Here is a 135276-nt window from a genome sequence, read left to right as displayed (position 1 = left end):
TTAGGCTGGAAGGGAGGTGACAGCTTCTGCCTGGCTACCCAGGCAGGTCCTCAGCCAGCTTTGACAGAGCCACTGTGGTACTTTTCAAAGGCAGAGCTCCAGAAAATCGATGATAAAACTGTGGCAACAGGGCACACCCCCACTCCCCACCCATGGCTGTGGGGGGACAGCTCAAGCCTCTGTTCCTACCTCCACGAGGTCAAGAGCTGACTCAGCAAAGAGCAGATGCATCTCTTTGCTTACAGAGAAGACCTGCACACGGGAACCTCTTCCTGCTGCCCAGCTTGAGAGGGTTGGGAAAGCCAGAGATCCAGCATGGGAAAACATCAAACCCCTCTCTCACCCTCCAGCTCTGAGTCTTGCATCCAGAATTAAAAGCAGGGCAAAGCTGGACCGAAGCATCCTTAATAAGAGGACAGCAGCACAGCCACGCTGCAGGCGTGTGCGTGGGCAGCCGCGGGCTCGGAATCCACCGCCTGCTTTCCTTGCACTGCCCAGACAGGGACAAGATGCTTCTTCATCTTTAAGCAGGGGAAACACCCTGCCTCACGGCTCAGCCCATGAACAGAAAGGTTCTCAGCAGCAGCAGTAGCAGCAGCAGCGTTGTCTCAAAGCTGGGTGCTCGTCTCAGCTCAGGGAAGGCTGTCAGGTTGCTGTCAGCTTTTTTCCACGCTGTACCCAGGGCAGACCAGCTCACGTGATGTTCACTTCTGGCACAACGCTGCTCAGCTCACAGGCTGAAAATACCCAACTGATGAGGAAAAAATGGCTGCTTATAAATAAACCCTGGAACTGTGCCTGCCACTGTAACAATAACTTGGAAAAAAAAGAAAGAACAAACCCCCAAACTGTCAAAGCCACAATGAGCCTGTGCAGAACTGAGATCTGGCCAGGCTGCAGCTTAAGACTTGCCAGGCTGACCATTTTTATTTGTGCACCCCAGTACTTGGCGTTATGATCACAGCAGTGGGTGATGCCAGTGCAGCAAAGAGTGCTGCAGCTGTCTGCAGAACTAGGAGCTTCACCCACATGGGACAACGAGGATGCAGTACTGTGTGCTCTGGGGGGAGCACCTGTGAGAAACAAAAAGGAAAAACCAAACCCACTCTGTTTTCTGAAACACTCCAAACCCTAAACCCCAGCTCAGCAACACCAGACCAGAAGAAGGATTCACACAAGAGCTCCACACATGTGCAGTGTGGTGCTCCAAATGCTCACAGCTCATCCACATTCCTTCTGCTCTCTGGTCTCCAGCACTGCTCTGGACTCAGCTCCAAAAATGAGAGCTCAGAACTCAACAGAAACAAAAAGATAAAAACCAAGCAAGCAAATAAAAGCCAAACCTGACAACCTAAGGCTGCCAGCAATTCCACACTGTGGAGAGTATTTCTGGTCATGTTTTTGATTTGGAGGGCAGCTGGGAAACCCAGCTCCTGAAGGACTTGGGTAACATTTAGCTCTCATTCAGAGGCTGTCATGCCACATGAAATAACAGGGGGGGAAAGTACACAAAAAACTTCTGCAACTTGGATACAGCTAAAGCCAGTCCACACTGCCAAATGTCTTCAGCATCTCAGCCACCTTCCAGAGGCAGCAAAGCCCTCATGCTCTTCTCTCCATAGCTGCACAAGGTCCTCTGGCTGTGCTGGAGAAGCTGCAGCATCTTCCCGACTTCTGTTCCATCCATGGTGACAAGGTGCTGCAGCAGAAACGAGGCGTGGGAGGTGGCAGGAGCTCAGGGCACCTGCAGAAATGCCGTTTTGTGTGCAGCTCTTGTCCTTATCTTGGCCAGCTCAGCGCTGGGTGCACAGGTTGATGGTCACAGCCCAGCTGCCACGTTTGCTCTTGCACAACTGCGGCTTGGCATCGTGCAGAGTTTAAAAGGCTGCCGGCAAACCCCATGCCGTGCCACGAGCCTCTTCATCTGCATGGAAAAGAAGGCAGCCAGAGCCTGCCGCAAAAGCCAAAGCCACACAGATAATCCCCTGCAGACTCAGATACACTTCAAGTGAAGCAGCTAAAACGAATTTTCGCTGAAGCTGCTCCTGACAGACCATCAGCTCACCCTAGCTCCATGAAAGAATCTCCTCCAGCAAGAAGCACATTTAAAGCAGAGGCTCCTCCAAGCAGCATTACCACATCTGGGACAGTGAAAGCTGATGGGGTGAAACTGGTTTTTGCCTGGGCGCTTCCCAGCTAAGCCCCTAGCACCCTCAGTCCCTTGCACAAGGAGGATGTGTATCCCCAGGCCAGGTGCTGACAGGGACCAAAAGGTGCCACCACTGCATCCCTCCAGTTTGTAGTAGACACAAAATGAGGCACGCAGAGCAGAGGAGTAAAAACCAGCCCTGAAGCACTGCAACTCCACCAGGCTGCCACCACTGTGGCTCTCAGTTATCACCTGTCCCACCAGCTGTACAAAGGTCCACACCAGCAGCATGGTATGGAGGAAAGGGGAGCAAAGGAAAGGCTCCTCCAGTTCACATCTTGAAGGGGGACCTCAGGTCCCCCCCATGCTAGGGTCAGAGGAATCTCATGGGCTCCTGCTGCCCCAGCTAGGCAGTGGTGGCTCAGGTGGTAGCAGGGGTGGCTGACAGCTCCTTGGTGGGGCTGGGGGGGGATTCGGCACTGCTGCTGACCACGTTCTCGTATTTGGGCTCTTCCTCTGGGGCAGTCTGTTCCAGGCTGAGGACTGACTCAGGGCTTTTGCCCCTCTCTGTGGCACCTACAGCATCACTGCCCCCATCCTGGGGTCCAGTGCTTTTCAATGAGGAAAATGCAAGAAGGAAAGACCGTCTCTTGCCAGGCTGCTTGCCAGGGGATGGCTCGTTGGGAGAGTCCAAGACGCTCTCCCTCTGCTTGCAGCTGTTCACTGAGTCTCTGTTCTGTGCCAGAGCCCGGCGAGGTGGTTTCTGGATGGCCTCCATACTCCTCCTCATCTTGGGCTCCTCTTTTGTAGCCCACTTGCCCTTCTGCAAGCTGCCCAGCCGCTTGAGCACAGCCTGGACTGGTCCCTCACCGCTTCCTTCTGTCTTGGGGTCCTGCCCAGCTGTTCCCACCATCATGTAGATGGTGGTTACATTGGGGTCCTTCCCCTTTGCCTCCCAGCTGCCAGATTTTGCAGCCGCTTCAAGTGCCTCCACTCTCTGTGCTACATGCCTGGTGCCAGAGACCACGCGCCGGCGTCCCCCCGGGGTGGCCCGGGGAGATGGTCGGTGGCTTTCTTCCCCCTTGCTGAGTGGCTCAGGGCTCTCGTAGCAACTGCTGGCTGGTCGCTCAGCTGGGGGTTCAGATGCTGCATCCCCTGGTGATGGAGACAGCTTGGATGGGCCCCATGGGGTCTTGGGCTTCCGCCCAGGGCTGGGGGTCTCTGCTGCCCCAAATTTTGTCCCCTCAGCAAAGGACACAGAGGGCCGCTTGGCCTTGGCGATGCTGGAAGTGCGAGGGATGGTGAAGGGTTGTGACACATCCTCACAGTTGAAGGCAGATGGGTCTGGGAGCACTTCGTCAGCTGGGGACACCCCATCCTGCAGCTCGGCACCCCCCAGCAGCGGGATGCCTGCAGGAGAAGAGAACAAGAATTAGGGCTGCTAGAGACTTCCCCTGTGCCTGGGGACATGCTCAGGGAAGTTAGGCCAGGGGCTGATGCAAGAGGACTGTCCCTGGGAGTGTTTCCCCAGGAGGAGGTGGTGCAATGGGGCTGCCCACACATGTCATTACTGAAGGCCAAATGCAGTCCTGTCCTTGCTCAGGAAAACAAGGGCATGAAAATAAATACTGCCTGTGGCCAGCACCTATCCCTGTGATGTGCAGGGTTGAGGAGGAGGAGCCATGACCATCACCTTCTCTGGGAGGGACAGAGTACTCTGGTCCCTCGTTGTCGGTGTCAAAGGAGGAGAAGGAGCTGTCGGAAACCCACGCAGCTGACGGCGACTCAATGAAGCTGGGGTTGAAGGGGATTTCTGTGTCGTGGTGGGAAACTGGGGAGGGAGAAGACACTTAGCTGAGCTTGGGCACCCCCGGGTGCTCAGAGCTGGGGCAGAAGATCAATGCCTGCCCTGACCCAGTCAGTGGAATTAGATGGGTTGCAGATTCCCCCCCGAATGGTGATGATACAGAGAGCATGGGGCAGGGCTGACACTCTGGAAGGGCTGTCAGCAGCTCTGCCTTTTTTACCTGTGACCTTGGGAAGTTTGTAGCCACCGAGGGTGAAACAAGGCATCATAGCACTGAGGTTGGCCAGCACTCCTTGCACGTGGTGCTTCATCCTGGCCACCACATCATCGTCCGGCGCAGCCCTGTGCAGCACACACAGATGTTACGGGACGTGAGGGGTGGGAGTTTGCACCACAGGGTGCAGAACAGAAACACATACCTGTCTGCAGCATCAGCTGGGTTGGATCCACAGCAGCAACAGCAGGTGACACAGAGCAGCACCAGCAGGAGAGGGACAAGGATGGCAGCTGCAAGGGTCCCATGGTCCTTAAAACCTGTGTGGAGAACGTGGGTTGGATCCAGCATCATGTCCTGTGGCTGCCAGGCCCTAAAGACATCCCAGCTGGAAGTACCAGATAGGACTGGGCTGCATCGTAGCCTCCTTGCACTTTCCCCAGGGAGGAAGTTACAGTCCCTTGCCCAGTGCCAAGGACTATGCTTGATGTTGCTCTTACTCAACACGCAGTCACCCTGTATGGGGTCGCAGGTCCCCCGGGAGCACTGGCAAGGAGAGGAACAGTTCACACCAAAATATCCCTCCGGGCAGGTGTCGTTGCAACTGGAAAAGAGAGGAAAGGAGGGAAATGCCTCTGGAGAGTGTGAGGCCCCAGACCTTCCCCACTCCCACCTTTACCTGGGTCCCCAGTATCCTGCCTGGCAGATACAATCTCCTGACACAGGGTCGCAGCTCCCCACAATGCACTCGGGGCAGAGGAACTGGCATCCATCACCAAAGGTGCCAGCAGGGCAGGAGATGTTGCAGCTGCCAAGACAGAGAGGCATAAGCCACTGCACCCCAGAGCAGTGACCCTATCTGAGGACTGGTGGCCTAATCCTGGGTATACCTGGGTCCCATCCAGCCAGGCTCACAGCGTGGGCAGAACCCAGTCTCGGGGTCACAGACGTCCCCGTGCCGGCAGCGGGGACACAGCTGGAGGCAGCCTTCGCCGTGGAAGCCAGGATCACAGGGTTCCTTGCAGAGAGTCCCATTCCAGCCAGGTTGGCAGGCCAGGCAGAAGCCATCCACGGGTGAGCAAGGTTGGCTGCGCTTGCAGCTCCCACAGCTGCATGGGCAGAGGGGCAGTGAGGCTTCGATGCCCACCCCCAACCCCTCAAGACCCGCACCAGCACTGAGCATCAGTGTGGAGCATGGAGAAATTCCCTATGGTGCCTCACACTACTTTGTCAGCCTGTGGAATGGGACCAAGGACAGTTAGGGTTTAGGATGGCATCAGCACTGCCTGCTGACGTCAGTGAGATGTTTCTTCTGGAGCAACACTGGTGCTGCCCCCAACTAGGGATCTTCAAGCCTCCCCGGATAGGTGTCTCTGCCCAGCCAAAGGGACAGACACAACTTCAATGACTTTCCCCTCAAGATCTGGCCGTGGCCCCTGGGTACCCGCTGGATTCCCCTGCTGCTGCCGGCTCACCTGTGCACACACTGCGCCCCGTACTTCCCTGCTGGGCAGGGGTCCCGGCAGCTCCTGCCCTGGTAGCCGGGATCGCAGCTGCAGTGCCCGGTGAGAGGGCTGCAGGAGCCGTGTAAGCAGTCGCAGCGCCGCTGGCACGCCGGCCCCCAAAACCCAGCCTTGCATTCACACTTGCCCGTCTCCTGGGCACAGGGTGAGACGTTGCAGGAGCATTTGAAGCTGCACCTCCTGCCCCACCAGCCCGGCAAGCAGCGGCAGAGGCCAGTGAGGGGGTCGCAGTGGGAGCTGGCCAGGTTGCACTGACATTGCTTCTTGCAGGCGGGTGCCCACCAGCCCGGCTCGCAGTGGCAGGCACCGGTGAGGGGATCACAGCGGCCGTGGGGACCGCACTGGCAAGGGAACTGGCAGAGCTCCCCCCAGTGGTTGGGGTCACAGGTGCAGTGCCCACTCGCTGGGTCGCAGCGCCCATTAGGGTGGCACGGGCAGCTCCGCTTGCAGTCAGGGCCCCAGTACTGCTCAGGGCAGGCTGTGAAGGGAAGGAGATGGTGAGGATGAGAGGTGACGAGGAAGCCTCGCAGCCCGCTGAGCATCTAGGCTGGCAAAGAGGATGGCGAGGGCTGAGCCCTGGGAAAACACTCACCAGAGCTGCAGTCTGCTCCGAAGAAGCCAGGCTTACAAAGGCAAACCCCGGGTCTCACACACACCTCGTCCACTCCGCAGGCGTCTGCCCCCTCGCACAGCGCTGTCAGCAGCAGGGCAGATGCATCAGTACACAGCAGCTCCTCTGGGTTCACACCCTACTGTCAGACCAGCCACCACCTGGCCACCTCCTGCGGAGGCAGCCTTCCCAGGGAAACCACCGTCCCACGTCCTGCTCCATCCCTTCAGCTGAGCCACAGCATCGTCAGTGGCTTGCTCAGTGGGTGTTTGAGGGTCCCCATGGTGCAGCACACCACCACCCCCTCCCCAGGAGAGCTGTAGGGCTTCCACCCAAACCCCACCCAGCTGAGGGCAGATACCAAGCTTTGGGCTCTGTCACCATAGAATCACAGGATTGTTTTGGTTGGAAAAGACCTTTAAGGTCATCAGGTCCAATCATTCTCTAGCTCTACCAAGTCTGCCACTAAATTGTGTCCCTTAGCACCACACCTCTGTGTCTTTTAAGCATCTCCAGGGTCTAGGGTCCAACCACATCCCTAGGGAGCCTATTTCAGTGTTTGAGAAACCTTTTGGCAAAGAAGCTGCCTCCAATATCCAGCCTAAACCTCCTCCTGTGCAACTTCAGACCATTTCTTCTCATCCTATTGCTTTTTAGTAGGGAGAAGAGGCCAACCCCCACCTCGCTCCTTCCAGGTAGCTTTAGAGCGAGAAGGTCTCTCCTGAGCCTCCTTTTCTCCAGACTAACCAGCTCTAGTTCCCTCAGCCACTGCTCACAGGACCTGCTCTCCAGACCCCTCACCAGCTCCGGTGCCCTCCTATGGAGCCAGGCACCCATCACTCACCAGCTGTGCACTCCTGCCCTTCCTGCCTCCAGCCGGGGCAGCACGCTGGGCCGCTGGGCAGCCTGTGGAAGAGACCCGGGGGGCATCAGGTGGAGCAGGGGGTGTCAGAGCTGGGGTGGGCTGTGTGCGGCTTCACAGCCTCAGCTGCACATTGAGCGCAGTGAGTGCGGGAGCCCGGGGCGCGGCGGGCGGGGAAGCGGCGCGGCCCCGGGGGCAGAGCGCCGGAAGGAAACCAGCAAAATAGAAGGAAATTTAAGGGGCTGCAGCCCGAGTGGGTGGTAGGGCCGGGCAGTGGGGCAGAGCCGCTCAGCTCTGCTGCCAGGGAGCCTGTCCCAGGGCTCCAAAGCTCTGGGGGCAGCTCAGAGCTTCGCCAGTGACCCAGAGCAGGGAGTGAAGGCAATGCAAAGCGCTGCTGCCGATGGCACCCGGGGGACAGGCAGTGTAGCAGCCAGGCAGAGGGGACGTCAGCTCCAGAAGCCCTTTGGGTTTGCTATGCCCACATTCCCCTCCTGGCGAGCAATGAAAGCTTTGCCAGTGCTCCTGCATGACCCCCTTGCCCTGCACACTGTGGCTCTGTGAGGAATAACCCCTGGAGGAGGGGTCTGGGTCCCCCAGGTGCCCATGTGCACCCCAGCCAGCCTCCCCAGCAGCATCCCGGTTTCTATACCCGCACAGTGCCAGGCCACAGCTCTCTGTCCGCGCAAGGACAGTTGGGCGATGGCCCCCTGGGGCTACCGAGCGGTGCCCGGAGGCAGAGTGGCAGAAGTAGACACCCATGGCACCTACCTGCAGACGTTCTTGCCGTTGGGGTCAAGCTCCTGGGCAGAGCTCTGCACCCACAGCCACAGCTGGAGGCAGAGGATGGGCCTGGCAGCCGCCATGCCAGCGGGGCGTGAGGGCCCGAGGCCCGGCGGCTCCCCAGGCGTGCGCTGGTGTCCGTCTGTCCCCTCTGTCCTGCCTGTCCCTCCCGTGGAGCAGCCTCTTCCTCCCACTAGCCTTGGGCTTCTTCCTGAGGAAACGTGGGAGGAGGCTCCCTGATCCCGACGTCAGGGGTGCAGCAGGAGGCAGAGGCAGGGAATGCCGCCCCAGAGGCTATTTTTGGCCCTCGCTGCCACCCTAGCAGCAGAAATGGTCAGCCAGAGGCTTGGTGTGGCCACACAGGGGCTGATACCTACCTAAACTTCTCACCTGCAGTCCTCCCACTCCCACTGTGCCACCCTCAAAGCTGTTTTGGCCAACACTGCCCCAGTCCACACGAGGAGTCTGCCCCGACCCTTGTGAGCTGCCCCATGGTGCTGCTGATCCTTAGCAGGGCCAGAGAGGTGGGGTCCACACAATCCTCAGGGGGACATGGTATGGCCCAGGCTGGCCTTTGAACCACTGCTGGCTGCCATCCCACCTCGAAGTCTCCCCAGGAGCTTTGTGTCAGCAGATGCACAGGAAACACCTTTTTCCTACCCAAGGCCAAGTCAGCTGGGGGGGCCCTGGGCTGGAAGTGCTGCTCCCTCCACCATGCAGGACTTAACTCCATCATGGCCAGCACTTCAGCCCCTGCTGCCCTGCTCCGCCTCACAGCTGCTCCCTGAAAGGGGCTCCAGGGTCTGGTACAGTGCAGTTGGCCACAGCCCTTGACACAGCAATGGCTGTGCTGGGGAACTGCAAATGAAGCCCAGCAGCACCACCCAGCCCTTCCCAAGCAAGGAGAGAGTGGAGGCTACAGCAGATACCTCGAAGAATAAATGAGACTGATTTATTTCCACTTCTAGAGCTAGAAAATACCTGACTCAAGGGGACCAACTTGCCCCAGTGAACACGAGGATTGTTCTAGTCTTAAGAGTCCCCAGTAGCAGCCAAGAAGAGGTCCCAGTACAAAACTGATCCACCCCATGCCTGAAAAGTGGAAGAGTGGCACTGATGGTGCTGACCCTGACTGCTCCCAGACTTGGGAGCACCTGGACACCCAGTACAGCACACTCAGCCCCTCCCAGATGTGCTGTGACCCCAGGACAGTTCCCAGGCAGCCTGGGCACCCTGACTTGACCTTCACATTGCAGGGATGGGGGAGGTATGAACAGTAAGGGGTGAAGTGAAACAGCCTCACAGGACAGGATTGGGCAATGGGGTCCTGGGCTGTGAGCAAAGGGTCTTAGTGGGAAGAACCAGCAGCAGACAGGAAGTCTGCACTCCTTTTGGGGTGCAGGAAGAGGGTGCAGATTGAAAGCATGGAGAATTAAGGGGTGAGGGCATGGCTGTGCAGGGCTCCCATAGTTAAGCCATGGTTCAGTCAAAGAGTGGCCAAGAGGTAGAGATGCCCAGAGGTGCCAAGCTGCTCCATGCCAGGGCAGCATCCCACCACTGCCTGTCCCAGCAGATTTGGAGGAAAGCTGCCCATGCTCCAGTTTTGCTGTCACCATGGTATGGAGCCAAGGCTGCCAAGCTGCTCCTGAGGACGCTGGAATAAAAGGAGCTGGGAAGTGCTGCTGTGAGGTCCTCTCCAGCTCCCATGCAGGTGGGGTCAGAGGGGCAGCGTGGCTCTGTCCGGGGAGCTGGCTGCTGGCTCGCTCTCTCTTTCAGGCTCCAGCTCTGTGTCCAGGGAGTCAATGATTTCCCAGGCTCCGGAGCAGCTGGATGTGGGGGGGTCTTTGCTGCTGCCCTGATACCACAGCCCAAAACTGTGGAGAGAGCAGATAACAGCCGTGGGGGAGTGAAGCCTTCCCAGGAAGCAGCCAGATTCCAACCCCCCTCTGTGTTTGGTGACAGCAGTGGGCCTGACAGTGTGTGGCACTCCAGGGGCAGCAGCAACTTCTGCCCAGGGCAAGGCAGAATCTCCTTGAACCCAGCAACCCCAGCAGCCCAGCTCTATCCCCATCACATCCAGGCACCAAGCTCAGCAGCTGTGAGCAGCACAGCCCAGCTCCAAACTTCTCTGCCAGCAGAGCCACCCATCCCCAGGAGCAGCTGAGCTTGGGAGTGAACTTACAAGCTCCTAATTTTGGATTCAGGAGGCTGAGCATCCACAGAATCTGTGTCATGAGCTGGGAGCCAGGAGCCCTCTTCTTCATCACTGCAGCATAAAGGAGTTGGTAAAAACCTACACTGAGTTACATATCACCACCAGCAAGTACCAAAGCCACCCCACTTCCAGCTGAGAAGAGGCACAGAGCCCACAGAGCCAGGGGCACACAGACTGGAGCTGCTGTCCCCATGACTTGCTATTGAATGGTGACCTGCCACAAAGCCACGACCAACTGCAGTGATGCTCCCAGACGCTGCATTTCATGCCAAGCCCAGCCCTGGCTTGGTGATCTTAAGCCACAGGGTTCTTCAGACACCAACTTCAAACTTCTGCTGCTTGGTGTGTCCCAGTTGCCACAGCAGTAAAGTCTTTGGGCATCTCACCCCACACAGCAAGCACTTGCTTCTCTAGGGCAACAGCCTGACAAGTGGCAGCACCAGCTGCAGCTTGGGGCTGAGGCAGGTGATGTCCTGACACCAAGGCAAGTGACAGACTTTGCAGGGGAGCAGGACACACAGGAGGCGACTGCAGGGCAGCATTTGTATAGCAGCATCTATCACCAGGCTGGGAGGCAAGCAGGCAGGACCCAACAGCCCCAGACCCTCCTCAGTGCCAGCAGAGGCCCCAGTGTAAGTAAGCAGCAGATTTCAGCAGCACAGAAGAGCTCAGCCCACTTCAGACCTTTATTAAAGCCCCCAAAAGCCAGTGAGATCCAGCTACCCCGTCACACAGCAGCTTCAGCACAGGCTTTGCCTCCCACCAGCAGCAGACATGCAGAGGCAGGGCTGGTGTCCTGCAGGGTCCTCCCCTGCCCATTGTGAGAAGTCTGTTGGAGCCAAGGCTGCCCATGAACGTTGTGCAGAGCTTCCAGAGAACATCTTTACGGTCATCCTCGAAGGCTCTCCGCTGGCCAGCCTCCAGCTGTGCAGCACGGGGACCTGGCTGCCTTGTCCAGTGGTCCCAGTACCACCACCTTGCTTCCCTTTTCCCACACCAGTGCAGGGACAAGTGACATTTGGCCAGGCCACTTGTGATTGGTGACAGGGACACACCAGTTGCAAAGGGCCCTGCCTCTGTGGCACACCCAGGGCTAAGCCAGGCCAAAACAGCAACTATAGACATGAAACCTTTGATCTTTGGAGGGAGGAGGCAGCTCTTGGCCTGGGGGAGTTCCCTCCCAGGGCATCACAGCGCAGAGAGCCTGCCAGCCAGCATCCACCCTGCGCGGGAGGCTCTCTGTCTGCCACGGCCAGCAGGACTCACCTGCTTGCAGGCTCCTCCGTCGTGCCCAGCATTTTGGCTCTGATTTTTTTTCTCTGTCTTTTGATAGTTGACTTCACTGCATCCAAGAAGAAGCTGGAAACTCTCTCTTCATTCAGCAGCTCCCTGGCAAAAGCAGCAATCAGCTGATTGAGCACCTGGCAAATAAACCTGGCTTAACTCTGCCGGGAGCAGCTTTAGATGGGCCACGGGTGGCTGCAGGGACAAGAGGCACTGGGCTCACTGTCCTGTGCCACCACAGCAGGACCCACCGCTGGTAATAGGCCAGCTCCTCCTGCACCAGGAACAGATTGGTCTTGAGCTCGTTCCGCTCTTGCAGGATCTGCTGCAGGTCTTCCTTGGAGAAGCAGCAGTGAGCAGGGCTCTTGCCTGCATCCCCATCTTGGTGCTGCAGCTGCTCTGCAGGTGATGGTGTCCCTTCCTGGGGAGTAGAAAGAGTCAGCAAGCAAGTGGAGACCCCAGAGTCCCCCTGCAAGGGCTGGGTGCTCCATACAGAAGGAGATGGAAGTCTCAGAGAAGTTTGCTAGCCTGGAGCTGCTGCAGCCCTTCAGGAACCATGCTGCTCCCCAGCACATGGCAAAACCTCCTCCTCCTCCCCATCACCAACTGCTAGGGCCCAGGTGCTACTGTTTGATTTTCAGCAGTGGCGCTGACTCAAGCAGTTGGCCAGGTCAGCACTAGAGATGTCCTACAGCAGCAGGGCCACGGGCTAGACCTTACCAGGCTGGGCTTTGGCCGATGGTCCTCAGAGGTGGTTCTGCTCCTCTTGCTCATTTCCCTCTGGGTTTGCTGCATTGCAGCCTCCAGGTCTGACTTCTTCTCCAGCGCACTCTTGAGCTGAGCCTGCACCACGGCCACCTTGTGACGCAAGTCCTCGTTCATGGCCATGAAGCGATGCAGTTGCTCCTGCAGCTAGAGGGCCAGGGGCAGCGGAGAGTGAGTCACAACAGCAGCTCTGGGTCCCTATCCGGGGACATCAGCACAGGCAAAGCCACGGGAAAAGCATCTGCCCCAGCAGGCTCACCAGCCAGTGATGGCCCCAGGGGGAGGTGACATAAAAGTAGGTCCCCAGGCCATTCACACACCACACCCACAAGCTCCCACAAACTCACTGCCTCTGTGTCTCTGCTCTTGCAAACGATCTCATGGGCCTGGGCACGAAGCTCATCCCTCTGCTTGTCCACCACCTCCTTCAGCCGCAGCATCACCTCCCGCTCCTTCCGCACTGTGCTATCTGAGCCCAGACATGGGGGGGAATAGGCGTGAGTGTGGCCCCCAGGACTCAGGGACTCCCCCAGACCCACAACACTACTCTTCAGCAAACCACTTCTCTGCCATTGCTCTACCATCATTCCTGATAGGTAGCAGAGTAGGAACAGTGCAAGGTGGTAAGCTGGGAGCTTTAGGCTGTGTCTGATGCATCCTTGTGCTACCAACAGCAGCCTGCACTGTGTCTGCTTCCATCACCCTTCTGGGGGTGCAGGGTCCCTGCAGTTTGCAGAACAAGAGGATGCCTGTGCTCCCCTCTGAGACAGATCTCTGGGGCTGGGCAGCACAAAAAGCAGGTTCAGGCTTGCAGCCACCTCACCGTCCCTCCCCCATGAGAACACCCTGTGGTAGCAGGGGACTCCAAACTTGCTGGGACACCAACCTTCCTGGGACTGGCTCTCCGCAAGCTGCCCCAGGAGCTGCTGGTTCTGCTCCTCCAGGTGGGCCAGGCGGCCCTGCAGGGATCGCTCCCGGCGCTCAGCCTCCCACAGCCTCTGCTCTGGGTCCTGGGGGATAGGGACAGCTGGGTCAGAGCTGTCCCTGGGGGACAACTTACAGCTAGGTCTGAGCTGTCCTGAGGGAACAGGGACAGTCAGGTGAGAACCATTCCAGGCGATGGGGACAGCTAGGCAAGAGCTACCCCTGGGGAGGGAGGGCAGCTGGGTTAGAGCCACTGCAAGGGGGACAATAGGATCAAAGCTGTCTCAAGGGATGGTGACAGCCCGTTCAGAGCTACCCCCGGGAACCATCAGAGGCAACCCAGGAGGAACGGAGACAGACAGATCAGAGCTATCCCAGGTGACAGCCAGGTCAGGGCCACGCCAGGGGAAGGAGTCAGCTGGGTCAGTGCTGTCCCCAAGTGAACTCCTGCGCGCACAACCGCGCAGGCAGCCCCCCAGCCCCCGAAGGGACAGGAGTCGGACAAGCCCCTCCACACCTCGCTCACCTCTGCCTCCTGACGCCCGGCCGGCGCTGCCGGTGTCGCTGCCTCCCCTTCGGCGCTTGCCACCGGAGCCACCAGCGCCTCCAGCAGCTCCAGCAACCGCACCACGGGCGGCACCAGCCCGGCCACGGCCTCAGGCCCGAAGCGGGCGGAGACGCGGCGGAGCTCGGCGCCTAGCGCCCCCGCCATGCGATAGATATGCGGTGGGGCCAGGCGGCCCGGCGGCGTCCGCCACAGCGGCTCCGCTCCGCGCCACGGATCCGCCATGAGCCTCCGCCGCCGCCCGACGCCCCGCACACGCTCCGCCCCGTCCCGGCTCGGGCCCGCCCCGTCCGGTCCCGCCTCCGCACACCGCCCCGAAGCAGCATCTCACCGGCAGCGCTCCCGTTCGTACAAAATTTATTGAGGATCAAGACACAACTGCAACACTGCACCGAGGGGCTACGGGGGCGAGCAGGGGATCAGGGCAGCGGCACACACACGCTGTTGAATATCAACAGTACTAAGAGAGGGGGGGGCAAGGGCAGGACACGGCGTGAAGGACCAGGACTAGGTGTGCAGAGGCTCCAGCACTAGGCATAGAGGTCTTCCCGGTCTGCAGAGTAGACCTCCCCCTCCTGCAGCAGGGCGAAGTTGAGGAAGTGAGAAGGGCGATGGACCTCGTGGTAGAACTCCTTGGGGTTGGCCAACTGCAGCTCGTACTTCATGTTAGGGTCATGGCGAACACCTGGAAGAGAAGAGTCCATTACCAGCCTGAAGGACACTCCTGCTTCCACCACTCGGGAGCTTGGTGAAGCCTTCCACCCTGGTGAGTCTTAAGCAGATCATTCAGGAATAGAGTTCTAAACTCACAAACTATGATCCTTTGGATTCCCTCCAGTAAAGACTTACAGAGCAATGCCCCCATAGTCCTTTCCTGCTAGTCAAGTGTTTTGTCTGCCTGACCCCTCCTGAAGCTGTCTGGGGTCCATCAGACCGGGTCCTCCTGTTACTTCCCTACCAGGCACAGCTCTTCTCCCTGTTCCATTATGACCATTCCTGCCCGACAGGGATTCAGTGGCAATAGACCTGACACTACAACCCAGAAACACAAGATGACTGTTTCTGTTCTCTCCATCAGTTTGCACTCTTGCAAACCAAACACTCATTGAGAACTGACATCTCAGTGCTGGTACCAGGGAAAGGTCAGCCCACAATGCTGCAATCCCTGCCAGCCACTCTGAGGAAGCTCAACCTTTGGAGCAGGCAAGGAATGCTCCCACGAGGAGCCATTTCCTTCTCCTCCCCAAGCTATTCTCATTCCCTCCCTTCCTGTTCTGCTCACCCATGAAGTTGTAGTTCCAGGACCCCTGTGCTGGGACCATGAAGAAGCCAAGGAAGCGATCCGAGAGCAGCATCTGCACCCTCTCATAGTGGGATGGTAGATAGCCCTTGGGGTTGTTCCCCTTGTCCGTGTTCTGCCTGCCCCACTCATAGCCGCTCGGGGTCAGCTTGTAGGCTGTCAGCGTGCAGGAGCCTGGTGTGAAACTGAAGGAGAGATGGAGGAGATCAGACTCATCCAAGGTTGAGGAGGGAAACCAGAAATGAGCAAATGCTTCCTTTCTGGCAGATTTTTAGTTTGAGACCTCAATGTGTCCCCAGGCATTGCAGCCACAGGCTCCCTAGGCAGCAGAGGCACACAGGCTTCTCACCTGCAGGTGATAATGATGGTCTTCTCCCCATCCCAGGAGGGGTTGTCAGCCATGACCTTGGCATGGGTGGTGACATCCTGTGGTGAGAGCTGAGGGGACTCATTTGGTTGGGTGTGAATCCACCCCAGAGGTTCCATTTCCTGACAAGAGAAATGCAATATACTTAAACCAAAACTATTTCAAGCAAGGCTTCCCTTCCACCTGACCCCAGACCAGGCCGGCTTTGGGCTGAGCCCTTTAGCTCCCACATCTTCAATAGACCAAGGGAAGCTGCTCCACCACCTTAAGTCCCCGTTACTGGAGATGGTGATCACCCACCCACACCAGCAGCAGAAGTCCAACTCACCTTGAGATACTCGTGCTGTGGCAGCTGTCCAGGTAGATGCACAGTCTGGTGTGTTCCCCACTGGGGCACCATCACAATGCACCTGATCTCCTTCACCTGAGGGTTATCAGGGGGGCTCACTCCATACAGGTAACCTGCAATCTAAGAACAGAGACACCTGCTTTAGAAGCCCAGAAGAGACCTCCATGTAACTGTGTGAATGTGTGGGCCCTGCCCTTAGCTCCCAAGAAGAGGATCTCTCAGCCAGCAAGTTCTCACTAGAGGAGAACATCACAGTTTCGTTCATTGCTGAGTTTCCCCCAAGGATGGACCACAAGGAGCCATGAGGATGTAGTTAGAACTTGTGTGCTCAGCTGCACTGCCAGTGTCTGGAGCACAGAGAGCTTCATGTGGATGGCAGCCAGCTCCCAGCCCTTCACCACTACTTCCTGACTGCTCAGGACTGGTGTGAACCTCAGCAGAGGGGGGTACAGCTGTAGCAGGTTCCTTGCACACTCACCTGGGCCCGCAGGTCTGAGATGCAGATGAACTTCTTCAGGACGTTCTTGGGCAGAATGTAGGTGTAGCCTGTTTCCTTGATGTCGTCCGACGAGACGTAGATGTGGTTCGTTCGCAGGTGCAGGTTGGCGGCAGAAATTGCTCTGTGGAGAGGAGAACATTATCAGAAGGTGCACTGCACAAACCCTGAGCACTCTGCCCCTGACCCCACCTGACAGCCCTGCCTGCTGTCCTACCTGACTCGCCACTCAGTCTTGGAGGAGAAGGTCTGGGTTTCGTAGTTGCTGGTTGTAGAGGTGATGATTTCATCCCCGTGCTTGTTAACCGTGCGGGTCTGCGTGGCTGTCAGCTGGGACTGCTCCTTGGTTTGCTTCTCAATTTCTGCAATCTGCTGTCTCTGCTGAGAGGGAGCAGAGATCTCCATGCCCAGGATAATGTCTCGGATCTCTGACTGTGTCAGGGATGCAACGTTCACACTGCAAGAGAAAATCCACACAAGTCAGGCATTTCAAAATACATTCGGGACCTTCTAACCGAGGCACAAGCTCAGAACGTCCATTCGGGACACTAAGCAAAATGAAACCACAACTTTTTAGGCAAGGTGGGGAACCAAATCATGATGTGCAGATCTGAAGAGGTCTGGCACAGACATATTTATCTGCCTTACTAAAAAGCAATCAGTAGTAACAACCAGTTTCCCCTCAAAGCTGAGAAGTCATGGCCAAAGGCCCTTGGAAGTCTACTCTCCACAAGGAGCACTCTGGCCACAGAGTCTTTAGAGTGGGAAGGGAAACCTGACAGCATTTACTGCAGCCGGACAGTGGCTTACTTATTCTTCTTGCCATAGTCAGCAAGGATGAGATCCTTCAGCTGCACCTCCACCTTGATCCACTCCTCATCTGTCAGGGTTGGCCAGATGTGGTGAGGCTCTGTTATGGTTGTCTTGTCTGGCTTCAGAATAACTTTGGCTCGATCATTATTGACGTGCAGTGCCCGGAGAATCAGAATCAGACGAGAGAATGCCTTGGAGAAGGAAAAAGATGTGGTTAGAAAGAAAAACCCCAAATCAGCAAGACCCTGAGCATACTGACATTGATTCTACTGGAATTTCTCATGCAATGCGAAGGAAAATCCAGGCAGACTTGGAGCCAGGTGATCCCAAGCAACAAATGGTGAGGGATCTCTGTGATCCCTCCTGCCCCATCTATCAATGGCAAAGCAAACTGCAGACTGGGCTGTGCTCACCGTGTAGGAGGAGATGGTTTTCAGCCAGTCATCATACAGATTGAAGAGAACCATCTGGGGTTCAGTAGCCTTCAGGATGAGATCACCAAACTTTTCCACTTTCAGACAGGCCTGGAAAGGCAGCTGCAGCTCTGAGCCTTTGATCACAATATTAGGGAAATCCAGCAAGTGCACCTGGCATTGATCAAGAAGAGGAATTAGCTCACAACTACTGCAGGACATTAGTGCAGATCAAGTCCTTCACAGAGCCCAGGACAAAGACTGTACCGTGTCCCCATAGAGCAGTTATCTGCAGTTACCTCAAGTGGGTCCAACATGCCCTTCCGCGTCACTATGATCTGCTTGGGCTGCTCCTCCACAGGAAGAGACCGAATCAAAGCAGCCACTTCTTCAGCAGTCTTCCACTTGGCCAGCTACAGAAAGACAGCAGTTAGAGAAGTCTCTCAGCTAACAGCAGCCTCTCCATGCCTTTGGGAGTCAAGAGAGACTCAAACCAAATCCTAAAAATACAACTGGAATTCATAGCTTGTTCCAGAGCAGTGACAAGACTCAGTACTTCCTTCTTACTGATCAGAGGGCAGCTCCCATTCCTGGAGATGAGCGGCTCCTGACTGGCTCAGAAAAAGCAGCTGGCTGCACCACCTCCGTGGCTCTGCCACCTGAGAGTCCTCCCACTGCACTGGATGTACAGCCAAGTGTGATTTGCTGTAACTGCAACTGCTCCTCCAGCCCTGCCTGAAGATCTGAGCTATTTACACACCACAACTGCCTGCACTCTTGCACTTTCATACCAAATACTCACACTTGCCTAAGCACAAGTTACACACTGGAAAGTGGAGCTCCAAATTTGTTGAGAGGAAGGAAGATGAAGACCTTCCTGATGTTTTCTGCTTAAGTGAGTGTCCCAAGAAGTCCAAGTCCACCCTCAGCTCACAGCCCAAAGCACAGCACATATCCAGATCCTACCTGTCCTAAACGCTTCTGTCCCGCCCATACAGATGTATGGATGATCTTCAGGAAGAGCTGTCCAGTTCGGGGATTGAAGATGAAGATGGCTCCATTGATGGGCTTTGTGGTCAAGTTCCCTTCAAAAGTCTGGAAAACAAGAGCAAAAGTGAAAAGTACACGGAGGTAAATTAGTCTGCCCACACTCTGACAACAGCCAACACACTGTGTGACCAAGCTCATGCCCAGATTCCCATCACACCTCCACAAGCACCCCGAGCACAGGGCATTTCCAGTCCTTGCCTCCTCTCCCTGCAGATACACCTATGGCCTCACCTTGTGAATGGTCACTCTGTATACATTGGTGTCATCCACAAACCAGATGATCTGGTTGGAGAAGAGCTCTCCATAGTTCTGGGAGGAGAGGTACGGTTCTGTGGGCTCAGATGAGTACAGCTGCAGGCCCTTGCGGATTCGTTCTCTCAACACATACAGTGCAGGATTTGCCTTCATGATTTTGGCCATAGCCTGCTGGATCAGAGGTTTACTACCTGGGAACCAGTTCCCATAAGCACTGAAGAAGAAAACAAGCACAAGACCTACTTGTCACCATCAGCTCTGAGATGAAGAGACAACAGCCATGCACAAATCTCCCCATGTAGCAGCCAGGTGCCTTTCTGCCTGCTGATGACTCCTGTGTGATTTCTCTTGTGATGCACTCAGGAGCTGTTCACCCTGCACCTCCTCTCAGTAGGAAGCCACAGCACACACATACTGCAGCCCCAGAGAAGCTCCGTCCTCTCTAATAAGCACACCGGAGCAAAACTTTGCTTGCTGTGATTTTCCCCCTAGTTTTTCAGTGAAGAAAAAGTGTTGTCTTCACTTGTAGGGAACCTTGAAACAAGGTCTGTCCTTCAGCTCCAAGAACAGTCTGACAGAAATGATTGGTGAGCTGGGAGAACTGAACCATTACTGAAGAAGCAGGTATCAGGCAATCGCAAGATGGCCTCATCCCATTCACTGCCTATCTCTAGCTTCTGCCTTGTCCCCTCGCCCGCAACACAACCCCATCTGGAAATGCCCCAAGACACAGCCATGAATTCCAAGCTACAGCTGAAGTGCAGAAGGTGCAGCTCTCACCTGTGCAAGTTGTAGGCCAGATCGATGGCAATGAGCACCCCAGTGGGGGATGGGTAGATGCTCATGTTGTCCGTGGTGTAGTCCAGGAACTTGGCTCTGGCGTAGCGCTCGATGTCGTGGGAGTCATAATCTCCCCAGCGCAGCTGGATATCGATCCAGTACTTCTGAGTGGTGGTGCTGTCCATCACATCTCTGTGGAGCAAGCAAGCCACAGCAACTTAACCCTCACCTAAACCCTCCTGCAGCTGTTGCATGTCTTCGACAGAGTAACTGCCACCAAGTGTGAAGGCTGAAGCCAGCTGCTGTTTGTGTATTATCCCGAGAAGGGCCTCTGCTGCTCTCTTCACACAGCAGCTGAATACAGAAGCTGTGAAGAGAAACCCTCAGCCTGTGGGGCTCAGCTGCAGGTTTAAACAAAGCCGCACAGCTATTGCTCTGCTGGGGAGTCACAAGGGTCATCACCTGCAGGGACTGTCTGGTGAGAATTGAATACAGCACCAGTGCAGTGTCAAATTTACCCCACATTCTGCTCCTAGACAGCAGCACAGCTTTGTGAGGTTTCTAAAAGAACCATTCAGAGCTCCTGAGTTCTGGCTGAGGGGAAAGCTCAACCAGAGCAGGGAACAGGAGCAAAGGCAGTCTTTGCATTCTGCAGGAGGCAGCACTAGGAAATGCTGTAACCCAAATGAGAGCCCTGCACTTTGACAGTATGACTGTGTCCTGTGTCACCAAAGAAAACCAGTTCCAGAGACCCAAGAGACAGGGTTTTGGCTTGGGATGACTAATTCAGCAGCTCTGCTCTGCAGCAAGATCAAGGAGAGGGAAAAGAGAAAGACTCACTTGGAATCTGCAAGCAATGATGGACGTGACACATTCCACTTGTAGGAGGCAAAGAGCAGGATATCTGCACAGGAGGAATTCATCTTGTATGACTTCCTGGGATGGATAGTCTCCTTCTGCACTGTCTCAATCTCCAGAGCATCCAGCTCTTGATCAAACACCTGGGCAAGAGATAAAGATTAGCTGGGTTGCTTGGATACGGCTTAAGAATCTATCTTCAACACAGAGCTGCAAGAGGCATCCAGGACAATCCCATTTCCTCCTCTCCTCTGTCAAAATGCTGAAGGAGGGGCAGCTCTACTACAGTCCCTGGGACAATCTCTGCTGCTAGCAGGAGGCTGCTGGTGCACAGGGAGCACTGCATTGACACCAACCTGACACAAATCCATCACAATGCTCTCGTGGATCTTCTGCCACAAGTGAGCTCGGAATATCTGAATGAGAGAAATCTTCAGTGTGGGGATCTTGCCGTGCATAAAAATGCCTGTCAAATCCAGCTGCACCTGGAACCCAACATACACCTGCAAAGGAAAAGCAGCTGTGAGAACAGGCAGCAGCACAGCTGACCAAGCTCAGAAAGCAGAACAGCTACTGCTAAGGAGGTTCAGTTCATGAGAGGTTCTGAAGAATGAAATTAACTGCTCTCGTTTTGTGGAAGTTCCTATAGGTACCAACTTGAGGTACTTACATTGGCTCTGTTAATGGTAGGAGACCACCACAGGGTGAATCTTCTGTTTGGAATTTGGTTCAAACCCGATCTCTGAGCATTTGTCAGCTTCTTCCACTTCATGGACTCCTCAAAGCCACTGGCCTTCTCCCTAGAAAGGGGCAGACAGTCAACTGACATCCCTCCTCTTTACTGCCTGCCGTGTGGCACATGGCATAGAGACAGGGAGCACACACACAGTCTTATGTTCATGCAAGAAATTTCCATGGATTAGTGTGCTGAAGTTCAGCTACAGCCCAATCCCAGGTGCCCCCACAACTGATCCACACATTGTGCTCAAGTGATGACTGCAAAACGGCAAAGGCTCAACATGATCAGGGCAGCATGAGCTGAGGACTCTTGGTGCAGCACTGAACTCCAGCTTGCAAGACAAGATCACATCAAGGTTTCTCTTACCAGAAAAGACCCTCCCACGTTGGGAAGTAAGTGCCCTTGAACAGAGTGTGCTCCAGGATGCCTTCCACTCCCCCAAGTGCCTGGATCATGTCTGTGCGGTAGTTGTTCAGGTTCCAGAGCTTCCCATCGTGGCGCTGATGTGTCCACCAGAACGGGTTCTGCTTCAGGACCTGCAGACAATACACACTAGTAAGCAGCTTTGTACTCGTGTCCTTTAACCTGGCTGCACTAACTGCAGGAACCGATAATCATCACGTCAGCAACGTCATGCCCTCAGTCTTGGAGTACACAGCTCATGTACAATATGAGTTCAGTCAGAACTCCTCTGCAAGCAGGGTGGTACTGATGGATGGACTCTAAGGTGATGTCTTCATCTCTCAGGGACTGGCCTTCTACAGAGATACCATAAGAGGCTTTAATAACAACATTTTCTACTGTTACTAAAACTTAAGACTTTGGAATGTTTGTTTTGGGACCTTTTTTCCCCCTTCCAAAACTAATTTCTTTAATAGCTGCACTAGTTGTAGTATTCCAAATCTGTCAAAATGCTTCAGAAAAATGGCTAGATAAAAATTTTGGAGAATTTGGGTCCCAACAACCTCTACTAGACTCAGCACATGGATCTAAGCTCTTCCTGCACTAGGGAGACAAAGAAGAGCACCTGCAGTGATACAAAGGTGAAGGTTAAAGGGCATTGTCTGCAATGTGCACCCTCAGATTCAGCCAGAGAAACTCCCAGTCAGTACCTGATACTGTTTGAAGTCAGTCCTGACTCTCCATCCTTTATCATAAGCCAGGGTGTGCCTGTCCTTCTGGAAAAGGGTGTTAATCCGAGGAATGCCCCTGTCCCACGAGTCCTCCAGATCCTCCAGCGTCAGACGCCTGGAGAAACAAAACCCCCACACCTGCTTATCTCTCAGTTTTACAGCAATGCATTACTGAGTGTTTTAGGTGATGAGATCACAGAACCCAGAGACAGCACAAGACTTCCCAGCACAGGCCGTGCTCACCCCTAAAGAGAGCAGAACACACCTGTTCTGGGCTATGGCCTCCTGCCGCTTCAGCGCGTACTCTGCCCACACCCTCTGCGAGTCGATGAATTCACTCTCCCAGGGCTGGATGTAACGATACAGATTTGGGATGAGCTGGTCCTCCTCGTGACTCATTCCTGAGCGGAAGTGAGTGATGCCAACATCTGTCTGCTTGGACCACCTGGAGGAAAGAGGTGCAAGAGCGAGATAGGAAAGACAGGACTTCGCAGGTGACACTGGCACAACCTGCTGCTCACTGCTGTAACTCAGCAGAATTGAGCATTCTCAGCTATTTTCATGGGAAAGAGCATCTAACAGATCACCCCTGCAGCTGTCAGAGCAGCACAACTCACCTCAGGTCAGACTGTGGGATGAGAACATGGCCCATGGAGAGCATGCCCAGCCCCCCTAGCTCTTTAGGGGTGTAAAACACCACGGGTGGAAAACGGCTGGGCATTTTGGAGTTCAGACCAATCTTGATTCGGGTCTGGATCTTATTCTCACATTTCACCAGCAAATCAAGCAGCTCCTGAGTATTCACAACAGCTTCCCTGAAGTAGGTCATCAAGCCAATCAGAGCTGTATTCCATTTATTGACAATCTAGAAAGGAAAAGCAAAGATCCATTCTCAGCCTGTTCGCCAAACATCTGCAGGAAGCTGTGTCACACATCTTCTTCCCACCTTACCTTAGTGAAGGTTGTGGAGCCAGAAGCCATGAGGATCTGCCTAACTCTGTTGTGAAACCTCTGCATAGACTCATCATCCACACGTAGGAAGCACTGAGCTGTGCGCTCCTTGGTGACCTGCAAGAGCACAGGGACATCAGCTCCTTGCTGGGGGCTCCCTCTCCAATACAGATACAATAAGACAACCTCTTGCCATCAGGCACTTACGCAACATAGGAAGAGGCTAAACAGCACCTCTACAGCTTCGGGGCCCCCAGCATGCCCAGACAAGGAGTCTCCACCCCTCCCAGGAAGGAAAAGTCATACTGAGTCCATTTTAACTCTGTCTACTAGCGGTCCCAGCAACAGAGCTGGCAAATGTGCCAGAACCACAGAATGCTAGGTTGGAAGGGACCCCAAGGATCACCTGGTTCAACCTTTCTAGGTAATAGCAGAGCTGTCAAGCTGAGCCATAAACCTGTCCAATGTAGGAGAATCCACCACTTCCCTGGGAGATGACTGCAATGTCTAACTGTTCTCACAGTGAAACATTTTCTTCTGGAGTCCAACTGGAACCACCCCAGGAGTAACCTGTACCTGTAACTTCTTGTCTTTTCCACGTGACTCCTTGTAAAAAGGGAGTCTCCATACTCCTGGTAGCCAAGCTCTATGTACTGGTACATGGTGATAATGTCTTCCTTAAGCCTTCTCTTCTCAAGGCTGAACAAACTCAGCTATTAGCTATGCTCTGACACCAGGGTCTGCTCTCCCACCTTGTTAAACTTTCCCCCTACCTCATTCTGCAGGTTCCAGACACCATCCTTGTGGGTGAACTCCTCATAGCTGGTACGGCACTTGGGCAAGATGCGGCACTCAAACCCGCACATGTTGAACAGGAGGTTGGGGTTGTCCTTGCTGTACACAGACACGAAGCTGTTCTCCCACTGCACGGTGGTGACTGAACGAGGCAGGCGGTTCTTGATATCCCAGAACACAGCACGGCCACTGGAAAACAAGATGTGCACAGGGACAGGCTGGCTCTTAGTGAGGTAAGCTGCAAACTGAGCAAGTTCTCAGTGATCTCCTGGCTCTACAGCTCCTAAACCCACCATGTGCTGTCAGAATTACAACACAGACCCCTCATCTCCTCTCATTTATCTTCCTGAGCACCCATCAGCCTTCAACGGTTATTTATTACAGGTCATTTCCCAGGCTGCAGCACTCACAGGTTCACATCATGTTTCATGAGGCGCATCCGAGCATCCCGGGGCCAGCACTTCTTGTTGTTGTAGCCAACAATGTTCTCGTTGTTGGGATCTGGATGCTCTGTCAGGTATCGTTGAATCAAGTCTCTGGCCTCATCTGCTGTAAACCTGCAAACACACAGAAGTGGATCTGGAGTTATACCACCAACTTCTTAAAACACCAGCCTGTCCTGACAGATAAGGACTTGCTCAGGGAGGTCATGGACGCTCATAGGGCTCTTCAGCCAGGAGAAGAGAAGGCTCTGAAGAGACCTTGTAGTAGCCTTCCAGTATCTGAATGTGGCCTACAGGAGTGCTGGTGAGGGACTATTTACGAGGTCTTGTAATGGCAGGATGAGAAGTAATGGGTTTAAACTGGCAGAGGGGAGATTTAAACTAGATGTTAGGAAGAAATTCTTTACAGTGAGTGGTGAAACACTGGCACAGGTTGCCCAGGGAGGCTGTGGATGCTCTTTCCCTGGAGCGTTCAAAGACAGGTTAGATAAGGCCTTGAGCGACCTGTTCTAGTGGGAGGTGTCCCTGACTATGGCAAGGGGCTGGAACTAAATGATGTTTGAGGTCCCTTCCAACCTGAACCATTCTATGATTCTATACCCCCTCCCTGGAGGTGTTCCAAGGCCATGCTGGAAGAAGCAATCTGGTTTAGTGCAAGGTGCCCCTGGCCCTTCATTAACACTGAACTGAAAAAGCCAGAGGAGGCATGTTCTGGGAAGTCTGGCAGTTCAAACATTCCTGGTCTTTCTCAGCAAAAGCAACCAAAGAATGCAATAGGAGCATACTATCCCCCACCTTTACAGCATCTGCTGCAAGATGCCAGAACCAAAGTTCACCTGAGGAAGGCAAGGCTCCAAAGGTCTCACCTGAAGAAGATGTGGATCCGGTCAATGTATCTGCAGAAGAGGCGGATGGGATGAGCCACCTCAGTGGCAATGTCTTGGAAGCTGAGGAAGTCATTTGGCATCTGGGGAGGCCCAGCCATCTCACTGGCACGGTGCAGGCCCAGCACCAGCAAGTCCATCACAAGCCCATAGTACTGGACAATGAAGGAAGCAAACTGCAGCCCACGAATAATCCCATAGGAGTTTGTGTGATTCATGTCCTAAGGAAACAAAAAGGAACAGTGAGAACCTGGCACAACACATCCAAGACCTCAGACCTGAGCGGGTGCTCTTTAGCAGCATCCAGAAAGGTTTTCTCCTCATCACTTCTTTCTCTGGCAAGTCTTGTGTTTCCTCCTCCTCCACGGGTCCAAAACCTTTCTATTTTACAGCCCACATAGTCCCTTTCCTGCTAGAAATCATCACCTTGTAGTTGATCACCACGTTGTTCTTGGCTGTCATGTAGTCAGCAATGTTGTGATCAACAATAAGACGCAGCAGCCTGTTGAGCAAGGTCAGGTCAATCTTCTCATACATCTTCTCAAACCGGGACTCCAGCATCACATTGCATTCACCTTCACTTGTTTCCCAAACATCTTGCAGATTGTTAATGCCTGAGGAAACAAACAAGCTTGTCACATTGTCACATCAGAGCGCAAAAGCAGCCTTCTGGGCACAGAAGTCAAGTCAAGGGCTCCTATTCCTATAATGCCTGAGATTTATCAGCCTTTAGTCCTTTCAGTCTAGCCAGAAATGGGAAAAGAAATACATCACCAAACACCAACGCTGTGGAAGTTCTCCTCCTCCTCTATATACATTTGTATTAACCTACAAAATATACTCCTTGACTGCAATCACTATTGACTGCAGTCTGCAAATGTATAAACTCAGCTCCCAGGGGGACTTGTAGGAAGCAAGATCCCACTAAGAAAACTCATTTTCACATGAAACACATGATGCCACTAACCTTGGCACCACTTGTACACCAGCACTGGAGGAGGTTCACATGAAACACATGATGCCACTAACCTTGGCACCACTTGTACACCAGCACTGGAGGAGGTTCACTTGAAACACATGATGCCACTAACCTTGGCACCACTTGTACACCAGCACTGGAGGAGGTTCACATGAAACACATGATGCCACTAACCTTGGCACCACTTGTACACCAGCAGTGGAGGAGGTTCAGTGTCAGCAGGTTTGATCCACGGAGGGAAGAGTCTTCGCTTATCAGCTTCATACCACAAGTACTGATCCAGGTAAGCATCTGTGATTTTCTCCAGGGGCTCAACATCATAAACAGGAACTAAGTGGCTGTAGAGATCCATGAACTCAATACCCACCTGAAAAAGAAGAGGCAAAACTGAGGCTTCCAGCTGACATAACACAGACTTAGGGCAATTTAGTTCCCAAGTGCAGTGTAACTTTTGTCTCCAGGTGGCATTCACCAGCACACTTACCTCCTTGAAGGCTCTCTGAGTTAGGAGGTGTCGTTTGATTCTGGACAGAGCTTCATGGGGGTTATCATAAGCTTGTTCAATCAAGCCCAGCTCCTCTCTCTGTGACTGATTTAGGCGAGATTTCACACTGAAAGCCAAAAAGAACAGCTCCTGCACTTGAGCATGAACAAAGTCACTGCATTAAACTGCTGAAAGCTGTTATTCCAACAGATCTTGATCTGCAACTCTTCACAATTCACACCCCCAGGCTGAGAAGCACAGCACTGGTTTTGCCCCAAATGGCAAAGACCTTATGAAGATCCCCCAGACAATCTTGGCAGTACCACAACCTACAGCCTTTACCAGCCTACTCTGGTAAATTATACCACACGCTCGACTCCAGGAGTAACAGGGAACAAAGCTTCATTTTTTTCTGGTGCAGCTGTCTGTCCCTGCAGAACACAAGCACTTCCCACTGCTTACCTGTAAGCTTCCTTCAGCCTCTCCAGGGCTAATATGAGCAACTTGGTGTCATGCTTGTAGGACAGCGGGGGGAAAGGAATGGGTGAGAACCTCCTGCTTTCCAGCCAGTGCACTGTGGTGGTGTACACAGCAACAGCTTCTTCTGCAGTGATGTAAGGTCCATCCTGCAGAACCACACCACCACCATTAGTCAGCGAAAGCTTCCCTATGAAAACAGCACCAATTTTGGCAACCTCGGGCAGGACAGAAGTACCTTCAGGTAATTATGTTGCCGCTCCTGCTCAGCTTTCAAGTAGAGCCTGGTCAGCCGGCCCAGGTTCTTCTTGCAGACAGTTTTGTCTACAGTGGCACCCCGGCGGATCCGCTCCCTGTTGTAGTGAGCTGTGTTTGTCCACCAGTCAGCTTTTGCCTTCACGTATCTCAGGATCATGTTCTCAATAGGAGTTGGCAGCCCTGGCACCTGGGGAGGAACAAGAACTTGAGAAAAACAGGAGCAGGAACCTTCAACAAGAGCAGTTCCACCTGAGATGCCTTAAAATCGAAGTAAAAGGCCAAGCGAAAGCCTCACCTTCCAGGGGATATTGGCTTTCCAGCACCGCCAAGCCTCACTCAGATGCTGCAGGATGGTTCTGGCTTTGTTCTGCTTGATTCCTTCTGGCATCATGTCCAGAATGTCATGCATAACAGCTGCCCTCAGCTCCAGGTCAAAGTGAGACTCCACACGCTGCTTTGTGACAGTCTTTGCTACACCCTTTGAGTGACGACCTGGAAGAAGCAAAGCACTTCAGCAGCTCTGATGCTGCAAGATTGTCACTGACAGTGACCACTATCATTGCTGCTCTTCTTCCCACTACAGGAACGCATGGAGGTGCAGGATGTCTGTAGAAATTACACTACCACATCAGTGATGTGCTTGAAGTAAATGATTAGGAGACCATGTACCCCACAGTGCTAAGGAGCAGGGAATCCCACTCCCATTTGGAATCTATCTTGGGGACACTGTTTTCTTACAGAGCTCTAAATCATTCATGGAGTGTGGATACAGACCACCACTAGGAACAGAAAACTGAATTCCAGCTGGCAAGTAATCAGCATTAATCTTTACCACACTCTCCTCCCACATCCAAATTTACATAGTGTGCTGACCTTCAAACTGCCTGGCCAGCAGATTCCCCAGCCAGCGTTCCAGCAGCGGTGTGATGCCCCTCATGAAGAACAGCCATACCCTCCAGCCCGGAGCCCAGAAGCCACAGCCAGGACCTTTGCCCACAGGCCCCTGGAAGAAGAAATAATGTGGTGATATCAGGTCACTTACTGACTCTCCAGAACTTTGTTGCTCAGACTATGTGGGGTGACCATCACGTGGAAAGGTGGAACTTACTGTGTTAAACCTGTAGTAGATGAGATGTTTCAGGTCCTTGCACATACGAATCTGCCTCATCAGTTTGTACTTGTATCGGTACATTCCTGTCAGCTGACCCACATGGGCAAAGATGTACTGCAAGCCATCTGCCAACTGGGACACAGGGAGCAGAGAGGACAATAAACACTACACACACTGCCTCAAGAAGTCAGGTTTAATTCTATAGCTGGGGGCAAAGTGCATTAAGCCAGATAAAACTCCTAACGCTGACTTGTTGATCAGTTCTTAACAGCTAGGATATATCACACTACACTGAATGCTTCTCCTTCTTCTCCATAACACTGCACCATTCAGTTATTTTCACACAATGGTTTGGAAGGGACCTTAAAGATCATCCAATGCAGACACTTTCCACTAGACCAGGTTGCTCAAGACCTCATCCAACCTGGCCTTGAACTGCTCCCCAGAGCATCCTACTTTGGGCATCCTGTATAGGCCTACCCAGGTATTTGACTCCTCCTCTCAACCTCCCTTCTTCACCTTTCAAATAACAGGTAAAAAAAAATTAGCCCACCTGGAAGGCATCCACATTTCCAAGTCTGTATTGGACGTGGCTGTCCACCACCAGCTTTGTCAGCCGCAGAACCTCACGGCACAGATGGAAAGCATTACCAAAACGAGACTTTTTCCTTTCCTGGAAGAGACAAAACCCCAGAATTTTTGTAACCACGTTAACAGAAGAGTGAAAACAGCCCAAATTCAGCCCATCTGTGCAGCAACTGACCAGCTGAGGCACTGCCTTACCATAACAGCCATTTAACAATCTTCAGGTACACTTTACTTTGGAGTGAAGTAACAGGTGGACCAATACCTTAGTGGTGAGAGTCTTCACAGGCTTCAGGTTGAAGTTGTAATCCAAGTGAAGGTAGTTCAGGTTCTTTCTGTGGATCAGCAGGTTCAGCATATTGTAGCCCTGGCGACAAACCTGCAGGCCAACTTCCACCCAGTCCAGCTTTGTCGACTGGAAAAACTTTGTAGCTTTGAAGGAGCGGAATAGGTACCTGGAGAGAGCAAAGAGCATCACCAGCTGAGTCCCTCACACAGAGCAGCAGTTCTCCACTGAGCAGACCACACCTACCTCTTCTTCTGCGCTTTGGGGGGCCTGTGCTTGAGTGCATTTAGAACATAGTACTTCAGCAGCTTCTGGTAGGAGACTCTCACTTTCACTGGCTGGCCTGCTGGGCAGTGCTCACGATACCTAAGGATAAACTGGACTTCAATTTTTCAGGTAACTCACAGTCCTTAGAGAACAACCTCCCCTAAAATCTCTGGAAGTCAGGAAAAAGTCTCTAGAAACTATCTTCAAATCTCTAGAAACCAGCCACCACAGGGTAATAGCATCACCATCACTAGAACGTTCCTTCCCCCAGGAAAGAACTCACCAGTTCTTAACCAGTGGGATATCAAGAGCTCTCCGAGTCCTCCCAGACCTCAAGTTGAAGGGTCGTGGGGCCCACAGCAGTGCAATGCCATTGGCTGTGTTATCTGTGTAGAGTGGGGTATCCTTCAGGAAAGGTTCCACGAACTCCGGCAACTCAAACTCTTCATCATCATCAGGCAACGGTTCCTGGCTCTGAAATGCAGAAACAGCACATGACATTAGCTCAGTTTTCAGAGTTAACCAAGTGGAAACCAGTTCTTTGCTGCCGAGGCAGAAGTGTGAGAGGGCTGAGTATCAGAGAAGCAACAAGCATTCCACAAGGCCCCACTGGGCCCAAGAACTAACTCTAGCTACTAGACCCTGAGCTAGGTCCTACAGAGGTAAGGGAGATACCAGCTCCATGAAGGGCAACCAACAAGGTAAAGAATCTCTCAGAGACTCCAAAATGACAGTTAATTACATGCCAGGGTTTATCCCAGAGATTAAAGAAGACACCTTTGTGCAACTCTACAACTAGATAAAGACTACAAATGACAACTATGAGGGCTTTTTTTTTTTGGTGAAAGGGCTACTGGTTTCTCCTGAAATATTTATGGGTGCCACCACCAGAGACAAGGCTGCAAAAAAAGCCCCACCACCTCCACACACAGGGCTCTCCTGGAGAGTGACTCACCTTGACAGAATGTCTGTGTGAAATAGGGTTGATCAGAGGATCAAAGTAGAAAGCTGGGAGGTCAGGATCCTCTGTCTTAATGAAAACAACGTTTGGAGTATGATACCTACAAGAGAAACATGCATTGGAGCACCCCAACAGTCTTTCCCTCCCCTCCTTGCTCCTGAGGCTGTTGCACTTACCAGGTCAGGTGAACGTGGTGTGGCAGGTTATTGTACAGGTATGGGAAAGCAATCTTGTACTCTGTCCTGATGGGCTGCCTGATGATAATCTTGTTGATGTCATTAAACTCATTCCAGTCTTCATCCCTCAAATGAGAAAAGGAGGAATAGTTGTAAGAGCACTCAGAGGGACAGAAAGGCAAACACTGCCAATGGAAGACACAGTACCAGGACTTTTCTTTCAGCCTTCTCATTAGCAACCATTCAGTGTCCAAAGCAGCAAGCACAGACTTAATGCTGAAGTGACTGAACACCCAGGAATAGCTCATCCAAAGCAAAACATCTGATAATACATGAACCTTCCCAGCCCTTTTTCCAGATAACCCCGTGTTTTTCCTTCCCAAACACACTTACTGAAGGTTGATGTCCCTAACAAGAGGCTCAAACTTGGGACCTCCAGGAATAGCCATATTCAGTGCCTTGGAAGTAAAGAAGGCCTTCAGGTCAAACAAGTAGAAATAGTTGTCATCCACAAGGTCAGTGAGCAGCTGGTTGGCCAGTCGGTACAGCGTGGACATCATCGGCAGGGTGAACTGCCAGCGCTGGTAGGTTGAACCATTCACATACCTGTGAGAGAGCAAGGCACAGACACTCACTGCACAGTCAGAAGGCAACTGGGCCTTTACCAAAGCGCTAGAAATAACCAAACACCTCTTGCCACCCATTGTTTGCTGAAAGCATCAAGGACAGCCAAACACACAGGCCCCTCCAGACAGAAACAAATTATGGACTACATCTAGACAGAACCACCTACATCAGTTCCTCTCTTTCTCTATATCCAAACTAAAACACAACATCTGTGAACTCTTAGCAAATGTTCATTCAAATTCCAACCAGACAATCCAGGCTGTCATCTTTATGGCATGGTAAGTAACATCAGAGTTTTAGCAGTTAGCTGGACAGCGAGGCCTTGTTTGCCCTTGGCTGGATGCTGAAGACAAAAGGTAGAACTTCACCATGATCAGCTTCTCCCTCTCATATTTGAGGGATGTTTTTTGTCTCCCCACCAACATCACACACAGCTCAGCACAACACAACCAAAGGTTATAGACTGCTACATATAGGTAATTTACGCAGTGCATTTGTTTTTCCCCCTCTCCCAGTGAGACATCAGAGGTGCACATACTTCCTGTTGTCCTTCAGTGGCTGGTGGTCATAGAACCAGTCCAGTACAGGAGCATCCTCCTCAGGATCCAGCTCAAGCTGAATGGCTTCCAGGGGCTCCACATCCAGGATGTTATCAGCATAATCCAGAGGAGGTTCTTCATCGTCAAATGGAGGGAACCTCATCCTCTTGAAGTGACGCCGATCCCTCTTCTCTCGCCTCATCATAATCCACATTGACCTGGCAGAAACAGAGGCCATTAAATGTCACTTTTATTGTGGGTGCAAAAGTGTTTGCTCACAAGTCCCCAGCAGGATGAAGGAAGAAGGCACTTACCCCCACTGAGCAATGTACACCGGCTCTATGACCCAGGGGATCTCATTCACGAAGGAGATGGCGCCTGTGATATGGTACAAAACTGGAACATCTCTGATTTGCTCCCAAGGCATGGGCATGTTCTCCAAGAGCTTCAGAACAGCATGAGGCATGTACTTCAGAGCACTGCAATCACAAAGGAAAATCAAGAGTTGGAAGGGATCTCAAGAGAACAGCCACCCACCAGTCACAAGCCAAATTATCTCTTCACCTTTCACTCCTGAAAACTGCTTATCTAACCTGTTGATAAAGCGTCTCCAAGGATGAATCCACAAACTTCCTATTCTACCCTTCTGCTTTATGCATTTCACCACCAATTTTTTTCCTAGTGGTTTCTGACTGTCATGCCTTAAATGTTACAAATTAAACATAAAGATTTAAGTTTCGGTGGGTAGCTCTAAGTTAGTGCAATGGATTGTGAGCTGCACTGATGGCTCAATAAACCCAAGCAACAAAGAAGAACTTATAACACTTCTTACTCCTGCAAAAAACCACATGCTGGGACCCTTATACACTCCTCCAACTTCTTCTAAGCCAATCTGCTACCCAGGGTAATTCTCACATATTCAAAGCAACTTCCTTCCTTTATGCTCTTCTGCACTGCTACCCTTATGTAACTAGTTATCTCATCCTGCCTGAGCTACTCTGCTGGTTTTTATGCACAGTCAACTGAGAAAGCTGCTTGGAGAAAGAACTCTCCCATCAACGAGGAGCTTTGACCGGGCAGCAGAGGACTCAGCTGAGCTGTGTATGTGTGTCACATAGGAGGGGGCTCCTTACCCCAAGTAGACACGCTTGTCGTGACGGAACTTCCTGTTGGTCATGTCACCGTGGTCGCGGATGATCTTGCGGACGTGCTCGGGGGGCATGTCCTCCTTCTGCGCGTCCACAAAGCCAAATTTCCTCTTCTCTGCATAGCGCTTGGCCTGCAGCTGCTGCCACTTGCGGGCTGCAGGGACAGAGAGCGGCAGCAGGGTCAGGCCTGGACCCGCTTGGGAGAATAGGCCTGTGCAAGGGACGGCTTACCCACCTTTTTCCTGTAGCTTCTCCTCAGACATGTAGTCGGGTAGCGGCGCCAGCGGATTGGGCACCGGGGCGCAGCCGCCGCGATACGGGAAGACGGCAGCCATGGCGACGCACCTGAGGGGGTAGAGAAAGGCTCAGGTCGCGCATAGGACCACCCCTAGCCTCCTCCGCGCCGTCCCCACAGGCACACTGCGCCCACCCCGCATCCCTATCGTCCCCCGCCCGCCCTCACCGGCTGCCGCGACGCCCCGCACTCCCCCACCACAATGGCGGCCCAGCGCCGTTGCCTCCGCGTCTCGGAGACCCGGATGTGAGCGGGGCGCACGGGCAGAGCGGCTGTCCAATCAGCTTTCGGCGTGCCTTGGAGACAGCAGGCACAGCCCATCAGAGCACGGAGGCGGGGCTGGAGGCGGGACCAAAGAGTGACGACAGAGGGCTGCGCGTCCGCAGCGCACTTCCGGCGGGGGGCTGGGCGGTCTCCGGTCCCGCCCTCTGCTATTTGCTATTGGCGGAGAGGAGCAGCGGTGGCAGCTCAGCGGCGGCTCCCATTGGACAAACCTCTGCTGCGGGTGGCCCGCGGCAGCTGTAGGGGGCGCTGTGCCGCCGGCGCCTGCGGGGCGGTGACTGTGGGGGCCGGGGGGGTGCACCGCGAAGTGGGACTCGCCCGCGGGGTGGCTGGGGCCTACATTGTCCCCTTAGTGAGGGCAGTACCCGCCACAGCCGCTCCTGGTTTGCGTCGTTCCCTCCGGGCATGAGCTTCCCTTGCAGCCCCAGGCAGGGCAGGAGGGCTCTGCACTCCAGAGCCTCCGGGGAGCAAGGCACCCCCGACCCTAGCGTGCTCCCCATGGAATCAATCATAGAAGTACCTTCGTTGGAAAAGGCTTCTGAGATCAGCAGGTCCAACTACTGACCTCACATTACTGTGGCCACTGAACTATATTCCAGAGTGTTCTTTCAGCCAGCTCTGGGGATGGTGCCTCCACAACCTCCTCGGGCAGCCTGGTCCAGTGCCTGACCACTCTTGCAGAACCTTAAACCAAACCTAAACCTCCCTGGCACATTTTCAGGCAGTTTCCTCTTGTTTTGTTACTTGGTACTGGGGAGAAGAGACCGAGCCCTACCTCACTCCAGTCTCCTTTCAGGTAGTTGCAGTGAACAATGAAGTCTCCACTTGGTGCCTGCCTTCCAAGCCCCCAGCCCCTCTATGCTAGCCTCAGTGAGTAGCCAGACCACCCAGCAGCTCACCTTGGGGCTTTGGCAGAGTGAGGGCTCCATGGGTGTTCTCCAATCTGCAGAGAATGTTGTCTCAGGATGTGGGATGGGGTTACAGAATCATAGAATGGTTTAGGTTGGAAGGGACCTCACAGCTCCTCCAGTTCCAACCCCCTGGGCACAAGTCACCAGTCTGTCCAGGTCCCTCTGGATGCCATCCCCGCCCTCTAAGGTTGAAGGAGGTGTGAATGTACAGCTGAGCTATATCTCTCTGGTGACTAATTCCCTGATGGGGACATTCCCTTTAGTCCTGTGAACCTCTGTATGGGGCAATTACGGGGCAGATGCCTTCCCAAAGCCCTTCAAGCCAATGCCAGGGCTGCCCTTGGAGGTGGTGGAGTCACCATCCGTGGAAGTGTTTAAAAAGAGGCTGGATGAGGCACTTAGTGCCATGGTTTAGTTAATCAGCAGGTGTTAGGTGAGGGGGTGGATGATCCTGAAGGTCTTTTCCAACCTGATTAATTCTGTGATGGATGAGCACAGGGTATTTCCACGTCTGGCCACAGGGATCTGTGCAGCCGTTACTTAACCCACAATAGCACTGCAGGGAAATCATGCCTGATAAGAGGCTCCCAACACAGGCTTCCATGGCCCTTGAACACACACGCCTGGGGTACACGAGACCCACGTGACAGCAGGAATGTGGTAGCACAATCCAGGCCTTGAGAAACACCCCTGGTGTGGGAAGAGGCTGGAGGACACAGCCAGCATTGCTGAGTGGGTGCAGAGGCTGCACTAAGGACATGGTTCAGCAGAGCAGCTCCTGAAAATCTGGGTGTCAGTGATTCAAACCAAAGAGAAATCCCTGGCTGCTAGCTCTGCTCTGGCTAGGAGCTGTGAGTGCCACATGGGCAGCTAAGCACTGCTTGAGGTGACAAACCCAAACACCCAGTAGGTACCTCCTGCACCTGCAAGCTTCCCTGTGCTCTCTGCAAATAGAAACATAAGCAGCTTTGGCCACGAGTCATCTCCAGCCTCCCACTGCCCACACGTATCGCTTGTCTTTCCCTGCCCAGGCAGAAATGTGTCTCTTCCCTTCTTTTCCTCCTCAAAACAAAGTGCTACCCACTCCAAGCAGTGTGTTGCTTCATCCTGAGCCCCAGCTTTTCAAACTGAGGGAGAGATTTTTGAGTTAAAGGTTATTTGCCACAGGGAAAGCATGACAGACCCAGTGGATTTCTCAGAACCATTTACACGTAATCCTGAGTGGGATGATCTTGCTCTGATAAATGGCACTGGGCTGCTGGGAGAACAGATCAGGGTGTGGGAACTGGTGAGGAAAAGGGTATGTGGAGTAAAAATAATTTAAAATATATGGATTAAAGAAAAAAAAAAATCCTAGGAAGCCTGAAGGGGTAGAGTGAACCACAAGGATCCTAGCTTTGTTATAGGCTGGCATCTAGTGCTCCATCTCTGGAGGTGTTCAAGAAAACACTGGATGAGGCACTTAGTGCCATGATCTAGTTGATTGGATAGGGCTGGGTGCTAGGTTGGACTGGATGATCTTGGAGGTCTCTTCCAAGCTGGTTGACTCTATGATTCTATGAATGAGAACAGGGAAGCCACAGGCTGGGTGCTCTGCCTGCACCCTGCCCCATTTCACAGCCATCATGTCCCTTACTCAACAGGTCACAAGCAGCTCGGAGCAGCAGGGCTAAAGGTAGAGCTGCGGTGGAAGCTGGCACACAACCTGCCACCATTTAGCCTCTCAGTTGCCAGCCCCAAGGAAAGCACAGCCTCCACTTGCCTAGGAGAGCAGAAAAGCATCAGCAGGAACAGCAGAAACTTTCATTTTCCTCCACAGAAAGGAGGGGGTGGGAAAAGCCCAGGACTGTGCCAGTGCACAGTGTATTTTCACTCCATGGTGGGGAGACGCAGGATCAGCAGCACTGTGCTAAGCAGTGGCACCCCTGGAGCAGGCTGGGATGCTGAGTTCCTTGTCCTCCTCTAAGCCTCTACTCCTCAGGCAGTTTAATTTGCAGCCATTTATTAAAATCTTGTGTTAGTAAGAGCTCTTGCTGCTGGGCAAGAGCATTACACTGGGCTGTGCAGCAGAACTTTCCGTTCCTGATACATGCCCAAATCTCAGCAGATGCCTATGCCTGAAAACTCCACATCTGTGATGCCACACAGCATCATCCCAGCCAGCAACTCATGCCCTCCTGTGATCATTTGTGGGCACTTAATGTATCTGGGAGCAAAACAGCACAGAAAAAAATCCATTTGTCAGAAGTTGGTTGCCCACCCCTGAGCACAGTGCTGCAGTGTCCACTGCCCTGTGCTTTGTCCCCAGTCTGGCTCCCACAGTGGGCAGCAGCCCAACCAGATTGGTATCATCCTCTCCCTCCATCACCCACCTGGGACAATTTCCTTGGGGAGGACTCAGGAGTGCAGGGTTTGGCCTTTACTGGCCCTGGCTTCGAGGGCAAAACCTTGAAGACGCTCCTTCGTGGTGGTGTTCCCGTGGGAAGTGCCACAGAGAACTAAGAGCTAGGCACTGCATCCCATGACTGATGGGATGCTGTGGGCTGCAGCCTCAAGGGGTTAGAAACAGGCTGTGGTGTTTGGATGTCCAGAAGAGCAGTGGAGCAAACAGTGCTCTTCAGCTACCTTCTTAACTCAGCGGTGCCTCGTGGAGATGCAGGAGCTGTTGAGGCTTCTCTGAGCAGCTGCCAGTCACCCAGCCACGTCATCCAAAGGCACAGGGGAGCACAGCCCCAGTGCCTGCTCCATGGGCACCTTCTCTGCCAAAGGCTAAGGATCTGCAGCCACCAGCCCTCATGCTCTGTTAGTGCCGACCATCATCTCAAGCTACTGAAACAGCCACGTTCAACCTCCACTGTGCTTTGCTGGCCTCCTCCTCCACGGGCTTGGGACTGCCCATCCCCTGGACCCTGCGAGGCAAGGAGCTATTGATCCTTCTCCTGCTGCACATCCCGGCTGGACTTGAAGAAGTCACTGCGCAGCAGGCGGTAGAGGAGGATGATGTTCATGGGCGTCATGATTGCCATGCCCACCGTACCCACAGCGTAGGTGGCCAGGGGCACGTTCTGCCGGTTGAGGAGCAGCCAGCGAGCCATCCAGGCCAGCGTGGCGATGCGGAACACCACGTAGGTGCCCAGGTTGATGATGCTGTTGAGGCGGTAGCAAGTGGTGTGCACCAAGTTGGCCATGAGCAGGATCTGCCGCAGGTGGAGGAAGATGGAGTTGATCTCCACCAGTAAAGCCACCAGGGCAAACCCGACGTACTGATGGAGCAGCACTGCAATACTGAAGCAGACAATCACCTGAGAATGAGAAAGGAGACAGGCTGAGCCCTGGAGCTGGTTGCTCTCAGCTGCTGCAAGCTGAAGACATCTTGGGCACAGTGTGGTGAAGATGCGGAAATGGTTACCACACCAATGCCAAACCACTGGTAACCACCCCACACGTATCACTGCAGCATTGCAGCCTCCAGCCCGTGCTGCGGGCTCAGGCATGAGATAAAACCTCCCCACTGGTGCCTGAAACCTGAACAGATTGTTTTGTTTTCCAGTGGGAGCAAGAGGAAAGGCTTCTATAAACTCTAGGTTGGCAGAAAAGACAGAGCAGCCAGACCTACCCCTGCTTTTGTCACCTGGTTGTGGTCCAACAGGTTTTTCTGTACACAGAGAGCTGCTGTATGTAGCCCAGGGCTACAGTTGCTGCTGGCACAGGGATTCTCCCCAGAAGAGGTATGCTGCAGGGATTAAGCAGCTTTGGTGGATCAGAGAGCCCCATGGGATGCCCCAACTGGACTCAAACACCCTGTGGCTGCTGTATGCTGCAGCAGAGGACAGAGCTGCTGGGGGCAGGCAGAGCAGGGATGATTCCTGCCCCGCACCCTCCCTGCTGGGCAGAGGAGACAGGCTCTGCCTGCCCACACTTCAGTACACTCAGTCCTTTCTTCAGTTTATACCATTAATGCTGCTCTCTGTATTGGCTCTTTAATGAGATTATCTGCTCCCTGCTCGTTAAGTCACTGTCTTGGCCTGAATTAGCTCTATTGTGGAGATGACCTTTTAACTCACAAGCAGCAATGGCGAAGCCACAGGCTCATTGTGCTCTGCAAGACAGCAGGTCTGACCATCATGTCCCCTGTCTTATCCCAGGTAGGTCCTGGTGCCGTCCCTGTCCCCCATCCACAGGCCCTGCAGGTCCCAGTGCCTTCCCTGTACACTGAAGCATCTTTGCTGCTCAGCTCCAGGTTGCGCCACCACTCTGCCGTGCAGCATCCACAGCCTTCCAGCATCCAGACATGGGAAGTGATCAAAAAGAAACCCTCACCAGGTGCAGCCAGCTGCAAGACAGGCAGAGTGTACACTAGTGCACTCTTGCACCAAAGCTTCTCCAGCCACCTCAGCCCTGTGGTCATGGCTCTGACCCAAATGAGAGGACAGCACCCCGGAGAGTGGGAGGTGAAAGAAAGTGATGTGCAGCCCTTTCTGGCAGATGTTCAATTGGCTGAGAGCCATTAGGAGCTGAACTGCTTACTGGTGCCAGTAGGGATACCTGTGCCACTGTCTGTCCACACCACTGTTATCAGCTTCCCAGCCCAGCCCTCTTCCCCCACTCCTCTGTGCACACACAGTGTTTTTTCCTACCCTGTCTTTGGGTGCCTTTCTGCAGACCTTCAAAGAGTAGACAAGTCCTACAGGACCAAGATGAGCTCCAAACCTGGTTGTCTGGGCTCCTTTTCCCGAGCAGAAAAATCCAACAGATTGTTTGAACAGGCAGCAAATACCCACAACAGCAACAGCAAGAGCCTTGCTTGTGTTCCCCACCCCAGTTTCCCTGGGTACAAATGTCAGGGTCTGTTCATCATAGAGCAGCTGAGGGACTCACCACGGAGTGATGGAAGAGCAGCTCCCAGGACTGATGAAGTTTCTGATTGCACAACATGTCCACAAAGTCTTCAAGGAAATAACCTAGGATCAGAGAGGCCATGAGCAAAGAAGAAGGGCAGGAAGGGCTATGCCAAGGGAAGCCCCCACCCCAACAGGCTCTGCACCCGAGTGGGATGGGCAACCCCTTCAGTGAAGTGATGGCCACAGCTCAGGCCAAACCCTGGGTGGGTGGTGAGTCACACACAGAGCAACATCACATACAGCAAGAGAAGGAAATTGGTGTGGTTTGGGTCCCTCCTGCAGTCACTCTGTAGGACATGCTCCTAGGGACAGGCACTAACTGACTGATTGCTTGAATCTGTTCCTGGAGAAGGGTGACAGTGAAGGCAGCACATAGGCCCTCACTCACATTATTATCCCAGGATCAGATCCCACCCCATATAACCCTTAACAGCTGCAGCATTCTTTGCCATCAAACCAGCCCCATGTCAGCATTTTAGATGCTCAAGCTTCCCATGTTGGGAAACCTGTTAGCACTGAGCACAGAGCTGGTGGCACCTACGAGGCAGCAGGGAGGCTTCACACAGACGGAAGGCTCAAAGCTCCTGGCCTTCACATCAGCAGGTGTAGCTTGAGACTTTGGGGGGAGCTGCATCAGCCTCCTATCACAGGTACTTCTGGGATGCCTCAAGTCCTGGCTGTCCCACGAGGATGGTGGCAGACAGCCTGGTGCCCAGTACCTCCTGGCTGCGGGTGCCGTGGGACAGAAAGGAGCCACTGTCCTTTGCCAAGAATAGGACGATTGTCTGGAGTGCCTGAGCCAGCGCTGCCTGCAACGTGGCTCGAAGGACTCGTGACAGGCACTGCTGAGCCCCCGAAGACCTCCCGAGGGTGCAGGACAGGGGGCAGCCCCCTCCCCCCATCTCACCTACAGATACAGCAACCAAGCTGTGTGCCCCGGGTGGGTATGTGCCCACCAGATCCTCGGACAGCTCAGGGTGGAGGTAGAACCTGTGAGGAGAGGGGTTGTGAGTGGCAGGCAGCGTCTCTGGCTCCCAGTTCCCTTCCAGCATACACCTGGTGCTGCCAACACTCCCTGGAGCCCTCCTGTCCCCTTGGTCCCCCCGTGGCCACTCCTGTTCTTCAGTTCCCCCCAGAGTCTCCCTATCCTCTTGGTGCTCCCTGTGCCCCGATCCCCTTGGTGCCTCTCAATCCCTCCCCCATCCTCCAGTATCTCATAGTTTCCAGGTCTACATCCCTCAGGGTCCCCCAAGACCCTCATTCCCCCTCCCTCCCGGGTGGGGACTCAGTCTCCCCCGGTGCCCGCCTTGGCCGCAGGTTCCCGTCGGGGTCCGTCGACGTCTCCGTTTCCCCACGACAGCCCGGTGCCCTCCCCCGGGCCCAGGTGCCCTCCGGTTTTCTGCGGTGCCCAGGCCGCTCACCCCGCCAGCGCCCCGCCGCCGCTGAGCACACTATGGGCCAGCGACGTCCAGATGTTGCGCCACTTCCAGCGGTTGCGGCGGGCCGAGGGCGGCGGCGGTACCAACCGCTCCAGCTCCCGGTTCAACAGGCGGAAAGCAGCAAAGGAACCGGCCACCACCAGCAGCCCCGGGCTAAAAGCCATGGGCGTCCACCTGCCCGCAGCCTCTCCTGCGCTCCCATCGGCATCGGTTGCGCTGCCCGACGGCTCCACCTCGCCCTGCCCCGGGGCCCGCCCCGCCACCGCCCCGGGCACCGGCACCGGCACCGCCCCGGGCACTGGCACCGCCCCGGCACCGCCCCGCCCCGCCCGGCTCCCGAGGCCCGCCCTGCCGCCGCTCTGCCGCCGCCGTGGGCACCGGCATCGCCTCGGCACCGCCCTGCCGCGGCTGGGATGCGTAGCCCCGGGAAAGGGAACGGCGAGCATCGTCCCCAGGGGGCTGCGGGAATCGCCAGGACAGACAGGCACTGAGGACGCACAAGGCTGTCTCAAAGAGGGGGGAAACAGGAGAAAGGCACCCCGGGGGATGTCAGCCCTCCCCGGGACTCACCCGGCAGAAACGAATCGCAGAAACATCCAGGTTGGAAAAGCCCCCCAGGATCACCAAGTCCAACCTAGAACCCTCCTCACAGAGATTCACCTTCAACCATATCCCTAAGCACCACATCCAAACGATCCTTAAACACATCCAGGGTGGGTGACTCCACCACCTCCCTGGGCAGTTCATTCCAATCCCTGGCCACTCTCTCTATGAAAAGTTTTCTCTTAATGCCAATCTAAACCTCCCCAGTCTCATTTTGAGGCCATTCCCCCTCGTTCTGTTCCCAGTTACCTGTGAGAAGAGACCAGCAGCAGCCCCTCCGCAACGTCCCTTCAGGTAGTTGTAGACAGCAGTGAGGTCTCCCCTCAGCCTCTTCTTCCTCAAACTAACTATCCCCAGCAACCTCAGTCACTCCTCATAAGATTTATTCTCCAGGCCGTTCCCCAGCTTCATTGCCCTCCTCTGGACCCACTCCAGCACCTCCACATCTCTCTTGTGTTGTGTTGCCCAAAACTGAACACAGTACTCAAGGTGTGGCCTCACCAAAGCTGAGTACAAGGGGGATTGTGGACACACTCCTTGTTCCTTAGAACTTCCTCCTCCACCTCAGTGGCACTGGGTGGGTGAACACCTCACCTTTGAGATGCTGTGGCCAGTGGTCTTTCACCCCAAAGGAACCTCATCACATGGTGCCAGTGAGGCTCTTGCACCGTTGTAATGTGCTGTGAGCTGTCCCCCGCCCCAGGTAAGGACCTCCACACACAGCTGGTTCTCATCACACATCAAGCAAGCAAAAAGGTCCAATCACTCTGCCAAAAAAACCCTCCAAACAACCAAACAAAACCCAACACAGCACTGTTGTCCTCCATTCCCCTCTCCCATGCCAGGTCTCCTGGATGTCTAGGCTACTCCAACTTTGCTCTCCTATGGGAATTCAGGATCCCATACCGAGAAGTTCTTTAGTTCCATCCTACAGCTTTGCTGCTTTCCCAGCTTCCAGTAATTTGATCGCTCCCTCGTTGCTTTTTGATGTCTCCAGCAGAAGTGTGGCTGCTGCACAGACCTTGCCTCTCCTTTGTGGACAGGATGAGTCACCCTGTACACACTGATTAATGTCAAACTCTGCCTTTCCTTTGAGGCATTCATTTCAGATGAAATTTTCTACTTTCTTTTTGTTTAAACAGAAACGTGTGGAGCTTGAGCTCCCAGGCACTGCCCTGGCTAGGGTGATGGACACCAGAACACCAGCAAGCAATGTGCTGTTGGAAGAGAGGCTGAGGAAGGAAGTGATTAAATCAGATCTGAAGGAGAGGGGTGAGATAGTCTCAACTGATACGAACACATCTGTTCCTGATGCAGAAGTGTGCCTAAAAGCTGGACAGGACAATGTAATTTCAGGGTGGTTAAGTGGTGGGGAGACGCTGCCTGAAGTAATCGGCAGAGCTGATTGCTCAGGGGATTATAAATAATCTCATGTATTAGGACTTGAAGGATCACAGAGGCTAATCTGTTACTGAGAAGGCCAAATGCAGAGACATTTCTGTTTAGCAGAAGATATGCCAAAGAGAGGGAGGCAGGCCCGGGGCACCAAGGAGAAAATCGGTTAGCAATTAATTGTGGTATAAAATTGCAGGGAGCTGCTTTCCTAAGGAGGAGACCTCTGCAGTGGTTCAGCCTCTCAGAAATCTTGTCTGACTCTTTCCAAGATGAGAGCTTTGCTCTTCTCCTGCCTGCAGGTAAAGTCCCAGAGCATGGAACAGCCCCATTTATCCCCACTGCCCCTCCGTTCTGGTGTTACTCTGTCAAAGGTGAGCATTTGGCTCCAGTCAGGCACTGGAATAGTTAAAATGTTTCTGGACGCTGGAGAGCTTTTACCTACCACTTGCACACGTAAGGAATTTAAACCATGATTAATAGAGGCTCTGGTTCGGGGGCTTTGATCCCATTATCGGGCCACTAGTAGCAGCTACATACAAAGTGCTTTTGGGATACCTTCAGCCCAGATTCCACTTTATTTTCCCTGCCATCACGCAGTAGTTTCTTGCAAGCTCTTTTTTCCCCCAGCCATTTCTTCTTTTCTTGCTCACTCTCAAGCAATGACATTAAGCAGACGACTTCCAAACCCAGTTACAAACAAGTCCCTTGACGCCGGATCAAGCCAAATATTCAGCCACGTCCCCCAGGCTGGGAGGCCAGGCTTGTCCCGAGAGCAGAAGAGCAAGGACAGGAGCCGTCGGGCACAGCTGCCACAAGAGGTCCCTGCACGCTCGCCGCAGAGCGGGGGAGAGCAGTCCGCTCTGCTGGGACTCTCCGTTCACACCTTATTTGGAGATACGGCCTTTTTCACCCAAATTTCGAGAAGTTTTCCAGCAGTCCCCAAAAGGCCTCATTTCATGCGAGGAGGCAGCTCAGCTTGGTGACGGCTTGCTGCTGGTGCCTGCTCCCAGCAGGGCAGGGGACTCCTGCCAGATGCCAGCAAGGATGTGTCTTGACCCATGCCATAACGCTGTGGAGACAGTTAACCACAGTTAATCCCAGAGCAGAGGCTTGCCAGCAGCAGCCAGGGTGTCAATCGAGGGTACAGCACGTTTTTCTATAGCTGGCCAGTGGCTTTTTTTGCCCCTCTCACAGGTCGGACTGTCTCTGCTGCACATCTGGGATAGATAATCCATTTTCCACTAGGAAGAATCATAGAACAGTTTGGGTTGGAAGGAAGGGACCTTTAAAGGTCAGCTAGCCCAGCCCTCTTGCAGTGAGCAGGAATATCTTTAACTAGATCAGGTTGCTCAGAGACCCAAACAACTTGATCTGGAGTGTTTCCAGGGATGGGGCAGCAACCACCTCTTCAGGCAACCTTGGCCAGAGTTGGCAGTTGATTGATAATTCCCCCTGTGAATTCTGTCAGATGATCTGCTCTCTCCTCTAAATGCTCCCCACTACTCTTGGATGAGGGTTTGGGTGTGCTTTCAAAATTCTTCCATCCTTTACGCAAGGAGGAGCCTGCTCTGCTCCCAAGGACCACACATAGAGATGTGGGAGCTCCTGACATGGCAGAGTCCTTCTGGCAAAAGTCATGCTCGTTATTTTGGAAAGCCTTGCTTCCTTAATCTGCCTCTCTCCAGCCAGGGAGGCATAAACCCATCTGCTCATCTAACGCCAGACCTGGCTCACACCTGAAATAATTTGAGGAGCCCAAGATCTCAAATCAAGCTTCTTGGTTTCCAACTTTAATTAGCCATCGCCTTCATCTCTCATTAAGGTGTATCATTGCTCTATCTGCCAGGCCATAGGAACTCAGATGCCACAGGAATGGCTTGCTCTGTGCATGTTGTCATTCACAAAGTCTGTAACTCCACAGTCACAAAGGAATCTGCTGTGCAAAACTCATGCTGTGAATGGCAAATTGCACCCAGGCATTGCAGAGGTAGCTGGCAAGAGAGGTAAAATCAATGCAGACTCCAGTCTCCACCCCTTCCAGATAGAAACACCTTCCTGAAGTGGAAGCCAGATACTCTTCTGGTGGAGCTGGGGAAACAGGAGAAAGGCACATCAGTTTCTGTGAGCATGGTGATTAGGGGAAGAGTTTCAGCTGGCACTGACAGTACAGAGCTTTTACTACCTTATTCCCAAACTTAGCTGAATTTCACACACACAGCTCCAGGATTTAATGCAAGGAACACTAACATATGGGCAGGTTGACTTGGTTGTTCTTGGGTTTGGCTTTCTGCCTCTTCTTTTTCTCCAAGACTGAGAGTGTTTTTTTCTCAGGACTTGGCACAAGGGAGCTGTAGGAGAAACCTGTGACAACAGCACAGCCTCCCTAAGGATGCTGCAGGCTCAGCCATCTCTCCAGGGCTTGGGCTGGGCCAGCTGCTGTGATCTGTTTGTGCAGTAGATATGCTCACTCCTTCTCACTCTGACTGCACAGGTATGCTGTGGGACTAAAAACTATTCCACTGACAGGCACATTGACTGGCAAAACCCCTCTGAGCACAGCAGCGTGGGCAGTTCTTTATAGTTCTCCTCTGCTTACAGCAGCTGACATGCCCCAGATTTGTCTACTTCCCAAATTGTTTATCTGCCTCTATTAGAAAGGTTTCAGCATCCCTCTCTCCTTGTGGTAAACAGCAAAATGTGGAGTCAGGTGTCTCCTCTGTCTCACCAGCACCAGACATGAGTGCTTAGGAAGAACATCTGAAACAGCAGCTATAATTATTCTCACCCTAGAGCAAATATTTAATTTTCCATGTCTTATTCCCTTGTGGGACAAACATTTCCCCCCCCCCTTTCTTTCCCCACCCCCCCTTTAGTTCACCATTCTCAAGCTTAAGTAATTTTTAGCAGGTGTGCCTCCAGGTTACACCATGACATACTTTTGACCCCATGCTTTTATTTATTTTATTCTGGGTTGGTTTTTTTTTTTTTGCAATCCAGACGGGTTCAGAATGAGCCCTGCAAGGATGAAGCATGTCTCACTCCCCCCTCCACCCACTCTGTGCAGCATCACACCTTGCTGAGCCCACTCAATTCCTCCTGCGGTACGAACATGAGCACAGGAGCTTCCTAGCTGTGTCTCCTGCTGCCGCCAGCTCCACAACTCGGAACAGGTTAGGTTCCCTCCTGAATTCTCTTGTTATTAATATCACAAACCAAGCTGTTCTCAGAGCTCTGTCCCATTAATCATTTTAGCTCTGCTGCAGATTTTACCTCTCTTCCTCTTCCTGTGCTTGAACAGTTTTCAGCAACATTCAGCTCTGTGAGTAATGCTTGGTTCAGTCAGGCAGGGCTGCTGGGGCAGGAAGGGACTCTGATCTGAGCAAGCTGAGGGCATGCTAAGGTGGGACAAAGATGCACTCATACAGCCACAGCTGCATTTGGCATGGAAAATATATGCTACACCCACTGAGAGTGGTGGGGACATGAAGGGAGGAGACCTATTCCTCTTAAACATTCACCTCTAGACTTGAATCTTCTGGAGTGCTGGCAGCACTGGAGAGACACAGCAAAAGTAAGGACACCAAATAAAATACCAGGTCAGCTCAGCAGTTCGTGTGAGTCAGCACCAATGTGGGCAGCAGGTCTGGTCTGAGATTTCCAATGCCTACCTGAGCTCTGTTCACAGAATCATAGAATGATTTGAGTGGGAAGAGACCTTTAAAGGTCATCTAAGCCAATGCCCCTGCTGAAAGCAGGGACATCTTTAACTAGATTAGGTTGCTCAGAGCTCCGTCAAGTCTGACCTTGAATGTGTCCAGGGATGAGACCTCAACCACCTCACCTGTTTGTGTTTGAGGACACTGTTTCCTTTTACTCCTTCCCTATGTTTACTTCTGCTGTGTGTTACAAGCAGAGGTCCTAACCACTCTGAGGATCTGCCTCTGGGTTATCTAACAAAGAGCCAAAAGATACCTGTAGAACACCTTCCCCAAAGTCTGTCTCTAAAGCCATCCCATGCCTGAGTCCCCCAAGGGCATAGGTGCTGGCTCTCAGAGAGGCAGTAACACAGCATCCCACAGCTAACCCAAACCTTCCTTCTTCCATCCAATGCCCTTTTCAATTTTCTCTCCTTGGCCATCATCCTTGCCCACATCAGAGATGAGCATTTTGATGTAGTGAAAGGTTTCCCTGCTCACAGCAGAGAGGCTGGAACTAAATGTTCTTCAAGGTCCCTTTTAACACAAACTCTTCCATGACTCCACAATTTTGGTTTGCCTTTGCATTTTCCAAAAGCCCTTCCTCAGGTGCATCCATCAGCATCCATCAGCTAAATTAGCTGCTCTGCCCCACAGTGTGAACACCACCCCACAGGACCAAGCTCCACCTGGGTCATCCCAAAGCCTCCCAAGCCTTCCACAACTGCACACCTCTGCTGGTGTGCTGCAGCTTCCATCCATCACCAAACAGGGGTTTGCAGCAGTTTCTGCTGAGTCAGAGAATGCCTCCATGAGGGCTGCTGCTTCTCCACATGGGAACGTGCTCCTGGGGAACAGTCACAGAGGGCTTAAACAGTGATATTCAGCAGCCAGATTGCTTCACTTCCAGGATCCCGGCCAAAAGGGCAGAGCCCAAAAGCTGCTTGTTGGCACTGTGACAAAATACCTCACACCTGTGCCCATCATGGGTGTGCATTGCCCGTGGGCTAAGATGACTCTTTACCCAGCAGCGCCCTGGCACCCAGCACTGGAAGGAGGTATCTTCATTGTTTGGTGGGTCTGATGGAGTGAAGCTGCTTCACAAAGCAACCAATCTGCACTTGCCCAGCATCCCTCAGCATGCCCCCTTCCCCAGGCTATGCCCACCAAACGATTTTTATCTGCCCCCTCACCCCACCTTGATTTGGTGCTGCATGGCAGAAAACTGGTCCCTGCGAACCTCCAGCTCTGTGAGGGAGATGATGGAAACACTCTGCTAGTAACTTTCCTCCCCACCCCCCCACCCCCCCCAAAATGTGAGGCACATTTTGAGGTTGTGAAACATATTGACTGTGAAATAGAGATAAGAGCTGGAGTAGACACAAACAGCGCAGGCGTTACTCTCGGGTTTTTGCAACTCCCACTCTCTTGCAAAAATAGTACAGCCAGGAGCCCACTGCTTTCTGCCACCCTTTGGGGACCAAACGAGGATGGGACCACCTACCTGTTCATCAGTGGATTGATCCAGAAGCAGAACTGGGATGCAAGACACAAGCAGAGGTGCTGAACACTTCATGTTTCTTAAAATCAGTGGAGAGTTGAATCACAGAATCAACCAGGTTGGAAGAGACCTCCAAGAGAATCCAGTCCAACCTAGTACCCAGCCCTGTCCAATCAACCAGACCACTGCACTAAGTGCCCCATACAGGCTTGGCTTCCACACCTCCAGAGATGGCGACCTCCCTGGGCAGCCCATTCCAATGCCAATCACTCTCTCTGTGAAGAACTTCCTCCTGACATCCAGCCTATTCCTCCCCCAGCACAACTTGAGACTGTGTCCCCTTGTTCTGTTGCTGATTCCCTGGCAGAAGAGACCAACCCCTACCTGGCTACAGCCTCCCTTCAGGTAGTTGTAGACAGCAATGAAGTCACCCCTGAGCCTCCTCTTCTCCAGCCTAAACACCCCCAGCTCCCTCAGCCTCTCCTCACAGGGCTGTGCTCCAGGCCCCTCACCAGCTTCGTCACCCTTCTCTGGACACATTCCAGTACCTCAACATCTCTCTGGAATTGAGGAGCCCAGAACTGGACACAGATCCAATTCAATATTTTTGCCTGTTACTGAAATATGTAAAAAGTAGTGAGACCACTCCAAAGGTGTTGCACTGAGCTCCAGAGCTCTCCATTGAGGCAAGGGGTGATGGGAAAGCCACAGCAGAGTATCAGTGTCCACTTGAGTTTCTGTTCACACTGCCCATGACGCGCCCAGTCTCTAGACCACACCTGTGCCATAATTCCTTAGTGCCCTTAATTCCTCTGCAATTCTAACCCTAAGTGCTTAATGAGGCATAGAGCAGATGCAGCAATCAGATAAGACTGGCTGGCAGGCTGCTGCCAGGAGATGTGTCTCCTGACAGCCATGGATGTTATGCAACTTAGGGAGAGTATCACCCACTCTGGGGCTGGCAGTGGGGAAAGCACTTGCAATAGGATGCCAGGGTGTCACCTTGGTGGAAGAGTAGCCTGTGGACAGCAGTGGTGGTGGCTCTTTGGCTCATGGAAAGGGTGCCTGAACACCCTGTGTTGGGACCAGGTGAGTACATACCAATACTTCTCCTAAGGGACCTGGGAGTGGGGCAGCAGCGTGCTGAGGATTTACAGGAGCAGGTCACCACCCTGCACTGAAACCTGCCACAAGCTATCCTCCTTTTCTCAATTCCTTGCCTTTTGTTTCCCCCCCTCCAAAATGGAGAGGGAGATTTCTAACCAGCATCTCAGCTGATTGCTTAGGCAGGGACAGTGCTATGGACCAAGATTTTTGATCTTTCTGTAGTCTAGGAGGCACTTTGGGCAGGGATTCCTGCTCTCGTGGCAATTAGTGTGAAGAACATCTCTGCACAAATGTTGGAGAGGTTTCAGAGAGACTGAAGCATCTCTTCAAACCCTGATTTGGGAAGTCAGGATATGGCAGCAGCACCTTGCCATAAATAATTCTATTTATTTACAACAGTCATTAATCACAATTGCTCACTCACCCTGTGCTGCAATTGAGTTTAATGGGACACAGGGCTAAAAACAGAAAAGGGACTAAGTTGGAGGAGAAAATGGCAGAGGAATGGACTAAGTTTGGACACAAAGCATAAGAAAAGAGAGGGAAATGTTTGCTTTCCACCACCCGAGGGTTTTTTCCTGGCTGTACCACGAGTTTGGGACCCCTTGAGCTCACGATGCTGACTTGCTCCCCAGATTGGGGGGGGTTGGCTCTGCATTGTGAGGCAGGGTTTTGCAACAGAGGCACAAGGGTGTGTGTGGAGGATCATCCATCAAGGGGTGAAGACAATGCCTACAGGCAACAGCATCCATAGCAGCTGATCCTTCCCTCTGCTCGCCCACAGCCACCAGCATGGATGACGATATCATCACTGCCGAGGTCTGCAAGGAGGATGATGTTGGGGATGGAGAGTGAGTACCTGGTGAAGAGGAGGCCATAGCCTGGTCTGCTGGCACAAGGTCTTGAGTCAGCAAGGGTGACATTGCCATGGCAACAGCCCCATGTTGGTGGCTATTATGTTGTTAGAGTCATAGAATCATTTTGTTTAGGAGAGACCTTTAAGATTGTAGAGTCCAACCATTAACCCAGAGCTGCAATGTCGCCACTAAACCATGTCCTTCAGCACCATATCCATGCTGCTTTGAAACCCCTCCAGGGAAAGGGAATCCATCACTGCCCTGGGAAGCCTGTTCCATGACTCAACAATCTTTTTGGGGAAGAAACTGTTCCTAATGTCCAACCTAAACCTCCCCTGGTGCAACTTGAGGCCATTTTCTCTTGTCCTAGCACTTGTTAATTGGGAGAAGCCACTGACCCCCACCTTGCTCCAACCTCCTTTCAGGGAGTTGTAGAGAGCAAGAAGGTCTCCCCTCAGCTTCCTCTTCTCCAAGCTGAACAACAGCATTTCTCTCAGCTGCTCCTCATAGGACCTGTTCTGCAGACCCTTTCTCCACTTCACTGCCCTTCTCTGGACGTGCTCCAGCACCTCGGTGCCTTCTTGTAGTGAAGGGCCCAAACCTGAACTCAATATCTGAGGTGTGGCTGTTGTTTGAGGGAGTGACATGTTGGCTGCAAGGGGCCAAGCCTCAGCTTCCCAAGGTGCCTAACTGTCCACCTCTCCCACAGGCTCTTGGATGTGATGGTAGCTGGCTACCCAGTGCTGCTGGTGAGGAACAAGAAGGAGTTCAGGGCTCTGGGCAGCAAGTGCCCCCACTATGGTGCCCCTCTGAGTAAAGGTGACCCTGGCTGTGGGCAGAGGGAGAAGCCATGTCAGGGAGGTCAGCTCTGACCACTCAGTTCTGTGGGGATTTTTCTATTGCAGGATTCTTGAGAGGGGAGAGGCTGCGCTGCCCCTGGCATGGTGCCTGCTTTAACATCAGAACTGGGGACTTGGAGGAATACCCTTCTCTGGACTGTCTTCCCTGCTTTAAGGTGACTTCTTGTCTCTTCTCCCTCCTCCCAGCTTGGGCCACATGCTCCATACCACTCACATTCATTCACCTTCACAAGCTCTGTGTTCTCTACACCAACTGAATGCACTCTGCCCTGGCCACAGCTCCACGATCCAGGTCACACGTGAGATGATTTCTTGGGATCAGGTTACTCCCTGCCCTAAAGCTCCTATCAGTCAAAGTGATGCCATACATGTTGGCATCCCTCACAGCCAGCAGAGGTTTTGGAAACAAAAACAGGGTTTACACCTCTTCCTGAGTGCTCTTGGGATGAAAACAAAAGCTCATGAGCTCCTCAACACCATTCGACGCCCAAAAGCCTGACAGGTCACTCTTGGTGTATCAGACAGATAGGACCAAGACCTTCCAGGGAAGCTCCTACCACGACCTCGTGGATGCAGCACTTACTCTCCTTTCCTCCCTCCAGGTAACAGTGGACAATGGAAAGGTGTTTGTTACAGCAAAAAAGAAGGTACTCACCTTACCTGCTGTCACTAAGCACAAGCAGCAGCTTGGGCTAGGGAAGATTTCAACATTTCTCATTTTCTTCTAGGACCTTGAAAGCAGCCTGAGAGTGAAAAACACAAGCAAGAGATGCCTCCTCAACCGGGACACAGTGCTGCTTCTGGGGGGAGGTCAGAGAAGTGGTCTGTACTCTGCGCTCCCCAGCTATGCTGTGAGCTGCCACTCTCTTCTCCAGGGAGTATTTGCTGCCTTCCTCCTACTCCATAGTGATGTGTCAGAGGGCTGAGATGAGCATCTCTTGTAGGTGTGGCTGCCCTGGTGTGTGCAGAGACACTTCGCCAAGAGGGCTTCACGGGCAGGATCATCATCGCCACCAAAGAGAACCACGTTCCATATGACAAGACCAAACTGAGCAAGGTTTGTAGATGAGAAGGGCAGGACTGTGCCTGAGGACCAGGTGTGAATTAGGCACAAGGCCCATGCTCAGTTCTGGACCAAGGAACCGAGTGAGCTGCTCAGGCAAAGCAGAAGGGGTGCTGAGACACTCAGGGGGAGAGAGGGCATCATCTCCAGCCAACATCTCACTTCCTCCTCCCGGAAACTCTTTGATTGAGGTCCACCATAAGCTAATGGTTTTATCCCCTTTCATGAGTTCTTCCCACCAGAATATGACTGGATGAGGTTTTCTGAAGAGGAGCAAGAAGGTGATGAGGATGGGGCAGTGTGGGGAGCTGTGATTCACTAATGCAAGATTTACCTCCCCTGCAAACTTCCTGCCCGGTGAACACTGCAGGAGCATTGCTGTCTGCAAGAAGGGCTTCACTTCAGAGTCCTCTTTTCTCTCCAGAAAATGAACTTGAAAGCTGAGGAGGTCTACCTGAGGAAACCTGAGTTCCTTGAGGCTCAAAACATAGAGCTCTGGACAGAAAAAGAGGTACAAGAATGGCTGAGTTCAGTCCTCAGTGCACAGTCCTATTCCTGCCCTACAGGTGTGGCACCACATTTATAGCAACGAGGGCACTACCTAAATCCATCTATCATCTCCTGGGACAGCATTCCAAGGCCACTGCTAGGCAGGCCTTGGGTATAACATTGATGTGTGCTCCCCATTAACATATGTGTTCATTGCATGTGAAGAGAAGGAGCCTTGAAATTAGCCTTCTGCACATCCCTTAGAGAAGCTTAGATTTGACAGTGCTCCTAAGACCTGTAAGGAGTGAGAGAGAGGTCCCCAGCAGTCCTCATCTCTCCTGAGTGTCCAGAAAGAGGGCAAGCAGAATGGACTGGTGTGGCAGGTCAGCAGTGGACCAGAGGTGGCTGTCTGATCTTTGCCTCCTTTCTCCTGCAGGCAGCGTGGGTGGATTTCCAGAAGCAGAAGGTCCACTTTATGGATGGATCCTCTCAAAAGTACAGTCAGCTCCTCATTGCGACAGGCAGCCAGTGAGTGCCCAAAGCATCTGCCACACAGAATTTTAGACAGGAGAAGTCAGCACTAGGGTGTGGAAGTCATCTAAAGGTGTGTGAGAGGGAGGTGGTAGGAGATTACATAAAAGGACGTGGCCAAGAGACTTTATAGGTTTGTGCTCCCCCCTTGATTCTTTCTTTTTTCATTTCTGATGGTGAGATGTATCTGCATTCTCTCCCTTCCAGCTCCAGCCTCCTCAAAGTCCCAGGTGCAGACCTGCAGAATGTGTTCATCCTCCAAACCCCGGAAGACTCCAACAAGATCTTAGAGCTGGCAACTGGGAAGAATGTGGTGATCATTGGAGCTTCATTCATAGGTACCAGGCTGGAGTGGGTATCAAGTCAGCCTTAGAACCCACTTTTGTTGAGCGTGCAGATTAACAAGAGGCCCTCAGGGAAGGGATGTTCATTCACTACCTGGCTGGGTTCCTCCAGGAGTCCTGTAGCTGGTGGGGGTATGTGTCACAGCATGCACTCACTCTTTCCTCTGATAGCCAAAAACTTTGAGAGCTACAAACAGTTCCTGCCCATGGACAGAGAGAAATGTGCCTTATGAAAAGGTCACCGTCCTTCAGAGGAGCTGCCTTCCCCTGAAGCACTGGGAACATGAGGGGAGTAAGGCACAGAAAGAAACCTACTTTGTACAAAGCCAGGAGCTGTTCTTTGCATTTCCTAATATCCAGGAACATGAGAAGAAAGAACAGGGGGGAGCTAAATATCTCAGCTTAGAAATGCAGTTCAGCACTGGCAGTACATCAGATTTGTTCTCCCCACCTGGAAGGAGACAAAATTTCCAAGCAGGAGGCTGCAGGCTCGTGCTTGCAGCAGGCTTACCTTGGGCATGCCTCTCCCTTGCAGGAATGGAGATAGCTGCCTTCCTCTCAGACAAGGCTGGTGCCATTTCAGTGGTGGAGAGAAAGGAGTTCCCTTTCCAGTACGCTCTGGGTCCCCAGGTTGGAGGAGTCGCCTTGAAGGTTAGGAAAATCTGGTGTGAATTTCTAGGATGGAGAACACATGGTACCCACCAGCCCTGTGAGCTGCGACAGCCTGGGAAACCCAGCCCCTGCGCTGAGTCAGAGCCCTGCATGCCCAGCCACCTTGCTCACACGGCTCACTGCAGGAGCTCTGCACACACGGCTGGTCCCAACCTCCCTCACACGTCACACTCCTCAGTTCAGCTTCATCCCCCAGCCTAGACCTTCCTCATGCACCAGCTCTGACCAGGACAGCAGAGCAAGCCAGACTGCCAGGCAGGCTGCACACAAATGAAAGCTGCCTGCAGCAGTAGCTAAGCTGCCAGCCTGGCTGGGTACAGCTGCTTTTCCAGCAGCACTGCCTGGAATTTCCCAGTGAATCCTCAAACCGGCTTATTTTCCCTTTTCAGATGCTGCAAAAGAAAGGGGTAAACTTTTACATGAAAACAGAGCTCATCAAGCTGAGAGGAAAGGATGGCAAGGTCAGTTATGCCACTGTGATCCCTGAACCACTTAATTTTAGGGGAAAGAAAAAGACAACTGAGGTACAACCCAGTGCCTTCATCTAGGCTTTGCTCTCCCAAATCAAGATCTTCACATTTCTTTTCACTGAGCACAACTCTGGGCTCAGAGGGCACCAGCATGTGCTTGTGTCTCGGGGGCAGCAGTGTGATTTTCTCTTGCATTTCTGGCAGCACACATTAGTTGGACAAGGTGATCTGAACATGAAGAAGAAAAAAGACGGCAAAGAACGAGGCAGCAGGGAAGCTGCGGGAATTAGGACAGAGTTTTTAACACGTTGTTAACAACCCTTCTTTCTTCCTAGGTCACAGAGGCTGTTCTTGCTTGTGGAAAGAAACTACCTGCAGATGTGGTAGTGGTGGGAATAGGTAAGACATCCCAGGTGGGAGAGGAGGCAGCTTTAGGAATAGGGAGAACAGGCAGCGAGCCCAGAGCATCATATTTCATTCCCCGGACATCATTCCTTGCAGTGTCTCTCTCACTCTGTTATCATCCAGTTCTTCCTCTTGGCCCCAAACATCTGGAGAAACAGCAGTCCATGAGCAAACACTTGGTGGGAGGAAAAGATCTACTTAGACTCTCGATATGACTTTGGTACACTTACTGAGCTCCATAGGTCACTGCTGTGTTCTCAGAGTGTACCTTGTTCTGGGCTCTGCTTTTGTCACCCCTGGGTTAGCTCAGCAGCAGCCTAGGCAGTGGTCACTGCTGTGAGCTGCTCTGCTCGAGACAGGCTGAGCAGGCACCACAGGCATGTGTTTGCTGTAGGGCTGAGGCCAAGTTTCTTCTCTGCCTTTGCAGAGCTTTGCTGCATTTGTCCTGCTCCTCTCCCTGCAGGGGTGTTTCCCAACTCAGCATTTCTGAAGGACACCTCCATCGCCAGAGATGACAGCGGTGCCATCCTGGTGGATCTGGTAAGTGTCAGCTGAGAATCCCTGCTCCAGACTCAATCCCTTCCCTCTCACCTTTGTGCTGATTGCTTTTTGTGCCTTTAGCACATGCAGACCAACATCCCAAATGTCTTTGCTGCGGGGGATGTGGTCTCCTTTCCTGTAGCACTGCTTAATGGGGACCGGTCCAGCATCCGTCACCAACAGGTGGCTGAGGCCCATGGTAAGACAATGCAGCCACCTTGCTTGTCAGCTCCGCTCAGAGGCAGGCAGAGAGAGAAGGGGGCAGAGGGGACAGCAAGACGAGAGGTGGAGGACACTTCTTTGAGGACCCACAAGAAAAAAAATCTTTCTTCTGCAATTCATTGCAGGTCACATTGCTGCCTTGAACATGCTGAAGAAAAACAAGGAGCTGCACACTGTTCCCTTCTTCTGGACCACAATGCTTGGGAAAAGCATCCGCTACGCAGGTAGGAAGGGGCAGAGAGGCGGAAAGAGCTGAACTGCTTCCTAGCCCTTCTGCTCATCCACCAGCTGCATATGGGGCTTGTAACCACGCAGTGGATGCAGAGTTTACCTGAAGCAACCCAAGTGCTGGAGTGGCTGCCATAGTGAGTTTGTGAACCGAGGTTTGCTGAGCTCTTGACCTTAAGGTGACAGAGTTCATGTTCTTTGCTGATTTCCAGTGACTTGGGGATACAAGGAAGGAACACTTCCCTCTCCAAGCCAAGGAGTCCTGCACCTCTAGGCTAATTCTGCTTGTCCAAGGCCTTCATACCTGCTCCCTAGCCCTGTTCCAGCCCAGATCCCTGCTCCATACAGTCACTGTTTCCTCTGCACCTACCTGTAGTGGCACTGAGGTGAGACAGGTGGCAGCTGCTGTGCCAGGGCTCCCTGATCTTGCTGTGATGCTCTCTATCACAGGCTGCGGGAAGGGATACACAGACACTGTTGTGAAGGGCAGCCTGGAGCAAGAGACTTTTCTGATCTTTTACATCAGGTGAGTGAATCTGTGGCCAGTCTGTGCCATGACACAGCAGCTCACCAAGAACAGGGCACGTTCCTCTCCTTTATGGCTTCTGGAGCTCCCACAGAGGCTCCACGTCACCTTCCACAGCTGTGCAGCACAGGTAACTGCTGCTGTTGACGCAGTGAGGTGGTTTCAGAGAAAACCAAAGCAGGGCAGGGAAGAAGAGGACGAGCTTCAGTGAAGGCACCATCTGGGCAGGGAGCCTGGGACACATCTCCTCTCCCTCTGCCTCACTGCTCCCAGGCTCAGTGCCCAGCTTCCAACAGTGCCAGGCAAACTGCCACAAGTCTCTGTGCACCCTGCAGTACCAGCCACCCTGCCCTGAGCCCTCCAAAGCACAGCTGGCCTCCAGCCAGGGTGCCACGGGGATGCTGCCCTGATGAGCTACATACGCTGATCCACATTCTTCCGCTTTCCCTTTCAGGGATGGCTTTGTGACTGCGGCTGCCAGCCTGAACCGTGACCCCATGGTGGCTATGATAGCAGAAGTTTTACACTCAGGGAAACAAATCTCTAAGGAAGAAGCAGAGTAAGTGACACCCTGCTCAAGGCGGTGGGCGCCTCCACACTGCATTCCCCATGCCAGCAGAGTCCCCTGAGACAGGGAATCAGGGTGAGTTACTGCGAATCTCGAACGTGTCTCTCACTTGCAGGGCCTGCAACATCTGCAATGTGCCCTCACTGGCAGAAGCCTAAGCTCAGGGCATGCCCTACTGTGAGGGGCACAGAGTCAACCAAGTTTTAACAACTCCACATCTTCCTGTTCTGGCACGAGAGAAATAAAACCATGAGCAAACCGAACCCAGAGCCTGTACTTGGTGTTTGCAGACAGCCCTTGGCTGCTCGCTTGCATGCTGGGGCAAAGCAAAGCAGCGCTTCCCCCCTTCTCTTCTAGGTGAAGATCTGTTGGGCTGGGTAAAAGGAGGATGCTCACATCCTGGAGCTCAGCTGAGGGTTTGAGCAGGCAGAAGCAGCCATACATTCACAGCTCCACCAACCCCTCCTGCTGCTCTCAGTGGCTGTTGGCAGGAAGCTTTCATTCAGCACACCGGTCACGCTGACCTTCTACTTTGCAGAAGCACATTTTCCCAGCAAGGGAAGCTGTGACTGAGGCAAGCTGCTCGCCCAACTGAGAGGTACATATTCTGTGTACAGGAACTCACCCTAAATACCCTGCCCCGAAGGAGAGAGGGCTGCCATCCCACCTCTGAGCGAGCAGCACCTGCTGGTGTTGCTACAGCCCTCTTGAATATTGCATTAGCTGTCGCAGCCAGTGCTTCCAGCCTCGACAGCAGCAGAGAAATCCCAGCCCCAGTCAACAGCCTTGTCTCCTGCTGCGTCCCTGCATGCTGGATGCTTCAAGGAGGTGGCCAGACACTGCAGGAAGCACAGCCTAGATGCTTGAAGGAAGAGTTACTAGATTTTTTTACAAGTCAAGAGCGAGCAAGGCTGTGCCTTCTGCAGGAAACACTGCACTTACTCACCGGTCACATGGGGCTCTGGAGGAGGAAGGGTAAGCCCTGAGAGCCCAGTAAGTTCCCACAAGGACACTTTGTCAGCCCCGAACCCCTCTGCTTCTGCATTAGGTGTGGGCGAGCCAGAGCCTAAGCCTGTTTGCTCAGCAGGTGAAACACTGCAATGCTGTTTTGTGCTGAAGGCACCAACTCACACCCTGGCACCTCGTGTAGGAAGCTGACCTGAAATACGGCATTTTACATTTTCTGACCTCAGGGGCTTGGTGGTGCTGCTGCTCAGGGCAACTCTCTGCTCTGAAATACCCACGACTTACCGAGGAAAGAGCTGGTTTTCAGCAGAGCAGGTCAGTGCTTCACCACGACAGGAGGAAGCAGCAGATATAAGCCTTACCCATACACCAAGGCATGTGAGGCCAGAGGCACTGGTGGCCAGAACACACAGCTCCTCTCCATATCAAGCATCCACAGCACTGCATAAGTAGGGGAAACATGGCCCAGAAGCTGCTCCTCCTTGCCCTCAAGCATGCTACATACACACACCCCCCACGACTTTTTACCCCCTCAGAGCACTCCAGGACTTGTTGAGCACCAAGCAGGTGCCAGCTCTTTTGTACGGACTTGCAGCAAGGTATCTGCCCTGGAAGACAGCAGCTCTGCCTCAAGCTGGAGGTGTTCATCCATGGTCCTTTCTGCTCAGAGAGTGATTTGAGGACTTTCATTCGCCCTACTCTCCCCAGGTGACAATGACCCCAAAAAGCTGTCTTCTCACAGTTACCTACAAGCATACGTCAAACAGAGCAGCTGTATATGAGGCCACAGATCTGCTTCATTTCACTCTTTGCACATCAGTGGGTGTCAAAATTTTCTAGCAGCCCTGGACTTGGGCAGGCAGATTTAGTGGCAACAGTACAGACTTATTTCAGTGCAGGATCCTTCCTCTCTGCCTGCCCTCAGAGCAGGGACGAGCTGTGCTCTTCCTGGTGTTGCTGCTTGGAGCCTGCCTAGAAGCTCCTCGGCTTCCCAGCCACAAAAGCAGCCTAGCAGGTGGTGGTCCTGGCAGCCCTGTGTCAGAGGCACCTCCTGCAATGCAGAGACTCCCAGAAGCCCTTGCTGGGTCCACAGAGAGACATTTCACTCTGCCCTGAGCCATGGAAGAGCTATACAACACAAAGCAGGGGGCAATTCCACCCAAGGAGAGAAGCTTCCAAGTCCTGTGAGGGCTGTCTTCAGCTTCTGCCCACCAGCAAGACAGAACCTGGACCAGAGAAGAGCCCAGCAAGGTTCAGCTAGGCCTCTCACAGCACTGCCAGCACCAAGTATCTGGAATTCTGGTGCTTCCCCATTCAGGAGTGCCCAGCTTTGCACTGGATGGTGATTCCCGGAACAGATGTCTGGGGCCATGTGTGACTCGGCCCTGAGTCACCAGCTGCTGGCAGCCCAGCCCCACCACACCAGGCCCTGACCCGCAGCAGGGCAGCGTGGGTGTGGAGCCAGCGCTCTCCTCCAGCTCCATCCCACTGCCTGGAGTGTTGTGGGACTAATCCTGTTCCTGAGCTCAGCAGCTGGTCAGTCCTGCAAGCCACACCCAGCCTCGGGCCACCTCTTCTGCTTGAGACAAACCAAGGGAAACTGAAAAAAATCAACATTTCACCTGCAGACCCTGGCATGGCATCACCCAGGGACTAAGCTCCCAGTGCTACAGCTCCTCCCACCCAGCCAGGTCCACAGCCCCCATCATACTCCCACCAGGCAGATCCATAAGCAACAAATGTCCCAAAACTGAAGTGTTGGACAAAACAAAGTTTAATGCCTCTTTTAGTCTTCTCTAATCACCTCTCACACAGCTCAGTACCACCCCACTAGTGTGATGGACCCTGCCAACAGGCCTGCTGGCAGGATTACTTGGCAATCCCCCAGGCTGAGACTGTCTGGAGGTGGTGAGAAGTCTTCTTCATCTTGGTGGGGCTCATCCTCAGCCCACAAATCCACAGGACACTGTAGACTGGCTCATCCTGGTCACTTAGGTCACAGGTCCATACAAGGTCCTGGTGATGAGAGTGGCTACATTCAACAGTTCTTCAACTGGCAGCTTTAGCTATTAGACAAGGACATAAAGCTTGCCACTGAAGAACTGCTGCTGGTTAGCCAGGAGCAGGGCAGCAGGGCAGCACCTGGGAAGGGAACACACATAACAGAGCAAGGGTAGAACCACACCGAGCTGAGACACCACCCACAGCAGCTGCCCAAACAGCAGAGCTGCCCCTCTCCCCCATCCCAGCACTAAGGCATTGCCTCATCCTTCCCTCCTAGGAAGCTCCCTGGGGATGAACTCTGCAGGATATCTCCATCACAGGGGATCTAGACGCAGCTCCAACCCCAACTCTTCCCACCCTTCCCCTCTCTCAAAGCAGGTGGGGTAGGTGAGCTCCAGCACCTGCTGCTGGCCCTAAAAACGCGTGTGATGAGCAGGGACATCAAGGACATTTCTAGCAAAAAATAAGGGACAAGACACCCTGGTCTGGCAGGGACCAGCAGGGAGGCTATGGCAGGTTACAGCATTCCCTGGCTGCTCACCTCGGGCATCCGCACTGGCAGGGTCCCACCTGGCCAGGGGCCAGCAGCCGTCTGCCGGGGAAGACACTTTGGCAGGCAGCTGCGCCAGGGGAATTTTGGGGAGAGCAGCCTTCTTCTGTGTCATTCTGTCACAGGATGAGGACACCAATCTCAGTGCCTGGTGTGGGATCCCACTTCTTCTCCCTCTGCCCAAGATAAACCCTTTTTCTCACGTCAGCCAGCATCTTGGCTGCAGAGATTGAGTTCTGAGACCCCGCCGGTGGTCCGGTCCCACTGAGCAGGACACACAGACAAACCAGGGAATCCCCCAACTGGTCACCAGGGCAGCTGCCCTGCGTCATCCTCCTGCCAGCGTCACCTCAAAGGCACTCGAGCTCCCGGCTGGCCCCTGGCCTTCTCGGGAGGGGGCTGGGGGAGACCGAAGTCCCGGTGGGCGTCGCGGCAGAGGGCTGTGGGGAGGTCGGCGGTGCGGGGCCCGTGGCCGCAGCCGGGGAACAGCAGCAGCGGCGGCGGCGGGGCCTGGCGGGGATGCCGAGCATTCCTGGCGTGCCGGGTACATCTGGTCCGGATTCCAGCGAGCGGGACCCGGCCCTGCTCCACCCCCGCCGGCCCGTGAATCAGCACCCGCCGCTGAGCCACCGGCCCCGTCAACACAGGGGGCCCTGCAGACACCGAAGACTAAAGGGAGAAAATCTTGCCGGTAATACGGCTGCTATTCACCTCCTCTAGGCACCGTCAGACCCCCACCGTCACTGGGAAGGGCCCCGGCGGGAGCTCGACGCGCTAATAAAACCCGATGAGGCCCCAGCTGGTGTTCCCCACCCGGTTTAACCGGGTCACCCCCTCCCCCCAACGTCTCCCCTCTCAGTAAAACAAATTCCTTCTCCTGCTTAAGGAGACAGCTTTCTTTAGACGCTCCACAGTAAAGCCGGTCTCTTCGCACCCCCGGGACACCCCATCGACCTCCACGCCCCCTGTGCTGCCCGGGATGCTCCGGTCCATGCCCACGATCGGGAGCGGCCTCAGGTCAAAGTCTGCCCAGCCCGGTCTTGGAGTGAAGGTCACCCCCGCAGCGGCCACCGCCCGTGGCGAGGCGGCTTCGGTCGCGGCCCCGCCCGCCCCACCGGGACCCCCTCGAACGGGGACCGCGCCCCGGTCCCAACCCGCCTTCCCCCCACCACCCCCGCTACTCCGCCCCAACGCCACCGGGGGCGAGGCCGCCTGGTTCAAGGCAGCGCCCGCGGAGCGCCGGGAGGGTCATGCAAAGCTAAGTTCTCCCTCGACCCCATCCCATCACCACCCTGTCCCGAGAAAAGGTGACCTTCCCCGACGAGACTACAGGGCGCGGCGGGGCTGTTGAGCCCTTCGACACCCGGTGCACCGGCAACCGCGTACAGGGGTTCGTCCGCCCTTAATGCCCATCCCAGCAAAGCCTCATCAGACCCACCTGCGCGGCGCAGCCAAACGGCAACTGGCGCCGCAGAGCGCTGCCTCTACCGGCCCGGGACCCAGTGCTGCTCCCGCCGCCTCCCCCCGCCGCCGCGCGCTCCGGCTCCCGTCTCGGATCAGCTGGCGGAGTCATGACGCAGCCACCCACCGGCCCCACCCCCAGCCAATCACCGCCCAGCACAGCGCTGCGCGCCCCGCCCCCACCGCGCCCGCGCTCCGCCGAGATTGCTGCACGTTTCCACCAATGCTCACCGAGCACAGCTCGTCGTTCGGCCAATGGAAGGGCCAAGCTGGCGCCTTGCCCTGCCCCCTCCGCTGGGGGAGCGCTGAGCTCCCCTCGGCCAACCGGCAGTTGCCTGGGAAACGGCTAGGCCCGCCCCGCCGCGGGGCATGCCGGGAGCTGTAGTGCAGAGCGGCGCTCCCGGCATGCCTCGCGTGCTGTGAGTTGGCATTTTCAAGAGGGTGAGGGGGCGGACGGGGGGTGGGGGCGGACGGCTCTTAGCGGGGCCGCCTCTCCCTGCGGGCCCACAGCGGGGCGCGGCGCTGTCGCGGGGCCGCCCTTGTCGTCCTCGCCCGCCCTCAGGCGACTCCGCCCGCGTCTTTCATCGCCGGGGCCGGTGACACAGCCCCGATTCCGAGAAGTTGCTCTAAGTAGGCAGCCAATCAGAAGTGAGCACTCGCTCCGCGCACCAATCGGCGGGGGCGGAGGGAGGAGCCGCGGGAACTCGGTTGACCCCGATGACTTGGCAGCCCCGCGCCATGACTGGACAACTTCTTTAAAGGGGCTGTGCTCGACCGAGGACGAAGCGGGGGGCACTGTAGGGCAGGGGCAGCCCGGCCGAAGCCGGGGACCTGCGGGCAGCCATGGTGCCCACACTGCAATCTCGGGGCCAGCTCAGCCCAGCGCAGCGGGCGCGGCCCCTCCAAAGAAGTCGTGCAGAGGCCAAGTCGGTGTTGGGGGCAGGACACGGAGAGTGTCGGCTTTGTGGGCACCCTTTAAGGACGTTTCCTGCCCTTCGCCCTAGTAACAGCTGATTGCAGCGGGCAGAGGGCGGGAAGCCAATGGGCTACCTCCACGTCCCACCCATGTGACTCACACGCGCTGTCACCGGCCCGGCGGGAGTCTCCTGTGCCCTTAAAGGGGCCGAGCGGGGTCCGACCCCGGAGGGGGCTTAGGCCACCCCCTCCGGAGACAATGCCGTGGCCAGCAGCTCCACACAGGGCAACAGAACCCAGCCGTAGCCTAGGCGGTGGCCGTAACACCCGGGTCCACTTAAAAGGATTAGAACCGGCAGTACCGGGGGCCGCTCTGTGCTGGCCCCCGTAAACTTGCGGAGACTGCGCTGGGCCCCACGGAGAGGAGGGCTGGAGGGCCCCGGGGCAGACGGGCCGGCCTGCTCCCACTGCTCTACACGATTGTTCCCTGGCACTCACCTGCTGCCGGTAAAGTCCGCCCGCCGCAGGGACCCCTTTAAGGCCGGCTGCCTCGTCAGCGCGGCTCGCCCGACTCCAGCTGACAGCCCGGAGTGCCTTAACGTCACGGTGACCTCAGTTAGGGGCGTCATGCTCCACAGTCTGCCCATCTATAGGCACCGCGCCCCGGCCTTGCGCAACAACTTCCCCGCTCCCTTCCTCCCTCGCACGCCTCGGTGGCCACTGGAGGGAGCCCGGCCCTACGTGCCGAGTGGAGCTGCCAGCCCTTCTCCCTGCTGCAGGAGCCCCGGGGGGTAGTGGGCTCAGTGGGCTGTGTGTGTCGTGTCCCGCTCCTGCCCCCTCCCCTTCTAAACTCGTGTAGCCCCGCGCCCCCGGGCACATGGCGCCGCGGCGGCCGCATGTGACCGCCGTCACCTGACCAACATGGCCGGGGCCCGCGCCGCCCCCGCTGCCGCCCGCCGCGGCTGAGCCGCCGCCGCCGCCAGGTAACGCGGGGCTGCAGACCGGGCTCCGCGAGGGCCCCGGGGCGGTGAGGGACTATCCCCCCGGGGGGTGGGGGTGAGGGCCCCCAAGACGCGTCTTAGGGCTGGTGTGGCTCAGCTTAGCTCTGCTCCCTGCTCCCCGCTCCCAGTGGCCAGGCCCTGCGGGCCCTGGGGCTTGTTCGCGGTGCCGGGGGCTGCCTCTCCGGCCATGACCTCTGGCTTAGTGTTAGGGCTGCGCTCCTTGGTACTGGACATTATCCCATGTCATCTTCAGGGCGCTGCCTATGGCCCTGGTTCTGAGATTGCAGACGTGCTATCGTATGACCCACCTTCCCCAACACTGGGGCTGCGGAGGACGCAGTATGTCGTGTCCCCCTGCACCAGCTCTTGGGGCTTAGAAGGCCCCGTTGTGTCCTCCCCTAGCAGAGGTCCCATTTCGTACCCCTTACAAGCCCCAGGGCTGTGGAGGTGCCATCGTGTCCCTTCTCCCCCATGCTGCGGAATTCCCATCGTGCCTCCTTCCCCCAGCGTGGTCACATCGTGTGCCCCCACCACCTGCAGAGCCGTCGTCACGTCCCTCTCCTTGACTGTGGAGATTCCACTGCATGTATGTGTATTCCTCCCTCTGGCTGTAGAGGTCTCATCGTCTCCCACAGCCCTGTGGCTGTGCAGGGTCCAGCATTCCCCTGTCCCTGGTCCCACTGTGCCCCCCTTCCTGGCTGCAGAGGTTCCCATATTACCTTCCCCAACCATAGCTGGTTCCTTACCACCCTCACCCCACTCAGTGCAACATCTTTTGATCTAAAGTCGACATTTTTTTTCACTCGGGTGCTATTGGAGAAGTGAAACTTCCTACTGGTGCCTGTGCAGCCTGGGGAGCTGGGGGAGGGCAAAGACACTATCACACTCCTCACTCGTGGCCTCTCTGGGCCTCTTTTCTTTCAAGAGAAACCAATATGGATGCCTTCCTCCAAAGTGTGGAGAAGGACCTGAACATTGACCACCGGCAGCTGGCTGCTGCTGCCGAGAGGACCCACGTTACCGCCTTCGTCCCGGTGAAATGGCTGGCAAGCCTCAAAGAGCGACGGGTGCTGCCCAGCCTGTGCCCGCGGCCAGAGGGGCTGAGTGATGTGGAGGTGAGGACATTTCTCCAGCACTCTGTGCAGAAACTGCCCACGGGCTGGACCCGGGTGGAGATCCATGGGTTGCGGAAGGACCATCTGGCATACCCGCTGCGGGTGCAGCCCCACACCTCCGACCAGCATGACGGAAGCCTGGACACCCTGCACGGCTTCATGCAGAGTGTTGCCTCTCAGAACTACCGAAACCTGTGGTGCCAGGCTCACTGCCTCTATGTGCGACCGTACCAGCATGCTGATGTGCCGCCCACCGTGCCCGCCCTGGATGCACTTCGAGCCGCCCTGCAGAAAGCTTACAGCTGCCCTATCCTTCAGGTGGGCAAGAGCGTGCCCAGTTCTTCTCCTGCCAAGGAGAGTGTGACAGCCACCAAGGGAGTTCCCTCCTGCCCCAACGTGCTGCAGGCAGAAGCTCTGCTGGAGTCAGTGAACATGCTGTACATCATTTACCCTTATGTGCAGTACTGTTTGCATGACATTGTGACTTTCAGCCCAGCCAAGCTCACCAATAGCCACGCCAAGATCCTCTTCCTCCTCTTCCATGTGCTGCAAGCCATGAGGGCTTGTCACCAGGCGGGTCTGGCTTGTGGCGCCTTCTCCCTTCGGGATGTGGCAGTGGATGAGAAACTGTGCAGCCAGCTACGTGTGAACTTCAGAGAGTATGAGGGACCAAAGGAGGAGGAAGCAGATCCAGAGGCTGATCTGGAACAAATGTGCAAGCAAAGCAGTGCTGGTGTGCAAGGGCAGGAGGCAAGATGCACTGCCTGCCAGAAGGACCTCCAAGACCTGGTGTTACAGTGGGTACACGGGCAGGTCAGCAACTTTGACTACTTGATGTGTCTAAACACTTTGGCTGGGAGGAGAATGGGAGACCCCAATTATCACCCAGTTCTTCCATGGGTGGTGGACTTCACTACCAAAAATGGCAAGTTCAGGGACCTAAGGAAATCCAAGTTCCGACTCAACAAGGGAGACAAGCAGTTGGACTTCACTTATGAGATGACCAAGCAGGCATTTGTTGCTGGAGGGTCAAGTGGGGAACAGCTCCATGTCCCCCATCACATCTCTGATGTCCTTTCAGATATTACCTACTATGTATACACAGCTCGGAGGACACCCAAGGCAGTGCTGTGCTGCCACGTGAGGTCTCAGTGGGAGCCCAATGAGTATCCAGCCAGCATGGAGCGCATGCAGAGCTGGACCCCAGATGAGTGCATCCCAGAGTTCTATACTGATCCCTCGATCTTCCGATCCATTCACCCAGATATGCCTGACCTGGATGTGCCTTCTTGGTGCAGCTCCTACGAAGAGTTCATTGAAGTCCACCGCACGCTGCTTGAGAGTCAGGAAGTTTCTCAGGACCTCCATCATTGGATTGATCTCACTTTTGGGTACAAGCTGCTGGGGAAGGATGCTGTCAAGGAGAAGAATGTCTGCCTCCATCTAGTAGACAATCACACGCATCTGACCACTTATGGGGTTGTGCAGCTCTTCGACCAGCCACATCCCAGGCGCATGGTGGGACCTGCCTACACACCTGCTGAAGCTCCAGCCATTGCCCGGCCTCTTCTCCAGAACATCCCAGAGATTGTGTTTGTGGAAGATAGCCAAGGGCAGGTGACAGAAGCAGTTAATGGTCTGGTTCTGGAGGCTACTCCCAGTGAAACCACCTGGTCTGGGGATAAACCTGTGGCTGGTGAGGATGATTTAGAGCAAGGCATGGAAGCCCTGGATTCAATTTCTGCTACCAGTAGAGCTGCTGACCAGCCCTGTGCTGCTGTGCCTTCAGCACAGCCCTCCTCCACTCTCCCTGCTTATGCCACCGAAGGCAAAACCTCAGGTGTCCGACCTCTCCGTCGGAGCAAGCCAAGTGCTATGCATCGGGCTGACATGAAAATCACGCTTCCTGAAGGCTTCAATCCACTGCAGGCCCTGGAAGAACTGGAGAAATTGGACAATTTCTTGGTTAAAGGCTTAAGCAGTGAGATGCAGCTAATGGAGCAGCCATGGGCAGAGTCACCCCTGGGTCTCTCAGACCTCTTCCAGAGGGACATGCAAGCTCTGGGGGTTCTGATAGCTGAGATTATATTTGCACCAAGGATTCGTCCTTCGAAGCCTGACGCATCCCTGTTGGAGCGGTTCCTGATGGTGCGCAATCTGTGTCGCTACCATCCCAAGGAGATCCCAGCCCCGCTCCAGCACGTGCTACAGGTTCTGCTGCAGCTGAGCGTGCCAGTGGAGGAGCTTCTGAAGCCCAGTCTGGGCAAGGGCATGGTGCAGTTGTTTGAATATAAACCCATCTCTCAGGGCCTCCCCCCACCCTGTCCCACACAGCTTCTCAGTGCTTTCAGCTCTATTGTCCCATTCCCCACATACTTCCCAGCTCTGCACAAATTCATTTTCACTTATCAGGCAAAGAAGATAGAGGATGAAGGTCAGGGACGAGAACTTGTCTTCCAACTGTGGCAGCAGCTGGAGGGGATCCTTTCTGAAATTACTCCTGAAGGTTTGGAGATTCTTCTGCCCTTCATATTGTCTCTGATGTCTGAGGAGAACACAGCTGTGTACGCAGCATGGTATCTCTTTGAACCGATAGCTAAATCCCTAGGTCCGAAGAATGCCAATAAATACTTGCTCAAGCCATTGATTGGAGCATATGAGACCCCCTGCTACCGCCACGGCAGGTTCTACCTCTACACAGACTGCTTTGTAGCCCAGCTGATCGTGCGCTTGGGGCTGCAGTCCTTCCTCCTCAACCTGCTGCCACACATCCTGCAGATTCTTGTTGGCATCGAGAGCTCACGGGAGGAGAGCAAATCTCTCCTTGGCACGGCTGAAGATGATGAAAGTGGAGGGGAGAGCCCCGTGTCATGTGTGTTTGGGGAGGAGATCAAAATGGACGTGGAGCACAGCTCTGCTGCACTTGACCTCCTTGACTACACCTCCGGTGTCAGCTTCCACGACCAAGCCTACCTGCCCGAGAGCGAGGACTTCCAGAGTGGCCTCTATGTTGGGGAGTCCCTGCAGCCTCAGGAGCAGGAATCACTCAGCATTGGGCGGCTGAGTGACAAGAGCAGCGCCAGTGAAGTGTCCCTAGGAGAGGACAGACCTGTGGATGGGGATTCTCAGAAGGACAAGAGCAGCTTGAAGTCGATGGACAGCAGCCAGGATCTGAAACAAAGCGAGGACTCTGAAGAAGAGGAAGAGGAGCGTGATGAAGAGGAGCATGATGATGCTGCAGCTGTTGCAGAGCTGACAGTGGCTGTGCATGCTGGTACCTCTGTGGATGTCACCCTGGCTGACGACAGCAGCGAGCCAGAGGATGGAGAGGGAGAGGAACTGCCAGATCACTCTGATGACAAAGAGCAGACAATACTCCTGGGTAAGATTCTGCTAGTGTTAAGCCTTTTTGCTGAGCATGGCAAATATTCAGTATAGAAGTGAGTGGGAGAAGGGGAGAACATGGGAAGATTTGAGAGTGTCTATGGTCCCAGCCTGAGGACAGCAGTGAGACCAGTGTAACAGGCAAGGTCTCCACTGAAGTGTGTAGATCTGAGACCCAGGAAGCTGCTGGTGGGGCAGGCAGGGTCAGGGCAGCAGCTAGGTGATAGCTAATCTGTGCCATGCCAGGCTCTGTCCTTGCCACTGTTTTTGTTTTGCAGACACAGCCTGTAAGATGGTGAGGTGGCTCTCAGCCAAGCTGGGCCCTACCGTCACGTCCCGCTTCATTGCCAGGAACCTGCTCCGTCTGCTCACGTCCTGCTACATTGGTAATGTCTGCTCCTCCTCGGGCCCCAGGGTCCTGGGGGTGGGTCGTGCCCTAAACTGGTCTGCTGGATGCCTGGTGGCTTAGGTTTAGCCTGCCGCTTCAGCTCACGATGTTGTCTCTGGGCAGGCCCTACCAGGCAGCAGTTTGTGCCAAGCAATGATGAGAACAGTCCCCTGAGTGCAGGAAATATCTACCAGAAGCGGCCAGTGCTGGGAGATCAGGTGTCCAAGCCAGTGCTGGCCTGTCTTCTGCACGTGGCGTACCTGTATGGAGAGCCTGTCCTCACCTACCAGTACCTGCCCTACATCAGCTACCTGGTTCGTATTCATCGCCTTTTCTGCTCTTGGCACGTGCTGGGGGGTGGCAGTTGTGTCCAGGCACAGCAGGATGCACAGTAAACTGCCCAGCTTCACTGGGAGCCTCCTGCATCAAAATGTGTGCTTGGTTGAGCTCCACCTGGGCCGGTGTGGGCTGAGCAGCTTTGGCTCTGCTGGTTTTCTGGAGGGGCTGTGCTGGTGCACTTTCACACCTCTCACAAGCTCCAGATGGCTGCATCTGTGGGCTTTGCTCTTTAGCAAGCCTTGACCACCACGGATCTGCGTGGGGCTGCTGTAGCTCCTCCTGCCCCACTTCAGCCAGGGGTTTTCTCTGTCGGAGCCATCACTGGCACGGGTGAAACCAGAGAAAAAGTTTTTCTTTGCTTTGCGGGGTGAGCTTGCTGAAAGAGAGCTGCCACCAGAGCAGGATTGTGATAATAGGCAGGTGGAGCAGCTTGGGCTGCTGGGGCACTGCTGGAGCCAGGGGTTTTGGGAGGTCTGTGTGGGTAGATAGGGCATGGATTAGGGAGAGGCTAAAGGGTTTTCAACTGTATAAAACCTGACCAGACTTACAAACTCCTCAGCTTGAAATTCATAGCTGAAAAGCAAGAGGAAAATGTGTGTGATGCAGCTTGGTTAAGAAAACATTTTTTTTTTCATATATATCTCCCCCCCAACGTGTTTTTGAATGTTTAAAGCAGACTTTTTTTTTACCATATTGCTCCATTTTTGAGTGATTATAAACACTGGGGTTATAGATTCCTGGTTAAATGGAAAACTTTAATAGCTTCTTGATAATTCAGACCTAGAGGAAAAGAGGCTGCAGCTGCTCATTTAAAGAAAACAAAAAGGCATTGTCAGTTTTTCCAGTGTTGAAGGGGAGAGTTTTCAGGGGGAAAAAAGAATCCCATTTTTCAGCAGAAGCATTCTCCACCCAGCTGTAATCACAGCTCCAGCTGTTCTGCTGTGCTCTACTGAACTTACTGCTTGGGGGTGCTGGGGGGATTAATACCCCTGCGGCCAGTGTTTGGCAGCCTGATATTAAAGCAATGAAACTTGCAGGTCACAGATAGGATAAAGTCAAATCCTTCCTGCAGGATTTGGCAGAGTGGATATTTTGTGAAGAGGAAGAGCCTCTGTGATGAGCTGGAAGATGGCAGGTAGACAAGAAATATAGCAGAAACTGGGAACTGTTTGTGGGTTTTATTGGCTCTCTTTTCTTGGGTGTCTGATTTGTCTAGGAGTTAGGAAATAGGACAATCTAGAAAGAAATCATTTAGTGTTGCTGCTGATCTTGTTAACTCTTTGGCTTTGCTATAACCAGCCTTGGAACACAAGGGAAAGAAATAGATGTGCCTCATGCTGTTACTAACTGCTGGATTTCTAGATGTCAGCAGTAGGTTTGCTCATAATTTGTGCTTCGACATTTATTAGGCTGAAAGAGGGGAGTTTTAAACTGGATATTAGGAAGACATTCTTTGCAGCGAGGGTGACATATGGGAGTGACAAGAGAGTTGGGGCTGTTCAACCTGGAGAAGAGATGGCTCCCAGGAGACCTTAGAGCAGCCTTCCAGGACCTGAAAGGGGCTACAGGAAAGCAGGGGAGAGACTTTTTACAAGGGCTTGTAATGATAGGATGAGAGGGACCACAATGAAGCCTCAGGAGGGTAGATTTAGTCTTTACAGTGAGGGTGGTGCAATACTAGGACAAGTTATGGATTCCTCCTCTCTGGAAGTGTTCAAGCCCAGGTTGGATGGGGCCTTGAGCAACCTGGCCTAGTGGAAGGTGTCCCTGCCTATGGCAAGAGCGTTGGATGATCTCTAAAGTCTCTTCCAACCCAAACCATTCTGTGATTCTATTTCATGCAAGGCCTGTTCCCCTGCAGCCTGTGCATCCAGGCTCAGCGTGGCATGGGCTGAAGACACTGATTCTTGCTTTAAGTGGCCTGTGTAATAGGTTTTCTGTCTTCCTGTGCTGGGCTTGTCCCAGCTGGTGATGGTCTGAGCCAGTCTGAGGCTCTCTCTCTCCCCTCAAAGTCTTTCCATCTGTGGGAGCATACTGCAGGAAGATGCCCTCCAAAGGATGCCTGTGAGCATGGGAACTTTGTGCCCCATGCTTGCCAGGTTCACCTCTTGTGGCAACATCTGTCAGTTTTCAGGCTCACCCCTTGAGTGCAAGACAGCAGTGACTGGAGATTGAGGGCTCAAGTTCCTCTTGCAGGGGCTGTGACCAGCACTCCCATGCTGGGTTTTGAGGCTGAGCTTGATTGTGTGCTGCTGGGGGAGTGGTGGCCCTGGCACTGAAGGACTCCTTTTGCAGGTTGCACCCAGCAGCGGGTCTGGTGGCGGCCGGCTGAACAGCCGGAAGGAGGCAGGGCTGCTGGCTGCTGTGACACTGACTCAGAAGATCGTGGTGTGTCTCTCTGACGCCACACTGATGGACATTCTCCCCAAGATCAGCCAAGAGGTGCTGCTCCCAGTGCTGGGCTTCCTCACTTCACCAGCCATTGGGTAAGCGTTGCAGTATGCTGTGTCCGCAGCCAGGACTGGCAGAACCTGGAATCCAGGGATTTGGAAATAGTTCTCTGAGGACCTTAATGCTTTTGGGGCTGTTCTTGCCCTCATGTGCACCTCCTTGCACTGGTGCACAGCATGCACGTAGAGCTTGTGGTGCTGCACCAATGACAGACAAGGCAGGAAGCAGGGAATGGGATACGTGAAGGGCAAGCTGGTAATGGTTGTCCTCTCCAGTTTCCCCAGTGGTGCCCAGGCCCGTATTGTCCTCTGTGTTAAGACAATCAGCCTGATTGCCTTGATCTGCTTGCGGATTGGGCAGGAGATGGTGCAGCAGCATTTGAGTGACACGGTGAGAAACTTCTTCGGGGCATTCTCACTGCTGCAGGAGCTGCAAGACCAGGTCAGTGGCGTGGGAGAGGTTCTCCTGCTATCCCCCAGTACCCAGCTGCAGGAATGTGGTGGGCATGCCTGCATACACCAGTAGTGGTGTCAGCAGCATCCAGCCCAGGCTGTGTCTGTGTAACTAAGGATGTGGTAACAGCACCTGATCTTCAGTATCTTCCTGTTTTCTCTTGTCCAGGGGTTGACAGCAGAGTCACTGAGCACCTCTGAGGCGCCGCTGATGGAGGTGCCCCTTTCAGATGGGAAGTTGCTGGCCCTGGATCCATGCATGCTGATGGAATTACAGAAGGTGTTTAACCCTGAGATGGCCTACACCACCTACATCCCCTTTTCCTGCTTGCTAGGTATGGCTTGGCCACTATCTGCTAGGATTTCAGAGCTCCATGCTCTGCACATGCATGCTGGCCCTGAACTTAGGAGGAGTAAAAGGTCATGCTGGGGAAAGCCCACAGCTTGCTCTGGTTGGTGGGTCAGGAGCCCATTGGGCTTCAGGCTGCTTTGGCTGGGAACAGCTTGTGGCTGGCTTGTGGGGGATGTTGTGTTCTCAGCCTGGTGCTGACCCTTGTTCTGTTGTTGATGGTGGGGGGTGTTGATGAGGAAATCCCTTGCCTTGAAGCCAACTTCTCTTTCTTCAGGTGATGTTATCCGGACAGTTGTGCCCAACCACTTGTTGGTTGAGAAGTTGGCCAGCCTCTACCTGGAGAATGTGAACCCCAAGAGCCTGCAGGTTGTTAGCCTGGAGCAAACGCCAAGTGCAATGGGCTCAGACCAAGACACGCGAGGGACAGAGCCCTTCTCTAGCCAGCATGAGGACAGTCACTCTGGTACATTCGGGAGCGTGCTGGTAGGGAACCGCATCCAGGTCCCTGTGGACACGCAACGTGAGGGTCTCGGCTTGCTTCGCCTCAGTGCTGGCACTGATGGCTTTATCCCCAGCTCATCCAGCGAGGAGAACACCCTGAAGCAGGACCTTCCTCGCAGCACCCACATGTTGTGTGGGAACTGGCTGGCCTATTGGCAGTATGAGATTGGGGTGAGCCAGCACGACCCCCGCTTCCACTTCCACCAGATCAAGCTGCAGAGTTTCTCAGGGCATTCAGGGGCCATCAAGTGCGTGGCACCACTCGGCAGCGAGGACTTCTTCCTTAGTGGCAGCAAGGACAAAACTGTGCGCCTCTGGCCTTTGTACAACTATGGGGATGGCACTAGCGAGGTGCCCCCACGCTTCACCTACGCCGAGCACAAGAAGTCTGTTTTCTATGTGGGCCAGCTGGAGGCGTCACAGCACGTGGTGAGCTGTGATGGGACTGTACACATCTGGGACCAGTTCACAGGTAAGAGGGAAAAGGGTGAGGGCTGCCTCCAGTCTTTAAAAATGGAGAGGCCACGATGAACTTTGATAGCTCCTGTTGAAAGCCAGTGCAGAACTGGAGACTTGCTGCCTCTCTCTCTGTACACCTGCTGCTGTAACCTCTCTGTCATGCTTTCACAGGCAAACTTCTCCGGACTTTTGATGAGTTAGACAGCAAAGTCCCCATCACAGCTGTGACCACCATGCCACCTCCCTACCACAGCATCTCCGTGGCCAGTGCAGACTCTGTGCTGCGGTTCATTGATCACAGGAAGCCAGGACTACAGGTAGGGAGTCTGGAGCTGTGTGAGCCACCCCTCCTCCATCCATGCGGTCCGTGATGTGGTCATGGGTGGCCCAGAGCCAGCTCTGATGACTCCATGAAAGCCTGCTGGGCCTTGTTCCCTACACGCTGGGTCCCCTAGGTGCTTGTCCCTGCAGCAGCTGGTCTCTCTTGCAGCACGAGTTCCGCCTGGCCAGCGGGGTGAACGCTGGCCTCATCCGCTGCTTGGCCATCAGTCCCAACGGGCGCAGCGTTATGGCTGGCTTCTCCTCTGGCTTCATTGTGCTGCTGGACACCAGGACAGGACTCATCATGCGGGGCTGGCCTGCCCATGAAGGGGACATCCTGCAGATCAAAGTAAGAGGTTCACCTGGGATCAGGATGGAGTGAGTGCTGCTCTGTGGGCCCCATCAATCTTGTGAGGTGGTGTGGACCATCCTCTCTTCTTCTGGCACGTGCTACTTGACAGGGCTTGTCTGCTCCATCCTCTGAGCCTTCATCTGTGCTGTGTCCCTAAGAGGCTGCTCGAGCTGTCCTGCCCCTTGGTTAGTGCTGTGGGTGATAGGTCCAGCCTGTGCTGAATGGAGATCAGCTCTCCCAGATGTCCCTGCTGAGCAGCTCTGCAGCAGGGGCGCAGAGGAGACACGTCTCCTGTGAAGAAGTGAACGTGTTGCTCTCTCCACAGGGCTTTCAGTCCCTCTGGGAGAGTGTCACTTTAATGAGTAACTCTTGTCCATATTTACCCACCCTCAGGGAGCAGCGTTAGAGTTGCAGTGTCCTCAACCCAAACACAGGTTAAACAAAGTTCAGTGGTGCGTGGGTTGTTTACCCTCTCACTAGCTCTGCTCCAGACTTCTGTCCTCAGCAGTGTCTTCTGCTGTGAAAGAGCCTTCCAGTTCCCCTTCCTGAGGAGGAAAGTAATCTGGCAGGTGGTTTGCTGGAGAGGGAGACTGCATGATGATCTCTTTACCCACTGCAGTAGTAACAGATGATAAATCAGTTATGCTGAGTATCAGGATGTTGGGGAAAAGAGACACAGCCCATCTCTTGGATGATAGTGCTAGAGAAGGTTGCCAGGTACCAGAGAGTCCTCATAGCTTCCAGTGTCCACCTAGATGCTTTGTTACTGCTGCTCAGCACCATCAGATGCCTGGAAATGGCTGGGACTGTTCCAAGGCATTGGACTGGGACTGTTGGACTGTTGGCAGTTACCTGCTAATCGCATTTGCAGGGTGAGATTGGGCAGTTTTACTGCAGCAGTACTGGCTCACTGGCCCTTTCCTCTCCTGCAGGCTGCAGAGGGCAACGTGCTCATCAGCTCCTCTTCGGATCATTCCCTGACTGTCTGGAAGGAACTGGAGCAGAAACCTTTGCACCATTACAAATCTGCCTCTGAACCCATCCACGCGTTTGACCTCTACGGCAACGAAGTGGTCACTGGCACTGTGGCCAACAAGATTGGTGTCTACTCCATGCTGGAGTCCTCAGCTCTGCCCATCAGCACAACCAAACTGAGCTCAGAGAATTTTCGGGGTACACTGACCAGCCTGGCAGTGCTGCCCACAAAATGCCATCTCCTGCTGGGCTCAGACAATGGTGTCATACGCCTCCTGGCTTAGTGACCCCTGGCCCAGGAGCTTGTGGCTGGTAGTAGAGCTGAAAGCCAGCAGCACCGCTTATGGAGGAGGCAGAGTTAGACGCTTCTGAACAGAGGATGCAGGGAGGAGGTGTGAGCACTTAGTAAGCACTTGGTAAAGCATCTCTAATATCTTTCTGTATCTTTAAAAAGAAAAAAAGCCATAACTGAGAAACCTCCACTGCTGCTGGGAGAAGTACTGGGCATTGTAGGTCACTGTCACCCCTGCAGAGAGGCCTGGAGCTTTCCATACCGTGTGTGCCTGATCCCCAGGGGACTGTGAGCTGCCCTCCAGAGTAATATGGACCACAGGTATCCTTCCTCCTTCAGATGAGGGGTAAGAGGTGCCCCTTGAGAAGAACACAACAGTATAGCTACTGCCATCTGTACTTAGCTTTCACTTCCACTCCTGAACCACTGAACAGTCCTACTAAGATAGCATAGGATGGGCCAGGGAACTGCTGCCTTTGGAGCTGTGTGGGACCAGGCATCTCCTCATCTTGTGCTCTGTCTTCAAAGTCCAGAGAATGTTCCATGTTAACTTTTTTGCCTGTATGGGAGGAGGAGAGGTTAAGCAGAGCATTTCTGCGGCCTCACTGGCTCCAGGGCAAAGATTAGAATGGAAGTCAGCCAAGGCACAAACCCTATCTGCTCCACCAGTTTCTTCAGGAATGGGCTGCTGCAGAGAAACAGTTTGGGATGGAAATGTGACCCTCTAGGGAGCCCAGAACTAGATGCTTCCATGAGGATTATGACTTCCAAAGCACTAGTGTAGGGAGGACTGTTATTGGTTCCTGCCCCAGCAGCACTGTCAGACTCCTGGGGAAGACTCCTGGGGAAGACAGGACAGCAAAAAGGTGCTCAGTTTTGTCCTCTCCTGCCCCTGTAGGGTGACAGCTGGGAGGCATGAGCCATCATGGTCTCCTGACCTTCCCTTTGGGACAGCACCATCTGTTCCAACCCCAAAGGTGAGGATTGTGTTCTTTGACCCAGCAGTAGGAGCAGTTGTCTCACTTCTATTGCAGCCTTTTTCCCATCCATCCTGCAGCCTAATCAGAGCCAGTATCAGAGGAGTGGGAAGCTCTTATCTTGGGCAGAGGAGGAGCCTTCTGTGAGTTGTCCTGGGAGGGGAATGGGCTTTCATCCAGCTGCTGGTTCATCTGAGCCACCTGCAGCTGGGAAAGCTGCCCTGTGCTTATAGGGAGGGTGGGGAGGTGAGCAGTTGGCCTTTGCTATCCTTCCCTACCAAAGGGGAGCTCTCAGTCCCATGTTGCCTATTAACCATTTGCAATAGATGTAAATATTTACTTCTAATAAACTCTTTGAAAGAGATGCAGAGATTGGTGTGTGGGGAAGCTCTGTGCTGGAGGGGCCCTGGCATGGTACAGGGCTGTATGTGGCTTTGTGTTCAGCCACCTCTTGTGTTCCTGGCTGAGCTGCAGGAGGGATGCTGTGAAGGTGCCTTGGATCTGCTTTTCCAAGAGGAAATAACTCCCTGTGCTACAGCATATCCCAGAGCTCAGATCTGTCGCCACTCCAGTGTCTGGGGCAAGTTTGAGAACCAAGAGCTGCTGCAAAGAATGGATGACTGCAAGTGCTGCTGGCATTCCCCACTGCTCCTTGGCAACTCCTCTGGCACTGAGGACATGGACAGAGCAGGGAAAGGTCACCATTGTTTCTGCACAGGACAGAAGTGCTGGAGCTCTGAGACTCTTCTCCATGCCACGGTAGTGTGCGTGCCAGCGCACCTAGTGCCAGGGCCCAACTCCCCCCTGCAGAGCTGTGCTGTGTGCTGTGCCCCCAGGGAGGTACCAGCTGTTCTTGACTCAGCCCAGCCTGAGCATTGCTGCTGCTTGGGTACGTGGCCACAGGGCCTTGGGCAGCAGCCATCTGTTAAAACTGGTGCCTCGTGCTTGCTGCAGGAGCATCTGGGATCCTGGCAGTAAATATCTGGGGTTTTCTGCAATGAAAACTGCCAAGGCAGAGAGAGCCCCGTGGCAATAAATACCCAGCCCTACATTTGCACTGAGGGTTATGAATAAAAGAGCATTTCCAGAACAGGGAGTGCATGGAAAGCAGAACCACTGCTAGGAACAACTGGCCTTGGACACTACTTCTGCTGATGAGTGTGTTTTGGTTCTGGTAAACTTACTGTTAATGTTGTCCTGAGGGTATAGCAGCCCAATGTGTCTCCCCATCCCCAAAATGTGCCACAAATTCATTCCTGCTCTGCAAACAAACATTTAACCGGATGCTGTAGGTCAATATTTGTCTGACAAATTCTCTAACTGGGTGGTGCTGAAGGTCATTGCTGGTGGGTAGGAGAGATGGGCTGGACAAGAGGCTGTTTGCCCCATGCAAAGCCAAAGCAGGTGCCAGCTCCAATGTGGACACGAACAACCACAGGTAAGAGGCAAATAAAGGAGCTGACAGTAAATGGAGGCTCTTCCAGTAAACAGTTATGTCTTTCTGGCAAAGGAGGGGTGCATTTGGCAGAGGGTTAAAGGACAGACACCACCAGGGAGGAAAGGGGTATTTAAGATTTTATGTGGCTGCAGGATTTAAGGTGAGAGAGGAAGGAGAAGGAAACTGCCTCAAGTTTGGCTTCTTCCACTTGGCAACTTGAGGTCTCAGCCCAGCAGTTCCAGGTGAAAGCAAGGACTGCTCAGGGTGGAAGCAGCCCCAGGAATTAAGTGCATGGCAGCTGTGCCGAGGGCTGGGCTTTGGCATGGAGGTCTTTTGTCGAGAAAAAGAGGTGTCCTTTCTGTTTTGAAGGGGTAAAACAGCTTGGTAAAGCAGTGTCCAGAGAATGGGCCAAGTTTTGTCTATGGCCTTAGAAGCCCTGCTGCCACTGTCCCATGCAGGAACTGGACTGCGGGGGTGCGAGAGGCTGGGTTTGCCAGCAAAGGGGGAAGGTGAGTGCTGGGAAGGGGAGGACTCTGTTCCAGGACATAATGATGAGAAACTGCTCTGCTATTTCATCTTCTACCTGCAAACTCCCTCCCAGACAGCACTTGCTGAGTGCCTGTGGCCCCACTGAGGCAGGTTGGTGAATCTTCTCCCAAGATTCTGGGGCATAGCTGAGGATGTTGTGCCCCGGGGCTTGGTGGTTTGCATGGGAGAGGAGCAGAGACTTTTGTCTTCTTCAGAGGCACAGTGTGTGCAGGTCTGATTGAGGAAATACCCCTGGCAAGCCAGAGAAATGAGGGCAGTGGGGTCAGAAATGTAGGGTGCGAGCAGGGGCCTGGCTGTGGTTACAGCTCTTCTCTGGTGTGGGTTCCTGCTCCTCTCTGATTTCGCTGCCTTGGCACTGGACCCAGGAGCTCTGTGTTGCCTCTTTGCAGCATTGTTCATCTCCCTATTGCTTTCTGCAAGCTCCTGCGCCAACCTGTTTGGCCAGGTTGATAATTTTCTCCCTGTAGACCTGAACAGGCTCAGCTCACTGCTGCCAGGCAGCTGGAAATAACTTCTCTCTCTCGGCTGGTCCTTCTGTTCCAGAAATATGATGTCCCTCTGGGCTCTGTGGCTGCTCTGCCTGGCTGCTCTGCACAGTCACCTAAGGGTAAGTCGCTTCGTCCCAGCCATGGTAGGGGCCTCTGTGGTGTGACCACAGCCAGTAAAGGGCAATGGGAGTGAGGTGGATCCTCTGCACCAAACTATGGGGTGGGGAGTGAGGTGGATCCCCTGCACCAAACCGTGGGGTGGGGAGTGAGGTGGATCCCCTGCACCAAACTGTGGGGTGGGGAGTGAGGTGGATCCCCTGCACCAAACTATGGGGTGGGGAGTGAGGTGGATCCCCTGCACCCAACCGTGGGGTGGGGAGTGAGGTGGATCCCCTGCACCAAACCGTGGGGTGGGGAGTGAGGTGGATCCCCTGCACCAAACCAGGGGGTGGGGAATGAGGTGAGTCCCCAGCACCAAACCGTGGGGTGGGGAGTGAGGTGGATCCCCTGCACCAAACCGTGCAGTGGAGAGTGAGGTGGATCCCCTGCACCAAACCGTGGGGTGGGGAGTGAGGTGGATCCCCTGCACCAAACCGTGGGGTGGGGAGTGAGGTGGATCCCCTGCACCAAACCGTGGGGTGGGGAGTGAGGTGGATCCCCTGCACCAAACCGTGGGGTGGGGTCCATGCTGCCTGATGCATCTGCCTGAGAAGCCTTGGAAGGCAGAGTGGTGCAGGACACTGCTTCTCTGTGCTCCAGTACAGCAAGGTTCCCCATCCTTGCCCCAGCCAACAGAGCTGTAGATATCCTCCCTATTCAAGTGGTTTTGTGTAGAAAACCTTTGGAAAGTTGGCTTCAGCTGCATGTGGTGACCATGGCCTTCAGGGGTTAACAGGAGGTGGTTCAATAACAGCTTTATTTTTCTTTCTGTCCTCCATTTTAAATCTGGATCCCTGTCAGATGTGAGATTGCAAAACCACACAGCTGCCTCTCTAGAGGATACATTATTTTGTACCATTCTGGCACAGTCCCTTTCTACACAAATTCAACATTTGGAGTCTCTCCCAGCTCCTGCTCACTTCCACCTCACCACAGTGGACACCAGTGCTTCTGGCTCTAGATCCTCAAGCCCTTCTTGTGCTGTAGCCACACAGGGACTGCTACAGCCAGGCTGCTGTCAGGCTCTGACGTGGCCCCACGGGAATGTGTTAGAAGTGAGGGCAGAAAAGATTGATGCTGGAAACCCAGAGGATATTACCCAGGAGCTGACCTTGTTTCTTTGTTGGTTCTCCCCCTACCTACAGTTCTCCTCAGCACATGCCAACGACCAAAAACCTCTCTTATTAGACAGAGATGGGAAGCTGAAGGTAAGCAGTGCCTTGGGTTCTACTCAAGGGGAGCTGAGGTTAGGCTGTGGTATTTGCAATGATTTTCCAGCTTGCCTTGAGATAAGATGAGTCCAGCACCAGGGCAATGTGAAGGTCTGTCTCTGGGCAGGATTCCCTCCCCACCTGCCTGTGGCTGCTGCTCTGTCTTGTTGGAAGCTCCAGACGAAGTAACTGGGCAGCATTTGGAGTTAACCTCAGTAGCTGGTGTGTACAGAGGCTGGCAAGTGGATTACTGAATTTCTGATTGATAAGGGAAGATGAGGAAAAGCTATGAGTGGGACAGGGAGAACAATCCATTGAGCCTGGCTCTGACAGTGTAGCTCTCCTTCACCGGGGGAACATTGTCCGGATGCTGGGGGAACAGAGAGATCTGAGGATAAAAGCATGTTTTTAAGACCATGCAAATGTGAGGCCAGCAGTGCTACAGGCTAAGGCTTAGAGGACTGGAAAATGAGGAATTTGGAGAGAAAGGGGATGGAATAGAAGAGACAAGTTAAGAAGAGACAGACGCCTGGAGGAGGATTTGAGCCAAAATGGATCAAGGCTGTGACAGCAGCAGAGGGTGCTGACCGAGGCAGGAGGCAGATTGGCAGCCCTAAAATATGCCAGAGGAGGTGGTGAAATGAAGGTTGAGGATGATGGATCTATAAAAGTTGAAGGCACAGGACATGTGCAGAGCAGGTGTTGGTTCCTGCCCTCGAAGCATGCCTGTTGGTCTCATTTGACTGGGGCAGGCCACTGCAAGACCTTCACCCAAGTCCAGTTTCCCAAGGTACAAGACCTGTTTCCCATACTTACAGAGGTGCTTTTCACCTCAAGGTTAAAAGGCAAACTGAAGTGAACACACCACCAGAGTAGAGTGTGCACATGTAGGTGTGCAGTAAAACCCATGGGGGAAGGTAGTGTCATGTTCCTGCTTTCCCAGTGCTCTCCTCATTTCTCCCCAGGATGCAAAGGGTGCTGGAGATGTGCAGTCTGCTCTGCTGGGAGCCATCTCACCTGTGCCAGATCCAGCGCTGGCCCAGGTTACCCAGGACAACTTGCAGGGGTTTGATGGATCCATGTTACCTTTCCCTACTACCCTGCCAGGCACCAGCAATGAATTGAACCCAGATGATGAAGTCCTAGCTGGGACTGTGGGCTGTCATGAACAGCAGCCATCTGGGGACATTGCCTCTTCTGAAGAGGAAGGAGAGGCTGAAGACAACAGCTGTGAGTTGACTTTGAAGAAGAGACAGAGGCTAGCAGATGGCTTGATGAGATTCAGCATCGATCTCCTGAGAGAGGTCCAGCTGGAGCCCAACAGCACCAACGTGATCCTGTCACCCCTCAGCATCGCCCTGGCCCTGTCTCACCTGGCTCTGGGTAACTCCTCAGTTACAAAAGCTCTGTTTCCTGCCCTCCCCTGTCCCCTCTCCTGGAGGCACTAGGAGCCAACCTGCAAAAGGCAAAGGCTAAATATGGCACATTCCACTTCACTTTGCTCCTGCAGCTTCTCTTAGGTACGATTATAACTGAAGCTGCCCGCCCCAGCCCTGCATGAGTCTCATACTCTCAGGTTTCTCCGGCCCCCTTTGTAAGGCACAGGCTGTTTTTGACAGGAGCCAGCTACAATAATGTCCCTGTTTTCCCATTACATGGGCATGGTCTAACAGGAATTTGACTTTGTTTTTAGGAGCAGCGAATGAGACAGAGAAGCATTTGCTGGAGGTGATGCACCTGCAGTCGGTGCCCTGTCTCCACCACGTGCTGGGCACCCTGCGCAGCAGGCTCACAGAATCCACCCTCAGCCTTGCATCACGTCTGTACCTGCAGAAAGGTGACAGCTGGCACCTCTCTGGGGCCATCCATACTGGTGTAGGATAAGGCTCTCAGTGACAAAGAGTGCTGGAAGCACATTGCTGTACTGGGAGACATCTCCTGGGGAGTGTCCTGCCAGTGGCTGAGCCACAGAGTAGATTATTTGTTTCAATGTCTGATGATTTCATGTAGAACTCTTCCCTTCTGCCAGGGTTTGAGGTCAAAGAGAAGTTCCTGGAGGATTCAGAGAAATTCTATGGAGCAAAGCCTGTGACCCTTTCTGGGATCAGTAAGGATGACCTCCTAGCCATAAACGAGTGGGTAAAGGAAGCAACGAACGGGCAAATACCAACCTTCCTGCAGCAGCTCCCTGCAAGCACAGTGATGCTCTTGCTCAATGCCATCCATTTCCACGGTGAGCTCCACAGCCTTTACTTCTCAAGAGGAAGAGTTAGAGACCTGCTCGTTTTCTCCAAGCAATGGCATCTCCTTTCCTCACTTCCTGCTACTCAATCTGCTCATTCTTGTACATCTGCTGTTCCTCTTGCTTAGCTTTCCTTACAGCAATGGTTCCAAACTGCCTCCTATGTGCTAAAATTGTTACTGGGCAAGCAGAGATGGAATGCAGCAGGTGGAACCTGCAGCAAGTACTTTTGCCTCCTGGTTCAGGATCATCCCAGACAGCTCTGCTCCTCTTAACCAGGTCACATGCAACTCACTACACACTAAGCACAGAGCTCAAAGGCAGCTACAGCACAGTGGTCAGGCACATCTTCCTCTCTTAATTCCCTGAGGGTTGTGCATCAAAACACAGATCCAACACTTGCAGTGTAAAGCTGCAGATGTTTTAGCTAGGTGTTGGAGCACGGTTTCACCCTGCACAGCACAAAGGCAATACTCTTCACTTTCAAAGCTCAAACATCCACTACTTTATCTTCATAGCCTTCAGTCATCTCCCACGCTGAGGCATGAGGATTAATCTTTGTTCTTTTTGTTATTCCATAGGCCCTCTCTGGAAGATAAAAGCTTCCTGCTGTTGGGGCTCCTCCAGCTTTGGTACTGACTTCACTGTGCTGTATTTCTCCATGCCTGGTCACTATCTGCTCTGCTGGAGAGCTCCTGACAGGAGAAGCAGTGTTAGCTAGGCAGTTTCTGTTTTCCTACTCAAATTTAACTTTATTGATTTTTCTACTTTGATAGGGTTTTGGAGGAACAAGTTTGATGCCAGCTTCACTGAGCCAGATGTATTTCACCTTGACAATGATTTCATAGTCCCAGTTGAGATGATGAAATCTCAGAAGTACTCCTTGAGCTGGTTTACACTGGAGTCTCAGGACATTCAGGTAGGGCTCTATTGGGAGCACTGTAAGTTTTGACTGGAATTTCCTCTCCCTATTGTAGCTCACTGACTGCAACCATTCTCTTAAAAATAAAATAATAAGCAAGAATTTAGTTTAAAAAAATATATAAAATAAATATAAGAAATATTAAAAAATAAACCAAGAGCTTTTAACAGGAAGAGAACACAAAGATTTAATGAGCATACTTTGCCCTTGCTTTTAGCAAGAATGTTGAATCTTTACTCTCAATCTCTAAGGAAAAAAAAAACAACTCCCAGAAATCTTCAGCCTAAGTGTGAATTAGTGGAGTTGTAAAGCCCTTAGTTAAAGATAAGTAAGGAAATAGGGAAAGGAATTCTCTCAATGTACTGTTGGAGCCCTTCAGATTTCAGCTACTGCCAGGGTGGGTACAAAGTTACTGCCCATGGGCTTCCACTTTGCCATATGCTCAACTTTCACCAGTCAGTGGCTAAGTACTAAAATCCAATGCTGTCATTCCAACAAATTTTCTCAGCTCCCTCCTTCCCACCAGGCTGTTTTCATCCACAGCTAGATTGGCTCTGCAGTACAATTAGTAAACAGACTAAATTAAATGCATCACTTTCTAGACTTCCTTTCCTCTGCCTTAAATTCTTCTGGTTGGTTTTCTTTCCAGGTGGCCAAGTTTCCCTTTAAGAGTAACATGAGTTTTGTGGTCATTGTGCCAAACCAGTATACTTGGAATGGGCCTCACGTGCTGGAGAACTTCTCTTATAAACAATTATGCAGGCTTTTTCCCAGAGAGGTACCCACCACAGTGAAGATCCCCAAACTAAAACTGGACTACCAGCTGGAACTCAACAAGGTTCTCAGTCGGATGGGTAAGGTCTCTACCAGGATTTGCAGAGAGTGAGTGAAGCTGATCAATCTCTGTGGCATCTGTTCACTGACACTGAAAGCTGCCACCCTTGTTTCTAAAGCTGTGCCTCACAGCTTGCTCCAGATAACATCCAAACTTGCCTCTCTTATTTCTCTCCTCCTCCTTACTCTTTGCTTGTCGAGCACCAAATGTTTTGCTCCAAGATGATACTATAGTGAAGGCAGCATTCACAGCTCCTCACTGTCTGTACAAGTTCTTCCTATTCCCCCTTTTGGAAAGCAAGACCAACTTCTTCCCATGCATCACCCTTTATCTCTTGACTTTGCCATTTCACATATTATCCAGAACATAGAAATTGCCAACAGAGAGAAAGCAGACCTCAAACCTTGGAGCTGACAGCTTACACAAATAAACCACCACATGCAGCATTTCCAGGGGAGAATCAATTAAGAGTTCACTTTGGTTTGCAGAATTGCTTAAAACAAATAAATTAATAATCCCTGGAAAAGTCTTTCCAGCCTAGCAAGAAAGAACCTTCATGCTTGGTGCTGCTTCCTGGGAAGGCTTCAAGTTCTGCTGCTGTTCTAAAAAGGGTGGACAAAGCTTGTGAATGCTGTCCTGGCTTTGGCACCCTCAGCTCTCCACATAGAAGAAGGCTGGGGAACCTGGATGGATTGCAGCTTTTGTTTCTGCTGCCTGCTAGTTCTCCAGTCTTCCATGATGGACAACACACATAGCAACAGATTAGGGAACTGCTTGCTTTGGGCAGCTTTGAGGAAAATCAGAGCTGCTGGCACCAGCTGGGAAAGGTTAACTTAGTCTCATTTCTCTGTAGGCCTCCAGGAGCTCTTCACAAGTCCAGATCTTCAGAAGATCACAGATGAGCCTCTCCTTGTATCCAGTATACAGCATCAGTCCACCCTGGAGCTTAAGGAAGATGGGGTGGAAGCAGCTGCTGGTACCGGTGTGGCAGTTTCACGCTCAGTCTCTGCCTTCAGCCTTGACCGGCCCTTTGTCTTCATCATCTTTGAGGATGAAACAGGCATACCTCTCTTTATAGGCAGTGTCCAGAACCCTAACCCCAATGCTGCTCCCCAGATAAAGGACCCAGGGGACTCAAATGAAGCAACAGATGTCAATGAGTACCCCATGCCCAAATAAGAGAGGAGCAGAGCCTAAGTGTTCTGGGGTTGCTACCTGACCCTTTGGACTAGCTAGGAGAGGCCTCCTGTCCTTGAAGACCTCCCTCTGAGCCAGAGGAGGCAATCCCTTGCTGTGTTCCTTTACAGATCCCTAGAGACCAGTCCTAGGACAGCCCATTCCATTCTTGATGAGCTTCTCCGGGTGAGGTTCCCCTCTGTTGAACCTGAAAATCTTGCTCTGCCTGGATTTCTCTTCCAGGGCTCTCAGTCCCAAGAGGCTTCCTTGTCCCCAGACTCTTATTAGAGTCTTCATTAAGCTTTTATTAGAGTCCCCTGGAGCCTGGAATCATCATTAGCATCTGGCAGCTTGGACAACAGCCAGAGATATTAATGTGGCTCTTCCTTCCACAGTTCCTGTGAACATCTCCCTTGGAGTGTTCCTCTGCAAACCGTCTGTACCCACCTAGAAAATGACCTCTAGCTCATCTAGACCAGTAATAGTTGTCTTCCCTAGGATGCATCACAGTTATTTCCAGGCACAGGCTCTATCAAAGATTCCCTTTTCCCACTCCGTGCCTTTTGGGATCTGATGTGGGAAGGTCTGCAGTGGGAAACCCCTGTGGCTGCTTATCTCCAGCCCTTTTCCAGGGAAGCTAAGTTCTGGGGTAATGCTAGATTTTTTCAAAAGATATTTTGTAAAGTGTTTTTTAGTGATTTTTATGTTGGCAAAACAATAAAGAGTAAAGCAGAATGTATTTGCTTAAAGTGTTGCCTTGAAAGACTCAACAGAGAAAGGAAAAAAACACAGACCTTGAATAGCTGCAAAGACTGGGGAGAGAAGAAAGGTCTGGGTGTGACAGATGGAAGGAGAAGAGGGACTCCTGCAAAGCTATTTGCTATATCTCATCAAGGACCACAGGGGCTGAGAGATTAAACAGATAATCTGTCAAGGCTGGCCAAGGACAGAGTCAACTAAGTTCTGGGGCTCTCAGCTGCAGGGTGTGCAGGGAGCACTCACTGGGTCAGAGCTGGCTTTGTGAAATGGGCACAATTTCTTCAGCTGGGGCATGAACTTGGTGGCAGAGGGACGGGAGGGGATTTTGCCTCTGAGCAGCAATGCCACTATAAGCAGAGGTGTGACAGAAAAATCTGACCACCATTGGTATCTACTGGGAGGCTCCAAGGTGCTGACCTGGCAGCTGCTATCTGCAATCTGCTCCAGTGGGATACTTCTGTGAGTCCTGGGATGGCTGGGACAGCTTCCAGGGGAAGGAGGGGCAGATTTTGACACTTGCAGCTGAATGTCACTGGTTTGGGCTTCTCTTTCATCTGAGATGGGCACAGCTCCTTGGGTCCACCTTCTGAGGTAGCAATGCACTTCTGAAGCTACCGTGAAAGCAATTTAGGAACCTCTGATCCCCACTAAGCCATCCTACCACTCAAAACTATTAGCCTAACTCCTCACAGCCTGCCACACCGCAGCTATTTCTGTACAAAACAGCTGCTGTCCATAGTGGATTCTGCTTCTGAACTCCCTCAGCTTCTGGGTAAGAAGGATGGTGCCCTGGTTTTGTGAAATAGCAGTTGGGGAGCACAGGGGCCATGCTTCTGGCAGTGTTCTCCTCACTCGGGAACTCTGCCTTCCCTCAAAGGAAGGAGCAGAATGCTTCTGGGAGCCTCCATCCCTGAATAGTCTGCACCATCTGCTGGAATCAGAGAAGGACTGACTCACTAACCATGAATTTTGGGGATGCAAAAGACTTTGGGGAATAGAAAGTCTTGGCTCAAACCTGCAATTACACATCTCTTGCAGTCTAAAAGGGGAAGAACAGTTAAAGATAATGTCTACCCCTCTAACCAGTGCAATGACACATACCCTTCAAAGGGAGGCTGTAATCATGGGGCTGTGTAATTTTAACAAGCAAACCCACAAGAGTTCAGCCCTACTATGAGGGCACAGCTCTAGCCCACAGGGAACACTTTGGCTTATTTATTTATACAGATCCATTCCTAACATTCAGGAATACCACCCCCTGCCTTAGGTTAAGTCTTGCTTTGGCTACTGCAAGCTCAGTGCCAACCTCCCTGAATTCCACTCTGGTGAACTGCAACTTGTGCACAATTTGAAGTGCCTCTGCCCTCCAGTTCCCCCTTTACAAACATCTCTTTCCCCTCCTTGTTTCCTGAGCAGCTTGGTTCTCATTTCCTACTTCCCATCTTTCTGCCATCCCTCCTCCCCTAAGCTATTCTTGTCAAACTATTAATTTCATCTTATTTGACAGTACAGCAGCCCTCCACGACTGTGCTTTGCTCAACAAATTACCAGGAACACCAACCTTACGACTCCTTTTCACTCCATCAGCTCTCCAGAAGAGGCAGTTTGTAAAATGCAAAGTGATAGGAAGGTCTCTGCTCAGAAATTTCCACTTTGCATTGCTAAGCTTTCATTCTGACTGAGCTCTGTTCTGAAAAGACATGACTAGCACAGGGTGTCTGCTCTACTGCTCATCTACACCACTGCCTGAGAATATTAAATACACCTCAACATCTTTAATATTAGATGCCTTTTTTTTTCTTGCTAGAGCAAATTCCCATGAACATGATCAGCACTTCTACAGCAGAGATGAATGTTGTGCAGGCAGCACACTTGGTGCCATGGCCTAGCCTTGAGCTCTGTGGTAAAGGGTTGGACTTCATGATCTGTGAGGTCTCTTCCAACCCTGATGATACTGTGATACTGATACTGAAGCACCTCACAGAATGTTAGGGGCTGAAAGAGATCTCAAAAGCTCATCCAGTCCAACCTCCCTGCCAGAGTAGGATCTCCTATACCAGATCACACAGGAATGCATCCAGGCAGGTCTTGAATATCTCCAGAGAGGAAAACTCCACAACCTCCCTGGGCAGCCTGTTCCAGTGTTCTGTCACCTTCACAGGGAAAAAAAATCCTCATGTTTCCATGGAACTTCCTATGCCTCAAATTCCACCCACTGCCCCTTGTCCTGCCATTGGGCATCACTGCTCATGGCACTCACCCTGCTGTCTTGAACCCAGAGCTGAACAACGCTGGGATGTTTGTGCTGATCTAACAGAACTCATCTAAGGCCTTGCATTTAGATGAGTACAATGCAGCATTTCTGAGATACCTTTCCCCTACAGGAATAAAGCTTACTTTACTCTCTAATAACATGCCATACAATTGCCACTCTGATTCAGATGGTTTAAAACCAAACCTGGTTTTCATCTGAAGACACAGATGAGATGGAAAAAAACTTCTCTAGGGGTCTTTCCATGTAGGCCATTTTAATACCACAAACAAGGTACCAAAAAGAGATGCAAACCACCAGAAGACATCTCCACAGCCAACACCCTTATTCTCAGGCCAGTGATGGCAGACTAACAAGCACAAACATCTCTCTGCAGACAATTTCTCACAGAGCAGGCTGAGAAGCAGTTGAAAGCAGAGCTGTTCCTCTTCCTGTTAGAAAGGGTCACTTTAGAAGCACTAATGATAGGGCAGAGTACCTGATTTGCTTTTCTGGCTTGCAAAATCAGCAGCTCAAGCTTCTCTAAACCCATCCCTGCCTCTTTGCTGAGGGCCTGTATGAGCTCAGCATGTGTGAGTAACTCCTCATTATCTGCTAGTGGTGAGGCTGGCAGCCCAAAAGGAGATGCCCCAGTGCAAGCCTAGACCAAGGGCACCACTGCTGGCTACAGTTCAGTTTTGGCGTTTCCTAGGAGGCAAACAGCTGCCCCGGATCAGGCTAGCTACATGTCCGGTCAGCCCAATATCCTGCCTCCCCCAAGTGACTGGGGAGGGAAGAAGAGCCACGAATGACTATGGACAAGGCAAAACAACAGTTCTCTGGTTGTACTGCCTAGCTGCTGAGTCTGACCTGACATCTGACCATTGCCAGTCTTCAATGGACCTGCCTTCCACTGATTCGGTTTGAGCTGGTTTTATTCCCACCACCCCCCAGTTATTTGCTTTTCATCTCCTTCACTACCTTCAGTTACAACCTTCACCTCCTTCAGTTACAAGAAGTTCTACAACTTAATACATGTGAACAATACCCTCTCCTGAATGGGCAGGTGCTCCCCTGGAATCTTCCATCACAAAAGTGATGAAACCTTTCTGCCCTTTTACCTCCTCCAGATCATTTATTGCTCTGTAAGCAACTACAACATTCCATTAATCCATCTTTTTTTTTTTTTGACCAAGAATCCTTGGCTTTTCAGTCTCTTTTCAACCAAAAACTTTCAGCCAATTTTCTTAACAACTTGTTAACTAGTAGCTATCACCAGGTAGAGCCAATTCTGAACTTCTTAATTGCTCTAAACAGCAACAGAAGCCTGCTTCCACTTCATGAGTCTCTCTCCAATAAATCCTGGACATAAATCCATAAATCCACTGAACACTGCTGCATTAACCATACCTCTGAGACAGAAGAAATTCTCTTTTGTGACATATGGCAGAGCTGTGGGGATGAAAGACCTGCCCTCACAGGGCACGAAGCTGCTGCCTTACCCCCTCGACTGCCCTCACTGCAAGGAGCACTTCGGGTTTGGCAAGCAGGGTTAAAAACTTGGCGCAGCTCACGGGAAGGTGGCAGCAGCGGAAAATGGGAGCAGAGCACTTTAAGACTGCTCTGCTAAGCTGTAACCTGAAGCCTGCCGAAGGCTGGGCTGGGGGAAGCAGCAAAAAAGCAGATGTGGCTGCACCAAACCCGCACTGTCCTCGACTCGCAGCCGCGGGGAGCCTGCGACATCAGCAAGAGGAGCCCGAGGTAAGGGGCAGCGCAGCCTCGCTCGGTGCCAGCGGCGAGGAGGGCAGAGGGCAGGGGCTGAGGCTGGGTTGCTCTCGGAGAAGCTGGGAAACGGCGAGAACGGTTCTGCTATGGTGTTCCAGGGTGGCATTCCCACCAAATCAGAGATCTCACCAAGGGCTGGGAGCCACCAGCATCCTAGGCTGCCTCTACCTCCGGGGCTGCACGGTGCTTGGGAACTGGGGTGGGTTTCTGCCCCTCTAGGGTCTGTCGTGCAGCTTGGTGACTGTCAAACAATTTTGGTGACTGTCAAATTCTTTAGAGCTAGTGGCTGCAAGGTGCTTCAGGCGCTAGTGCTGTGGGGTGGAGCAACAACAGGGAGCAGTCCGAGCTCACGGATTATGGTTCATTGCACCCCTAAAATCAGAAGTGTTTATAAATGATCTGAGACTTGTGCTGCTGTAGATGGAAAGCTAAAGCTCTCCTTTGCACCCGCAGGCCTTCACAAACAGACAACCCCCAGACACTAAGTTCCTTCTTAGCTCATTTCTTAAGTCTTCTTCCAGTACCTCTCTGACTGTAACATCACCTGCTGCATGCTGTTGCTCCTTTCCTTCTGTTTAAAGGCAGCCATGGATCTTAATATCATGCCTGAAACCATCCCACCTCTGCTCCAACCAAATTCTTTTCTCTGTGTTTTTGGCAGCGTGCTAAGAGACATACAAAATAGAATCCAGATGTTCAGGCCAATTCAAATGCAAAAGGCTTTTGTCTTTTTAAAATGGAAATTGTTTTTTTGGCAAAGCTTGAGAAATATGAAGCTGGTGACAGTACTGGCAAAAACAATACAGCTCTGCAAAACCAATCTCCTCTCTTGTGCTCCCAGGAGCTTGGTGTAGTTGGAGGCAGAGGCTGTGTAGAGACTTACTTATTTTTCAGAGAAAAGTTTATGCTCCATGGAAAACCTTCATCTCTAAGCCAGATTGGGTCAAACCTCTTCAGCTCAGCATGCAAGAGTTCTGCTTGCTGCAAGCATCTTCACAAAGCCCTCCCCCCTAACTGTTTAGACTTCAACTCACACAAGGCTTCTGTCACCTCTCCTTCAGCATGATGCCTGTTCACTGTAAAGCTCAGCAATGGCATAAGCAATCCCAACATCACTGGATGTTGGAAACTGCATTGCTTTGTTTCAGTGGAGAAAATCCTCTTGATTGACATCTTCTGCACCAGAACACCTCATCTACTCAGCAGCTAGGATAGCAGCAGGTCACAGGATGCAAGTGCACAGGGAAGAAGGGTACCACTTCTGTGTTACACTGTCTAAACACAGTTGAAAACTGAAAACCTCCACTGTGACACCTCGTTCCCCAAGCAGAACTACCTCTAGAAGAAGGAGGAAAGGAAAGAGGGAAATGCCTCTTACTGAAGTAAAACCTCTGCCTGAACACTGGGTCCTGAAGCTGTTGTAGCTAAGTTGTATTTCTAGCAGCAGGCATGTTTTCTTTACAGATGAAGTTAATCTGAAACACATGTTTTCTCCCCCTTCACTGGATGCCTGGATCACAGGGGTTAGTTAAATACAACCCTCTTCCTTTAATTTCTGGGAATCTCTATAAACATTGCTTCAGAGCAGCCCCAGCGGCGTCTGCTCCTGGGGGCATGACACTTGTGCAGTAGCTCTGGTTTACCCACAGTGAAACCCTGTGTTACTCACTGCCCTTTGGACCAGACAGAGCTGTCTGAAAGGGCTACATCTGGAGGGATTTGAAGTCGAGTCCACAGAAAGAACACCTTTGCAGAGTTGGGTAGTTTCCTACCACCTCTATTAAAAATGCTGAATAAGCCAAGCCCTGTCTTTCACCTCTTTAGGTCAAGCTCAGTGTTAAGTATTTACTCCCTGCTCCTTTTTTTGAAGAAAGTTCTTCTACTTTCACTTCATCAAATTGCAAAAAAAGAATCAAAGGACACATATTGGCTGCACAGCCTGCCAGGTGCATGCACACACAAGAAACATGACAAACTACTGCTTGGGGCAGGTAAATTGTACAGCAGAGCAACAGACAATCAGTTTTGTCTTCTGACCTATTTAACAGCATGAATTTGCCACCTTTCAAAAGTGAAACACTGAACTTTTCAAAATCTAAAACTCAGAAGATATTAATTAGTGCTCCTCTTGATCATGGCACTTGGTAACTGCCAGCATCAGTGTGGTTTGGGCCACACATGTCTGCTTCTGTGCTCAGACACACCCAGGCATGTGTGGTTGCCCAGTTTGAAGTCATTTGGATCAGGCTGGCTGAATACCTCAAACTAGAGAAGAAGAAAACCCAGCTAAGATCAGATGTGTGTGTCACAACTGGGAAGGCCAAGCAGCAGCAAGTGTTACTGCAGTTGCTGTCACAACCAGAGAGAGTCAACAGTAGTGGTAGAGATGTATTTGCTCTGTTGCTCAAACTACTTTTGTCATGTTCTTACTCTGTAGCTTCAGGAATGCAGGTTCCAGTGGTTTTCCTTTTCCTGGGTCTCTTAACTGTCCCAAGCAGATCCCAGAATTCGGCTGCTGAGCAGGTGAGTAGGAGACAACATGCAGAGAGTGAGTGAGCTACTTAGAGCAGGTAATTTAATGTAGAGAACCTTACAGAAAGATTAAGCACTACCCTCCTAAGTTACTAGGATTTTATTTAGCAACATAATAAGACTAACTCCTGCTTTACCTAGATAAAACCTCACTAGTTACATCAGGGGATGACTGTGAAGGAGAAACAGTGGATTCCTATCTGAGTGCTGCCTTTGGCTTTACTGGGACACCTTAAAAGAATTTAACTGTTCCTACCCTCTATATGTGTAAGATAAAGATATAGAACCTAGGACAGTACCTGCAGATTGCTTAACTTCAAAGAGTTTGCCACAACTCTACCTGCCCTTGTAAACTGTGAGTCTAACCAAAGTGCTCCCTGTACCCACCAGAACTCTGCCACTGCTGATGGAGCCCACACTGGTGAGGTGGAAGAGGAGGATCCATTCTATAAGACCCCTGTAAACAAGCTGGCAGCAGCAGTCTCCAACTTTGGCTATGACCTGTACCGGCAGCAGTCTAGCCGGACAGCCACTGCCAATGTGCTGCTGTCTCCATTCAGCCTGGCTACTGCACTTTCTGGTCTCTCACTTGGTGAGTTCTTGCCTCTTTTCCCCCTTTTCCTCACACACTCTTTGGTGTGACAGCCCTTCCCTCACACCATGTCCCTCTTGTTGGCAGGGGCTGGAGAACGAACAGACGATGTCATCTCTCGTGCTCTCTTCTATGACCTGCTTAACAAAGCTGAAGTCCACAACACTTACAAGGACCTACTGAGCAGTGTGACTGGACCAGAGAAGAGCATGAAAAGTGCCTCCCGCATCATCCTGGAGAAAAGTAAAAGTCCTTCCCCTCTACCAAATTTTACCTCAGTAACTGACAGCAGGTAGAACACACTAACAGCTCAGGCTGTGACAGAGGGTTGAGCCAGAACACAGACAGTGCATGGAATGCTGCTGCTGCTGCTCCAGAAGCAGCCTGGAAAGTTTGTGTGGCCATAAGTAAAAGACCAGACTTATTCACACAGAGACTCTGGTGACTAAGCAGCTAACATGCAAAAGGGGCAGAAGAACCTTACTGAGAATTCTGCCTTTGCCCTAGGTGCTCTGGCAGGTGTTGCTAACTTCCAGGAACCACAAAACACATTTTCTATTTGTGATAGCATTCAGCCATATTCCTGTGTTTAATTCCTTGCAGGACTATTTGAAATGTCTGCTTTTGGCATGCAATAAACATCTGCTGAGGAAGCCAAGAGCTATCTTTTGGAACCTGCTGGTTCCAAGAATCCAATAGGCTGAGTAAGCTGTACTCATTAGGCAAGCTGGAGAAAGGAGAAAGGCTGATGTTGGGATAGCTGTGTCTAAGCCTTCTGTTCTTAGCAGAAGAGTTTGAGAAGAGTTCTCCCATAGTCTAGCACGCGTGGCTATAGGATTTGGATCAGTTTCCTCCATGTCAGTCACTCTTCTTCAAAGCAGGTCTCTGTATACAGTATCACAGTATCATCATCAGGGTTGGAAGAGACCTCACAGATCATCAAGTCCAACCCTTTACCACAGAGCTCAAGGCCAGACCATGGCACCAAGTGCCACGTCCAATCCTGCCTTGAACAGCTCCAGGGACGGCGACTCCACCACCTCCCCGGGCAGCCCATTCCAGTGTCCAATGACTCTCTCAGGGAAGAACTTTCTCCTCACCTCCAGCCTAAATCTCCCCTGGCACAGCCTGAGGCTGTGTCCTCTCGCTCTGGTGCTGGCCACCTGAGAGAAGAGAGCAACCTCCCCCTGGCCACAACCACCCCTCAGGTAGTTGTAGACAGCAATAAGGTCTCCCCTGAGCCTCCTCTTCTCCAGGCTAACCAATCCCAGCTCCCTCAGCCTCTCCTCGTAGGGCTGTGCTCGAGGCCTCTCCCCAGCCTCGTTGCCCTTCTCTGGACACGCTCAGCCACAGATGTTTTATGAAAGAACTGCTGCTGGGCTTTGGATTGCAATCTGCTGCCCTCAGATCGTTTAGATAAGGCAGCTGGCTGCACTATCCATGCTTTCATTCCCCAGGACTGAGGGTGAAGCCTGGTTTCCACAGCCAGCTAGAGAAGTCCTACAGGATGCGTCTGAGGGCACTGAGTGGCAACAACCAGTTAGACCTCCAAGAAATCAACAACTGGGTCCGACAGCAGACAAAAGGAAGGATTATGAGGTTCATGAAGGACATGCCCACCGATGTCAGTATTCTCCTTGCTGGGGCTGCTTACTTCAAGGGTAAGAATGTTGTGTACTTGGTTGTTACAGAGAGGGTCTATGAAGAATGTGTTAGAAGAGGTGAGGGAATGCTCTGCCAGAAAGACAGAGTGTAAGAACAAAGTGTTTGAGCGTTCACTAAAGTAAAAACACATGCTACCTGGACAGAAATAGTCCTCAAGGGAGGAACTATTACCCTTGGGAAGCTGAATCTTGACCTCTTTGCAGTAGGAGATCAGAGAAGAAAGTCTAAGCTTACAAAACTCCATGGCAAGAGACAGAATATTACAATTTAGGAAAGGCACAGTACAGAGCTTTTTTTACCACCACAGAGGGAACAGAAGGAGAAGCTAGAGAACTGTTCTAGAACATGCTGTGAGCCAGTGTCCTGGAGAGTGATTGCTTTGAGACAAGGAGCAAAATAAAGGGTGGGGAGAGCAGCACTTTATATGCATTGACACAATTGTTAGCCTTTAGAATAGTTTTCTAATTACATAAGTAGACATCGACTTCCCAACAGCTACTCCACCCATACACTGGCTTCATCTTTCATTTCCCATCTAGCCAATTCTCAGATGAAAAGGAGGGGACAAAGAATGGCAGTAAACCAGTAGCTCTAATCAGCCTATTTCCAGCTCTGCCATCACTCATTTATGCCTCAACTCTTAAAGCACAAATGCTGTATATACAAAGTGCAGTATATACTCAGCCACAAGCCTGGTTTCATCTGCTGCTCTTCCAGAAATTCCTCCATTTGATCTTTTAAAAAAACAGGGACATGGAAGACTAAATTTGACACCAAGAAGACTGCCCTGAAAGACTTCCACCTAGATGAGGACAGAACTGTGAAAGTGCCCATGATGTCAGACCCCAAGGCCATACTGCGATTTGGTTTTGACTCAGAACTCAACTGCAAGGTCAGAGAGCAAATATTGCACAAGATCTTCTAAACCTGCTGAAGAACAGGCTCAGCTACACCTACCTGTTAAACCATGCCAGAAGACAGCCTTGCTTCTCCCATCAGGCTAGTTTTGCAATCCCTATTATGAAAGGCAGTATATGTTGATCCTTGGAATATCCCACTTCTGCACTGGCTATGTGACAAGCAGTCCACAACTGAAGTAATGCACAGGTCCCTGTTTTACCAGACTTAAAGTTGGGCAAGAAGGGCAGGTCACACTTGTCCAAACTTTTCCATCTCTACCTCTTTCAACAAATCTTCCCCTGTAGGAGCTCAGAGGTGTTCCAGCTGAGAATCCTCCAAAGCAATGCTGCAGTTCAGCAGGTAACAGTGAGACCTTGCCATGTAAGAGCAGAAAGTAGAGTGTGGGCTGATGAACACCTGACCACTAGAGTGTCAGGAAGCATGTCTGATAAAAGCAAACAGGGAAGATGGCCAAGTGTTAACTAGAAGGGTTGAGCAGGCAGTTGAGGTTCAGGCCCGTGCCTAGCATGGGGTGGCTAAAACTATCTACCATTGATGTGACTGTTTCTCACTTGTAACTGGCATTCCAGATTGCCCAGCTGCCGCTGACAGAGGGAATCAGTGCCATGTTCTTCCTGCCTACAAAGGTGACTCAAAATATGACTCTGATTGAGGAAAGCCTTACTTCAGAGTTTGTCCATGATGTAGACAAGGAGCTGAAGACGGTCCACGCTGTGCTCAGCTTACCCAAACTAAAGCTGAACTACGAAGAGGCACTTGGCAGCACACTAAAGGAGACAAGTATGTACATCACACACCCTCTGCAGACTGCCAGGGCTCAAAGCAGTGGGCAAGTTGCTTCCTGCTGTCAGAAGAATATGAAGCTGGTGGGTTATTAGTTGGGTCCTGCAGTCAGTCTGTAGAGATCTTCCCAGCAACTAAATCACCTTGGTCCAGGACTCCTCAACTTTTTACATCTTTCCACCAAGCTCATACAACACTTCTGAGGCTGAAGGAGAAGCTGAGTACAAAGAGATGTAAGCTGCTTCTCCCTCTCATCCCCAAAATAAACTCTACCAGAGCAGCTATCTGGGCTCCTGGACCACAGTGTTAGCAGTACTGCTCCCTGACCTACAACCTCTGCTTTCAGGTAAGGGAATTTTCTTTCTCTCTTTCCTGCAGGGCTCCAATCACTTTTCACATCACCTGATTTTACCAAGATTTCTGCCAAACCTATTAAGCTGTCTCACGTGCAACACAAAGCAGTTCTGGAGCTCAGTGAAGATGGGGAAAGATCCACCCCAAACCCTGGGGTGAATGCTGCTCGACTGACCTTCCCCATAGAGTACCACCTGGACAGACCTTTCCTTCTTGTACTGCGAGACGACACCACTGGAACCCTCCTCTTCATTGGCAAGATCCTGGATCCCAGGACCATTTAGATCCCTTCACAGTAGTCTGCAATGGTAGGGCTCAAATGGAAAGGGCGATATTGGGAGGGCTACTGCCTCCCTGCTCTGCTGCACAAAGACAACTTGCAAATCTTACGCCTTCATGCTGCAATAAAAGAGCTTTTGCTGTTAATCTCAGCAAGCCCCAGTCTTCTCCTTTGAAGGATTGTCTGCCTGTGTCACATGCCTTCACACTCCCATTTTCCCCAGGTGAGCCCCAATGCAGTCTGTGTCCTATATGCAAGCACCACCTGGTGTACACTGCAGTTTCCCCTATCCTGTCTTCCAACCTAACACCAGTTCTTTATACTGGATCCCTTATCACAGAGGTTTGTGCTGCTGGCCTTTCAAGTTCTGCAGTGTCCCCTCTTACAGCTTGTTCAGTCTGCATTTTCCAGCTGGCTGCCTCACCCATTCCAACCATTTGTGTTTCAAGCTGGCAAGAAGGAAGGTGAAATTAAAGGTAGTGTGGTCTGGGTGACCACACTTTAGAAATTAAAGGTAGTGTGGTCTGGGTGACTGCACGTTCAAACCACACATGGGAAGTTCACATCTCCAGATAGAAACACAGAGATACAGAAACATGTCAAACATTTGCTTCAAGCCCACATGCAGAAATTAAACCACAGCATCTATTCCCACCACACCACACACAAGACCCCACATGTTAGAATTGGTCATTTTATTTGCAACAGCCTCACTGAAGAGCATTTCAGATTTCATTCAAGTTGTTGTTACACAGTTTTCCAGCTTGTACTACATGACTACCTTACCACATGAAACTTAGCTTTGATGAAAGATCACATTGCAGCTTCCTTTGACAGGGAAATTAAATCCTCTGAAGGATGCTTCTGGGAAGGTCTGACAGACAAGTCTTCATCTCTTGTAGTTCCTGGATCTGAGTACTCTGAGGACCACAGTGCACTGACAAAATCTCCTCTGCTCTTTGAATTGTGCTCAGAGCTTCAGAAACTGCAAATCTGAAATTGGAAGAGGATGAGAACAGAATATACAAAATACCTGATTTGTCTTCTTGAGCTGCACAACAAAACACCTAAAACTTCATGTGTGCAGATCCTACCCTCCTCTGCCTTTGAGCAGCAGGAAAACACTGAACTTCAGCTGCAGAGGGAGGATGGGGTGGAAAAAAAGATGAAGGAGAAGGCCAAATCTTAAAGCACTATCTTTGAGCATAGGCACCCACTACTTCCTCACTGCAGCTCCCACTAAAATTAATTCAGTTACAGAGAGGGGTCCTGAGGTGTTTAGTTAGGGAATTTGCTTATCAAAAGAAGGCCAAAACAGAGCAAAAGGATTATATTTCCTCTTCAGCATTATACAGCTGAAGTACCAAGGCTGAAGAGTTGTCAAAAGAAAACAACAGGACAAGGAATAAAGGGAACCAAGGAAAAGAAAAGGACAGGCACAAAGGAGAGAAATAGGTCCAAGGAGAGTCAGGAGGGGTAAGTGAACCCCAGTGGGGTTAATGAACTTACACTTGAGTAATGCTCAACTTTTATGCCTGTGCCAGGCTGACCCTGCAAGGTGCCAAGGACCACCTGCCATGATCCTGTGTCAGACACCCAGGAGTGGTACAGGGAAAGGACAGAGAATGAAAGCAGATTTACCCATTGAAGAGAACTTGTGCCAGTTTGAACAGTTCATGACCTATTTCCACACTTGATGGCCCATGATGCATTTCCACAATCTCAATACTCCTTTGCAGGTGTCTGGCTGCTTCCTGCCACTTCCCTAATGGAAAGCAAAAAAGCAAAACAAGCCCAAATGAAATAAAACATAAAAATGAGCAATGAATAAATACTTTCTAAAGCTACTGCCACCCAAAGCATCTGACAACATTTTGCATAATGTGATGAGCTATGTCTACAGCGTTCTTGGGAGGCTGCTGACCTTAGGACCAGGACAGGAAATCTAGAAGAACATGAGATCACATTACTATTATTCACTGGCTGCAGGGAAGGCAGCTTGGGCTGAAGCAGTCTTTGTGAGAGCCCTGCTGTCAAAACTAGAGAAATGCAGTAGGGCAAAACTGAAGGGCCTGGTGTAAGAAAAGGCCACTCACGATAAGTTCAGTGTTCAGACAGCTAAAGATAATGAGAAGACAATGCCATACCAAGAGTAGCATAGACTTGTGCCAGATGATCCTCCATCTCTCCCATCAGCAAATGCTCTGGAGACAAGAAGTTTCTAGCATCCATCTGACACTTCAGGAGCATTTTGATAGCCTGATCTACAACAAAAGAGGGTATAAAATTCATCCAACTGGCCAGCCTCCAGCTTTCCATGATCCATGAAATCAAGTCAGTCCAATCTCTTTTTTGCATCTTACACAGGCAGATTTGGATTTGGTTAGAATTTAACACTGACTTAATCTGCAGCCCTGCTTATTCTAACACAGCTCTGGACCAACCCACTTCAGACAGCAAGCCCTGGGAATACATAACTCCGGTGTTACCCTGAGTTCTTTTAGTTACCATTAAACAATGTGTGACTTTTAGATTAACACCCATATCAGAGGTATAAAACTCCTAAAGCTCAAGTCCCCAGGGACAGCACGCTGCATGCCAGAAGACCCCAACTGAGCAAGCAACAGTGCCATCTGATGGCTAGAATTACAGCTCCCGACGCGTGTGCATTAGCTGCTGACCTTCGAAGTAAAAAGTTCAGCCTTACCAGCCTTCCTGTCCCTTAGCAGCTCTAATGCCGTATTGATTCGTTGCTGAAGGTCCCCTAAACGGCATGTCAGGCTCTCTCTGCTCACTGAGACTGCACAGGCTTCCTCTGAGCAACAAAGCATATCTTCACCCTGTGGAAATCACCCCTGTGACCACTGCAGCTCACATTCAACTCAGAGCTTCCATCTCTTGTTATCTCTGTATTATGCTGTAGAGGTATGAAATTGTTTCTCAATTCATAGAATGGTTTAGGTTGGAAGGGACCTCAAAAACCACCTAGTTCCAACCCCCTGCCACAGGCAGGGACATCTCCCACTAGAACAAGTTGCTCAGGGCCTCATCCAAGCTAGCCTTGAACACCTCCAGGGAGGGAGCATCCACAACCTCCCTGGGCAACCTGTTCCAGTGTTTCACCACCCTCACTTGTAAAGAACTTCGTCCTAACATCTAGTTTAAATCTCTCCTCTTCCACTTTAAACCCACTACTCCTTGTCCTGTCATTATAAGACCATGTCAATAGTAAATTGCATTCATTAACCACATTGACTTGCCTGTACACTGCTATTAGCTTATCCCATTTCATGTGAAACATCCAGGAATAGCTCTGACTGTGAGCTATGGATTAGGCCAAAGCAGGGGCACAACTAATGTATGTATACAAAATACACACTGTGATGACTTCTCTGCTTCTAACCTGTTCTGTGAGCTGCAGAGTCTGACTCCCTTCACACAGCCCCTGTATGCACCCATTCTGTTCCCAGACTCCAAGCTTTCTGTCCTAAATAGCCCCCCACTTCCTCTAGTTCATGGGCACAATATTCTAAAGTTCCTTCATCGAGTTCAAAGGGATTTTAACTTGCTGTTAAAGGCACTATTTTCCCCATACTGCTAGAAGAGTGATTTACAAGAACATTACAAGAAAGCTGCCCAGAACAGTGAGACACTGCATTGACCCTACAAGGCCTTTTCCCTTCTGAGCAGAGATCACAGACTGATGTCAACTCCTGCCCTTCCCAGAGACTCAAGTTTTACACATCTCAGTAAGTTACACAGTTACAACTACAGAATTACCTGCATTGGAGCCTGGCAGCTAGGACAGCAGAATGAGTTCCTTGTGGACACCACACTCTTGACATCAGACTCTAACTCATCAAGGCACGCCTGACAGCGACACTCGAAGAAATACTGACTGAGGAGCTGCTGTCTCTCAGCAGCTCTCATCCTACACTGGTGAGGCCCTGCAAAGAGATAGCAAATGTAGAAGTCTCTAAGCAAGCAAAATTCTTAACATCAGACTAAATCTATCTTTGCTGTAATTGAGACTTTTAGAGAGGAAGTAACTGGAGACTGAAAATGTAACAGCAGGCTCAGGAGGTAAAACATTGTGCTGCTATCTTTGATCAAGGCTTAGACACAAACAGACTCAAGCAACAGTACACTGGGAATTATCATAGAATCAACCAGGTTGGAAGAGACCTCCAAGATCATCCAGTCCAACCTAGCACCCAGCCCTGTCCAATCAACTAGACCATGGCACTAAGTGCCTCAGCCAGGCTTTATTTGAACACCTCCTCTTTTAACAGAGAGGATATTTTGTCAGTCACTGCACTGCCCCCTTCAGCAGATAAATTAAATGATGTGCTTTAGCCAGCATTATTTGCTCAAATACATATCTTCATTGTGCTATTTGATCTGGGCATAATGCAATCACCTTTGATTACAGACACTGCTATCAGCTGTTATGCTTGTAATTAATTAATCACCATTTAATTAGCTTCCTATGGTAACACATCAGATGCCACCAGGTGATGCCGTTTGCTATTAGCTGGCTATTGGAGTCTCCTCCCACCCCAGGTGTAGCCACTTTGCCCTCCCTGCTCACTGCCCTTTATATTCAGCCCCAGGAAAGGCAGAAGCTCCAAGTTCGGCCCATTGTGGGCCAAGGGATCCTCCGCCTGGCATCCCTGGTGAGTGCCCATGGTGTGCACCGGGTGAATTGGTGGAGGATTTCAAAGGCCGGGGGGCCTGGTGGCCCCCCGGCTGTTAGGGTTAGGCTCAACAACCATTGCAACATCCACCTTTGTTATGCACTGGTGCTGGGTGTGTCTTTGCTGGAGCTGATTTCTTTTGTAGGGTATTTTAGCTGTTTTTAGGTTCTCACCTCAGGCTCTGAGATGACTGCAAGAATGATGGTGGAGAAGAAGAGCTCTTCAGGCAGAGAGGAGGTAAGGGCAGAGGGGAGCAAGGACTGCTTTAGGAAGGTGAGATCATAGAATCAACCAGGTTGGAATATTTTAGCTATTTGATGGTCTTGTCCCAGGCTCTGGGGCAGGCATGAAAATGGTGGTGGTAGAGCAGAGCTGTTTAGGCAGTGTGGAAGGGGGAATCAGGGTCTGCTTAGAAGAGGTGAGGGTTTAGGGGGGAGCAGGAGGTGCAATGGGTAGGTGAAGAGTGGGGGAAGAAGACCAGGAACTGTTTTTGGCAGGTGATATTCAAGGCACTCAGAAAACATGCCAACTAAGAGATGAAAGGATGGCTGTGCCTTGAGACAAGCAGGGAGTTAATACTCACCATAGCAATGGAAAATCTCTTGGCCACTTGGGATTGACTGTGATGCCCTGACAGTGACAGCTGTCCCACTAAATGACACACTGCTATTGGGACAGCATGAATGGTTCAGAAGGCTGAGGACAGGAAAGAAGGCTGTCGCCAGGCGCACAGGCTTCTTCTTTACAACAGCACCATCTCCAGACCCTAGAGACAGAGGGAAAACAAAACAGGTTGAGAATGAACGCTCAGAAAACCTACACAAGTTATGCAATTAGCAGTGTGACCAATTACAGAGAGTAGTAGAAGGCTTCTGGTAAATTGCTACAATAAATAACAGCAAAGTACCCCCTAGATATGCACCAAAGAATAGGCCAGCATGAGACATGCCATTTAATTTTAAGCAAGTTATTCTCATCTGCAATGGAAGCTTTTTAACAACTGATAAATCAATCTCTTCACACAGAGGGCAAGAGAGCAGGCTTAAAGGTTGTATTCTTACCTGACTCCTGCATCACAGTGATTGCTTGTGCATTGCACTGCAGCTGCAACACGTGCCTCAGCATTGCTTCTGCCAAAGTCTTCAGCTCTGCAGACAATTCACCCAGTGTTTGTTCACATGTGTTTGGTTTGGACCCCTCCTCAGATGATTTCTGATTCAAAACAGCAGCCTCCAGGCCAGCTTCTTGCAGTTGTTTGCATATAGCTACCACACTGAGCAGGCAAAGGAACTTGTGCTCAGGGCTGTGCTTCTCAGCGTGTGGCAAAAGGCTGAACACAGTTTGGTAAGAACTCTGGTACCGACCATAGTCATCACAACCAGAGATACCTCTGGTACCAGCTCTTGCATCTGGAGCCTCACCAAGAATTCTGCATCTTGCCTTAGGGTTATGGAGGTCTTTGCCACCATTGTGGGACCATTCCACCAGCCTGCTAACCTCTGCAAATCCTGCCAGTAGAACAGTCCTCAAGGCAACGTGGCAGAAGACCCCTAATGTGAGAAGCAGTGGTCCTAGGGAGCACTCTGTCCTGTGGTACTGCTCCCATGCCACCTCTGCACAGTTCTGGCTGCAGTACTTTGCATAACTGCACCCATGGCAAGGTACTGAGGCCAAGAGCTGCCTCAGACAGCGGTGGCAATAAAGGTCTGCATTGGTGACTCGGGCATCCCACACTGTTTCACTGCTGTCCTGCAGAGGAAAGTTCTCTCCGGGGCAGAGCACACTTACAAAGGCCTCCTCTTTCAACAGGCTCTGTCCTGGCAGGATGTCCTGGGAAGCCACCAAGTGACGTCCTCTCTCTCTATCAGACTTCAGGCTCAAAGATGAAGATGCACCTGAAATACTGGCATTCTCCTCCCAGCTCTCTGACTTCCTCTGAACGGCAGCACACGCTTCTCGTGCAGGCTCTGGGCAGCTCTCTCTCTCACGTATTTTATCCTTCAGTTGATTTACCTTCTTTAGCAGTGTCTGGTGTGTAGGACTTGTCACGTTCCCATCCACATCAATTTTATTCTCCACCACACTGAGGGTATCTGCTGCATCCTGTAGCCTCCCCAAACACAGCAGACACTCAACTTTCCGCAGCAAGACCTTGGGAAGCAGCCTGGCTGGATAGCCATGACTTTCAGCTCTGGCAATATCTTCCAAAGAAACCTAGAAACAAAGACATGACCCTTTAAATGCACTGGAAAGCCATCTGATGCCTGGGCTCTTTTATTCCACTAAAGATACAGATGACCTGGAGGCTGAAGTAGATGATCTCTGAGATCCCTTCCAACCTAAGCCATTCTATGACATTTTAATAAGATTATATTAATGAGCAAATTCAATGTGCAGGGCTAATCTGTTGGCCAAATAAAGCCTCCAGGCACAGAATAAGGAGGAAAGCAGGAACCTTTCTGAAAGTTCAAGTAACAATGGAAGCTTTACAGAGCTTTAGAAGGACATCTCATCTACGGCTTCTTGTTCTACCCATCACACACCCGTCACTGCAGGGTTTGCAAAAGCACCTCAGAAGGTGTTTGGGCTCTTCCTTACCCCAGTCCCCGTCTGTTGCTACACAGGAAACCTCAGGCTCCCCTCTGACTGTGCATACTTGTTGGAGGGCACCCAGGAGATTCGGGGAGGTGTGGGGAAGGTCGGGCTGCGGTGGGTCCCGCTACCCCACCACTGCTTACCTCAAAGAAGCCAAGGTAGAAGAGGGCGGCGGAGCGGTTGGCGAAGCAGATGGACACGTCGGGGCTGCCAGGGACCTCGTGGGATGCCGCCTGCGGAGATCAGAGAGCTGCTGCCTCAGGGGACCCGAGCCAGACCCTTAACGGGATCACTTCGGCGGGGATCGCAGATCCTCTCACCGGAGTGGCCCGCACTGGGCTCACCGCAGCCGCGGTGGCCACCCCAAAGTAACCCCCACCTCACCTACCTGCGAGTAGAGCCTCACGGCAGCAGCGTAATGACGGCGGCCGAACAGCCGGTTTCCTTCCTCCCGGTAGAAGCGCGCAGCCGCCGGCTCCTTGCCGGTACGCGCCCGGCGGCACAGCCGCCGCAGAACCACCGCCTCCACCTCGGGCCTGCGGGACACGGGGGTCAGCTCCGCACCGCACCGCAGCGCCTCGCCCCGCCCTGCCCAGTGCTCACCGGAGGAGGTCGCAACCCAGGTGCACGATGTCACGCAGCGATGCCGCCTCCAACCGTTTCCGCAGCGCCGGTTCCAGGGCGGCCCAGCGCTGGGCAGCGCACAACCGCCACTCCTCCACCGGTAGCGCCATCACCAGCACCTCAATGGCGGCACCCGGCACGACAGCCCCAGCAGCGGTTCCGCCGTACAGCCCCCGACGGCCAATGAACGCCTGTGGCTGCAGTCAGCTGGCATACGCCCAGCGGCGGCGGCAAGGCGCGCCGGAAGGAGGAGGCAGGGCTCTGGGCGGCGGGAGGATTTGGCGGCAGCGGCGGAGCTCGGCGGCATTCACGGCGTTATGAATATGCGGCTGAGCGAAGGGGCCATCGCGGTGAGGGGCCTGCGCTGCACAAGGGGGTCTGGTCTGGGCTTGCTCCTGTGGCCGGGGGGTGAGGACTGGGCCGGGCCTGGGCCCAGAGACATGCGGGACGGGCATTGCGTTTGGCTCCGTCCTGAGAGAGAGCAGGCCTGAAGTTGGGCCTGGGCCCGGGAGGCAGGGAAAGCCCTAGCTAGGTCCAGCCGTAACGACCGCTGCTGTGCCTCTGGCCCTTCCACGGCAGTTTCTCCCTTGCTGTTGGTCCTGAAGCGTTCCTGAGTAGGGTGGTGGCACCTTACTAAAAGTCCCTTTTTCTTTCCTTCAGGCCATAATGCAGGGAGAGAACATCATCAAGCCCGTGCTACAAGTCATCGTGAGTACCGCCCGTTACTTCTTGTGGCAGTCCGTTAGTGACTGCGGGCACTTCTGCGCAGGCTTCTGCCTGCAGCCGAGTTTCCTTTGCAGAAGAGCTGAGCAAAGCTGGTGTCCTCTTAACTTCGTTTTACACGACTTGGGCTACCTTGCTAATGTCAGCGTTTAAAAGAAAAAAGCTGGCTGGAGAAGTAATTTGGTAGCGATGTCACTTGGTGTTTCTGAAGGGTTTCTGAACAGCATTTATCTGCTATTTCCCCTTAGAATACACGGGCTATTGCTACGGGAAATGGGCCACCACGTTACAGAGTGTTGATGAGTGACGGCGTTAACACACTGTCGTGTAAGTATAAGAAGCTGCAGTGAGATGTTCAGTGTGGAGGTACTAATGGTGCTAAAGTTTCCACTCTAGTGTCTAGGTGCAAAGTGATGAGTAGTGCCGGAGGAAGGTGGTCTACAGGGAGACTACAAGCTAAACTCTGAAGTGTGCAACTGCATTTTTACAGTTAGACAAAGATCATTCTCTTCTAGAAATTTCTTTGTGAGACTTAAGTACCTAAGTCCTTACAGACTACGATGAAAGCATAGAAGCCCATACATGGTTTTGTAACTGTAATTTTGAGGTAATTTAAGCTTTCTCTGACTTCTTTTGAGATATGGTCGTTTTGGCTATCTGCACTCTGAAGTTTAAGGATTAAATGCAATCTATTTGATGTGCAGTTTTGGTGATTTACCAGTACTTAGATTGTTTTGTGTGTTAACTGAACAATTTGTAGATCTAATACAACACTAGACTGGCTGGAAAAGTTGTGGCTCAGCCTTGGCAGCCTTTTTCAAGGCCAGGTTGTGTGAAGTGTTTCACATGTTTCACTTTCTGCTTCTGCAGCGTTCATGCTGGCAACACAGCTGAACTCTCTGGTGGAAGAGGAGCGCTTATCAGCTCAGTGTATTTGCCAGGTTAACAGATTCATTGTCAACAGCCTGAAAGATGGCAGGTATGTGTGTTTCTTTAAGTACCATGCTAGAGAAAGACAACTGAGTTGGTGGGTGCTCAGTCCTTTGTGACTAAGCATAGGCCAAATACTTTTGATTAGGATAATCTGGAAGTACTCGATCTATAGTGTGTAGGAGGAAAAGTACACGGCACAAACAATAGGAGACAGAAAACTATTCCAGAATGTGACTGCAGTGGGTGCTGATATGGCTAGCAGAGTGATTTAGTGATTGAAGGCTTCCAGTTGGAATACACCCATTTATCCAAAGCTTTGTTAAAATTGACTTAAAACGATGTGCTGTGGAAAAGAAACAGTGAAGATTCCTTGTTACTTATTAGGTGTTGTGGAATCTGGTCTTTCTGTGAAAAGCTGAGGGAAGAGAGGCAGGATGAGAAAGGATCTCAGTGAAGTGATTATGGACGAGCTACCTGTGTATGTAGGAGAATATAAATTGAGGTTCACATTCTTTTCATTTGTTGTTTCTGTGGAGGGAATGTAACTTATGAGGCAGGGAAAACACCCTTCTAAAATCTGCATGGGTTTGTTCTAAATGACTGTTTTGACAGTTTTGTGTGCCCCTTTGCTCTGCCATCAGCTGTCCTTAGTGAAATGTGATGCTGTTTCAGTGCTCTCATGAGAGGTTTAAGGGTGACAGTGGAGAGTTTTTGCCTTCCAGATCCTTTGTTCAAGGACTCAGCCCCTGGTGGTTTAGTCTTTTACCTGTTTCAAAGGATATTCAGAGTCTGATAAACTTGCAGATGAAGTGAAAGTCTTGATTGCTCTCTATCCTGTGTTTGTAGGAGGGTGGTCATCCTCATGGATTTAGATGTTCTGAAAACTGCTGATCAGGTTGGTGGGAATATTGGCAATCCAGTGCCATATAATGAAGGTGAGTGTCCTTTGTAAACCAGAACCTTTTCCATCAGACTGTTATAGATTTTTGTCTGTGGTTTCACTTCAAAAGAAACAGTCAGATGTGTTCAGCTTCCTTATGCCTGGAACAGCAATGTCCAGACCTTGGATATCCTTTCTGGTTATCTAGCAAAATGAGCTGTGTTCATGTTTTAACAAGCACTACACCATGGCTGAAGTTTCAGTCCCCACATGGCATTGGCAAGTATTCATACCTCATGATAGCATTGTCAGGTCTTTATTACATTAGTGGTCTCTACCTAGAGTTCCAGTAAGCATGTAGAAGCTTTTTCTGTGGCTCCTTATAATGAGTAATCAAATAGATGATAATTTCTCCTGTCTGGAAAGAAAACAGCAGGAGGAAGATGTAATAATGATCTATGAAAGTATAAGATGGCATGGAGGGGATGAATAAAGAATGATGAATCTCTGTCTCTTTTCTACACTCATTTGATGCTCTTTAGATCTCATTCTCGGGTAGTGGTTTTAAAACACAGGCTGTGCTGCACCCCCAAACAGTGCATAGTTAAACGAGGTAGGTGCCTAAAATTGGCACAGGTTCAAAAAGCAATTAGACGTGAAAGAAAAATCCATTAAAGGCTGTTAAACATAACAATACATCCTCTGCACGAATGTTAGCTTCAGGAAGCACTAAAACTTAAATTGCTCAAAGTACATAGAAGAGAGACTGGTATGAAAAGGCAGCCAGCAGGCAGACTTCCCTAAGCACCCGTTCCTGCCCTGTCATCTCGAGAATGAGGATGTGCTGAGTGGACCTCAGTCTGATCTCCTGTGATTCTGCTGGTTTTATTGTGCTGCATAAGGAGCTGTGTTCTTCATTTTCATGTGCTGAGCTTTCAGTTCTCGGGCAAACGTTTTTGGAATTAATACATATTTTCTTCTTTTAGTTTTTTCCTTTTCCTCCCCTGAGATACGTTCAAATGTGTGTTCTGTTCTCTGGCTTTTAAAAAAGGGAAAGGATAATAAACACTTGAAGAAAATATTTCAACAAGGCTGTCATTGACGTCTCTACAGATAATGGCTGACGTTTAATAGCAAATAGCTCTTCTGGAGGGATTATTTACTTGGTTTTCCTAGTATAAGAAAGGACTCTGGGGAGACCTTATAGCTGCTTTCCAGTATCTGAAGGGATCCCACAGGAAGGCTAGAGAAGGACTTTTTGTAAGGGTGTCTAGTGACAGGACAAGCGGGAATAGTTTGAAGCTGTGGTTTAGACTGGATCTTAGGAAGAAGAGGTTCTTCAGTACAAGGGTGATGGCGCTCTGGAACGGACTGCCCAGGGAGGCTGTGGATGCTTCCTCCTTGGGTGTGTTCAAGGCCAGGTTGGGTGAGGCCTTGAGCAGCAAAGTCTAGTTGAGAGAAGTGTCTGCTCATGGCAGGGAGGTTGGAAACGATCTCTGAGGTCTCTTCCAGCCAAAGCCGTTCTATGACTTTTACTACTCGGGGAGCACACATTTAGTGGCAGCAGTTTTCAGCAGGAGATTTTGGACAGTCACTGATGGTAGGTACAGTGCCCTTTCTGGTGAAAAACCTGCTGTGGTAATCGAAGTAGAAATTAAACTTCATTGCAAAGGCAAAGACATCTTTCTTCATTAACTTTTCTTTTTCCTAGGGAATTGGAGGGGCGTTTGTTAAATGAGCCTAAAGAATCTTTTGTTCCTTTGATAGTTACTTAGCTAATTGCTGTTTAAAAAATGTGTTGACATCTCAGATTTTATGGTTTAATCCCACAGTTGCTGTAGAGACCAAGATTTTCAGAATAGCTATCGAGCAGACTGTTTTGTGCCTTTCTCTCATTTCCCTGGTATGATACAAGAGCTTGTGAGCTATAGTGGTTTTCATTTATCATACTGTTGCTTAGAGACGACTAGGAATGTGATATTTTACAGAACTGAGCTGAAAATATACCTCTAAGACTATAAATATTGGTAAAATTGCCATGACTTTGATTGAAGTTCTTCATCTGGCCTTACAAAAGTACTCAAACCCCAACTTTTCAAATCTAAATGCTGTTAGGGATGTTACGGGTCTGTGATCCTGGTAAGTGTGATTTTGCACTAGGTGATTAAGAAGTGCTGAATTTGGTGTGATTTGTATTTCATTTTAACACTGACATTATTCTGCAGCCTTCATACCCTTTTATTCTATATTTATACTAAATAAGGGTTCACTTGCAGAAGATGGTAATGGTTTAGATCAAGAATGCTTAACCCAGCCTTCCTGCTCTGCAGGGCTACCTAATAAAGTCATGAAAGCCTTAATAAAATAGCAGAGGTGTATTTCAAGGTGCAGGTTCTTTAAGTTCCTGTCTATATTGAGAGATTGTACTTTTGAGGAACACTCAGCTAATGCAGAGTGAGTATCTAAGAACACTGTGTGGTTTTCATGGCAAAAACTTCAGGTGTTCTAAAAAGAATATTTAGTGTCCTCCCTTTGGTGTTACTTGAAATAGAGATCTGACATTGCTAGATCTAGGATTAAGGAATATTCTTTCCTAGACTGTAATGGCACAGTAGGACCCAGGGAGTGAGAAGCTGGCTCTTGGCCACTTTACACTTGAGCAGTAGGTGGTTAATCTGCCTAACAAGGAAGCTAGAGACACAATCTTCTTAATACACATCATAAAAACTTTTTAGGCAGCATAATAGTATTGAAAATTAAGATTGAGCAGTTTAGTTCTTGTTGAAAACTGGATGGTAGTGTTATTGCTGTCATTAATCTCGTTCAAATTACTCTGATGCTGGACTTTATTCTTACTATGACAATTACTTGCTACTTATGTTATTAATCTTTCCTTGTGGAAATGTTTGTGTACTTACACATTGACTTGAACTCCTCCTTGCCCTTCCCACCAGCATAATTTGATGTGCATGGTTTCAAAGTGCATTTCCTTCCTTCCTGTTAATCTCTGCTCTTGCAGCTGCCCAGCTCTGGGACAGATCTGTGTTAGTACCTCAGATTTACAGCATGGTAGGGGTTGGAAGTGACCTCTGGAGATCATTGAATCTAATCTCCCTGCTAAAGCACGTTTTCCTAAAGTAGTTTGCAAGGAACACATCCAGGTGTGTTTTGAGACTCTCCAGAGAAGGAGACTCCACAACCTCTCTGGGCAGCCTGCTCCCGTGCTTCAGCACTCTCATAGTGAAGTTTTCCCCTAAATTCAAGTGAAACCTGCTGGTAATGTTATTGGAAGCAGAGCATTATCGTGACATGGCTGCTACATTAAAGTGGGTTGTATAGTGAGCTTTGGCTAAGAGTCTTGGGTTTGGCAACCCAGTATGTTCAGCAGAAATGTGATCAAGTGTTTCAAGACTCTGAATATAAGATTATGATGGCTTTTTGTTGTAGGGGGTTTTTTTATCTGCTGATAAAAGCTAACAGTGAAAACCAAGTAAAGGAATTGGTCTTCTGAACGCTTTAAGTGATCTGTAGGACATCAGTCACCAAAAATCAGAGTTTAGGAGTTCCCAGATTCTACAAATGAGAAAACTGGAGAGATTTCTGCCACTTCTGCATTTGAATACATGCACAGATCTGTTACTACGTTCTTAATCTGTTGAAAAACATCAGGCTATGGGTAGGCAGCCATTGAAAGATGAATTTTTGGTTCATAAACCACAAATGTTCTAATGTAGGTGGTGGTCTTTTGGGGTTTTTTTTGTGTTGGCTTTAAAGTCCTGGGTCGGGTGGGGGGAATTAAACCAAATCAAACAAAGTATCAAGGAAGTCTTCTCTGAAGTGCACATTCCTGTTCTTGAATAACCTTTCACTAGGCAGACGTATTTTTCTCCTAATGTGTTTTTAACTTCTCTTCCACCAAATGAATTTGGGGTGTTGAGGACCGAGTCCTCTGAGTACCTGAGGCAGCTGAGTGAGGGTGAAATCTCCCTTCTCCATCTAGTGGCTTCTGCGGTAAATGCACATCGCTCTTTGACGTCACTCTGTTGCCAGGGAGACTGCTGTCACCAGTTCACCGATGTGACTCTACTGCGGCAAGTTTGGGAGCAGATTAGGTTTTGTGCAAGGACCTTGTTTTGGATCAAAGATAACCAGAGGGTTACCTCTGTAGACTGTACAACATCAGGCAACACTCCTCAGGGTCTCCTTGTGTTGCTTCTGCTCTTTTAACTTCTGTGCCATCATTTCTTGACATTCTGTTGAAGGACTCCCTGCTTTTGTGCCTCATTATTATGGGCTTGGTCTAACCTTTTCCACTTTCTCTCACCATCTTCCTTCTCACGTTCCAAATTGCGGGGGGGGTGTGGGGGGGTGGGTTGCTTGCTCAGGCCTAAGACTAGCTGCAGATTGGTGGCTTAAGAATTAGGTGTGTCCAGAAAAATGAAAAAAATGGCTATTTTCTCATCTGGAGACAACCTATGATAGGACAGTTATTCTGTGAAGGAATCAAAATGTTTGAATGGTAGATCAGGCTTCAAATGTAGCATTTCTGTTCAAGAGAAGGTCCTGGAATCTTAAAAAAAAAATGGAAGGGAAGGAAAAAAAAAGGCACAATATGTCCTGTGGCATCACTTTGCTTCCTAAGCAATATACTGCTCTGTCCCAAGAGGGACCTCGGTGAATGCTGATATGATGACTCCATCACCTCCACCCCACCCCCCCCATTAAATGTCTTCATTTTTTGGCAATAAACTACAGCAGATGTTTTCTCTGCCTTCTGTTAACTTCAGATCTGACTTTACCCACTGGGTTTTTGTCCCTTTCTGCATTTTAAGAGGGAATTCTCCTAGAGTTTTTATCTTGACTGTTAGGTAGCAGCAAAAACTACCTGTCAGAGCTGGAGAAGCCTATAAAAAGTGAGAAGTTGTCAAGATTGCTTAAAGGCTGTCCTTTGAAAGAATGCAGGGCTGACAGTTATTTAAAAGTGGAAAAAAAAAAAAGCAATTGCTTGAGGAAGAATCTGAGTGAAATTCCTCCATGGTAATATTGTTCAACAGAGAACTTGCTGCTGCTGTGTCTGACGACACCTGAATTTTGGCAAGTGTTCCCAGTGTTTTTAGGTTATTCTTTTCATGCAAGTCCTAATTCATTAAAAAAAAAAAAGCTTAATTAAGGCTTTAATTACTGTGCTCCCTACTGTACTGTGTGGTCTCTTTCCATTTGATTACCAGGACAAGGGCAGCAACGTTCTTCAGCTCCAGCAGCAAACCCAGCGCCCAGCAAACCACCGCAACAAAACGGCAGTTTGTCAGTGGCAGGTAAGAGTAATCCTGGGCAGGAGTTGTGGTTTCCACTTGTGCAGTGCTAAACTACACCTTCAGTTTTTAAAAAAATAAACCCATTTCTAAATGGCCTTGCAGAAGAAACACTCCATTAAAGACTAACCCATAGCTTGACAGGGTGAATTCTCTTAAGAGGCTGCTGTGCACTTGGTTTTAGTAATACATTTTTTAAAGAGCAGAAAATTATGTCCCACATCTCTCTTCTTCCTCAGGGGAGGGAAAAAGAAAGGAAACAATTTTGACAAAGCAGAGTAAACTGATCATCTAATCTCATGCAATTTTGTGTTTTGGAAACACTGCTCTGTGGACACCCAAGTAGGCTGCAGCTTGGAGCTGGCCAACAGGTGTGTTATTGATGCTGAGATATTGAGGCCAAGTGTTTAGGTGGCACAGGACTGAAATAATTTGATAGTTTATCTATAAATACAGGGTTTTTTTGATCAAGTCTTTAGTGGGATACCAAAAAAAGCAGTCAATTTAAATGTCAGCCTGTAGATTTATTTTAAGCAAAAAACCATTTGTCACTCCTAGCTCTTGCTGCTGCTTTAACCTGTCTGTCTTCTTTATCCCTGTATTAAAGTAGTTGAATTTTGGCACTTGCTTACTGCAGCAACAAGGCCTTCCTTCCTGTACCACAAGCTGATCATAAGAGTTTCCAACATGGACAAGATTCAGCTTACAGTTAGCAGTGTTTGATTGTGGGGTACCAGGATGTGGACCTGATGGAGCAGGTTCAGAGGAGGGCCACAAAAATCATCAGGGAGCTGGAGCACTTCTGGTATGAGGACAGGCTGAGGGAGCTGGAGTTGCTCAGCCTGCAGAAGACAAGGCTCCAGGGAGACCTAATAGCAACCTTTCAATCCCTGGAAGGGGCCTCCAAGAAGGATGAAGAGAGACTGTTTACAAGGGTCTGTAGTGATAGGATGAGGGCAGTGGTTTCAAACAAGAGTAGATTTAGATTAGATGGTAGGAGCAAGTTCTGCACCATGAAGGTGGGGGAACACTGGAACAGGTTTCCTGGGGAGGTAGTTAAGGCCCTGTCCTTGGAGATACTCAAAGAGAGGCTTGACAAGGCTTTGGGCAACCTGATCTAGTTGAGGATGCCCTTGCTGACTGTAGAGGGAGTTGAACTGGATGGCCTTTAGAGGTTTCCTCCCACCCAGACCATTCCATGATTCCTTAGTTGTTGCTCCAGATGATGGAGCTCTGCAGCTTGATGTGCCATATTTTGGAGCTAACTAGTTGTTTCCCATTTACACTGTGTTCAAATGATCGACTCTGGACACATTTCTGCTTGGTGTGAGTGCTCTAAAGGTCTGGGAGTGTCTCTTCTGCAACTGTTAGCAGCTTAGAAAAATATTTGTCACCAACCTTTACCCATGCTGTGGTGCCCACTTAGCACCACGAATTACTTTAAGTGCCAGCTGGGTGTTAGGTGTAACTTTGCTTTCTGTGCTGCTCCTTGTGGCATGATGGAAAATGTTCTGCCAGATCTTGCACCGTGAGTTGGTTTCAACCTGACTGCTGTCTACAAGGCTGACATTCTTTTGTTGTGGTTTTGAAAGGTCCTGCTGCTCCAAAGTACCACGGACCCTCAAACCAGTTTGGTAAACCCAGTGCTCCCAGCTCATTGAAGACACCAGGGGAGTCTCAGACCAAAGTAGTGCCGATTGCCAGCTTGAACCCCTACCAGTCTAAGTGAGTTTTCAAGGTTTGCCAGTGTCAGAGGCATGAATATAGCTGCTTTTTGCTTTCAAAGGATTCTTTGAGTGCTTTTTAACTTTTATTGGGTATCTTCAAACAAACAAAACCACCAATGACAACCAAAACCACACAAAGAGAGAAGCAAACAAAAAAAAGTCTCCATAGAAACCGCTGAACAACTTTTGGGTTGTTTCTCATTTGAGGTTTTATTTTGGGCTTCGTGGCTTTTTAATTTCATCACCACTGCAAGGAAGATGGGAAGGGACTTTTTACAAGGGCTTGTAGTGATGGAAGAAGAAAGAAAGGATTGAAGCTTGAGGAGGGCAGATTTAGACTGGATATTTGAAAGAATTTTTTTACAGTGAGGGTATTGAGACACTGGATCAGGTTGCCCAGGGAGGTTGTGGATGCCCCCTCCATGGAGGTGTTCAAAACCAGGCTCTGGATGAGGCCTTGAGCAAGCTGAGCTAGTGGAATTTGTCCCTGCCCATGGCAGTGAGGTTGGAACTAGATGACCTTTAGAGTCCTTTCCGATGTTAACCTTTCCATGAATCTGAAATTCACTTTTTGCAGTCTTGGTGAAATTACCCTGCTGAGCTTGATAAGTTTTTAGTATTTTTGCTGAAAATCAGTTGTCTTCCCTTTTTTTTCCCCCTGAAACAACCTTCCTTTTTGTACCTGACAAAGCAGCTCACTAAGCTGTTCACTCTGGCTACTGTTCTCTTGAAGAGCATCAGGATGTAATTATTTCATGAGTGACATTTTGAAGCTATGCAAACTGATTTGATTACCCAAGTTAAATGTGAATCCCATAATTGAGCTCTTGAGTTCTAGCATTGGCTTTTCAGACCAAGCAGACTGCTGCATGAGAAAGGTACCCTAGAAGAGTAAAAGATTTGAGGGTCTGTCTGCTTCTATGCAGAAGGATTGTTTGCTGCTATTATGATACTAGGTGCTTTATGGCTGGCTTTGTTGCTTTCTTGGCAACTTTTTGCCTTTAATGGTCTACACCATTAAAATAAAAAAGCAGGCAGAGTTGCTGAGGTACAGCAGAAGAGTCTGGCTTTTAAATAGTGACATTCCAGTTCCAAAGGTTTGTCAATTCAGGCTTTTCAAAACAAACCAACCCCACACAGAGCAGTGATTTCCTGCACACTTTCAGGTGGACCATTTGTGCTCGTGTTACCCAAAAAGGGCAGATCCGTACGTGGAGCAACTCCCGTGGCGAAGGAAAACTCTTCTCCATAGAGCTGGTTGATGAAAGTGTAAGTATCATGTGCTGACAAAAAGATAACGTATGCCACATGCTGCTGAACCCTTCATAAAGACAGAATAGAGGAAATAAAGTGTATTATAGGAAATCGTTTTTTTTATTATGACTGAAGCTTGTTATTCCTGCATTCATTAAGCTGAGCATCACCAACCCAGTTTTTATCCAGAATGAAGTCTTAAATGTGTGACATTACTGCTGCTGCTTTTTATTTTTTTTTTTCCCCATCAAAGTCTATAGTGTGTGACTGGGTTTTTGCAGCTTCAAAATATAGTTGTTTATGGAAACTGACAACCCAATACTGAGCTTTGTGGTGGTTTCCTGTAGATTGAGAGCGAGGTCTCATCCTCGCTTAGACACACGTTACAAAATGAGGAGTGAGAGGAGCGTTGCCTGCAAGTTATAAGCTTTCATTTTGGTGAGGAAATTGTAGTACAAATTATTGTAATACAAGGAAATTTCATCTGTGGTTTGTTTGGGGAATGGAATCTGGTTAATCTAACTAAACTTACAGTTTGTCAAACCTCTTATCAAATTATAGCCTTCTGTCGTGAAAACAAACAAGATTCTGCTAGATTATGTTGAGTGTAAAATGTGAGGTTAATAATGTAGCAGGTTGTCATCAGCCATTTGTTTTCTCTGCATACTCTGGATTCAAATCTTTTCTTAAAAACTCAATATTTACATCCAGTGAGCTTATCATTGTTATTAATTCTTTCTTAAAGACTTGACATCATGGATGAGTGGGAGCTATCACAATGTACTGTGTGCTAACTTGAGGAGCTGGGGGATCTATTTGATTTTTATTTTGGTTCTGCATGCAGTGACAATTAATGCCAGTTTTACAGAGGCTCTTTCAGAGCTGTCTTGATCTATGTAATTCCTCAGCATTTCATTCTGAAGCTGTAGTGACAAGACCTCTAATAGGAGATATGATGGCCAGGTGTAGAATATGTCATTTTTAACTGTAACTACAAATGCAAGGAGGATGTTGTTTGTTTCTCACCTGCCTGGAGCTAGCCTGGCAGGCCACACTGTCTGTACAACTGATGCCACTTAACATTGCAAAGATTTCTTTTTTTTTTCCATGCCAAATCTCAGCTCTGACCAGCTCTCCTATTTTCCCTGCAGGGTGAGATTAGAGCTACTGCATTCAACGATCAAGCAGACAAGTTCTTTCCACTCATTGAATTGAACAAGGTATGGTAGCATTGTGCTTTCATAGGCTGACAGGAGCTAGGAAAGAGGAACTTCAGCTTAGCAAGGATTTTTAAAGGTGAACACGGTCTATTTTCTCTGCCTTGTGATAATATCCTCTGTTTCATTGCTTTCTCCTGTAGGTTTATTATTTTACCAAAGGCCATTTGAAGACTGCTAACAAGCAATATACAGCTGTTAAGAATGACTACGAGATTACATTCACTAATGACACTTCAATTGTGCCCTGTGATGATGCCCAGCATCTTCCATCTGTTCAGTTTGAATTCGTATCCATCTCTGAGTTGGAGGAAACACCCAAAGACTCAATTGTTGGTCAGTCTAAGTAGCCAAATGGCAAGCTCTAAAGCTTTGAAGTTTTACTTTTGTGTCCTGAATACTGTGTGGGTAGTGAGCACACAATGAGTGCTTTGATTGTTGTGAGCTCTTAAAGTTATTCAGTGATGGTTGCCATAAAAAATACCTCAGGCAGTTCTCCTGTTAAGATGTCTTTACCTCGTTCTGCTAATAATATAGACTGACCTTTTTTCTTCAAAGACAAGACAGTAAATGATACTTGCTTATTGTACTATAAGCATTGTTTTCCACAGAAAAGGGCTAAGAGGAGAATGTCCTTGCTCAGCACGTGTGCATTTCATACCTTTCATGGTCTTGCTTTCTTTCACTATCTAATTATCGCTGTAGTGATTTTGGCATAACTCCTTGCATCCAAGTCCAAGTTGCATGACTGTTTTGGCTTGCTTTGTGAAGTATTGGAGGTTTGTTTTTCTGTGATTTGTTGGGCAGAGTACTCCGGAAAAATCAGAGGCTTGGGTGGGGGCGAGGGTTCTCAGGTTTCACAGGCACAAGATGCCTGTGATTCAGAGACATCCAGCTAGGAATTTTAAAGGTAGATCTCTAATATTAGAAGTGGCATGTTTTTAGGGGGTGCAAAGGGGATTGTGTGAGCTCTGACTGCCCAAAGGTGTAGCCTCGTTAAAGTTGCAACCTAGGGTGGCTGGGGTAGAGTTTCAAAGTTAGAATTGCTTTGAAACCCCTTGCCTTGAGAGACTTTGTGCTTCAACAGCAAGAGTATGAGTTACAGGATCAGCGCTGAAGTTCTTTGACAGAATGTGATGGGAAAAGATAGTACAATGCCTTGATCATGCTAATGTGGTGAGGCTTGCATTCATGAATATCTTAATGAATTCGTCAACAAAATTAAAGCACTGAAGAGTCCTGTAGTGGAACATTCCTACCATAATACACTTAATTTCCATATCAGATTTGATTTGAATAGGGAGCTCGGATACAAGGTAAAAATCTGACAGTAGGTTTGAATTCTTCTCTTGTGATCTTGTATTCCCCATTTGTGACCCTCAAGTAGCTCTAACTAAATTGTGACTGTTTTTCAGATGTAATTGGAATTTGTAAGAGCTATGAAGATGTCACTAAAATCACAGTGAAAGCTAACAATAGAGAGGTATCGAAGAGAAACGTTCATCTGATGGATACATCAGGGAAACAGGTGACAGCTACGCTGTGGGGAAATGAGGTATGTGCTTTCTTACCTGTTCTTGAGCAAAGGTTCCTTTGTGCACGGTGAGGGAAATGAGCGTGCTGTTGTCATCTGAGATGGGCAGAGCACTGAGACAGGTCTTGGGTGTTCAAGGATCGGGACAGAGAGAAGGTGAAAGGCTGTCTGATTTCATTCAGGTGTGATGTTCTTAACCTTTCTCTGACAAACTGCTGACATGATCTGACTAATGTGTTCTGAACAACTGCAGACATTCCGTCTCAAGCCCGAAGTCTGAAGATAACAGGCTCCTGGTTTAGGGAGGGATATGAGTTGCAGTTTGATTATGGAAAAGCCCAGTGGCTACAGCTGTCTCGTTTGAGATTAATTTTATTCGTAGGGTGGGATCCATGTTACCCTGCATAAATCGCTGCCTAACTAGGGGGCTGAGAGGCTCTAGTAGCTCAGGCTGGAGCTCTAAAGCATCCAGAGCCCTGAAATCGGAAGTTTCAGTAGTTGCAGTAAACTGCTTTTTCCTTTTAACAGGCTGCTTTGTTTTCTGCTGGCGTTGTAGATACTTGAGGATTTATGTTGCAGTTTGTAAAACAGGAGTGATCCTACCGGCTTGGCAGTGTTGCTTTATGGCTAAATGATCGAGTGCTTCGATATTGTGATAATGGTTGAACACCATTAACCATTCACTGATAAACAGGAACTAAACTGAAGTTCAGTATCAAAGTTTTGAGATTGAACCAGGCTGTTACAGGAGAAGCTACTGGTAATCACCTCCTGGCATAGCACTTCCAACAGAGATCAGGGTCTGCATTTTCGCAGAACCAGCAAATCGTAGAATTGTTTTGGTCAGAAAAGACCTCTAAGATGCAAGTCCAACCATAAACCTGAGACCACCGCAGCCATTAAACCATGTCCCAAAATGCCAGGTCCACACGTTTCTTGAGTGCCTTCAGGGATGGTGACTCCCCCACCCTGGCCAGCCTCTTCCAATGCCTGACTACTCTTTCAGCAAAAGATTTTCTCCTAATATCCAACCTAAACCTCCCCTGGCACAATTTCAGGCCATTTTACAAGGTTAAGTCTATTTGCTGGCTTGCAGAATAGAAAGAACAAGAAGCATTAAGGGGAAGTGAGGTAAGGCTTGCATCTCCCAACAGTTAAGGTTAGCATCTGCATCTCCTTAACAACAGTGATTGCCCTAACTGCTGGTCTGTGGTGCTCTTGCATCTCATGGGTAGGGTGAATGCTGCTGCTAATGCCAGCTCAGCTCGTTTGTACTCTTTAAGCACATGATCCTCCACTTGCTCGCTAAGTGGTGTGGGGTCCAGAAAATCTATACCCTTCAAAATGCCTCTCATGCCAAGAGGTTCTTTGTTAGTATCAGACATTACTCAAGATAACAAACTGATGGCAACTGAACAGCATTAAAGCAGCTTTATGAGATTAAAATGGGCAGTTGAGAGAAAATGTTTGGTCAGCAAACCTCCACTTCTGCTTTTTAAGTTGTAGTGGAATAGACAAGATTGGCTCAGTCGAGACAAGCGAGTTGTTTCCTCTCCTGAAGAGTCTAATCTAACCAAACCTCTCTTGTTTAGAGAAACCTTTGTTCCTGTAACCCATCTCTCTTTCCTAAATCTTTGTGTAAAACTCATAATGGAGGGGACCAATCCTTTTATCCAGACTGGTGATGTGACTTAGGGATTCCCTGGTTCCCCAGGGCATGGCTGTCAGGATTACAGCTTTAACTGTTAGTTGCCTTTTCTTAAACTCCTAGGAGGGTTTAAAACCTTGTCTTTTAAATATAATATACTTTTTGATTCAGATTTAATCTTCTCATGGTCTATCAATTCTGACCACAAGTTCAGTACCTTTACTGCACCGTGCTACTAATGTTTTCTCCTTTTCACACGTGCAGGCTGAGCGGTTTGATGGTTCCAGACAACCTGTGGTAGCCATCAAAGGAGCCAGAGTGTCTGATTTCGGTGGCAGAAGCCTGTCTGTCCTGTCCTCGAGTACAGTTGTCATCAACCCTGATAGCCCAGAGGCTTTTAAGCTCCGAGGATGGTATGAGTGTGTTTATGTTGATTCGTTCCAGCTTGCTGCAGAGTATTTTACTCTGTTTCACTGACTGAGCAGTCTGTATAGTATTGAAGAAAGGTAGCAGAGGATGTGGGTTCCAGGGATATAGAAACTTCTCTTCCTTGAAAGGACTGGAACCTGAAAGGCTGTCCTTCTTAAGTTGTTCAATTCAAAAACTTCTAATTCCATGACAGACCTTGAAAAATTGCAATGGGAGTAGTGCATGCTGACCCAAAGCCTTGGAAGGCAGCATGAAATCAGACTTGACCAGCTCTACTTTTTGAGGCATGATCTGAGGGAACAGTGGTTTTATTTATTTATTTGTTTGTTTATTTAACTTTTTTCCCCCCATTGTGTGGAATCTGATACACACTCTGTTAGTTATGGGCTGGAGGAACTCTGTTGATTTCTTCCAGTGTCTATTTCTTATCAGGTGTTTTTCAGTAGCAGAATAACAGGTTTACTGCTATCAGGAAAACAAAATGATTTCTTGGTGGCTCTTTGCAGGTGATAGTTAAATTGTCAACTGCAACTAGTAATATGATGAGAGGTGTTTAGGTATGAATAGAGTTAAGTGCTGACAGCATCAAATTAGTGAATCCTGGGGCTTCAGGTTCTAGTTAATCACCCAAACATGGATCAAATGCAATGGCATACTCCATTTGTCACTGTGCTGTGCTTCTCTCATACTCCAGAAGGTCGTTGAAGATGAAATTGATTGTGGGTCTTAGCTATTACTGTCACACTTTAATTAAATTCAAGGGGTTTTTTTTTTAGTCTGGTTGGTGTTTCTCAAAGCAGAAACCACCACAACAGGATAGCAGTGCAACCTTTTGCTGAAAAGCTCTGCTTTTCTTATTCCACTAGAAGCAGCATAATCTTTTCAATGCTATTTGCTTTCTCTTTCGAAGCTGCTGCGAAGATAATGGTACCATGTAATTTAATTTTAATTATGGAAATATCTTGATGCCCTTAAATCTTGTTATCTGACTGCCTTTAAGAAGCATGCAGTGCGTGGTTTGACCACTAGCTGGCAAACAAATTGCAGTTATATAGAACAAAGCTGTCCTCCTTTTGTGGCTTTGTGAAATACTGGGCTAATTAAGTTGGACTAACTTATTCTGAAATGCTGGGTTTTTGTTTGAAATATACACAGATTACTCTAATTGTTTCCTTTGCAATCACTGGTTACAGAATTCCCTCATGTATTAAGTATTACATGGAAGTAAAATGTAAGCTTTTTTTGGTTAAATCTATTTTTGGGAAAGAGACCATTCAGAAGTGTATCTTGATGGTTCCAGGTTTGACTCTGAGGGACAGCTTCTGGAGTGTACCTCCATCTCGGATGCAAGGGGTGGGACAGCATCTGGAGTCAATACCAACTGGAAAACTTTGTATGATGTCAAAGCTGAGAACTTGGGACATGGAGATAAGGTAAAAACATGGCCAGGGGAATATAAGCTTTGTGTATGGGGAAGGAAATAAAAAGGTAGATGTTGTGCAGGCATTCTGCTTATTGAAGTGGTGCAGTTGCTGAGCAGTCCATGCTTAACTGGCTCAGAATTTGTGCTGTTAAATAATGTTGGGGTTTTTTTAGTGTGTTTTTTAGGGGTTTATTGTTTTAATGAATTCAAGGTAGCTGCTGATGTTGCAACGTGCTCCTGTGTTTGCAAGAGAATTCTGAGCCTGCTTATAAATGGGGGAAGGGAAGAAAGAGTTCACCCCAAAGATGTTCATATAAATAGCACAAAGTGTTCTAGGAGAAAGAGGTGCATTAGGAGGAAGTGGTTTTCAAGGGTGCACACTTGGTCAATAGAAAAGCCAGGAATAAAACCAAGATCTCTGCCATTCCAATCCAGCAACCTCTCTAGGCTTCTACTGCTTCTCCACTGATTTTTTTTTTCAACTCTCTTTCCCAAACTGAAGTGCTAAGCCATTTGGGATATGCAAGATCTATCCAAGGGCAGGGGAGCAAATCAAACCCAAAACTTTACCTGTAATTCAGCTATTTGCTGTGATGATTCTTCTTTTCTTTTGCACATCCTCTGTCAAAAGACCTGACCATGGTCTTATACCATTAGGATGATTATTTTGGTATGGTGAGTGAGTATTTTGTTCTTGAGGCTATAGTTTTAATCAAATGCTTATCTGTAATACTACACAGTAGGCTTTCTGGGTTTTGTATTGACTCCCAAAAGAAGCATTGGAAAATGCAGAATCTTAATCCTGTGGAAAAAAAGTGAAGATTTTTGAACAGACACAATAGAGAAGCAAATATGCTTTATCTAAAAGAAAACCTAGCAACTGGAGTTCCCCTGCAATGGAAACACAAAATAATCTTGCTGTAGGGGCTTTATTTAACATAATGGAGGCCTGGAAATGATTGCAACAGAGTGGTTGATTTACAATTTCCCAATAATCCATAGCTGTTAAGCTTTCAAATCCTAAAGATCCAAGCAGGGGCGCCTTGCTTTGTAGTTAATTCAGAATTGGAAAACATTGAGTATTTGGAGGTTAATGTTGCACACTCACTCTCCTAGGCAGATTATTTTAGCTGTGTGGGCACCATCGTACATCTGCGCAAAGAGAACTGCATGTACCAGGCATGTCCCTCTCAGGATTGCAACAAGAAAGTGATAGACCAACAGAATGGCCTCTATCGGTGCGAGAAGTGCGATCGCGAGTTCCCCAACTTCAAGTACCGCCTGATGCTCCTGGTGAGTGAGTGAAGGGACGAGAGGAGAGTGTGTTTCCTACAGTCATAGAATGCTCTGGGTTGGAAGTGATCTCTAAAGGTGTGTGAAGCACAGAAGATCTTCCAGTCCAACCCCTGCTGCGGTCAGCAGGGACATCCTCAACTAGATCAGGTTGCTCAGAGCCCTGTCGAGCCTCACTTGGAATATCTCCAGGGATAGGGCCTCAGCCCCCTTCCTGGGCAACCTGTTCCAGTGTTCTACCATCCTTGCGGTGCAGAACTTGTTCCTAGCATCCAGTCTACATCTGCTATTCTCTAGTTTGAAACCATTGCCCCTCATCCTGTCCCTGCAGGCCTTTGGAAACAGTCTCTCTCCATCCTTCATGTAGGCCCCCTCCAGGTACTGGAAGGCTGTGATTAGGTCACCTCAGAGGCTCCTCTTTTCCAGGCTTTTTTCGTTCTTCTCCTTCTGTAGCCCAAACAAATCTTGGGAGAGGTTGGGGTGTTAGCTCTGTTTGTCTGCAGTGCCTCTGAGTTAGAGGATATTTACATGGCTCATGTGGCTGTACCTGAGTGAAGGATGTTTCATTGATCTGATTAGCAGTTTGTTTTCCTCGTGCTCCAATTAAAAGCTTTTCTCTTTGCCAAAAAGTTGATGCTAGCTGGGTTGATTCTGGTTTCCAAGTGTACTATGCAGTGCAGAGTACAGATGGCCTACGCCTCTTCAGTAGTGAAGATAAACTGAAGTAAGATGGCATTTGTGGAGAGCAGTAATTGCACTTTTACAGCTGCTACCTATATTTAGTACATTTATTTTTTTGGTAGCTATTGTTCTGTCTCATGCTTTAATGGAGCCTGCTTCAGAGAGTTGTCTGGAATTATTGTGGTGCCCACTTGCAGCATAAGCACTGAACCTTCTCCTGGTTTACATTGTAAGTTAGAGCTTTGTCTGCTGCTTAGAGCTGCTGTGCCAGGTGGGCATGCAGGGAGAAGGGAACTGTCCCAGCAGTTTCACAAAGACACAAACTGCCTCTGGATAATTTCTAATAGATCATTTCTGGGAATCATTCTTGTAGAATACATAGGGGATACTGAGGATATAATCAAGGCCTTCAGCACACCATGTCTTCTGTTTTCCCATTCCTAGTTGTTAAAGCAGTTGGGAAATGCATGTGAGGCTACTACATCATCGTTTCACTGCTGTTTTGTCCTTGAAGGCTTTGATGAGGTCTCTCCTAATGTTAGGAGTAAACTATTGCCATGTACCAGCACATAAAGGGTGGTTACTGAGAGGATGGAGACTCTCTTTTCACAAGGAACTACTACAAAGACAAAAGATGATGGGAACAACTTGCTCCTGGGGAGATTCAAATTGAATTCCACAACATAAGAACAGTTAGATATTGGAATCATCTCCCAAGGGGAAGTGGTGGATTTGCCTACACTGGACAGTTTTAAGGCTTAGCTTGGCCAGTGTGCTGGGCCAGCTCATTTCAACTAGGCTGTTATCTAGAAAGGTTGGGCCAGATGATCCAGGTGGGGTCCCTTCCAACCTGGCATTCTGTGTTTATGCTCAAGTACTTGGGTGTGCACAGAGCAAGCCTTACTGGTGTCTCCTTGGTGCCTGTTGTTTAGGGCTACCTGTTCTTGCTTGCAGCTGATGAGTGACAGCAGAACAGAGCTGAACTCATGCACATGTACTGCTGTAATCTTGTTGGCCTTCTGTGGCACAATGTACTGTCACTATTAACTTGCACTAAGTTACTGTGACATTCCATGGAGCTTAAAAAAAAAAACCAAAATAGGAAATCGGTGCCTTCCACCTTCACTGATGAAAAGCACCTACAGCACACAGAGCTCTGGTAGTTACTGAAAGCTTAAAACTCTACAGCAAATGCTTTCCTTTTTGCACTGTCTTCCTTGAGAAATGGGCAACTAAATGAGAGAACCTTTTGGGGTGTTTTCATTTTCATTTCTGTTTTTTCAGGTGACTATTGCAGACTGTCTAGACTATCAATGGGTGACTTGTTTCCAAGACTCAGCAGAATTCATTCTTGGGCAGAATGCAGCTTTCCTGGGAGAACTGAAGGAAAAGGTCAGTCAATTAGCTTATTCTATTTTTAGCAAATGCCTAGCAGTTGAACTATGCTTTACACATCTTGTTGAGCTGCCCTCAAATTTCTTTTCTCTTTTTTTTTTTTCTTTTTGATCCTTCTGGTAAGGAAATATTCTTGTAGTGCTGACTTTGAGGGCAGCTTGGAGAAGGATGTAAGGTGTGTGTGGAACACCAGTGCAGATCCACCAGAGTGCATGGCCTTATCTCGGAGCGCACGTGTGGCACTCCCGGGCCAGCAGGGATGGCAGAGGCAGTAGATTCTGTTCATGGAGTTGCTGTGGAAATGAAGAGTGTTATTAAATAGAAAAATACCCTGTGAAAGAAAAGGATATTCTTAATTTGGCAAGAATCTGATCTTGCCCAGTTCTCTGGGTGACAGGCCAGCTCAGTGGCCTGCCCCCTCAAGCTTGCTCTCCAGATGTTGAACTTGAGTGTCTTTTCAAAGTTCACAAATTGTTGCTTCTCCCTAGTCTGAAGTTCTTGGCAAGGACTTGTTTACTCTCCTCAGGATTGTTTTCCACAGGCCATCTGCCTGGAGAACAGAGATTTGCATGGTTTCCCCCATAGTTTGCTCCCACAGTCAGTCTGTCTACCTCTGAGCTCTTTTGGCTGCTAAAAGCTGTCCTTGTCACCTGGGTCTTGAGAGACAGCTGATTACTTGACTAATGCTACAGCCTTTAAAGGGCTGACAGCTTTAATGTTGACTTCAGGAGAAAGGGCAGCCTGTTTTATCCTTGTACCCAGACTGGAAGAATCTGTAAAAAGCCCCTCTTTCAGCCATGAATGCTGACAACGTTACCCCTACTGTGTTCCAAAAATTTGTTTACAAACCTCTTAAGTTCCAGAACACTTTGTATGTGTCTTTGGAAGTAGGCAGGAAGCTTTTTGAACTCGTGTGTTAGCTCAATTATGGTGGCTTGCTTTTTCCCCCCTCCCCCCCACTAAATATCATGAGAAACTTTGTGGGTCATTTGAAAACCATGGCTTATAAAATGGGTCGTTGGCAGAGATGCTGAAGTGATCTTTCTTTGACAGATTAGCACAATTTTAAAGGTTTTAAGTCATTAAACACTAACAGACTGCATTTTCTTCTCTATCGTGCTGGTGGAGTGATTCCAGAATAGGGCTACAAAGATGATCCAGGGGCTGGAGCACCTCTGCTCTGAGGATAGACTAAGGCAGCTGGGGTTATTCACCCTAGAGAAGACTCTGGGAGGATCTTGGAGCTGCCTTCTGATACCTGAAGGGATCCTACAGGAAGGTTGGAGAGGGACTTTTCATAAGGGTGTCTAGCAATAGGGCAGGAATGGTTTGAAGCTGAGGGAGATCAGGGTTAGACAGGATCTTAAGAAGCTTTTTAGTATGAGGGTGGTGAGACTCTGGAACAAGGTTGCCTAGGGAGATTGTGGCTACTTCCTCCCTGGGGGTGTCTAAGGCCTGGATGGGTAGGGTCTTGGGCAGATGAGTCTAATTGAGAGATGTTCCTGCCCCTAGTGGGGAATTTGGAGTAAGTAATCTCTAAAGTCCCTTCCAGCCTAAGCCATTCTAAGTTTCAGTGTGTACTTCTCTGCTGCTTTTTCCTTCAGTCCAACAAAAATAATCTCTTCCTGATTTTTCAGTTCATTGTATGATCTTTGTGGTTTGGGTTCTGAGGTTGGTGGTTGTTTCTTTCCAAATGATGATACAGACAGTATCATTTCTTGACTTGTGCATGAGCACTGCTGCACTCCCAGGCCAAGGCTGGTTGATACTAGGGCTCCATGGGTAGACCATTTGTTGGTTAAGCCATTGCTTGGCTGTGGGAGGGAAGTGGAAAGGTCTGTGGGTCCTGTAGTCATGGTTGTCCTGAGACACTATTGTAGCCCTTTCCTGCTCCTGCAAAGCAGGGCTGGTTTGCATGTAGTTTACATACAAGAATGGGGCTTGGAAATTTTCTGCAGTGTCAGAGAATCTTGGCATTGTGGGGTTGGAAGTGGCCTCTGGAGCAGGGTCACCCAGAGCAGGTTGCTCAGGATTGTGTCCAAGTGGATTTGGAAACTTTCCAGATGAGACTCCACAACCTCTCTGGGCAGCCTGGTCCAGTGCTTAGTCATCCTCACAGGAAAGAATTTTTTCCCCAAGATCAGATGACACCTCCTGAGTTCCAGTTTGTACCTGTTACCCCTTGTCTGTGGGTACCACTGAGAAGAGTCTGGCCCCATTCTCTTGCCCCCTGCCCTTTAGCTATTGATCATCATTAATAAGATCCCCTCTCGGTCTTCTCCAGGCTGAAAAGCCCCAGGTCTCTCAGCCTCTCCTTGTTAGAGAGGTGCTCCAGTCCTTGCATCTCTGTGCACTGTCGAGAAGTTCCTTGCCTCTTTTGAACAGCCCAGAACTGGCCACAGTACTCCAGGTGTGGCCTTGCTAGGGCAGAGTAAAGGGGAGGGAGAATATCCCTGAATCTGCTGGCCATGCTCCTCTGAATGCACCACTCAAAATCTTAATGCCTTTGGTTGTATAAGGTAAGTGGTGCAAAGCTTGAGGTTCTGGCATGCTCAATTTCTGTGTTCTGAAGGCTGGACACCTCTGTTCTGTAGGAAGAGATGTTGCTAGAGCATTCTAATTAGATGTGCCTGCATTTTTGCATTTCCATTTTCAGACTTTCTTAACTTGTCAATATTTTCTTACTTCAGTCATGCTTAATCTCAGCTAGAGTTCAAACAATTTCTTAGTCACTTTTAGTGCTGAAGAGAACTGGGTGAGGAAGGAGAGACAGCAGACCCTATGTAACAGTGCAAACATGTAATGTCTTTTGAAGAGCTGCCTAATGGAAATGGCTGAGGATAGAAAATGGAACATAATATGGAATGAGCCCTTGAGCGGGAATGCTTTGTGTTCTGGGAGAAATTGGTTTTGATTTGACACTTTTATGAGCCTTTAAAAAAAAAGAGGGGGGACTTGCTGCATTTTCTGTAAGCCTTCCTTAGTTGTTTTTCTCTGAAGACCTGATGCAGTACCCTGTGAAGTTGGTGGGAGTTTTTCCACTGCTCACAGTATGTATTGAGTCCACGTACAGGCAGTGACCACGCTAAGCATAGATATGCATGCAAGGTTTTTCATCTGCTTCTCCACTGTGCTTGTTACTGAAGGAGGTAATGTAGGGTAGCAGTGACTGGTATGCTAACAGCATTTTCCACTCACTAATGGTTAGCATAGTTTGTGGCAGAGCTGGAAACAGAAGCCAAATGCTTTATTAAGCAACTTTCTTATCTTCTAATCCAATACGATAGCCAGAAGAAGACGTTTTTAATATGCAGCAAGGATATGCCTAAGTTTTTCAGTCTGTGAAACCAGCTACTCCTGTTCACCTTCATTTGTTGTGCATTCCTAAAGCTTAGGAGAATCACTGTGTAGTGTAAAATAGTGCTGTGCACATTTAAAAACAGCAGATGTAACACTTGGAGCATGTGTGAAACCGAGGTGGGTTCAATTCCAGATCAGATGCTCTGTCTGCTGCTGGAGTGACTGATCAAGTCAAGTGCATCTGGTGGATAAATGCCTTAATAATTCCTTGTCTGTGTCATTGTGAGCATGCAGGGTTCTTGTGGAATATCAGCAAAAGGGTTTGTTGGGTGTTTCAGCTAATTTTTAACAAAAATAAACTTCTTTACCACGGTCTCCACAACTTGTCTGCTGCTTTTCTGCTGTTGTGACAAATTGCCTGTTATAAATGATGATGATGTTTAGTGTTCATATGGTAATTAGAATCACCTCCTGTTATAAATATGACAGTCTTCTAAGTGGTAGAAAAGCTTGTTCAGAACATGCATCTATTCTTGATAGGGTATGCTGGAAGAGGTCCAGAGGAGGGGCATGAAGATGATCAGAGGGCTGGAGCATCTCTTATTTGGGGACAAGAGAGTTGGGGCTCTTCAACCTGAAGAGAAGACTCCCAGGAGACTTTAGAGCAGCTTTCCAGTACCTGAAGGAGGCTACGGGAAAGCAGGGAAGGGATTATTTTTACAAGGGCTTGTAGTGACAGGATGAGAGGGAATGGATTTAAGCTTGTAGAGAAGAGATTTAGACTGCAGATTAGGAAAAACTCTTTACAGTGATGGTGGTGAGACACTAGAACAGGTTGCCCAGGGAGGTCAGGGGTGCCCCCTCCTTGGAGGTGTTCAAGGCCAGGTTAGATGAAGCCTTGAGCAACGTGGGCTAGTGGAAGGTGACCCTGCCAATGACAGGGTGGTTTGAACTAGATGATCTTTTTAAGATCCCTTCCAACCCTATGAATTGGGATTTGGATTCAGTTCTGTGAACCTCTGCTCTTAGGTCTGTGTCAGGATGTGAAGGATACTACAGCCTTGATGGGTAGGCAGAGGAACAGAATGGTCAATAGGTCAATTAACAGGGAAATAGTTAAGCTCTGTCAGAGTTTGTTCACAGCAGCACATCAGAGTTAGCCACTTGAGCAGCATGAGAGATCTCATGAATATTTATAATATTCTTCTCTACACTTGGTTGCAGGTTTGGTGCAACTCTGTGTCCTTTTTCTTAGGTAGCTAAAAAGTTTTCACCTTGAACTGAACTCTTCTTTGTTTTTCCCTTAAACTTTTAAGTTTTGAGTTTGGCATCTACAATTTGATGGAAGATTCAGCTCTTCCTACATGATCCAGTTAGTTCCACTGTTTTGCCAAGGTCAGCAAAAGATGAGCTGTTCTGAAAGTTCATGGTGCTCCTGGAAGCCCAGGCTGCCGGCAGCTGATATCTGTCTTTGTCCTTCTTGCAGAACGAGCAGGCCTTTGAAGAAGTGTTCCAAAATGCAAACTTTAACACCTATGAGTTCAGAATCAGAGTAAAACTGGAGACTTACAATGTAAGTATTCCCCAAAAGGCAAACAGCACAGCCTGTGGCTTTTGTATCTTGACTTGTCTCTGGAGGAGGTGGCTTCCTCCTCCTCCCCTGTTTGTGGGGAGAAGTTTCCCAAGTTACTTGCCCACAACAGATATTGCTGGTCTTGAGCACTGAAGGAGGGATCCAGAGTCATTAATACTGCTCCCTCTCAGCTTCCTCAAGCCTGGCTTGTTTTAAATGGCAGCTCTGCTCTGAGAGCAAGTTTGCACTTCCAGCTAACCCTGATACCAAGAGCAATAGGTTACTGAAATTACAGTGCTCAGCACTGGGGCTGGATTGACAAATGGCAGGTTAGTGCTGATTATCTCTTTCCACTTTGATAACCAGTCCTTTAGTTCTGCTCCTCCCTTCCTATCCCTTCTTCCCAGTCTGAGGGGACTGTTAACAAGTTACTGGGGCAGAAGGAGTTCAGAACCAAGTGCCTGGGGTGCTCAGCCTTCTTTTACAGGCTGTATTTCTTTCTTACAGGATGAATCTCGTATTAAGGCTACAGCAGTGGACATCAAACCTGTGAACTACAGAGACTACTGCAAGAGGTTGATTGCAAGTATCAGGAGAAATGCTTTGCCAAAGTGAGGAGGCTGGTGCTGACTGACTGGAGCTAGAACTTCCAGGGAAAGCTCCATAGCTGACGTTACACTGACTCTTACCCCACCTCGTCTGACAGCTGGCATTAGTTACACTGTGCATGGTAGTCCAATGTAGCAGGCTGAGTGATTTTAATGCTTATCTTTGAAGATATGCCCCTGGAAGGTAGGAGAGCACTCTGCTGGCCGTGCTGTTGTGGTCTGTTAAGCTGTGCCAGTTCTAAAGACGAATCCCTAGCCAGATTACCAAGGTCTTCAGGTAAACCATGCAGAATGTCTAAGTAACTTTGCTTTCTTACTCTGTGTGAAGTTGAATTGTATAATCATTGTGTCTTCTTGGCAGGGAAGTAGAGACAACCTTGACACTTGGAGCCGTTGAGCAGAGGGCTTTCAGAGAGGGGCAAAGCAGAGCAGGTCTGTTAGCACAAGTTAGCTTCTTTCCATAGAATTCAAAGGCTTTCCTCTTTCCACAGGTGCCATGCAGTTGTTAATGCTTGGAATGGCAATATGGTAGAATTATTAATCAAAGACATATCTCTTATATCTGAAGAATATCCTTCCTTCAGGGTTTAATAGACTGAGTCAGATGGGTCTGATATTAATCAAAATTGTCTCTTCTGAGGAAGGCAGATAAGCATTGACTCTCCATGCCCCAGGGAAATCTAGGCAACTACAAAGCATTGCTTTAGTTTTTTCCTTCAATTAATACTATGGATTTTTTTGACTGGTTTCAGCTCACTTTTCTTGCCCTATACATAGTTGGTATGTTTGTATGTTCAGTTTCTTTGGGGTTTATTTGTAATGAAGTTAATCAGAAACAGGTCTTTAAATAGGGGGAATCTTTGTTTCAATAAAGGCTGTTTAATTCCTGCGTAGTGAATTTTGCTTTCTTTGAACACCAAAGACTTATCATTACTGGAAAGCAATTAATTAGCTTTCATAATAAGCATTCACTTGGGGGAGATGTTACCTTATTACAAACTCTAAGGTTAGGCTGAAGAAGGGAGGCTTCTTTGCCTGATGTTAACAGCATGGAAATGCAGTGATATTTTCACCATTTCTGTGCCTGGGAATGCTGATGAGCTGGCACTTCTGGGATTTTTATTGACGTTTACACAGCAGTCTAAAACTAACCAGGCTTTGAGATTTGTTCAGACATAGAGCTGCTACAGAAAACAGTAATTATGCTACTGGGCTTTTCAGTCAGCAGAGCATGCTAGCTCTGTGTGCTCCTAATCACATTAATTATGTGTTCCCTGGCTGCAGCTCACAGCTTGGCATTTGCTGCACAGCTCCAAGCATCCAGGCAGTGCTGCAGTGGGTCTCTGGTAGCAAAAGTGAGGCTTATTTATTTATTTTGCTCCGAGGAGTGCTGCTCCTTCATGTATTCAGTTGGTGCCCTTTTGCTGCTCGTGATTTCTTGTTTCTCATCTTAAGTCTTTATGTGTAAGAACTGTAAAGGCCATTTCTGTTGATGGACGCGAAGGACATTATCCTGGGCCCATTAACTGTACAAACAACCCCTTCCTCTCTTCTGGGTCCTGGAGGATCATGACTGGGTTCTTCTGCTGATATCTTGCACTTTTTTTATTGACATATTTGTTCCCCCAACCTTGCTTGTAAAGCGTCGACTAGAAAATGACAGTGCTCAGCACAGGGCTGGATTGACAAATGGCAGGTTAGTGATGATTGTCTCTCTTTCCACTCTGCTAACCAGTCCTTTAGTTCTGCTCCTCCCTTCCTATCCCTTCTGCCCAGTCTGAGGGGACTGCTAACAAGTGGTAATGTTAAATGTTCCTTCAGGCTCTTTCCAGTTCTCAGGCCCATCTTTGCAAGGCCGTTCTTACAGGCGGTGGTGTTGGCACCCGTCTGCTGGCACTGCAGGTGCTGTTGCACACCTGCCTCTGCTGGGGCAGCTCATTGTTCCACCAGGAGCAGCCCTGCATCTGTATCACTGGGTTTACTGTGCCATCAGCCAGAGCACTGGAGATGGAAGGTAGCAATACTCAAGGGTATTAAGGCATCTTACAGGATCAACTGAATGACCTTGGACAGGAACAGAAAATCGACTCGAAGCAGTTTGTGTGAGAAGTCATTTATTTGAGGACCCAACCCTCTGCTCTAAAGTGGATGCTCATTAGTGAACTGAGGAGTTGGAGGGTTTTAATCATGCTCTAATCAGCTAGTATATGATAAAAACATCAAGCTATGTAAGGCAAGGTATTTCTAGTGTAGCTATACAAGTACCAGAGCATTATATAAGCCTCTGCTGCGAGATCTCATCTTGAATGCGATGTACAGCTCTGGTCTGCTATGCATGGAGGCAAAAAAGGATCTCAGCTGGGGCGAGTACAGAGGAGGACTACACTGCTGAGTAGGAGAATGAGGATCTTTTTTAGGAGGGGGACCAGAAGAGCTAATTTACTAAAATGAATCCCGAGAGGGGAATATGATAAAATAGAAGTGCATCTCTCTGTATGTCTTGCTTCCTTCCCCTGATCACAGGCTTGAGGTGTTGAAGATAATTGGTTAATAAATAATTTGTCAATCAAAAGCAGACATCTAGCTGAGGAGAAAGGGCAGGGAAGCTGTGGGAGTGGCTCCTTTCTCTCCTCTAACCTCACTGCCAAGTACACTTGGTTGTCCAAACCCTGAGGCCACTGACACGGGCTATGGAAAACAGGACTTCAAAAGGCTTTGGGCTCTTCTGACTGTGCTAATTAAGCAGAAGTGAGTGGACTCTCAATGCTAATTTGGATTATTGGCAAACAAGCCTGTGTCTGTCTTCCTTTCATCATAAATCTCCCCTCCTGCTAGTGTCCAGGTTATTGCTGTATGGCCTCAACCATTATCTGGGCTGAACGTGTGTTTGTTCAATTGAAAGGATGCTGGAACACGTCGTAACTAGATCTAGGAGGTGAAGATTCCTAAATTAAATGTACAAAGGCAAGATGCAGTTGGGAGGCTGCTGGTTTCAAACAGGCAGGTGTAAGGACAATTACATGAGAACACCCAGTTCTGTGTGGCCCAGGGAGGAGCTGGAGAATGCTTTGGCGTGCCACAGTCAGGTAGTTTGCTGTTGGTAGTAATTCTCGCTGTTAGGATTTAACTGTTTCCACTGATTGTGCATCTTAAATTAATTTTTATTGAGCTTTAAAAGTCTCTGGAGGACAGATTCAACCCATTTGAGTCAGATCTGGTTGTCAAGATGCATCAGCTGCTTTGTTGGAGTTTTGCTTGGTGGTTTTTTAGCTCTTCGTGTGCGTGTGTGGGGGGTGTTTTCTTTTCCAAATAAAAGCTTTCAGTAATAGGATCCTACAAGCTGTTGTAAAGAACAAGTGGTGGTCTTGCACAGATGAGAAGTGCCTGCTCTGCCTGTGTTTGGTAGCTGGTTGCTTTACCCTGGGTATTCTGTGCCTGGCAGCTTGGATGAGTATGTGTGTGTGGGCTTCCATGTTCCAGCACCATGGGATTGTCCTTTTAGTGCAATGGGTATGAGAGTGGAAGTTGATGAGTCTCGGTGTTTTGATTCCTAATTCTCAGTGGTATTTGCATTTGCTGCCCATGATACAGCGTAACATCTTGAGGGGGGGAGGCAGACAAGCTTTCCTTCTATGTCCTCTGCCATCATCTTTCCTTTTACCTTCTTTATTTATTTATAAGCCCTTGAACTGGCCACTTTGGAGAAGAGGCCACCCCCGAGCGCTTCATCCTCACCACAATTGGTTTAACTGGCTGGAGGAGTTGCCTCTCAGGCAGCTGTAGGGGCTGCTTAGGTGACTTGGCTGGGAAAGAAAGAGAAATTTCATGTCACATTTATATAAAAGGCTCACCAAAAAACCATGAAATGGAGCAGGCTGCCTACTTCCAAAGCCTGTGTTTGAGGACAGGAGTGGTCTGCAGCACATTATGCATTCTAAATATTGGAACAGTGCAGTAAATAGCAATAATCTTATTAGAGGGAGTGGAAATTCTCTCTAATATATTATCTGTGAGGACACAAGAGGCCCACAGACCTTCTCTCAGTTCAGTCTGGTTTTCATGTTTACATTTTTACATTTCATTCATATGCATATTAAACAAAACCAA

General features: G+C 50.5%; 10 protein-coding genes across 11 annotated transcripts; 5 read left to right on the top strand and 5 right to left on the bottom strand.

Moving 5' to 3' along the window:
- Positions 1-879: 879 nt before the first annotated feature.
- On the bottom strand, positions 880-8214 carry SCARF1 (scavenger receptor class F member 1). Its single transcript, XM_064166315.1, has 11 exons — positions 7934-8214; positions 7148-7209; positions 6286-6387; positions 5646-6171; positions 5061-5279; positions 4850-4978; positions 4671-4774; positions 4376-4490; positions 4177-4298; positions 3843-3980; positions 880-3559 (listed from the first exon to the last, which is right to left on the bottom strand). Exons 1-11 carry the CDS (start codon positions 8026-8028, stop codon positions 2571-2573), a joined length of 2601 nt encoding a protein of 866 aa, XP_064022385.1. The 5' UTR covers positions 8029-8214; the 3' UTR covers positions 880-2570.
- A 661-nt stretch (positions 8215-8875) lies between these two features.
- On the bottom strand, positions 8876-13969 carry RILP (Rab interacting lysosomal protein). Its single transcript, XM_064166665.1, has 8 exons — positions 13660-13969; positions 13096-13219; positions 12557-12678; positions 12165-12356; positions 11696-11865; positions 11427-11549; positions 10128-10211; positions 8876-9819 (listed from the first exon to the last, which is right to left on the bottom strand). The coding sequence occupies exons 1-8, from the start codon at positions 13921-13923 to the stop codon at positions 9663-9665; spliced, it is 1236 nt and encodes a 411-aa protein (XP_064022735.1). The 5' UTR covers positions 13924-13969; the 3' UTR covers positions 8876-9662.
- A 69-nt stretch (positions 13970-14038) lies between these two features.
- PRPF8 (pre-mRNA processing factor 8) lies at positions 14039-33757 on the bottom strand. Its single transcript, XM_064166664.1, has 43 exons — positions 33686-33757; positions 33458-33567; positions 33208-33376; positions 32389-32553; positions 32074-32292; positions 31302-31514; positions 30909-31034; positions 30727-30832; positions 30055-30245; positions 29751-29870; positions 29484-29673; positions 29187-29306; positions 28631-28765; positions 28396-28525; positions 27818-28014; positions 27503-27709; positions 27250-27413; positions 26788-26914; positions 26478-26670; positions 25751-25938; positions 25307-25545; positions 24408-24554; positions 23976-24186; positions 23203-23319; positions 22869-23116; positions 22517-22696; positions 22231-22366; positions 21485-21654; positions 21050-21179; positions 20736-20882; positions 20362-20522; positions 19522-19713; positions 18718-18955; positions 18403-18531; positions 17736-17849; positions 17437-17610; positions 17021-17214; positions 16428-16667; positions 16193-16334; positions 15694-15834; positions 15348-15487; positions 14981-15183; positions 14039-14383 (listed from the first exon to the last, which is right to left on the bottom strand). The coding sequence occupies exons 2-43, from the start codon at positions 33555-33557 to the stop codon at positions 14229-14231; spliced, it is 7008 nt and encodes a 2335-aa protein (XP_064022734.1). The 5' UTR covers positions 33558-33567; positions 33686-33757; the 3' UTR covers positions 14039-14228.
- A 2938-nt stretch (positions 33758-36695) lies between these two features.
- Positions 36696-41284, bottom strand: TLCD2 (TLC domain containing 2). Its single transcript, XM_064165993.1, has 4 exons — positions 41033-41284; positions 40519-40601; positions 39589-39671; positions 36696-38012 (listed from the first exon to the last, which is right to left on the bottom strand). The coding sequence occupies exons 1-4, from the start codon at positions 41212-41214 to the stop codon at positions 37635-37637; spliced, it is 726 nt and encodes a 241-aa protein (XP_064022063.1). The 5' UTR covers positions 41215-41284; the 3' UTR covers positions 36696-37634.
- An 8859-nt stretch (positions 41285-50143) lies between these two features.
- Positions 50144-57379, top strand: LOC135187468 (apoptosis-inducing factor 3-like). The gene is made up of 18 exons (XM_064166200.1): positions 50144-50202; positions 50918-51027; positions 51114-51223; positions 51671-51715; positions 51797-51878; positions 52013-52125; positions 52556-52642; positions 53057-53148; positions 53359-53489; positions 54031-54146; positions 54557-54628; positions 54973-55036; positions 55506-55582; positions 55664-55781; positions 55930-56028; positions 56483-56558; positions 57013-57117; positions 57242-57379. The coding sequence occupies exons 1-18, from the start codon at positions 50144-50146 to the stop codon at positions 57282-57284; spliced, it is 1599 nt and encodes a 532-aa protein (XP_064022270.1). The 3' UTR covers positions 57285-57379.
- A 5174-nt stretch (positions 57380-62553) lies between these two features.
- Positions 62554-76219, top strand: WDR81 (WD repeat domain 81). Of its 2 annotated transcripts, none has more exons than XM_064165871.1 (11): positions 62554-62755; positions 64949-68520; positions 68801-68908; positions 69034-69224; positions 71545-71735; positions 71976-72141; positions 72322-72487; positions 72779-73477; positions 73636-73781; positions 73955-74134; positions 75070-76219. In XM_064165871.1, the coding sequence occupies exons 2-11, from the start codon at positions 64959-64961 to the stop codon at positions 75394-75396; spliced, it is 5736 nt and encodes a 1911-aa protein (XP_064021941.1). In that variant the 5' UTR covers positions 62554-62755; positions 64949-64958; the 3' UTR covers positions 75397-76219. The 2 variants fall into 2 exon arrangements, with proteins under 2 accessions (XP_064021941.1, XP_064021940.1); XM_064165870.1 differs by lacking the exon at positions 62554-62755 and adding an exon at positions 63745-64005.
- A 2696-nt stretch (positions 76220-78915) lies between these two features.
- SERPINF2 (serpin family F member 2) lies at positions 78916-86136 on the top strand. The gene is made up of 8 exons (XM_064165973.1): positions 78916-78975; positions 80161-80223; positions 81192-81609; positions 81920-82063; positions 82256-82459; positions 83245-83387; positions 84040-84244; positions 85079-86136. The coding sequence occupies exons 1-8, from the start codon at positions 78916-78918 to the stop codon at positions 85402-85404; spliced, it is 1563 nt and encodes a 520-aa protein (XP_064022043.1). The 3' UTR covers positions 85405-86136.
- Positions 86137-90070: 3934 nt separating this feature from the next.
- Positions 90071-97474, top strand: SERPINF1 (serpin family F member 1). Its single transcript, XM_064165908.1, has 8 exons — positions 90071-90172; positions 92634-92719; positions 93119-93320; positions 93408-93563; positions 94778-94981; positions 95735-95877; positions 96476-96686; positions 97068-97474. The coding sequence occupies exons 2-8, from the start codon at positions 92642-92644 to the stop codon at positions 97325-97327; spliced, it is 1254 nt and encodes a 417-aa protein (XP_064021978.1). The 5' UTR covers positions 90071-90172; positions 92634-92641; the 3' UTR covers positions 97328-97474.
- A 527-nt stretch (positions 97475-98001) lies between these two features.
- SMYD4 (SET and MYND domain containing 4) lies at positions 98002-105470 on the bottom strand. Its single transcript, XM_064165895.1, has 10 exons — positions 105219-105470; positions 105004-105151; positions 104759-104848; positions 103082-104234; positions 102604-102786; positions 101104-101270; positions 100031-100163; positions 99471-99587; positions 98965-99088; positions 98002-98316 (listed from the first exon to the last, which is right to left on the bottom strand). Exons 1-10 carry the CDS (start codon positions 105347-105349, stop codon positions 98166-98168), a joined length of 2397 nt encoding a protein of 798 aa, XP_064021965.1. The 5' UTR covers positions 105350-105470; the 3' UTR covers positions 98002-98165.
- Positions 105471-105473: 3 nt separating this feature from the next.
- On the top strand, positions 105474-132062 carry RPA1 (replication protein A1). The gene is made up of 17 exons (XM_064165896.1): positions 105474-105589; positions 105900-105947; positions 106211-106289; positions 106833-106941; positions 107742-107830; positions 113004-113090; positions 114680-114812; positions 115981-116083; positions 117220-117288; positions 117429-117621; positions 118701-118840; positions 120732-120880; positions 122197-122329; positions 123436-123612; positions 125578-125685; positions 130475-130561; positions 131069-132062. Exons 1-17 carry the CDS (start codon positions 105557-105559, stop codon positions 131174-131176), a joined length of 1845 nt encoding a protein of 614 aa, XP_064021966.1. The 5' UTR covers positions 105474-105556; the 3' UTR covers positions 131177-132062.
- The last annotated feature ends 3214 nt before the right edge of the window (positions 132063-135276 follow it).

The sequence above is a fragment of the Pogoniulus pusillus genome, chromosome 27, assembly GCF_015220805.1.
Source record: "Pogoniulus pusillus isolate bPogPus1 chromosome 27, bPogPus1.pri, whole genome shotgun sequence".
Taxonomy (NCBI): Eukaryota; Metazoa; Chordata; class Aves; order Piciformes; family Lybiidae; genus Pogoniulus; species Pogoniulus pusillus.
Note: the sequence above shows the minus strand (reverse complement) of the source record. Positions and strands in the feature narration are given on the sequence as shown.

What these genes read in the sequence shown, in the direction of transcription:
- SCARF1 (XM_064166315.1), bottom strand. Translation starts at nt 8,028, where the DNA reads ATGGCGGCTGCCAGGCCCATCCTCTGCCTCCAGCTGTGGCTGTGGGTG. An exon ending in ACAGGGTGACTGCGTGTTGA is followed by an intron (nt 4,491 to 4,670) that starts GTAAGAGCAACA and finishes TTCTCCACACAG; the next exon opens with GTTTTAAGGACCATGGGACC. An exon ending in CAAACTTCCCAAGGTCACAG is followed by an intron (nt 3,981 to 4,176) that starts GTAAAAAAGGCA and finishes CTCCCTCCCCAG; the next exon opens with TTTCCCACCACGACACAGAA.
- RILP (XM_064166665.1), bottom strand. Translation starts at nt 13,923, where the DNA reads ATGGCGGATCCGTGGCGCGGAGCGGAGCCGCTGTGGCGGACGCCGCCG. An exon ending in ATCGGCCAAAGCCCAGCCTG is followed by an intron (nt 11,866 to 12,164) that starts GTAAGGTCTAGC and finishes TCTACTCCCCAG; the next exon opens with GAAGGGACACCATCACCTGC. An exon ending in GAATCCAAAATTAGGAGCTT is followed by an intron (nt 9,820 to 10,127) that starts GTAAGTTCACTC and finishes CTCTCTCCACAG; the next exon opens with TTTTGGGCTGTGGTATCAGG.
- PRPF8 (XM_064166664.1), bottom strand. Translation starts at nt 33,557, where the DNA reads ATGGCTGCCGTCTTCCCGTATCGCGGCGGCTGCGCCCCGGTGCCCAAT. An exon ending in TGAAGACTCTCACCACTAAG is followed by an intron (nt 29,307 to 29,483) that starts GTATTGGTCCAC and finishes TGTCTCTTCCAG; the next exon opens with GAAAGGAAAAAGTCTCGTTT. An exon ending in CTCAGAGAGCCTTCAAGGAG is followed by an intron (nt 26,671 to 26,787) that starts GTAAGTGTGCTG and finishes CTTCTTTTTCAG; the next exon opens with GTGGGTATTGAGTTCATGGA.
- TLCD2 (XM_064165993.1), bottom strand. Translation starts at nt 41,214, where the DNA reads ATGGCTTTTAGCCCGGGGCTGCTGGTGGTGGCCGGTTCCTTTGCTGCT. An exon ending in CTTGGTTGCTGTATCTGTAG is followed by an intron (nt 39,672 to 40,518) that starts GTGAGATGGGGG and finishes CTCTGATCCTAG; the next exon opens with GTTATTTCCTTGAAGACTTT. An exon ending in TGCTCTTCCATCACTCCGTG is followed by an intron (nt 38,013 to 39,588) that starts GTGAGTCCCTCA and finishes TCTCATTCTCAG; the next exon opens with GTGATTGTCTGCTTCAGTAT.
- LOC135187468 (XM_064166200.1), top strand. Translation starts at nt 50,144, where the DNA reads ATGGATGACGATATCATCACTGCCGAGGTCTGCAAGGAGGATGATGTT. An exon ending in CTCATTGCGACAGGCAGCCA is followed by an intron (nt 53,149 to 53,358) that starts GTGAGTGCCCAA and finishes TCTCCCTTCCAG; the next exon opens with CTCCAGCCTCCTCAAAGTCC. An exon ending in TTTCTGATCTTTTACATCAG is followed by an intron (nt 56,559 to 57,012) that starts GTGAGTGAATCT and finishes TTTCCCTTTCAG; the next exon opens with GGATGGCTTTGTGACTGCGG.
- WDR81 (XM_064165871.1), top strand. Translation starts at nt 64,959, where the DNA reads ATGGATGCCTTCCTCCAAAGTGTGGAGAAGGACCTGAACATTGACCAC. An exon ending in CTCACTTCACCAGCCATTGG is followed by an intron (nt 71,736 to 71,975) that starts GTAAGCGTTGCA and finishes TGTCCTCTCCAG; the next exon opens with TTTCCCCAGTGGTGCCCAGG. An exon ending in GGGACATCCTGCAGATCAAA is followed by an intron (nt 74,135 to 75,069) that starts GTAAGAGGTTCA and finishes CCTCTCCTGCAG; the next exon opens with GCTGCAGAGGGCAACGTGCT.
- SERPINF2 (XM_064165973.1), top strand. Translation starts at nt 78,916, where the DNA reads ATGATGTCCCTCTGGGCTCTGTGGCTGCTCTGCCTGGCTGCTCTGCAC. An exon ending in CTCTGCACAGTCACCTAAGG is followed by an intron (nt 78,976 to 80,160) that starts GTAAGTCGCTTC and finishes CCCTACCTACAG; the next exon opens with TTCTCCTCAGCACATGCCAA. An exon ending in ACGTCTGTACCTGCAGAAAG is followed by an intron (nt 82,064 to 82,255) that starts GTGACAGCTGGC and finishes CCCTTCTGCCAG; the next exon opens with GGTTTGAGGTCAAAGAGAAG.
- SERPINF1 (XM_064165908.1), top strand. Translation starts at nt 92,642, where the DNA reads ATGCAGGTTCCAGTGGTTTTCCTTTTCCTGGGTCTCTTAACTGTCCCA. An exon ending in ACTTTCTGGTCTCTCACTTG is followed by an intron (nt 93,321 to 93,407) that starts GTGAGTTCTTGC and finishes TCTTGTTGGCAG; the next exon opens with GGGCTGGAGAACGAACAGAC. An exon ending in CCGCATCATCCTGGAGAAAA is followed by an intron (nt 93,564 to 94,777) that starts GTAAAAGTCCTT and finishes TTCATTCCCCAG; the next exon opens with GACTGAGGGTGAAGCCTGGT.
- SMYD4 (XM_064165895.1), bottom strand. Translation starts at nt 105,349, where the DNA reads ATGGCGCTACCGGTGGAGGAGTGGCGGTTGTGCGCTGCCCAGCGCTGG. An exon ending in CTGGGTTGCGACCTCCTCCG is followed by an intron (nt 105,152 to 105,218) that starts GTGAGCACTGGG and finishes CGTGTCCCGCAG; the next exon opens with GCCCGAGGTGGAGGCGGTGG. An exon ending in GCTAAGGGACAGGAAGGCTG is followed by an intron (nt 99,588 to 100,030) that starts GTAAGGCTGAAC and finishes CTTTTGTTGTAG; the next exon opens with ATCAGGCTATCAAAATGCTC.
- RPA1 (XM_064165896.1), top strand. Translation starts at nt 105,557, where the DNA reads ATGAATATGCGGCTGAGCGAAGGGGCCATCGCG. An exon ending in TTGAACCCCTACCAGTCTAA is followed by an intron (nt 114,813 to 115,980) that starts GTGAGTTTTCAA and finishes GCACACTTTCAG; the next exon opens with GTGGACCATTTGTGCTCGTG. An exon ending in TGGGAGAACTGAAGGAAAAG is followed by an intron (nt 125,686 to 130,474) that starts GTCAGTCAATTA and finishes TCCTTCTTGCAG; the next exon opens with AACGAGCAGGCCTTTGAAGA.